This window comes from Atractosteus spatula, chromosome 13 (assembly GCF_055471065.1).
Source record: "Atractosteus spatula isolate fAtrSpa1 chromosome 13, fAtrSpa1.hap1, whole genome shotgun sequence".
Lineage (NCBI taxonomy): Eukaryota > Metazoa > Chordata > Actinopteri > Semionotiformes > Lepisosteidae > Atractosteus > Atractosteus spatula.
In genome coordinates, this window is record NC_142718.1 from 21,834,263 (window position 1) to 21,966,378 (window position 132,116).

The window sequence follows — 132,116 nt, forward strand, 5'->3', positions numbered from 1 at the left end:
TTTGTACATCGTGGTGTCAATGTCAGTTACTCACATGACAATATGTTTGTTTTGCACACTGAGAAAGAATAGACAGTGAGATGGAATCTACTTCCTGTCACATCAGAAACACCTGCCTCCCACTGCAGACATCAGTCACATCCTCTACAGTAAGTGAACCCAGAGCTCTGTCAGAGCCTGTAATATATCAAAAGACAATATTGCCACATAATAAGCTGTAATGATCACTGCTTTAGAGGATATTGATTATTAAACATGAGCTTCTTCACTGTTGTTCATTAATAAGTTGAGTTTTACTAAATGACATTGGTAAAGTGAAAATAGTTTTCATAAAATAACAATACTCCTGTAATGCTATGTACATAATTAAGTCTCATTTTATGACATATGATAGCCCTTGGGGCTGTGTATTAGTTATAGTTATTAATTATGTTATAGTTATAGTAGAAATCATAATAATGTTAATGATCAAAAGAAAAATAAATTGGCGAGTAATTTAGTTTCCTCCCTGCTATTCAGATAGAATTAATTGTTCATATGGAAAATAAATTACTTAGTCTTCATTGTAAGGGACCTACTCAATTTGCAATTACTAATATTTCTAATTACTAATATCTGTGAAATTACGCTTCCATTGTAAATCCAAAGCAGAACAAACTAAGAACACATTTGCTATGTGGGTGAAATTACTGAGTGAGTAGCGTAACTGGGTGCTCGTTTGGTGTCTCAAGAGGAAACAAGGAAAGCTGTTCACAGATAAGCTATAAAAGTGTGCTTTATCATAGTATCAGAGCAGCTGTTCAATGATTTCAAAACCAAAATAACTTATTTAGAAAATCTGATATCTGCGCTTGTCTGCAAAGACAGTGAAGGGCAGAACTCTTAAAAACGGACAGAGATAGGCACCTGCAAGTAAATTAAGGACATTTATATAGGACTGGGCTTCTCTGCTGCTCTTGTTGACTCAAGTGATGTTGATGACGTGCCGTGACTTCAAGGCCGTCCATACTCTGGAGGTATGTAAACTCCGGGATCACAGGAGCGATGATACCAGTAAACAGATCACCTGCAAAACTATGGCAAAAGGATTGAACCAGGCAGTGCTAATGAAGAAGTCTACTCTCTACTGTATATTCCCACCTTCTTCACACAGCACGGTAAGGTCGTTTGCCATGGGAAACATTTTGCAGGTTTTCTGAAAGAAGAGAAGATACAGGTAAAGGCCTGTGAATAGGCAGAGCTGAGAGATCTTATGTATCTTTGGAAATTTTAATTCATGGTTGGCACCTAACATTTAAATGGCTTTAACAGCATTAAGTGACAAGAAAAAAACACAGCTCTTGTTTTTAAAAGAAATGTTGAAAAGGTTACAAGAGTTAATAAATATCATTGAAAACAAATATTATGACAGATATCCAGAGGTTCACAAGTTTAATTCTTATCACTGAAGCAATTCCTAGGGGCAAGAAAGCTTGATAGGTGGCATGGTGGCACAGTGGTTAGCAGTGGTACAGCATCACAGCAGAGGGCCTCCGGGCTCAATTCCCGACCTGTGTGCTGACAGCATAGAGTTTGTATATTTTCCCCATGCTCTTGTGAGTTTATTCCACAATGTAAACTGGTCCAAAGATAAACTGGCAGGTTAATTGGCTTCTGGGGAAAATGGTCCTGATGTGAGTGTGTGTGTGCATTTGTGTGTGTTTGCACTGCAACGGACTGGTGTCCCATCTACCATTGTGTGCTGTGTCCTGCCTTGTGCCCATTGCTGTCTCCACTGGGAAACTGTACTGGATAAAGCAGTTAGAAAATGGATGGGTGGGTGTCGAAGCCTAATATTGAGAACTTACCAACGAAGCATTAGCAGGAAATGTTTTGGAATGGAAAAGACAACTTTGTCATTGGTGTTGAAACCACATGAAGCCAACACATCTGCATTTAACTATACAACATTCATAGTAGTGAATGAAGCAGAATTGGAACTGGATAATTTGCAGAACACGGATATGTGGGTTTCTAAATTCAAAGGCTTGGTGATCAAATTTAAAATTCCAGGTAGGCAGAAATGTATCCTGCCTAATCTGAAATGCTTAGTCTTCAATAAAAGAAAGAGCCACATGTTTGAAGTTTAATTTTTTACCAGATGTGTACAATAACACGAAACAATGTGGATTTGGTACTGTCCATCTTCAAATCAACTTGCCTTTGTAATCATTCTCAATTATGACTTTCATAGAAAAACAATCCAAAACAAGTAAATGATGAAAGTGTACAGTCGTGCTTTGCAATAAAAATGACCTACTGTAATTAAAAACCTACTCTCTGGCTGAATCGAAGACTCTCCAAGGAAACAGCAGGAACTGCACTACAAATACTGTATCTGGAAGCTGCAATCATATGTTAAAGATTCTGAAAAGAATTTAAATTCACACTAACAATGTAGGTGGCACAGTGGTGATTGCAACATTATCTGGGTGGACTTTGTTCTCCTGTTGTTCACATGGGTTTCCTCTGGGTGCTCCGGTTTCCACCCATAGTCCAAAGACATACTGATAGGTTGAGTGACTTCTCAGAAAATTGGCCCTGGTGTGAGTGTGTTTGCGTGTCTGTGCCTGTGTGTGCCCTGTGATGGACTGGCATCCTGTCCAGGGTGTATCCTGACTTGCACCTTTTGTTTGCCAGGGCAGGTTCCCCTTCTCTCATGACCCTATATTGGATGAAGCAGATATAAAATGGGTGGATGGATTAACAGAGTATTTTGTTTGATATTAAAAGTCAAAAGCATAGGAAAGATGAAAATCATTATTAATATATGGTGTACATTTATTTTAGTGAGCAAGTGTCTCTGTAACAAAATAATGCTTATTTGGCACCTGGCTACCTTTGAAGTTTAAAGCATTAAATCATATCATAATGAAGTGCTTTGAAAAACTACTTATTCCGCACATTAAAGCCAGCATTCCAAAAACACTGGATCCTCTACAGTTTGCCTATCGCACAAACCGCTCCACAGAGGATGCAATCTCCATAGCTTTACACACCACACTAACCCACCTGGATAAAAGGAACACCTATACAAGAATGCTGTTCATTGACTTCAGCTCAGCATTTAACACCATCATACCCATAAAACTTTCTACCAAACTCAGGGCTCTAGGTTTAGATACAACCCTCTGCAGCTGGATCCTAGACTTCCTCACCAGCAGACCCCAGACTGTCAGGATTGGCAACCTCATCTCCAACACACTCACCCTTAACACCGGTGCCCCTCAAGGCTGTGTGCTCAGCCCACTGCTTTACTCCCTGTTCACCCACGACTGTACTGCTAAGTTCAGCACAAACACCATCACCAAGTATGCTGACGATACCACAGTCGTGGGCTTGATCACTGACAACGACGAGACTGCCTACAGGGAGGAGATAAAACAACTCGCAGACTGGTGCCGAACCAACAACCTATGTCTCAACATCAGCAAAACCAAAGAGCTGATTGTTGACTTCAGAAGACAAGGAAAAGTTCACTCCCCCATCTACATAGAAGGGTCTGCAGTGGAGATGGTGAATAACTTCAAATTCCTAGGCGTTCACATCTCTAAGGACCTTACATGGACACTGAACACCTCCAGTCTCATCAAGAAGGCACAACAGCGGCTGTACTTCCTGAGAAGGCTGAAGAAAATACACCTACACCCACTGATCCTCACCAATTTCTACAGATGTACGGTGGAGAGCATACTGACCAGCTGCATCACAGTCTGGTATGGCAACTGCACTGCATCCGACCGTAAGGCACTACAGCGGGTAGTCAAAACTGCCCAACACATCATCGGCAGTGCCTTACCATCCATCCAGGAAATATACAACACCAGGAGTCTGAAAAAAGCCACCAAAATTATGTCTGACCCCACTCACCCTGGTCATAACTTGTTTGTTCCCCTACCATCTGGCAGAAGGTTCCGGTCACTCCAGTCACACACAACTAGACTCCAAAATAGCTTCTTCCCCAGAGCTGTCAAGTTGGTGACGCCCCCACTCCCTTCCACCTTATTATGATCTCTCCTAACATCCTCCTGTACCCACAACCACTGTACTCCTACACCACCACACACACATGTAAGCCAAAATTGTACTGTCCCCTCGATAGCCCAGTAAAATTGTAACAGGCATAATAATATTTAATATTTATTAATTAACCATACTACTTTTAACCATACTATCCTTTTTTTTTTTTTTTTTTTTGCACTGTTCCAAGAATTACCTTGCACTGTTTTTGTCCTGTTAAATTTTCTCTGTTTGCGGAATTTTGCACAGTTTTCGATTACATGTTATTTATGTTATGTTATTACATGTTACTGTTATTGCTATTGTGTAACTGTCTATTGTCTCATCTTCTGTCCTATTTATATACTGCACCTGAGTGACTAATGAGAAACACTTTTCATTATACTATGCACCTGTGTAAGTTTAATGACAATAAAGTTGAGTTGAATTAAATATTACATCTGAAACCTTAAAATGCATTAATATTATGGTTGGCACTATTGATAGTAGTACTAGTGTAAGGAGTAGGAATACCAGTAGTATAGTAATAGCATTTTACTTTAACCATTCTGGTAAGACATTCTTTACTTTATGTAGTTTTCATTTCAAGTTCCTTTTACAGTACATGGATGCATCATGATCTAAAAATGAAGCTGGCTATGTTTACCCGTCTATAAAAAACCAAAATGATTACATGGTTGTTTTAAATACAACAAATGCCTGTGTTTTCAACACTTAGGATGTTCCCTTGTTCTTGCATGGATTCTAAATTTACAGAAGACAATGGATGTCAGCTTTTTTAAACTGAAGACTACAAATTATTTTTTGCTTTTTTGAAACAGTTGGTTTTTTTGCCCACTTATACTAGATAAAATTAGATAAGCTCATTTTTATCAAACCCATGCTCTCACTCCACCCTCATCAGCATCCTCTCAGACTAAATGCTTCACGCCTTTCTGAGAAATGGTTATAAGGAGAGTTTACAGCACCAGCTTGAAGAAAAGCACAGCTGTGTGCATGGGAGAACTCAGAGAAGTCATTTTGATGAGTCAAAGGGAAGATGCAACACCTGGCAATTGTCTTCACATCCACAACTCGAGCTGATGATCTTATTGTTGCTGAGCTCTGAATCTTCTTTCACAGGATCATCCAAGCAATCTGGGAGTCAGTTCCACATGACACCAGGTCTGAAAAAAATGAGAAACCATTTACTGTGAAAATAAAAATAAACACCAAGCCAGACAAATAATTTGTAGGAAAATGTAGTTAATGGCTCCCATGAAGCATAGTTCTGGACCCTATGCAGACAGTAGAATCCGTGGAAAAGGACGACAGGGAGGAGACGATGAGGATCAGGAGGGGTTGACAGACAAGGGGGCGTGATGATGGTGATCTGGTGCTCGGGGGGCGTAGCCAGGGCGAACAAGTCCAAGGAGTCCACGGGGGAAATCCGGGGCAAAGTCCAAAAGTCCAAATGGGGTGATCCAGCCGAGAAGTAACAAAACAGAGTTAAAAAACCAGAACGGGATCCGGTACAGGACGGGGAATAAAACAGGATGATGAGGCCAGGCGCTCTGAACCCCGGACTCAGCTGGATCAGTACGCCGATAGGAGGCCTATACCCTCAAGCTGCAGACGTAGGGTAACTTGATGGTAGGCGGGCCTCCGGGCATCCTTCTTCCAATGCAGAGCCCAGAGTAGTAAGAGCTCCCGGCTTAAATAAGGAGGGCAGCACTGGGGACAGGTGCACGTAGTTAGCAAAATAAGAAAGAGCCGGAGGGCCCTTAACGGGAGGCATTACAATCATGACAGTTAAATAAGCAATTTATAAATCTGCTTATGGGTATAAAGTCATTTAATAGGGTGTTGGGCCACCATGTGTGTCCAGTATAGCCTATACTTACAGTGGAATAGAGTTTACCAGTGTCTGGAATGCTGCAAGAGGAATGCACAATGCTTTGTTGATGAAGGCAGAAAACACTGTACTGACCTTGCCCTCTAATGGAACATTCAAACCATGCAATGATAATATGCCTCACAACATTAAAAGAGCCCTTCACTATTGTAACCAAGCACTCAGGGCTGTAGAGTTCTTTAGGTTGGTATAACACATGCATTTGTCTGTTTGCAAGAAGATGGCGAAGGATGATTCATTTGACCACAACACTTTTCTCCACTGCTTATTAGTCAGTTGTCTGTGATCTTTACTCTACTAGACTCATAGATGTGCGTTTCCAGGTATTATGAACTGTTTGAGCACTGAGACCCAATTATGAGCATTTTTATTAATATTACTTAAGCACAATTTCCCTATTTAATTGCTGGCATAGCCCAGTACCTGGTGGAATAAGTGACATTACACATCTAGCAGGTTACTGTATGTGTTCTTAATTATGTTATCTGTTCAAGGATCAACTGTTGAACTCTAGCAAGCAAAGCTGATATAGTCTTTTAATAAACTTGCTAGCAACTGTTCTGCAAACTTATTGTGTGCTTTCTCAAGCAGTATGTACAAGAATATACACTGAAAAGGTATGTGATATGTGGACCGCATAGCTGAAACCACAGCTTATGTTTTATGCCCAGTGAGAGATGCAACTGGTATTTGGCTAATTAGAGAATCAAGCGATCTGCATGTAAGGTGTTACCTGGTGAACCAATGAAAGCTGTCTTTGTGGTGAACAGCACATAACAAAACAAATTATCATGAGCAAAGAGAGTACATCAGTCAACACAAACAGCAGTATTCTTCTTAGCAGCCTGATCTCATAAGACCTCAGGAGTGAGTCAAGGGCAAACCCTGGTAAGTACTGGAATTAAAGATCAAGTTCAGATCCAAGCAAGTGAGCAAGCAGCATTTCACAAGAAACTCAGCCATGTACTGTAGAAACAGTAATATATTGTGTTGTTCAATAACTGAGAAGAAAATAGGAGATATCTGCTTCCACCTTTGTGTAGTTTTGAAAATCTGTACTACTTTTTCTGCTTATTTGTTGAATGAGGAATGGCATAATGCTGGTTCTATCTTGCTTCATGAAATTCTGGAACTCCAAACTAGTGAAATCTGTACCGTTGTGAGAGACTACAGTTTTGGCAATATGCATTTATATGCATTCATCCACTTCAAGTAAGCATCAAAAGCAAGAGAAACACAAGGTCTAAGAGTGGATGTGTAGTCCTGGTTATTTATTGCCAGGCATGGGTGAAGTGGGGCCAAGAAAGACACTTTTGATGCTGTTGTCCAAGGGAATTAGTCTCTCTTCAAGCACATGCCAGCCTCTGTAAACCTCTTTAGAACATCCTCCAAGTTGCCCAGATGTTCCATTTCTATCTTCCCTCTTAAGATGACATTGTCTAAATACAGCAGGACAACTGCATTTTGCCCTGGGAAATTTTGTGTGGTTCACTGGGAAATTGCAACACCAATGAAAAGCCAAAAGTTAATCCAGTGTACTGATTGGGAACAGCTGGGGAGCAATACTGATGTCTATCATGGTATATGACTTGCCTCCTGTTAGATCGTGCCTTGTAAGAAGCTCATTGTTCTTAGGAAAGGGGTATTTGTTAGGCCTCCACTGCAGGAATTTGTGATCTTGTTTGTCAACTGGAAAGGTGAGAGTAACCTGGGGATGAAAGTATATTTTAGTTTGCATGCCTTTACCCAGCTCATCCCATCCCATATTTCTCCAAGATCTTCTAAATTCTGTCAAACTATTGCAACACTCTTGCTCAGTACAATTTTATTTTCCACAATTTATTTTCCAAAGGTGGCCCAAAAGGGTTTGCCTTCCTCCTTTAAGACGAGAATTGGCAACTAGGCTGTTTGCTTCATTGTCACCTTTTTGCTAATTTGTTGTAGCAACAATAAGCTCAGATTTGACAGCAGTCATAGATAGATAGTGATAGAGGAAGCATTCCCTTTATCGCATATCGTCTCAGTTGATCTGTCAATCACATTAGCCAGTTGCAGTCTCTACATTGCTGTACCATACATTTGGTATGTTTTCCACCACCTTGCCAGGTGTCCATTGTTGTCACATGAAGTGCACTCAAACTCCTTGAAACTACAAACATTCACTCTGTGGTTTCCACCACATCTTAAAGTAGGCATATGTCTCATGAATATTGCAATGAAGCTTTTGTTCTTCCTGTCTAGCAGGCAGGGAGCTGTTGTCTGTTGTGTACCAGGGGGTGGGGGCATTCTGTATTCCTATAAGTGCAAACAAAGGCTGCAATCTGAGCTAATATGCAGCGATGCAGCGTCTTCAATGGATTGCTGCAAAGCCAGATAATGTTTTGCAGCAGTATCAGCTGTGTGAGGATAGCAACATTTAAACTTCACTTTTGAAAGTACACGTCAGCCTCTTCCCTTTGCACTTTCTGTAGCCCTTAATTTAATTATGTCCGCCATCCACCTGTGGTCTCCTACCTCACCCCTCTTTAGATTTTTATAAATCGGGGCTTGTATAGCCAGCTCCCAAGATGTGGATTGGCTATCCCAAAAAAATGACCATGTGCAGGAGAGAGTAACAGGGAGTGGGTCCTAGCTCTTACATTATCCCTAGATGGTGTAAGCAGCTACATTTTCTTAAACTTGCAACAATTATTTTCTTTATCCCTATTGGTGCTTTTATTTGGAAATTTTGAAATAAGCAGGCAATACTCTGACTGGATGTACATTTCTTGTACATCGTCGATAAACGAGCTGAACCCTATGCGAAGCAAATACCTGAGATGGCAAACAAGTCCATGAGGCGTAGTCCAAAAGAGCAAAATCCCAGGGTCGAAAGGAAAGGTCAAAATCCATGAAATCATTCAGGTAAAGCACGCGGTGAGAGAAAGCAAGCAAGCAGCGAACTGACTAGCCTGTGACTCAAACTACCAAGCAAGGAAGTGTGGGGACAAGGAGCTTCAATAGTGAAAAAAGGGACGCGATTGGATAATGAGGTAACGAGTACAACTAATGTGGTCAGGTGTGGTGGGTGGTAGTAACATTTCTTTTGCCAGCAATTATCAATAGCTTCGCATAGCCAATAGTCTCTGTAAAGGTACCCTCAAATAAAGTGTGCTTTCTGAAATTAAGTGGCACTGTATACTGTAGTGCTGTTGTTCAAACTGCTCACCAGTCGGTCTCCCAGTGTGTCATTAAGTACAGGTATAGTCCAAAACACTTAATGTATACCCAACTGTTTAAGATTACCCATATAAACTGCTAAAGGCTAGCCTGAAGCACAAACTCTTGTATCAGTGTCGTATAATTACAAATGGATTAAAATGTACCTTCATGAACTACTCTGAAGTTGTACTGTACGTCTCAAAACCAGACACAGTTAACAGGTTCTATCCTTTTCCTCATCAGTAATTTCATTTCCTATTAAACAGTAACCAAAACTCTCTATGTGCAAACCCCAGTCCTCTACATTATGATCATGTAGCTAAATCTTTCCAGGTAGTGTCGTTGTCAAATGCTTTTTCATTTCCTTTCACAATTTCTGGGTTTCAGCTTTTTTTCAGTGTTGATGTTAGCTTATCCGAGCTCCAGGGTAGAGCTCTACACAGGGCCTTTAAAAAATAAGTACAACAGACTATTTACACCATCCAAAACGTCATACGACAATGCATAATGACATTGCTTTTTTGAGAATTAAAAAACATGGTGACTCACCTTTAGAAGCAGACCTTCCTTGCTTTAGCCACGCAAACTCATCAGTTATTTTGGTGAAGAAAATCTTACAACACAGTTCATCTTCTAAAGCTGTTTCAACCAGTCCACGCAGATGATTCTAAAACAACATTAGTAATTTTTCATCAGTTTCCTTTAGTGACTGTACCACTGTCACTGGAACAATCAAAAGTATCTGCAGAACAATGCTAAGACTGGGATAAAGACCCATCAAATTTTCTTAATAGATGTAATTCAATATTCCCAAGGGCAATTCTGACACATCAGTGGGGAAGTCTTTATAGCTTAGCAGACCTCTAGGTTCAGCACCTCAGCGTTGATGTCACCCATTTCTTACAAAACACATTGCCAGACTAACTTGTTGGGGAGTCATGATCTGATGTCCTTGACTATTTCATCTTCTCCAGGCTCATCGTCTTACAGGCCCAACTCACTGGTTTTCCCTTCAGCAATCTCCTCAGGGCAAGGCTAAACATATTCCATAGCTGTATAGCTGTATATTAACTGTGCTTACCCATGCTGATTAGCGTTCTGTTGATTTATAATAAGTTGCTTTCAAAGCCTTTAACTTTCTCCCCTGGAGCTCGTCTTTTTTAGCAACTGCCCTGTCTGTCCTTGCCTAACCCATACTTGGCAAAGTCAAACATCGCTTTTGTCTCTTAATGCCACCTGTCTGATCAAGAAAGCGCAACAGCGCCTGTATTTCCTAAGACAGTTGAAGAAGGCTAAGATATGTCTCCAGATCCTCACTAACTTTTACAGATGCACTACAGAAAGCACACTGACAGGTTGCATCACAATGTGGTATGGCAACTGCAGTATTGCTGACAGCAATATGTGATGAAAACTGCCCAGTCCATCACTGGGGTTGCTCTCCCATCCATCCAGGACATTTATGACAGACGGTGCTTGAGGAAAGCTCTAAGTATCATCAAAGACCCCACACACCCCAGCTACAGACTGTTTGACACTCTACCATCTGGAAAACAGTACAGGAGCATTCGGGCCTGGACTACCACACTACCAGACTCAGAGACAGTTTTTACCCCCGCACTATCAAACTATTAAACTCCCAGCCTCTCTCACCTACGATCTGAACCTCACAGTGTCTTCTCTCTTACCAAAACTTAAACACACATTGAACTCTACCTCTACCTCACATGTCAAGAAGCACACTCCCCATAATTTTCTATCCTTTATTTCATTCTGTTGATGTATGATTTTGCACATCTGTTGCTGTTTTGCACATTGCCTGTTGTCTCTGTCTTTCTTTTCTTATACAATTGTATTGTTGTTGTTGTTTTTGTTCTTCTTACCGGCTGAGAGCTAGCTAAATAGCATTTCGTTATACCATATACCTGTATATGAGTAAAATGACAATAGACTTGAACTTGATAAACTTGAACTTGAACTTGTCATTGTCATCCAATGAAGATCCATCTTTGCGGGTTATGTGCAGGTGAATTCTGGGAGAATTCAACGTTTGTTTTATTAATAAGAACACAGCAGCATGGCTGTAGAGCAGATTGCTACTTTTGTGTCCCCAGTCACCATACAGAGATATTTGTTTAAAATTGTGGTCCAGAGAGAAAAGACCACCTCCTGGTCTAACATCACCTCCTGCAGAAGCAACATAGTTTTCCTTGAAGGTTTTCTGTCCAGGTACTTTGCATGAGAAGATATGCTTGCCTTCTGATATGTGATGAGATCAGGACACAAAATAAGGCTGCTGTGTGCACTGACATGAGAAGGATATTGAGAAAGAGTTCAGCCCCAACATTTTATTTTCTCTTAGCATAAATACAAATAAATATCTTAAATACAGGAGCTTACAAAAATGTGGAATAGAAAATTCACCTATTTGTTTATTTAGGAGAGGGGCATGGTGTATTCTTTTCTCAGTGTAAGCCTTATGTTTCTAAATCATTTTTACCACAAGAGATGTATTACATTATATTATTTTTAAAGGAATAACTGACTCAGGAATTTAATGGAAATAAAGAAATATGAAAGCCATACAATAGGGGAAAGTGTGTTGCCTGAAAAATAAACATGGGGTATTTCCATTAACGTTTGTACCTGCTCACATAGGCAGCCTATCCCATAATTTTAGCAATAATTAAAGTATGTTCCTTAACAATTTATTTATCTTGCAATACAATTTCTAATTTGACAATTTTCCTAAAACCTAAACCAAAGGGCACATTGGGCTTCCATCACACTTAGCCCAAGTTAGACAAATTCCTTGTCAATGGATATTATAAAATATTAATATTATATGCAAACATGTTAGTAAATTGGGATTGTAATTGTTTCCAGACTTTTGAGTGCTGTATGCATACTGTAAGCATCACTATGTTACAGATTTAGGTTGTGTGTGTGCCAACAATTCTTCAAAAAAAGACAAGTGAATGTATGTTAATACCTGACAGCTTTTTTGCTTTCATTTTCCTATGCAGTATATAACTGTCAACGTCCAATTACTGTTCAAAGTTTGTCTGTTTGTATTTTACTTCTCAGGCAAACTGTTATAAGAAGTTCTCGGTCTAGAAGGCTAGTATATTTGGGGAAAAACAAATTAATTTTCTGTGTAAGAAATGTATTGAAACAAATGTCTTTACAGTTTTATACTGAACAGATTGAATAAACAATCATTTCCATGGATACTGAGTCAGAGTGGGTTTTCTGTTTCATTAGATGGATTTTTTGTAATGAATCTTTTATACTTTATATTATTTAATACTTTAGCAATGCCAAATAATTACGAAAGTTATCAAGAAATGTTTGTAATAAATGTGTTAAATGGAAATTATATTTTTTACTTGGCAAGCAAAATAATGCTTGGAATAATAAATAAAATGTGCTATATCTCTATAGGTTTATAACAACAACAACACATTGTGAGTTTCTGAGATTGTTGAAAGAATGGAAATTTTGTTGTTGTGAAATAACTGGATGTGTGCTTCTGTGCTGTATTTCAGTATTGATAGGAACTAAATCTGTAGTAGGCAGAGCAGGAGGAGGAAGACATTGTGGAAATGGTGCTGGGACAGAATGACATTTGGTTAACTATATATTTTAATGTGTTGATGCCATCAAGTGGCTATGAAATAGATACTGTATATTTGGTGCCTTTTTCAAAGAACTCAGGAACAAGTGAAGACACAGTGATGTACAGTGTAGGTACAGTACATTCAGGTACGTGAATAGTAAATATACTGGTATGAATATTGTGATGCATGGTGGACATGGTGGAATTCTATATAAGTGTATATATACATGTGCACGTGGTGCAATAGGAAGGCCGTGGAGATTGCTCTAGGAAAAACCAAGTAGCTCACATAAATAAATCATTTTTTCAGAGAACAAAGAAGTGTAGCACGTTAACAGCCATGAGTCTCTGTATGCTGATGAAGAAGGTTACCATCTGCTGAAATTATATTTTGTCAAAATATTATTGGCCATTGTACCATAGACAATATACCAGGGCAAAATGAAGGCAATACAACAATGTGTTATATGACTGTTATTCTGTTGTATACAATTCAGACCATCTGCTGTATCTTCTGGATCTTCTGCACAATTCCTTCTACATTCAAATGCTAGAATTACATTTTTTGTGGTGTAGTAAAGGGTAAACTTCCATCACACATTGGCAGTTAGTTCAACATGATTTTCCTGTTATTATATTCTCCATTTCTCGACCCTGAAGAAGCCACTCTCAACCAGGTGATGGATGAAATATGTGATCATATGACAAAGATGCTTTCCACAGTGCTTTGTTGATGAAAACTTCATAAGCATTATGGATGATAATATGACCTCATAGGAGATTCTCAAGAAACAGTCCCTGACACGGTCCATAACATTATATATACACACATGGTCACCTTATTTTGCCTATTTAAAATATTTTGTTATTCTTTGTTTAAGTAAATTGAAATTGCATTATTTACTGAATTTGATTAAAAAAAAACAATGCATGTATCCTATGTGTTCATATTGCTACAATTTTGCATTCAATAAAAATGTCTATCCAGGATACTTCTATATTATTTTGCTTTAAAGATAAAAAAGGAAAACTACTTGAAGTTTTCACGCCATTATTTGGTTTTAATGATATGTTTAGTACACCTCACAAACTTTGCATTTTGCACTGGTTACAGATCTTTAGTGCTGGACTGAATAGCTTGGGTTTTTGTGTTAGGTGTTACATGTTATGAGTTTTGCATGCATATGTCAGCACAGTCACTTGTGAAATGTGTCAAAGCAATTGTAGAAAATTGTAAAAGATTCTAGCGTTGGTAGGTCAGAAGAGCCTGCTTACACTTCCTCCTCCTCCCCATTGTGAGGTGGCGGAGTTCATTGCTGTTAACCATGGTGTGAAAAATACAACAAAGGCTCTTTTGCCAAATGTGATCACTTGGTGCAGGGTATAAACTTGTTGCAATATATGAGGGGAAGTTCTGATGCTGGTCTGTGTACAGTACATCAAAACCTGTCAAGTTTCAAGCCAATGAATCCAAGACAGTTCCAATGAAGGTGGTTTGAATTTTGCTAATTAAATGGCAGACAGGCAACTGCTGTGGTTTATGTACAGTAGGAGCACCATTTCAACATACAGTATGCTGTCCTGTCACTAGCATGACACATACTGTACTATGTTTGGAGTTAATTGGCCAAGACATTCTTGAATAGATGCAGTTTGCCTAAAAGACCGAATTTTTCTAAGCAGCTGATGACCCAGTGTGGAAAATATCACAGCAATGAGGAAAATGCAAATCAGACGCAAGGTAAGCCGAATTTGTAAACTGTGTGAAGTTTTGCTTCAATCGGTGTAATAGTCTACCCGGTTTCAAAAGTCAAAAGTATAAAGAATATTAAAAAAAATTTTTTTTTTGGGGGGGGGCTTCTAGTCACTATTATAGTTGACTCAATCCTTTTAATCCTGAAAAAACCCTGACTGTGTGGTGAATGATGGGTGTCTAAGTGTGCTGTTCAAGTTCTGTTGATTGTCACCTTCCCTACAGTTTATGTGAGGAAGGCTTGGAGACCTTGATTAAGGAGGAAAAGGAGGAAAACTGACACAACAACAAAATACACACCATCCCTGACAAAACATTGACCATTATACTGCTTAAAAATTATATGCTTACGTGAACTAAACACAGGCCTCCCCACCCAAGCACTGCTTTACACTTACTTGTGCTCAACAAAGTGTTCTAACAAAATTAATTTCCATATATAATTAACAGTAACAATCAAGGGTGTGCCCAACCATCAAAAACATAAAAATCGGTATTTATAATTCCATGTACAATGTTGTATTTTAGTTGTTTTAAACATATTTCATCTACACAAATTCAGCTTTTAAAATGATATTGCGTTGGGTGTTCATACAGTGCAGTAAAGGAAGTTGCAAAGTATTGCATTACTCAGAATGAAAGACCAAAGTATCTCATCTTTGCTGAAGGTCATGGGGAGGTTATCCTCCCCAACTGTGAAACACCCTTTTATTGCTAAGCAGTTAACTATCTCTATTACTAATTTCTCTCTTTTTTGAAAGTCTTCTGTAATCCTTGAGTAGACTGGACTGTAGGGAGCTCAATGATCTGGAAATACCTGATATACTGGAAAAACAAACCTGACAAAACAGACCTGGAGAAAAATTAAATGACTATAGAATTATGTTTAAACTCTGCACATCACTTACTGCAATTTGATACAAAAGCACTAGTGAAACTTTAGATTGCAGTTTATTGTAGGTTTGTATATTTACTTGATTAATTTCAGTGGTTTGAAAGATTAAGAGGAAAAGTCTGTTGCAAGAATTTGCAAGAACAGAAAGACACCTCACTTTTAACTTTAGTCCTCAGGCTTTGTCTTTACGCTAGTAAGGAACAGTCTTCGTTATTAACAACTAATTAGTCGGCAGAACAGTTGGTTATCATCACATTTATATCACTCTATCAGCACTATATTAATATATTTGATTTGTAAGATGCATTCCTCATGAGGCATTTACCCCCTCAGAATGTACATTTTCACCTAAAATGAAAGAGTTTAATAAGAGCTCAAGTATGATTAACACTGCTTCCTTCAGCTACAATCATGTGGCTTATGACTGCTCAGGCTCCATTTCGTCAACCTCTTCACAAGATGTCATTAAGAGGAAGTGTGGGTTTGATGAGAAACCAACGAACATACAACAGCTTCATGAAGGTGCAGCAGAGACTGGGAGTCTGTGAGTGTTTTAAATATGATTACTTTTCTTTTTTTGCTGTTTATGTTGGGTGAACTGAGATAAAACTTTGCTTACCATGATATGGTAATACATAGCACAGTACACCACCTCTGAGGAGTTCCTAAATCTGCTAACATATAAAGACCAAAACGATAGTACAACTAGAAACCAAGATTTTTATAATCCAGCAGTTTACTACTAAATGCCTTCATTTAACAGGGTTAAGAAAAAACATTTCTTGCAGACTGTAAATTCTAATCATCAAACTCTCATGTAAAGCATTTTGCCTATTATAGCAAGCATGTTTCAGTGTAGATTTCTCAAAAATTCAGCTTGGCGCCAGAAGATACCATAGGGAAGTCAAACATTTATATCAAACAGTCTGAAACTCTGCATTAGTTGTATTACTATAAACAAGTATAGCAATGTATGTACGTTTTAAAAGAAACTCAATATCTTATTAAGAATGTATTACTAATCTCAATTTAAAAAAGCATCCAGTACCTACAGTATAAAAGGTGAAACATGCTGAAAATGTTTGTTTTATTGAGAAAAGATATTTTGGGGATATACAGTACACCAAAGAAGGACAGTGGCAATTACAAATATCATGATCTTGTATTGTACTAGTAGTACTAATAGTGAATTTCCACAACACTCGTACACATCCAGATTTTTAAGAAGCAAGAACACACCAACACAAATTACCTCTAGTATAAAGATGTGACCTCTTATTTTAATTCAAACTGGAATTAGGAACCTCAGCAATTGCTTTCACAAAACATTTTAATCATTTCTCCTATTACAAAATCTGTAGTGGAAACTTTAATCAGGACATTACTACTGAGGATTTGATCAATTAAACAAGTTTAATCTTTCTTATTTTATACTTCTGTGCCATAAAAACACAAACTACAATCTCCATTAAGAAGTTGTTCGGTCACGTCCATGTTGCAAACTATAAAAATAAACTGTCTGTCATGATGACAATGTAAAGTATCACTCCATAATGCACCACGTTAGCGGTATCTGCATACTTCTGTTGGGGATTGTATATCTTTATATCATGGAGGCAGCCACTAGAATAGGGAATATTTTGAAAAACATTTGTATTGGAAAGCTAATATGTGTTGTCTTTTCCTTTCAAAATGATAATTACTATTTATGATATTTGTTGTACACTGCTGGGAGCAATCACAGAGCATTGGTGTTGTCATCAAGTGTTGGATTGATGTTTGAAATGACAGTCAAATGGCAGCTTGGGTGTACTAAAATGATGTGGAATAAATAAAATACACAGAAAGTGAGTGGTCAACAGACAAGATGGTCTTGTGTCATACAGATTCAAATTATTTGATTACTACAGGTAAATATTTATAACCATAGGTTTTAACTGTGTATTACAGTTGTCCTCTCAACCTGACCAAATAGGGAACTATGATAACAAGAAACAATGTAAATATACATCAGACAGCCACTTTTGTTTGCCAACAGTCACCTCACAAATCAGCAGATTCCATGTTCTGACATTACAAAACTCTTTAATTAATTTGTGGAATTCAGCAAGAGTTTCTTCTCTTTTCCACTACACTCCCTTAAAACCAACAGCATTTAAAAGAAGGGTTATCTTTTCCTCATTGAGGAAGTGCCCCTTCCTAATTCAGAAAGCAGAAGTTCTCAACAGTTTTCTAAATTTGCCGTCACTCTCCTTTTGTATGAAGGGAGGAGCACCTAGTTAAATACACTCCTTAAAATGACTAAACAACATTTTCAAGCAAACATCACTTTAAAATGTGACTTTATACCCCACAGTTACATTAAGAAATAAGGGGACTAAAGCATGGGAATATTAACCTGAAATAATTATGAAATAACGACAGTTTAAAAAAACCCATTATGGATAATTGCAAAAATTGTTATGTTCTTGCCTTTGATACACAGTTATTTCCTGTAAAGAAAGTAACATTTTTATAAGAGTAAGATAGTCTGTTTTTTAGGCCTCACTTAAATATATTTCATATATAATTGTATCCATATATAGTACAGTAAAATAAAGGCAGTCATTCAGATGATGTTTGTTGTAAGCATTTGAATTGTGTTGATTTTGTGGAGTTACAGTTTATCGTATATCATTGTCTGACAGTGAAAGTCAAGTGGCAGTTTAGAGAAACAACCAGTCTTGCCTAAAAATGTGGTGAGGCTTGGCAAGCCATACTGAAACCAAAAGCACACATGGACATCCATGAAGCTGACACCAAGACAGCCTTTACCCCAAGTAAACCAGGACTAATTTGGACAATCTGGTTTGCATTTTAAATTTCACAAAATTTCAAAACCAATATTCTGTATCAAACATAAGCAGTTTTCACCCTTTGTATGTTATTGGATTCATTTACACAGACACATACCCTGTGTGAAACATTCCAAACATCCCACTGTGCTAAGAATCGCTGTTATAAAACTGAATACTTTATGTCAACTTTTAGAAAATGACATCAAGTTAGTTATTTGAAAGAGGGACAGAAGACTGTAATCATAATTCCTTTTTGTAATTAAGCATCTTTCAATCCAAAGAACTCTTAAGTACTTTACATCCAGTATATGGGAGGGAACCCACTGGCAGCACCAACCGATTTTGCATCAGCAGGTCCACTAGACAGAAGATAAGATAGAGAAGTGAGAAATTGCTTCACCATTTGAATTAAGGGGGAACTTTAGGAAGGTCATATTGAGCAAGCCCAGAGCACGATTCAGTAAGAGCACTTCAATATTTTTAGAAAATGAATATGTATAAAATGTGCCATGATTTATATAAATAGTACTATGCTCTCAAACGTAGCAGGACGTTAACTGATAATAATAAACATGATAACCAAGAAAAATAGCAAAAGTACATGTCTGTAATTTAGATCCTCATCTTCTGTCTGCAAATACACATGAGACAAGTAAACTATTTTAAAAAGCAAAAAAGAAAAAAATAACCAATTATTAAAAATATAGTGGTATTGCAAAGTTAGATTTTCAATTTCTTTTGGTAAAAGTGAAAAGTTTCAAAAGTCATTTTTTTTTGGTATTAATGAAGTACATTCACTTCTTTCTGTAAACTGCTATTGGCCGTAGCAGGTTTCTGGTTATTGTTTCAATGGAATCTAGTGTAAAGTGTGATTTTCCAATTCCATCAAAAGACCGTACCCATTTTGTTATAATGAAGCTTCAGCATAGATTCAATTATTAACTAAACAGTTATTAAAAGTACAAGATATAGAAATGTATATTTTTGCCAAAATTATTGACTAATTTCATTAGCCTTTTTGAAGCATTTAGTTTTATGATAATGTATATCCATAGCATTGAATAATCTTTATTTTATCACTATATACAGGTATGCATGTATGTTTTTATGAAAATATCTGAATTTTTAATATTGATAAAATTTTTGTGACATCATCATGATTAATTGATGATTCATACCTGTCCATATTAAACTTAAGTGACTCTGTGGAATAAACATTAAATTGTTAGTGAGAGTTGATTTGACATGTTGTAGATTAAGACTGGATTTAACCTTTTAAATGTCAAGACACAGGAAAGAATCAACGTACAGTACCTGTTGATCATCACATGATTATTTAGAACCTATGCCATGTTCAAAAATGACAGTGTAACAGCAAGAAAAATAAGTGATAGGATCGATAGATACTTTATTGATCCCGTGAGGGAAATTGCAGTGCAACAGCAGCTTAACACAGACAACACAGCAACAGTGTAACGAATGATACAATAATAATAATACAATACATACAATACAATCAGTACAGTGAGAAGTGCACTAAGAAGAGTTACTCACAGTCCAGAACACACAAAGAACAAACCAGAACAGAACAGTACACAAAAAAGTCATATTGCACAATATAAATATAAATATAAATGAATTGCACAGGTCCCTGGCATATATTGCACAAAAACGGTCGTAAATGGGAAAAAAAAAGAACAGATGCATCAGTTTACTGTTCAGTCCAGAAACAGGTCACTGTCAATGTTGCCTCTGCCCAGACGCAAGGTGGATGCATTGTACAGTCTTATGGCAGAAGGCAAGAATGACCTCCTGTAGCGCTCCCTGTCGCACCGTGGATGGATCAGTCTATTGCTGAACGTGCTCTTCATTTCTACAAGCATGTCATAGAGAGGATGGGAGACGTTGTCCATGATGGTCTCTAGTTTGGACACCATTCTCCACTCAGCCACTACCTCCAGGGGGTCCAGGCCAGACCCAATGACAGAGCTTGCTCTTCTGATAAGCTTGTTCAGCCTGTTAGAATCCCCTGCTCTAATCCCAGAGCCCTAGCATACCACCGCGTAGAAAATGGCGCTCGCCACAACCGACTGATAGAACATATGTAGCATCTTACTACATACTGTACATTTAAGGACCTGAGACTCCTCAAGAAGTAAAGTCAGCTCTGACCCTTCTTGTAAATGGCCTCGATGTTCTTAGACCATTCCAGTCTATTGTCGATGTGCACTCCCAGGTACTTGTACGAGTCCACCATCTCCACACCACTCCCATGGATGTAGACAGGAGTAGGTTTGACCCTTTTCCTCCTGGAATCTACCACCAGTTCCTTCGTCTTTGTTACATTCAATTGCAGGTGGTTCTCCCCACTCCACTCCACAAAGCTGCTGACCAATCCCCTGTACTCCTCCTCCCGCCCACCCTTGATACATCCCACAATTGCAGAGTCATCTGAGAACTTCTGCAGGTGGCACGACTTTGAGTTGTATTTAAAGTCCGAAGTTTAGAGGGTGAAGAGGAACGGAGAAAGAACTGCCCCCTGAGGAGCCTGTGTTACTTATTACCTGTTCAGACACACAGTTCTGAAGTCTCACAGACTGTGGTCTGCCTGTCAGATAGTCAGTAATCTATGAGATCATGGAGGCACCGACTTGCACCTCCTCCAGCTTCCTCCTTAGAAGTAAGAGCTGGATAGTATTGAAGGCACTGGAGAGGTCGAAAAACATAATCCTTACAGTGTTGCCAGCCTTGTCCAGGTGTGAGTAGGCCCTTTGCAGCATGTAGATGATTGCATCCTCCACACCAACACTGGGCTGGTAGACGAACTGTAGGGTGTCCAGTGATGAACTAACCAGGGGTCTCAGGGGGGATAAGACCAGCCTCTCCAGTGTCTTCATGACGTGAGAAGTCAGCGCAACTGGTCTGTAGTCATTGAGGACTACAGGGAGGGGAGCCCTTTCTTTGGTACTGGGACCAGGCATGATGTCTTCCAGAGCACAGGGACTCTCTCCAAGCGCAGGCTCAAGTTGAAAAGTGGCTGGAGCACTCCGCTCAGCTGATCAGCACACGCCCTCAGAACTCTGGGACAGACGTTATCTGGTCCTGTGGCCTTACCCTGGTGCAGCCTATGACTCATAGCGCTGTCAGTGCTGCAGGTGTTAATGGCAGAGGTGTTGGAGAGTGGTAGCTGTGGGGGGTGTGGGGGTGAGTAGCTGTTGGGGGTTGTAGCTGTAGGCGGCCATGATTGTGGGGGGATGGAGGAGGTGTTGGGCAGTCGCAGCTGTGAAGGCTTAGGGAGTGTGTGGCTGTGGGGGGATGGGTGTTGAACCGCAGAGGGCCCTGAATCAAACCTGTTAAAGAACTGGTTCAACTCGTTGGCCATCTCCAGGTTCCCCTCCATTGCACCCCGAGCCTGTTTGAAGCCAGTGATCTCTCTCATGCTGCTTCATTCATCCCTCACTCTATTCCTTTGCAGCTTGTCCTCTACCTTCCTCCTGTAGGCATCCTTGCTCTCTCTTAACTTCTGCTTTAGCTCCCTCTGTACACGCTTGACCTCTTCCTTATCCCCCCTCCTAAAGGCTCTCTTTTTGTCATTCAGAAGAGCCTTAAGGTCGCTGGTTTCAAATCCAGGGTTTGTTATTAGAAAAGCAGTGTACGTCTTTGGTGGGGATGGTGTTGTCAACGCAGAAGTTAATGTAGTCAGTGTCACAGTCCACCATGCTGTCTGTCGCCTCCATGTGGTTCGCACAGCACATCCCAGTCGGTAGCCTCCTGAGACCATCTCCTCACAGTCCTCATTGTTGCAGGTTGACGCTGGACAATAGGCTTGTATAGCGGTGTAAGCAAGACAAGGTTGTGATCTGATCTGCCAAGGGGGGGAAGGGCTGTGGAATTATATGCATTCTTAGCATTGGCATATAATAAGTCCAGTGTTTTGTTTTCTCTGGTCGGGCACTTAACAAACTGGTGGAAAGTAGGCAAAGTGGCGGAAATAGAGCCGTGGTTCAAGTCCCCTGAAATATAGCTATAAAAGCGCTAGGGTGCGTTGTAGCCTGGCTGTGACTGCGTGTATGACGTCACACGCAGCCTCTGCGTTTGCCGTGGGTGGAATGTAAACTCCCGCGGCAGATAGTATGGACGCTGTCCTATGGCAAATAGTTCAGTGTTGGGGTTACAGAAGCGCTCCTTAACATGAATATGTCCAGGATTACACCATCTGTTACTGACAAGCACAGCGAGCCCCCCTCCTTTCCTCTTACCGCTCTCGGTGGTGTTTCTGTCTGCCCGCACCGTCTGAAAGCCGCCGATGGTAACATTCGACTCCGGAATAAGTTCTGCAGCCACGTCTCAGTTAAACACATGATACTGCATTCTCTATACTCTGACTCCTCACCAATGCTCCCAGTTCGTCCATCTTGTTTACTAAGAACCTCACATTTCCCATAATGATCGAAGGAAGATAGGGTTTAAATCTCCTTTTCTTCGCCTTTCGCGTCGCACCAGCCCTACAGCCTCGGTTTTTCCTCCTCAGCTCCTCCGAAACTGATGGCTTCTCTCCAGTGAGTAGAGCCAGACGGACTAGCGCGATCAGCTGGTCACGCGTGTTCACTTTGATGTTCAGTAATTTAAGTACCATTTTCTAAGTAAAAAGAGACTCAGTCGACAATACTATCTAAATCATTTCAGATACTGTAATGCTCTGAGATTTGTTTCTGCCTATAGCAAATTTCAATCATTGTCAGCTTTGTGAGGTTAAAGGGTAAGATTATAGTGTCTACTTAAATCATGTGTTAGTTCTTCGTATCTGAAAAATAACATACTAATTTGTCAGTTATTGGTACATAATGGATTCTGGCAAAGATGAACAGGATCCATAATGTATTTTATATATTTTCCACCCATGATACATTAAGTGCTAGCATGTCATATATTATATATAAATAACTCTTACAGTACATGCCTTGACACTAATACTGAAAATAATCACTAATTAAAACTAACAGACTAGAACTGTTAGCTCAAATTCTTTAACCTGTATCTCAGCTGCATCAGTAAAACCTAGCACTACACAAACATATAAGGAGGATATTTCTGTGTAGTTCTACTGAAGTAAGGAACACTTCATTACTGTACTTCTACTGTTGTCATGTTGTGTTTATTGGGAATCACACCAATGTAAATGATCCTAGAAAACTGCAACAACAGGGAAATCATTGTCTATTTTTTGTTGATGATGACTTTAGTATGCCATGAGTGCAATCAACAAGAATATGATTAGAAAGGACCCTTAATTATATTATAATGGATAAGACTGTATAAAAGACTGATATTGATCATCTGTTCAGAACAGATGGAATATTAAATCAGCATTAAGATGATCAAATACAGGAATTACTGTGCATCTAGGAAAAAATGTATTGAGCAGAATTTTATGTTACAAGAAACAAACAGAATTCAAGAAAAGTCGGGCAGTTCAAAGTCTATGATTTGTTACATTTAAGCTTTCACAAAATACAGTAAACACTGTATCTACACAGGGGACTTCACTGTACTTTGGGAGTCCTGAAAGGTCTCATTTTGCAAACTGTGAGACCTGTTAGATTTAGAAACATTTGGTGTGTGCTAACATACTGTATATATTGCAAAGGAACAAGTAATAGGTTTATTCCATGCTGAAAAAAAGAAGAAAGAGAACACAACGTTTCGGCCGTGGAGCCTTCTTCAGGTGTGACACCTGAAGAAGGCTCCACGGCCGAAACGTTGTGTTCTCTTTCTTCTTTTTTTCAGCATGGAATAAACCTATTACTTGTTCCTTTGCAGCCTACGCATGCTGACGCAGCTACCCACCTGAACTACTGTATATATTTACAGGTGCACATTGTACAGTATGCTGTATATTGTAATGAATTAATCAGCATGAATCATTGCATTAAAGAGGGTTACATTTATAAATACAAATAAATATAAATCAGATAAAATCAAAATCAATTTCAGATGCCAACACCAACTTAAATATTCAAATTAACACCCCCCAGAGGCATAGAGGCACAGTGTTTATTATTGCTGCCTTGTAGCATTAGGGTTCTAGGTTCAGTTCTGGACCTGTGGTATTAGCTGTGTGGAGTTTGTATGTTCTTCCAGTGTTCATCTGGGTTCCCTCCAGGTTTTTCACTTTCCTGCTACAGTCCAAAGAGATACTGGTAGATTAATTGGCTTCTAGGGCCCTGGTGTGTTTGTTTGTGTCTGGGTGTGCCTTGCAATGGGCTTTTGTACCGCCCAAAGTTTATTTTGCCTTGTGCCTACTGCTTGCCAGGATAGGCACCAGCTCCCACGTTACCCTGTATTGGATGAAGTGGTTAGAAAACAGATGGATGAAATTTCATACTCTCTATAGAAAGGAAATACAGGCCTTGTGCTTCCTTTCTTTATTAGGAATGTACTGTAAGTAGTAACAAAGTAATAACCAGCCTACATGCTTAAAAAGGAACAACATTAAACAAGTACACAAACAAGATAAACAGTTATATTCAAGTATTACAGGCCTGTTAATTTCAGTGCCCTGCCTTCTACAGACATGGAAATACTCTACTGGGCAACTGGGGAATAAATACCCAAGGAAAATAATGTACAAGTAAAAATACAAGGAAAAAAGGGAACCAATGTCTTCTCAAACAAACATTCCCTCACAGGACTACTGTAAATGTCTCTTTTAAATTGTTGTTACAAATTAAGAATTCAAAATAGCACAGGGAAACAAAATGTGAGATTGTTGTTAAGCTGGTGGCTACCTCAAATTGGAAATCAGTATTTTCACATAAAACATATCAATCATAATATGGCAGTCCCTTGTTTAAGACCCAGAGGCCTTTTTTGTGTTCAAATTACCAGGAAGTTCTATAGTCCTGGCCTATGAAGACAGAAACTGTCAGAGCTGATTTGTTCTGCTTTCACTTCTGTTGCTTTACTTCTCTACCTCCATTTGCCTCTACCTAGTTGCCTCTATCTACTTTGCTGCTGTCTCATGCCCAGTGAAAGCTGACATACTGATTTAACATCAATTTGGCTTTGTCCCAGTTAATAATCAGTATAAATGTGCGGCCAAATTTACTGCTTCACGAATGACAGCTAAGTATGCTGTTCATTCCAAGGCTGCTCATTTTTTTACTTTTAAATAGCAAGGTACTCTGATAGGAAATTTACACCTTTAGATACCTCCCCCTAAGATGCAACAAAATATAAAAGAATATTTTTTCCTTAGAAGTTTTTCGTAACCATTCTGAAAAAGCGAGACATTCTAAAGTATTTACAAGATGTCAATAACTTTCAATCTAACATTGGTATTGTGGTATTGTGGCTTGTTGTTGCATTTCATGAAACTACTTTCATTTCATGAAAACTGTTAAGTGGTGTGTGTGCCGTTAATGCTGCAGTTAAAAATGAACAACCATTGGCCAACAAGTACTGTAAGTGCTTTACACTGAAAACCTTCAAAACACACCTCTTCGCCCTCTATTTTGCTTCTGTTTCCTGTTATGGTTTACCTCTCCTCTCTGGGAAGTAAAACAGATGTTGGTTACAGAAAGTAAATCAACACTATTACAGCAGGACATACTGAAGTCCTCCATTTTGTTTTAAGGGCCTAATAATGACAAAAGTTTCAAGTATTTTCAGCTTTGGCTGGCTAACACGGATAGTAAAGACTGATGTTTCACCCAGAAAGACATGTCTCAGGTGCAAAAAAAAATTTAGCTCTTTAAAAAATGAATATGGTATGTTTAAAATCACATATTAGCATATAACGAAAACAAATTTGAAAAATTACAGAGTGTATTTCTTTATATTGCCTAAATATTTCTGCTTTTTGTTTGACAGGAAATGTGTCGATACCTCAGTTTCCTGTTTCTTATTTCAGCAGTGCTGTTTAGGGATGTTGGTGAGTGCAAGAATGATTTGAAAAAATGTTCATACACACTTGTCCATGTATAAATTAAGGAAGCTTCCTGTAGAATACATTAGAAGTAGAATTAATCTTAACTTATAAGAAGTTCAAAATATTTACAGTAGTTAACAGGAATATGTCAAGAAATGTCACTTTTTGTGTCTGTCCCCTAAAAATATGTTCCAGGCCAGAAGGAGAGGACAAGTGGTGTCAGTTAGAGCCAACGCCTAATTTGTTGCAAAGAATGGACACTTTTTCAATTAATTGTGAAATTCATAAAATCCATTTAGCCTTCCTGCAAATAATGACAGTGCAGATGTCGAACTTTTTTGATAAATTCCAGATGTTGACTTGGTCTTTAAAAAAAAAACTTTAAATTCAGACTATAAAAATTATTTTAACTCTACATTACAATATTTTTTTTCCTAATAAGATGTCTCAGGGTAAACTTTCTATTTTAATTAATACTTCAGTGTGTTGGATTTTAAACATAACTGAGACATTTCTTAGTAACCCAAGTTACTTGGATTTAAAATTAATATTCTTCAAATAATATAATTTTCTACTACACAGGTATACTGCACAGCATGTACAAGTTATTAATCTAATGTTTATTTGGGTCCACATAAGAAGAATAAAAAGATGGTTTGAGTATTTTCTGGGGAGTTTTTGACTATAGACTTTTTTTGTTCATAATACTGTTAGAAACAATTATGGTTATAAAATGTTAATTTATTTTTTACGTTTTTTTAGTTTTCTCCGAAGTGTGCACCAAAACTGATGTCAAGGACTGTAATGACTGCATAACCTCGGGAGCCTTTTGTGTGTGGTGTAAGAAACTGGTAAATACAATGTAGATCCCAGTCTCTTTATTACAGGCAGTACTGGGTCAGTACTGAAGCACCCCCACCCCACCCCCCAATGTAAATAAAACAATTCTGAAAACTAAAAAGCACATTTAAAAACCCAGCTGCAATAATTAAAAAATGGACAGTTCTGTTTAAAGAACATCTCTATTTTCTAATCATTTAGGTATGTTTAATTATATTAGCTCATAGTCCATTTGGAAATGTTTGTTTAAATTCCACCAAATGTTTTTGTAACGATTAAAACACACGCCTTCTTGAGCCTGCGGAAAATCTAAATTGACCATATCATATGCTCTGTGTCCATTTCTGTTGTTTCTTGTTATAAGATTTTTTAGGCAGTGTTTTCTAATCCTTTTGTCATGTTTATTGCCAAGCCAAAATGCTGATTTTGAAAGCTGCAGAAGTGCAATGCTTTTCTTCTCCAACAGAATTTCACCAAACCTGGAGAGCCAGACTCAGCACGTTGTGACACCAAAGAAGCGCTAGAGAAGTTAGGCTGTCACAGTACAGACACTGTCAATCCTAATAGTTACCACACTCTGGAAAAGAACATTTCTCTACACAATGGCAAATCTCCTGTTCAACTTGCACCTCAGGAAGTCAAAATGGTGCTACGACCTGGTTAGTGCTTTTTTCCTTGCTTTAGTCTTTTTTAATAAGTAAATATATATTTATCTAATGGATATACTATGGTGTAAAATTTTTAGACATATCTAAGAGTTACAAAAATTTTGCATCAACCATTCAAAGCCTCCAATAGTGTCTCCTACATTGACTGCACAGCTTTGTTAGGATGAAAAGAAATCAAGCTAACTGCCTGATGGGAATACCAATTTTCGCTTCTATGAGTGGGCCTGACCAACGTACAGTACCTCATTTGGATCTGGGCTGCATGTGTATTCTCAAAGTACAGTCTTAGGGGACTTTGTTGATGATCTTCTTGGTAGACTACTTTGCTTGGCTTAGATATTTAATTGTTTTTATCTTATATACTTCTGGGGATAAGAGAGCGTATCAGCCCCCTGTTCTTTGCTGGCCTTGTTCCTTGTTCTCCATCACAGCTACTGTATAGTAGGTCTTGTGAATACAGTTGTTCTATATTTGCCTCAGTGTAGCACGATTCTTCCTCACTGGACCCTCTCTTCTCCCAGCCTGGGCTCTTTCTTATGAGAGATAAATCCCGGTTATACTTATTTTTTATATTTGTTGCCCCCTTATGAATGTACTGTATATACAGTATGAGAAATAATGACCTCCCTATACTATAAAATACTGAGTTATCAGGACAAACTGTTTTCTGGCTAGAAATGTTCTGTAGAGATTGATATCTATCCTATATTGATATGTACTGTATATATAGTTATTGGTATATCCTTTTATCGTGAATTAATATAAAGAAACATTGTTTCAATGAAACACAGTTCATTGGTTCATGTACATTCAGTACAACAATCTGGAAAGTGTTTTGAACATTGAAATGTGAATTTTTGTCATTCCAGGCAGGCCAAGCACTTTCTCTGCCATATTTAAGAGAGCAGAAGGCTACCCAGTGGATCTGTATTACCTCATGGACCTTTCCTACTCCATGAATGATGACTTGCAAAATGTAAAAACACTCGGAAAACAAATCTTAAATGCTCTGAAGAATATTACACTTCATGCAAAGATAGGTAACGTCTTACTACATTATCTTTTTACCTCTTTCTTGTCATCTCTTTTCTAAAGGAATATGGAATGTGTGCATTTTTTTTCTTCCCAGCAAACGAGCGTGTTCTTGCAACATTGAAAGTGGACAGTGTTGCTGGCGTTCTATAAAAAGTGCAACTTTGATTTGGTATGCCTTGTGGTGCTGTACCTTAAAATACATTTGATATCAATTTTAAAAAATCAAATTACACATCTGGAATCATAATCTGCCTATTTTCTTTATATATTCTTTCCACTGTATTGCACCCACACCCCTCAGGTTTTGCAATATTAATCAGACATTTGTTATAGCCATTGTCAGTTCAACTAAGTTTCAGGAAGCATGGAAAATTGCAAAGTCATCTTTGTCTAGTGCAACAGGGTGTTGGTTGCTGCTGCTGGTCCATGAAGAAATATAGAGAATAAAACTAAGTAAAAATTAACAGACCGACAGACTGCCTCTATCAATAGTGCAGTATACTGCAAATGAATAACTGAACATGATTTCTAAAAAAACTGAACCTTATCCCTACTATCTGTACAGTGTTATGAGTTTGTTGAGAACTGTCCACTACTAAAAACTTTTTGAGAGTTGGGAGATACTGTACAGAGCTGTATGTACAGTTTCAAATATTTCTCCTACTTTTGAATTGGTGCAATACTATATAATACAATAAAGATTTGTAATTCTAGACTTTACACAAAAGTAGTCTTACACGCAGATAACAAAACATAAAATGTTTATATAAGATGGAGAACACTGAGACTGAATAATCAAACTTATCACTTAGAACTCTACATTATAAAAAAGATTTTGTGGAATCAGTTCAAAGAACAACAAGCAGCAATAGGGTTTAAAACTGAGTTCAGGAGGTTCACAGAAATAATTGTGGGTTTTGGGTAAAATTTTAAAACTGGACCTTTTTATTGACTATAATTTAACAGAGAGTTGACTACTCTAATCAAAAGAGTAGTGAAAATGTTACAACATGTGATGCACCTGTTACTTCACTGCAGGTCCTGCTCTTTTTGTTTAAATGAGTTGTTCATACAAATACTAAAATGAATGATGTTAATTGGTTTAACTGCTGAAAAGCTCTGGTCAAAAATATTTATTTTGAAAAATAAACTCCCAATATGAATCAATTTTTTTAGGGTTTGGATCTTTTGTGGACAAGACTGTTCTACCATACACAAATACCAATCCAGAGAAACTCAAGAAACCATGCCCCCAAGAGGAACTGTCATGTCAGCCAGCATTTGGCTATAAACATGTGCTGAGCCTGACAAGTGATGAAAATCGTTTTAATCAGGAAGTATCGCGGCAGTTCATCTCAGGAAACCTTGATACACCCGAGGGAGGCCTGGACGCTATCATGCAAGCTGCAGTCTGTGGGGTATGTTTCTTTAATCAATACTAGCTCTCTGAATGGTTCTGGCCAGTTCCTGAAGCAGACAACTTCAGGCAACAAAGAGGTCAATATGGCAAAAAAAAAGATACAGAGGAAAAATTTAACTTAACAGTTACACAAGATCATATTAACACAAGGTCAGGTTTACATTAAACAAACTCAAAAACTTCTGAAATAAGGCATCTTCTAGGCATTTACTGTATAACTACCTAGGATAAGGTAATAAACAATTATTAAACCTCTATATACCGTAGTTGCATTCAATAATTTAATAATGTTTCCTACATCACAATTGGCATTCCCATTTTTGTATCTTCTGTACCTACTGATTATTAACTGAGGGGACTCCCACTCTTAATTTTTTTGCCAGGCACTGTTAGAAGGGTCTTTTATATAAAAAAAACATCTTTTATCTTGGACTTCTCCTTAGCATGTAATCTTAAAAGATTGTATGTAACTATTTTAAAAGATCTGAGAACCTTCTGTTTTTAAACGACAATGATTTTATTTTTCAGCTTGCAGGGCCTCAAAGTTTTAATTTCACCAGCCAGTGAATTTTGGCTGAAGATGAAGAAAAGTTTTTAGCTGAAAGTATGAAGTGCTTTTATGTACTTCAGGCATCTTAGTACACTTCAGTATTTTCAGAGTTTCTTTGGTATATGGATTTACTGCCATAAATGACCTTTAAGGCCACTAAAGAGAAACCTGATTTGTCTGAATTACAGGATAAGATTGGCTGGGGGAATAATACCCGCCTTCTGGTCTACACCTCTGATGCTGGATTCCATATGGCTGGTGATGGGAAACTTGGTGCCATTCTTACCCCGAATGATGGGAAATGTCATTTGGAGAACGATCGCTACACCAAAAGTGATGAACTGGTGCGTTTTTCATTTTCAAAAATCTATATCAGGATTACTATAAAAAACAAAATAAGTAGAGTCTCATAAATTATGTTTATACATTAATATTGAAAACAGAAAATAAGACAGAGGTAAAAACATTCCAAAATTTTTAATAAAAAGAACTCTACTAGAATGCAGCTGCAGTACAGAATTTGTTTTGATGCAGTATGTTAGCTTTTTAAGAATTAGGTCTATTACAGTTAGTAAAGAAACTACAGTAAGTTTCAAAAGCCTTCCTTCTCTCAAGATGGTGCCACTACTGTGCGTTGATTTTTGGGTTTCTATGGTAGCCCTTTTTTACACAGTCTTTAAAACTGTTCAACATATATTGCAGCACCTCTCCTAAAGTTAGTTTTTCTTGCTTCTCTTTACACAACATAGCTCTCACATCATGTCTTTGCTCCCCTCTTTCCAAAGCATTCTGTTCATTTCAAGCTGTCTACTTTTCTGTGTGTCACTTTCCAGCCTGATTTTCAACCTGAGTTCTCCCCAGAAATGCTCCCTTCCCTGTCATTCTTGTTTTTAGCCAAGACTTTCAACCTAATCGTACCCTGCCCCAGCCCCTCCCTCCAGATTCTGCATGCTTTGACATTGCACTGAGCTCCCATATCTTTCTGTGGTGAGACATCCTGTAGTGAAACTTACCTCATTACTACAGATTCTGAGATGCGTCTAATGCCTTCTCTGGTCTGTCATCACCAGTACTCCAACACTGTCTGCATCCTACACATGAGGTTCACATCACAAGGATTTTTGTTTTAGTGCTACATGTTCATTGTTCAAGCACAGTACCATATGTTACAGCTCTACTCCTTGTTTGCTAATGATGTCCATATTCTGCATTTTGCTTGACCAAATAAGTTATGGGTTGCACGGTGGCTTGGTGGTTAGCATTGGTGTCTCGCAATGCTGTGGTCCTAGGTTGAATTCCTAGGGTGCAATCTATGTGGTAATTATACTGTATGTTCTCCCTATATTTGTGTTGGTTTTCTCCCACAAGTCCAAAGACCTGGTAGGTTAATTGGCTTCTGGGAAAATTGACACTGGTGTGAATGTGTTTGCGTCTATTTGTGGCCTGTGACGGACAGGCCTCTGTCCAGGGTGTATCCTGCCTTAAGCCTGTTGGTTACCAGTATAGGCTCTGGTTCCCCCACCACCCTGTTTTGGGCAAAGTGGTTAGAAAATGGATAGATGTACTGTATAACTTCTAGTATACTAGCAACACTCCTAGTATACTTACACTTATACTTTTCAGATAGCTTTTAGTGGAATTGTTTTTCACAGTTACCTCTGTATATTACAAGTAATAATAATAGTAATAATAATAATTGCTTACACTTATATAGAGCTTTTCTGGACACTTCACTCAAAGCACTTTACAGGTAATGGGATCTCCCCTCCACCACCACCAATGTGCAGCATCCACCTGGATGATGCAACAGCAGCCATAGTGTGCCAGAACGCTCACCACACATTAGCTATCAGTGGGGAGGAGAGCAGAGTAATGAAGCCAATTCACAGAGGGGGATTATTAGGAGGCAATGATTGGTAAGGGCCAAAGGGAAATTTGGCCAGGACACCAGGGTTACACCCCTACTCTTTTTGAGGGAAACCCTGGGATTTTTAATGACCACAGAGAGTCAGGATCTCAGTTTTACATCTCATCCAAAGGACAGCACCTGTTTACAGTATAGTGTCCCCGTCACTATACTGGGGCATTAGGACCCACATGGACTGCAGGGTGAGTGCCCCCTGCTGGCCCCATTAACACCTCTTCCAGCAGAAACCTTAGTTTTTCCCAGGAGGTCTCCCATCCAGGTACTGACCAGACTCACACCTGCTTAGCTTCAGTGGGTTACCAGTTGTGAGTTGCAGAGTGATTTGGCTGCTGGTATTCATTATTTATTATATAAGGGCTATGGGAATATGAAACAAGCTACCAAGGCCTATTTTGGAAGCTGACACCCTGGCTTCTTTCACAAAACAGCTGGATGAGACCCTTGGTTCAATAAGATAAAAACTACCCTTGAATAATTGGAAATCGTTTATTTTATTTTGTTTTTTAGGACTACCCTTCCGTTGGGCAGCTGGCGCAGAAATTATCAGAGAATAACATCCAGCCCATTTTTGCAGTGACAGATAATGTAGAACATGTATATAAGGTATGACTTATTTTTACTATTTAAACCCCAGTGAATTTGCTGCATAATATGACCAACAATACTCCCTGTTTTGCTAAAAATGTAAAGTCAAAACCTATGTACTGTAATTTTAACATGTTCAATTAATTCTGTCTAAACAACACCTCTAAATGAAAACTTAATGGCTCTGCTAAAAACATTCACATGTATTTATAATACAAAGAATCTCTATTAGAATGCAGCTTAGCTACAATATTCATCATTGAACATCTTTCTTCAGAATTTGTTTTGATGCAGTACATTAGGTTTTTCAGAATTAGGTTTATTATGGTTTCTCCAATCTCCCAAGTGTGAAGGGAACAGAAATTGTGGTTTAATTATCTATTAATGCATTACTCTTATACTCATAGGACCTAAGCAAAATGATTCCAAAGTCTGCAGTTGGTGTGCTATCAAGTGACTCCAGTAACATCGTATCTCTAATTCAAGGTGCCTATAATGTAAGTTATTTACACATTTCAAGCTTTGAAAACTTTATATACAGTAAAATAAAAAAAATGTAATTGCTTTGTGCAAACTGTAACGGATTCGGGTTCTCTGGGCCTGTGCCCTTGCCACTCCCACCCCAGTTCGTCCCTCCACCATGTGGGTGTGAAACGGGGTCTCCTATGTCGCTCAACAGGGGTCTTGCCAGCTGAGCTAAAGAAGACCTTCGTCAGCCCAGGCGGCCAAGATCCCTGTTATATGCAGGGGCGTATTTCTAACAATACCTTTGTTTATGAGCAACATTCATAACACTTTATTGTAATTGTTTCTAACAACATTAAATGTAAATATATAATATTATTAAAGGTACAGATGTGTTAATAATAAACCAAACCCAAATACTAACCCTTATCTTAAAAAAATATATGTACAGTACTTGCTGTTTGTGTATACAAAATATACTTGTACATAAAATATAGATATTTATCATATACTTATAATATGCACTGCTGTAATGAAAGTTACGCATTAGTGTATTTTGGAGAACAAAATGGCATGTTATGCAAGCCACAACAGACTGCATTCAAATGAAACAACCAATTAATAACATCAAGATATCCCTTTGATATACAGAACTGCTACTATGCACTTCCCACTATTAACAGTTCTGTAATAAAAATTGTTTACTGCCATTTGTTTATGTTAGAAAATATGTTTTTAACTTTTTATCTGAAATTAAACTGTTTTATCTGAAATTAAAATTCTTAGTAAATGTACTGTACTGTGTATTTTCAGTCAGTTCAGGTTAATTAAAACACACTTCTAATCTAAATGCAGTAGATATAAAGACAAATTGCAAACCAAATGTAAACTAAAGGTTTCTTTATCAATAAACACATCTCCCTGTTTTGCAGAGTCTTTCCTCAACTGTAATTCTAGAGCACAACCGACTACCAGAGAATGTTAAAGTCACATACAAATCAAAATGTAGTGATGGTTCAGTAACAAGTGGGGAGAGAGGAATTTGTAACAATGTGAAAATTAATGATGAGGTAAGAAAACATTTCCTCTTAAATGTGAAATGGGGTACTTGTAAAAAATAATAATTGGGTTTAGACTGTTTTCTTATCCAGGTATGTATATTATACAGTAAAGTGAATACAGTGTACAGTATATATAATATGTACAGTGTTACTGTATACATGATATACTAGAACACTGACCAACTGAGCAGGGGCACTCAGTAGTGCTTACCATCTATCCAGATATACATATTATTATGACAACACCACTGCACACAGAGCCTAAGTGCTAAGTGGTCCCAATATATCTGCTGACATCTGTGAACATCTGGTTGAATCAGTGTGTGGCTGCTAGAGATGGTCCAACTTAATCCTAGGGTATTATTAGTGTATTCACACTTTCTTGCATTATCTTAACGTACAGTACCTTTGTTAACTTTAGTTTGTTAAGTGTCTACCAAGACTTGGCTTTTGTCTATTACTTTGCTCGGGAACCCCAAATCCTAATCCTGGAGGGCAAATGCAAGTTGGACTTGTAAACACTTTAGTCAGCTCATTGTTGACTCCAGCTGCTCAGGTTCCAAGGCTTTAAAGAGATACAGAATACCTGCAGATACACCTGCCCCCCAGGACAAGGACTAGAGATAAATGACTTCGCTGTTTCTACAGAGAGCATTACCCATTCTAGCAATTTGCTATCCCCTAAGACACAAAGAACGTTAGAAATCTCTCTTGCATCACACCATGTACATCGGTGCAGCAACTCCACACTACCGAGGAGGGGTCTTGTCACACTCGTCTGATGAGGCTGCCAATTCCATCAGCCAGGCAAACAACTCTGCATGTCTTGTCTCTCTCCCACATTTATTAACCTTTAACCAAAGCGCTGAGGCATTTTTTCCTTCCAACACATCATTTCAGTTTACTGTTCTTCACTGTAATATTTGCGTAAGAAAGAGTTTTTGACCTCGACCTTCTTTTTTTGGCACAGATCACTTTTGATGTGACAGTAACAGCAGAGAAATGCATGGAGCCCCAGTCCTTTGAGATCAGACCTCTGGGGTTCACAGAGACACTGACTGTGAAAATAGAAACACGCTGTAAGTGTGAATGTGATGAAGCCTTGGAAACTAACAGTCCATACTGCAGTGGGAGTGGATATATTAAATGCGGAATATGCGGGTAATTTTTATTTTCTTTAATTTCATAAACCCAAAATGTAAAAGATTATTCAGCTTTACTTATTTACAGTATGTTAAATCTTTTTATATTTATGTTATATGTTTTATATTTTATCTTAATATAGTATTATTATATTATTTTAAATTATATATTTATTATATTATTTTTATGCTTTATGAAAAATCTAATAAAAAACCTAAAGATTAATTATTGAACTCTCAAAGAAAAACACATTATTTTACATGAAAATAATGAGGCCATGTCATAATTCTGTCAGTAATTTTTACTGAAACTTTTTTCCATGTTACTGGTATGTAATCACACAGGTACTGTAACTACAGTAGAACTTATGGAGTTTGTCATTCCAGCCAACATACTGCTATCAATATACAGTACAGTGTTGCAGGTGGGGTGGCCCATCTGAGCTGTCACAGCAGCAGAATTTGACCATTGCACACTCAATTTTACATGATGGTCATCTGCTACCCTCTTCTACATAAGAGACAGGTTTCTATTTATACTGCACACCACTTAATCAGACCCAGTAGCCTTGTGCTTCTCTGTGTTGATGCACATTTAATGCAGCATCATTGACAGGCAATGGCAACTACAGAACATTATTTTCTGTGATGACCTACATTTTTTTTGTGGATGGGGGTCAATGAAGATAAGAGAAAAGAGGTTAAAAATTGATAGCATGAATGTTCCATGAAACGCTTGAATCATTCAGAGATACATTGATTTCATTTAAAAGATATTTATATTTTATTTAAACTTTACCTTAGCTGTGATTTAATGATCATTTTCTTTGTCTCACAATAATGTTTTCCTTTCACATTTCAGTCTGCCTGATTCTGAACTGTCCACTGCATTAAGACATTGCATTAGTAAAGTCAAATGATTGGGCCATCATTTGAAACAGGGGACACTTTAGGGGATCCATGCATCTGTTTTTTTTTCCTCTTCATCCAATTCATTCATGGTTTGGGAGTGACGGAGTCTAGCCCGGCAAGCAACAGGCACAGTCCATTGCAGGGCACCCACAGACATACTGTACACGCTCACACTCACACCAGGGCCAATTTTCCCAGAAGCCCATCAATGTACAATACCAGTACTGTGTGTCTTTGTTCTGTGGGAAGAAACCGGAGCACCGAGATAAAATTCAAACAAACAAGTGGAGAGCATACAAACTCCACACAGATATCTCCCCAGGAAATGAACAGGGCAGCACTGCCAACCTGATTTCCCTAAATGTCCAGTGTGTTGATCATTTGTCATTTGCACATCTCCAGTCATTGTTTACACGTCTGTATTGTTTACATTCAAACTGTCTACATGTTTACTTGTGCATTGTCTACTGTTTGTTTGTATATTGTCTTGATGCACTGTTTGCACTTTGTGTTTTTACACTTGTTTTACAATCGAGAGACTTTCTGTAAGTAAGAATTCCACTGTACCAGTACATGTACCGGTTACATATGGCAATAAAGTTCAAGTTCAAGTTCAAGTTGTGTCAAACCTGTTAGTCTCACTGAGAGGCTGAAAACCTTCACAAAATGTTTTTCCCTACTGTCATGGATATACAGTAAGCAGGAAGACCACAGTTCCTTGAATATTAACTTATATTTCTGCCTATTGACAAGACAATATCACCACCGCTGACTGTGCAGTCCCAGTGATTTTGTAATGGCAGTGGCCGATGCTGTATTTTGCTCCAAAAATGGCGGTCCTTTCTACTGATCCAATCTCTTTTCTTTTTCCTAAAGATGCAATCAAGGTTTTAACGGCCAGAGGTGCGAGTGCAAAATCGGAGACAAGTCCGAGAGAGACCTGACCCAGGCTTGTCAGCGAGACAACGGCACCATCTGCTCGGGGTTTGGAGACTGCGTGTGCGGCATCTGCAACTGCCACGCGAGCGAAGACGGGCGAAAGATCTACGGGAAGTACTGCGAGTGCGACGACAGGAGCTGCGAGCTGCACGACGGCAAGATTTGCGGAGGTCAGGAAAACCATGTGGCTTCGGGGCAGTTCAAAGAGTATGCGATGTATTTGAATAATCATGCCATCCCCTGTCGGCAGGTCACGGAAAATGTGACTGCGGAAAGTGCATCTGCGACCCTAACTATGAAAGCAGCGCGTGCCAGTGCTTGAAATCTACTGAGAACTGCAAGAACTCCCGGGGGAAGGTGTGCAGTGGCAGAGGCCGCTGTGAGTGCAACGTGTGCCAGTGCCAGGCGGGATACAAGACTCCCTATTGCGAAGAGTGCGCGGCCTGCCCGTCACCCTGCCCGAAATATGCGTAAGAACATCATAATATAAAACCTTGTCCAATGGCACAAAGGCGCTGTGGTTAACATTGCTGCCTCACAGCCTTTAGGCCCCTCTAAAGTAATGTTTGCCTGGAGTTTTTATCTTCTCCCCGTGTTCACATGGGTTTCCTCCCACAGTCCAAAGACATACTGTCATGGTAGGTTAATTGGCTTCTGGGAAAATTGGCCCTGTTGTGAGTGTGGCATATCTGTGTTTACCCTGCGATGGACTGGCGTCCTGCCCAGGGCATACCCCACCTTAGGCTTTTTGCTTGCTGAGGTAGCATGCTCTGGCTCCCCCGTGACCATGAAGTCGATAAAGCAGGTAAAAAAATTGATAAAATTCTACAAGCAAAGTTTAGGTTAGTTGCACAAACATGCTAAGTTGTTTCGGGACTGCAAAATGGTTTCTATTCTGACTATGAACCACTACAGAGTTAATTCCCAGAATTCAATGAACCATTTCCTAAACATATCCAATATGTAAATATGATACCATAAGTTAATTTATCAGAAAATGCACACACTTGAGGAGTTCAACTTTCTCAGAAAAAAATATTTACTTACAGTTTCTATTTATTTTAGTATATCTTCAGGGGAACAAGAAGTTATTAGGGATCCAAGAAAAGAAAGAAAACTTAAAGAAATAAATAGTTTCTGGAGTTTGAAGCTGTAGCATGAAATCCATGCTTTAAGCAATCTGGTCTTTTTTTAATGACATTGCTATTGACTGTTGATTGTGCTTGTTTATGATTGTGCTAAGCCATTATAATAAAATCCAGGTCTCAACTTATTTATTTTTTTAGGAGGACATACAATATGGTAAAATGTCCCTTTTAAAAGTCAGAAGTATTCATCATCATTCAGTGCCTATATGCTAAATTGTACGGTATCATAATATCATAATGATTGACAGTATCTTTTTCTGAAAAATAAAAATCATAGTGATCTCTGAATGTTTGCACTATGGCAAGAGACCTTTGGGATATCTTTTATTTCACAATTCCAGTGTCATGACAGTTGCTTGCCAACAGTTGCTTGGTGACAGTTTCTTGCCGACAATTGTGTTATGACAGTTCTTTGCAATAACATCAGCTTGCCAGCTATTTCCTCAACCAGGTGAATTAAATACAATTAAAAGAGTTAAAGTATAGATACACCATCTTTTTAAACTCAACATCTCAGAGAGTTAATCTGACCGAGCTGATGAATAGCCAAATAGTCCACACTTTGAATATCTTTTCTTTTAATGCTTACACTCAAGTTAGGAGTGTCCACATGGAAATTAAAATGGGACCATCACATACAGTAAGCTGTTCCCTTGATATATTTATGACATATATGGTATTCTACAAATTCAAGTAAATACCTGAAACATTCACTTGAATTTCACAATCTCACCTGAAGCTTTCATTTAACCAAGAGCATATTTCCACCTACTGTAGATTTGGAATACACAAAAACATTTCAGTAACATGAAAGAATATAGAATTTTTAGATATTTTCCTCACACCATCCACTACAAGCCTGCCAAACCTCTTTCATCTTTATTACTCTCACCCAAAGGCTTGCAGAAACTCAGTTGCTTATCTTCAACTTTTTACCATGACGATTAAGATTTTCTAAACAAAGGTCAAGAAAGGGCGGACAGTTTTGAAAACTTTTTCCACATGAAACAATTGTCACAGGTAAATCGAGAGCACCACCCACGGGCAGAATGCTTTACCCATCCATTGGGTGGACTGGAGTCTATCCTGGCAAGCAAGCGGCATAAGGCAGGATACACTCTGGCCAAGATGACAATCCATAGCAGGGCACACACAGACACCCTATCAGTATGTCTCTGGACTGTGGGAGGAAACCGAGGCACCAGGAGGAAACACACACAAGTACAAGGAGAACATACAAACATCACGAAGATAACAACCCAGGAATCAAATTCAGGGCTCCAGCCATGCAACACCAAATATGGATATTTCATCTACAAATACTTATTGTCACCAAAGCTTTCCTAGAACTTTTTTGGGGAATATTGGTCGCATGTGACTTTTTAATATAAACTTTGAAGGTGTCAATGTAGAGTATGGAATATTTGCCTTTTACTTTTATGCTTTCAGACCTTGTATTGAATGTCTGGGGTTCAACACTGGCCCATTCAGTAAGAACTGCAGTGAGTCATGTAAGAATATCATCACACATCAGATAAAGGAGGATGTGGGAACTAAGAAGGTTTGCAAAGAAAAAGACACCGAAAACTGCTGGATGATCTTTGTAATGAAGGAACTTGATGGCCAGAATATGTATGAAGCCTTGATCAAAAAGGAAAGAGGTGAGATATTTGATATTGCAAAAACTATATGAGATACAGTATGTGTTTCATTCTGTTCACAGGGAAAAGTTGCCAAAAACTGAAGAAACCAATATTATCATTAGCAAAGAACCCAGCTCTAACTAAATGTGTTCACTGTGTATTCATTTAGTATTGCCAAAACCAAAGGGACATTAATGAAGACAGACAACATTTTTCAAAATAGAAATAATATTTATTTGTTTTTAATATACTTTGTTCTTTAGTATTTCTATTAAGAAATATGATTTGAAAAAATGATCCTAAATTCTTGTGTAGTATATGTGTTGGAACCCTGGATCCAAAACATCTGCACAGGCCAGATATACTGTATGTGAAAGTCTAAAAGGTTACTAGATAAAAAAACTTTCTCCTGACACAAGGCATCCCTCTTGAGGACTCAGTGTAGAGATGTCACCTTAACAGGCTCATTATACACTTTAAAGTGTGTGTTATGTTTGGGAGAGCCAGAGCTTGCAGTCTTTAGTCTCTTAGTCCATAATATCCAGGATATTTAAACCCTGCTCTGCTACTGATCTAGTGCTCTGCCATTGACAGACCTTCTGACAACGGTAGTGCACTTTCCAACACTAGTCTGTGTCTCAAAAGCATACTCTGCCTCAATCCTTCCTGAAAGACTCTCTGTCTGTCCTGGACTTGTTCTGCCAGTCTTCAGCCACCTACTGACACAAGCACCGGACCAGTGGCACAGTTCCCTGACTATAATCCTATGTTGCAGCTCAGCCACCATCCCCATATCTACCCTATTAGTTGCGCTCGCCTCCTTGTCTTATGTGATCCTGATCTCCATCTTGCTTCCAGAATGTCTTCGTCGTGCTTTGCCAGTCTCTATGCGCTGACCTACTTCAGCTATCTCCACCTGCCTTATCTCCTCCTAGAGTACTGCTTTTGGGTTCTCCAATCTGTCAGAAAGACAATGCTTTTGGGTTCTCCGAACTGTCAGAAGAAGTTCCATGGCATGTGCTAAATATAAAAGCTTTGAAGTTAGAAAAGAGTTTTTGTGTGTGGAATGAAAGGTAGCTGAGGCTTAAAATTATAAAATGAAGGTCACTATGTACACTCACAGAAAGTACATTATAGGCAGTCAAAGTGTGAATGTCTGTTATCTCCAGTCACTGGTGAATCAGACGTAGGCAGTAGCAAAGGCAATGAAGCTATAGTATACACAAATTACAAAGGGAAAGATTGGTCAAAAGAACCTCAGAATGTTGCATATATATGGGCCTTTGTCAATCCTCTCATGTTTCAGAATGTCCTGAGCCACCCAACATTGCTGCCATAGTGGGGGGTACGGTAGCTGGAGTAGCCCTCATTGGCTTTGCACTGCTGCTCATCTGGAAATTGATAACATCGTGGATGGACCTGAAGGAATATCAAAAATTTGAAAAAGAAAAGCAGAAGCAGAAATGGAGTAATGTAAGTAATTTTACTTCTTAACTGTTGTGATTTATATATTTATTTTTTCAGAGTTTGTCTTATCCATTCACTGGAGTTGTAATTCAGTACATTGACCTGAAGGGAAAATGCACTTGAAAACAGTAGTTATACCACATTTTTTGGGCATCATTTCAATATTAGTCAAACTACACAGGCTCTTCAGGAGAAACGAATCAAATGATGGCTACCTAAAGCAGTAAATTAAAGTAGTAAAGTAGTAAAGTGCTATATGCAAATATACACAAAAAATACATGACTTTCATATACCAACTGAACTGTATTTTTTCACTTCTTTCATGGACAATGTCTGTAATGTTGAATATATGTTTTACAGCAGAATGTCACAAGATGGTGGCCTTGAGTCTGACCACAAAATCTAACATTTCTTGTCTGAAGCCTTTCTCAAGGCTTCTCAAGGCAGTTCAACCAAAACTCTCTATCGGATACCATTATTCCATTGTGGAGTGCAGTTCTCTACAGAATGCAACTCTGATATTTTGTATCCCGTTTTTGATGGCCTGTCCCCCATCTATATATACTCTAATGTGTTATCAGTAGCTCACAAATGGCTAGCCAACAATTTTCTATTTTAGTATATACAGTGAAAAAAATGTAGGCATACCTGTGCATTTGTTGGTGTCCTGTGTCATAGCTCTTAAGACAGACATCTGGTTTGCCTTCACCACTTGCTTTGAAGTTCATTTTACCTGGCCTGAGCTCAATTTCTGCTTTTCTTACTTTTGTACAATTGTTTTTGTTACTTGGGTACAATTTCCCCACCAGTGGGCCCTGTGAATCATACTCTCCACAGTTTTACGGACATTCATATACTGTAGTTATATCCCTGCTCATCCTGATGTACAAGAGCAACCAGCCATAATGAAATGTTAAAACACTATCAGTTCTGACCTCGATATCATATGAGTAACATGGATATACAATAGCTGTTTCAGATTGTTCTATACCTTTTGTTCTTTTCACAAATTTTTTAAATAACACGTCTTACACTATTATCAAAGAAAGGCAGCCTATTCTGATACATTTAGTAACATTGTATGATTTTTTTAGAATGAATCAGGGTATGTTGTGCTTTAGTTATGTTTGTGACATTTCTTGCAATGTGTCATATTTTGCAGGACATATTTTGATCTTTTATTTTTTAGAGCCCCCATTTAAAGTTTGAACAGAATGCCAGTAAGTAATGATATTTTTCTTTAATCCTGTCTTGTTTTATTCTCTTAACAGGCTGATAATCCACTTTTCAAGGGTGCCACCACAACTGTAATGAACCCCAATTTCTCTGGTGAATGAACGTTTACATAATGTTATTACAAAAAGAAACTACATAATTAATTACAAAAGAATGGCTCTTTTTTATTCTTTAAACTATTCGAAGCTTAAATAATATACAGTACTGTTGTATTTGCAGTGCTACCACTGAATGATAAATTCGTAAGATTTTAATTTGGGCCAATTAAACATTTACATCTAGCACATAGCACCTGTAAGATGGTGCATCAGTTTAACACCATTATAGTCTAATACAATAAAATGTTTAAAAAATAAAGATCAGAATTATACTTATTTATGTATAAATAACATCTTCACAGATTGTTTTTGGTTATTCCAAGTTAAATGTTTGCTTTCTTATTATAGACATACAAAGCATCATTGCACTGTAATTGGGTTTTATGCTTGCATATTATTTTGGAATATAATATTATCTTGTTTAATCTCTGAATTGCGTGGAGTGTTTTAGCATTTTGTCTCATATGAATGCTACCTTATGTTATGCCTGTACAGATTCTGAAAATGCATCATGCGTACATAGCATCAGTCCAGAGTGTACCGTACATGACTTTGAATTCTCCTCTAGTCTATGATTGCCAGCGCATGCGTCCCCAGTCTGATCTCCATTCCTGATAAATTGATAGCAGTATGCAAAAAAAAAAATCAAAGCACATGTCCTATGAATGTAATTCTTAGTTTCACAGCTCTAGTCTCCTGAGGGTTCTGGATTTTACCTAACCAACCTCCTGATTGCTGAGGTATATTGAAACTTTAATTGAACTATTTTCTTTATGTGCTTTGGTAGCTATAAACATGTTAATATGTTTCTAATTCATTACAAATACACATGGGGGGAATTAAATTGTACAAAAATCGCCATGATAATTAAGCATCAACACTTCTGTAGGGATCCAACTCCTATGAATCCTGACATATACAGCATACAGAAAGTGTACATTTTAAAGAACTTAAATTTGGAATTGGGTGGAACAGAAGCTAGAAAAGCAGGACTGAAAAGCTCCTCTATATTTTAGATTAAATGTGGCACAGAACTGGCCCACTGCCTTCTGTTTCCAGCTTTGTTTCACCTAGTAATTGCATGGGTCTTGAAACGGCACAAAAATGAGGGGGCCTCGTTTTATTTAGAATTAAGTTAATTATTAAAGTTTAGGATTAGTACTTAATGAAAAGAACATGAAAATGTTCGTGACTTCCTAGAATCTCTCCCAGCCAATGAAGGATTTCAGAATATGGATTTGTACTAAAGAGGGCAGGGTAGATTGTTCCAGATTCTTGTACCCATTTGCGTTATGAGCATTGGAATTGAAAAACTATGTCAGTATATAGACATTTCCAGAATAACTTGCATTTTCTAAATTGTTTAAGGGCATGAGCTTAATGTTGATTCTTGGTGTTTGTTGAATAATTCTGCAGTGTAAATGTAGGCCACTACTTAGATTTTGAGAGAGCAACGGTATTTCAATTTAAAGTTTTTTTTTGTAAAATGCTATAAAGTTGTGTTCACAGTGAAATAAATTTTGTAAAATGCTATAAAGTTGTGTTCACACTGAAATAAATTTCATAAGAAAATGTATAGTGTCTTTTCTATATTTAACAACATCCATCTATCTTTCCATTTTGTAATTGCTTTATTTAATAAGCAACAGTCACAAGGCAGGAAACATCCACAGACACAGAGACACACATGTACTCATACCGGGGCCAGTTTTTCCAGAAGCTAATTAACCTACCATTATGTCTTTGGAAATCTTCAACCAGTGCTGTCATTTTCTCAGCCAGGCTGGTTAAAACCAAAGTATTAATTAAGTTTTCCCTTTACATTAGGCTGCATGTTTTGTCGTTACTGGGATTTGTCAAAAATTCTGAAAGGCTTTGTGGAGTGACAGGGAGATTGACTCATGGACATTTTATCCCTTCTAAATCATTGAACTCTGTAGCTCTTTCACAGTTCATGGCCTCTGTGACATCTTGTTGTCAGTTTGGAGGGACAGCCCAATCTAGGCCATGTCTTGGTGGTGCAGTATGGCTTCCACGTTTTAAAGATTGACTTCACTGCACACACAGGGACATTCAGTGTCTTTGAAATTTGTATGCCCTTCTCCTGAACTTTGCTCCTTCAAGGTTGAATCTTTGCTTGAAATTCACTGACTGAGGGACCTTTCAGAAACAGGCATGTTTATTCTGAAATCGTGTTTCAATTATTGCATACAGGCAAAGGTTTCAACCAATTGCGTGGCTTATCAAAGCAATTTTGTGCTCCTGAACTAATTCAAGTTTGCCATTGAAAAGCTCATGAATACCTACACACTCAACATATTTTAGCTTTTGAATTTTCTTTGTGGCTCATGTTATTTAACTTCTTTGTTCGATAAAGAACCTGTTTGCTAAGCTAGAGTTAACTTTTCTAAAATCATGTTGACTATCTCCTTATGTCATTATTTCCAAATTTTTTATCCTATAAATTTAGTATTAACTATTGTTTCAATAGCCTCACAAACAATAGAGGATTTACCGGTTTATAATTACCTGGTTCAGTTTAGTCACCCATTTTAAGGATGATCATTATAGTATGTTAGCAATTTTGCCATCTATGAGTACTACCTCTGTTTTGTAAATGTCCTATTCATAACATCTCAAATTTTCTTATATACAATTGATAGAATATGAACAAGCCCTGAATATTTTTGTAAGTGCTTCCTCTGTAGCATTTATGCATCTTCTATGTTAACGCTATTTAATATTGAACTTTATCCTTCCTCAGCCTGAGGCTTGTTGCCAATTTCTTTATTGGTGCCCCATTCCTACCTTGGATTAATAATCTTTCAGTGTTTGTTTATTGTACCCCATGAGATATTGCATTTTTCTTATGGTAGGTTATGAAAATTAGCCTATAATTTCTAAAATAATAGATTTTTGAGCTTTGTATTTGAAAAAAAGATTTCAAAGAATACTGCTTTCATTAGGGCTGCTGTATTTTTTTGTTATCTATAATGGTTTAAGACATCATGCATTTTCATTCATGGGTTTTTAAACCATGGAAGTCATTTAAAGTCGCACATAAAACCTTGGATGAAATTTTGGTTTGAGGTAGGGAAAACAGGTATTACAGAATATACATTGTGACTGCCTGAAGAGAAACATCCAAGCTTCATTAAATGTAAAAGTATCGAAAGTATTGAGTGGACTGGGTCTACAGTGTGTAGGAGTGCATGGATTCTTGGATTGTGCTAGCTTCCACGTTTTCCACAAAAGAAGCTGAATAAACAATATGGTGAGTGAATGCCATTCTTGTTATGTAATAGCAGAGTCTCTGCTTTCTGCGGTTCTGTGGCTCAGAGCGTATAGGAAACAGGCAGCAGAGCGAGTATAATCTGTCTCTAGGCTGCACTGCAAGTCGCTCTAGTTAATGTGTGCAGAGAATGTGTGGAAGCGCTGTGGGGGCTGAAGTTCATTCAGAGAAACAAGGAGAGCTTGGTGTCCAAGTGCCAAGGTTACAGGTAACTCCTTCAAGATCCGGTAAGGTGAAATCCTCCGAATTAAACAGTTATTTCTTGTGAGTTATTTTACCTTTAGTTCTTTTTGTTAGGTCTGCTGTATACAAATAGTGCCTGCTACAGGTTTCATTTCCTCATCAACAAAGACGAACACTGTTGTTCCTATTGTTGTTGCATTTAAGCGTCTTCATTGACAATAGTAGAAATTCAATTTTTTTACAGATTTAGAAATTAGGGAAGGAATTGTCCTCCATTCATCTAAAGTTGTTTATGCTTGCCTCACTTTTGTTGTTTTTTTCCTTTGGGTCCTGCATTTGATTTCGGGGAGACAGAGTTAATTAAAGCCAACCGCAATTTGCTATCAGTTTGTTTGTGCATTGTGTTGCAGGAATGAAAAGAGCAGTGAATCCTACTTGTTTTCAAATGTTAACAGCAGCAAATAATACTTTTTAAGTGTTTTAAAGTACTGTAACGATTCTACAGATTTATGGGACTAGCAACAGTATATCTACAGCAGATTATGTTATAGAAGTGGATACAAAAAGTATTGGGGTCTTTCCTTAAAGAATTGTACTCATCTGAGAAAGCCTGATAGGCGGTGTGCGGTGGCCCAAACTAGCATCACAGTGGAAGTAATTATTCTACGCATGTCTCAAACATTTCATTCAAGTTGATAACTTGAAAAAATGTAAGTTTGTGGCATGAAAGCAGAACAAAACTACAGGCAATAGTCCATGAACAGTAGCATTTGCCATGACCGTTGGCCACCAATCCCCAAAACCCCCCAAAAAACATAGATGTAATTTAATGTGTCATGAACTACATGGTGCTTTTGTTATAAAACTACAGTATGTATGTTAGATATATCTTTTTCAGAATGACCCTCCTAGGCAACACACTGATACATGTAACTAGCACTGAAAAAAATATAGTGACACATATATGATGCCAAAAATACTTTGAGAGCTCAGCTCCTGCAAATAAGTAATAGTGAGAAATGTCATTTGTGTTACTTCACTAAACTATTTTAAACTGCTATACCCATAATTAATTATTTTGTGATCTTTTTAGGATCCCAAGGATCCTAATATAATATAGTGATTATATTGTATATTGATAATAGTGAGGAGAGGAATTGTATGTTTACAGGTAGGGCAAGCTTGTTTTCATTGAATGGCTTTTTTTTCTTATATTTGAAATTGCTTCTGTCCTGAAACCAAAAAGACTTGCAACCTCATACTTTGCACGTGTGTGCGTTCGGTAAACTTAATTCTGTGGCAAAATGTTGGGTTCTTTGTCCTCCAAAAGATGGTCTGATCTGCATGTTTGAAGAAATTTGAATAATCTTATGAACCACAACAGCAAATGAATTGAAAACTGAAAAATGTCATCAATAGCCAAAGTTTTTTTTCAAATTTCTTAAAAGTATAATAATAATAATAATAATAATAATAATAATAATAATAATAATAATAATAATAATCTTTATTTTTACGGTATATCATAAACGGTTTGCAGAAATGTGGCCCATCACACAAATTGCTCTTATTTTAAAATCCAAACATTGTAGAACTAAAAATTATAGTACCAATTGATTAGTATTACACCATTATATTGTTTTAATAGTAGTACATATGGGAAGGACCTATGTAAAAATAGGTTCCTATAAGCCAAGTTCTGACTTTTTGACACCAAGTTCTTTCCATTTTTAGTAAATATGTGGTTAATATCATTAACTCCTAAAATTGCTCCAGTCATGGTAAGTTTCATTGTATGAGCATACCATTAAAATAATAGTCAGGCAATAAGACTGCTAAATTGCCAATCTGAAGCTCCTTTAACAAATCACCCATAATGGCTACAGTACATGGACATACAGTTTTCATTGTATTCAGCATACTGCACTACTTGGACATAATATATTGCATACACCATGGACACATAGCAGCTCTATTCATATTGAGTTTTGTCTGAGTTTATTTTATTCCATTTCTATTGCACTATTATGTATTGTTATGTAACCTTCTTTTGTAACTTTAATTTTGTTACCCCCCGGTGAGCTCGTAGAAAATACATTTCATTGCCAGCAACTACTGCTGCATGCTGTATTGTGTGCATTTGATAAATAAACTTTGATTTGATTTGAATATTTAACCTGATTGTTCCTGCATACACCGAGATGACCACTGATAGCAATTTTGTTCAGACAAATCAATTGCCTCTGCCTAGAGAACTACTGTACCAATTGAATCTGTCACATTTCACAACCAACCAAAACATCTTCTATTTTGCACCTCAGAAGCTGCTGTGATAATTTCCCCTGAGGTGAATTGCTCCTGTTGTAGAACTGTTTGGCCAGTTAATGTGATTGATGGATTTGATTAGTATCATTCTAGTGATAATTCAATAATCATTTGATGGACTTCTGCATAAATCATACCTTACAGTCATTGATTTCACCAAATTCAAACTACTTATGTCATGGGAACTGCTACAGTTAGTTATTTACTATACCACTCTACTAGTTATTTAGATTTTTTGCAAGAATGTACCTGTTTAAGGATTGGATTAATTAAAAAAAACTACAAGTATGTGCAATGAAGCAAAGAGTAGATGAAGAAAACCATGTCCGGCTGACAGACTGAAGAACCCAATGAAGGCTGAGAATCAGACAAGATGGGAAATGTAAAGAAGAGGACAGAAAGGACAGAAGGCGGAGGCTGACAGAGATTGGCGAAACAAGACAGAAAGCGGTAGCAGACAGGACTGGTCAGTGAGAATAGGTAAACAACTATCAAGGTGGATCTAAGCAGGGGGGCTGCACCACTGCGCAGGGCTACAGGCTGGTAGTATCGGTGCTGGGCAGGAAACAACAGGATGCACACAGCCAGAGTGGGTTCAAGGCAGAGGGAGAATCTATTGGGAAGGATTCAGTTCAGAAGGTATCTCAATGACAGAGCATCTGATCAGTGACAGGGCTCCCGATCAAATATCCTGAGCTTGATGTAATTAACAGCCATTAACTGATAGAAGGTCTTTGGGACAATCGACCCAAGTAAGTCTGAGCACCCCCAGGAGGCGTTCAATTCCTCTTGAAAATGTGCCCATATTCCGAGGAGACCGAGGGCTGTGAGCTCTGGCTCACCTGGGTACAACACTATATAGTTTCAAAAGGATCAACCAATAGTTTAGCACGGGACAGGGACTACCATATAAGTATTACCATCAATGTCACAGCTTTTGTGTGTGCTGATGTTTAAGGAAAAATAAATGTGCTCTATGCAACTTCAATTGTTGTAAGTAGCAGGACACTACCTGATACATTGGTGCTATTAATCATTTTAAACGTTAGAACTTTGTTTGCAAATATTTCAGTATATTTGAAATATATCCTCTAACAAGAGTGAGAAAATACTTGTCTAAGTACATCACAAATTTGACAATATGACTTTGGTTACACAATGTCTGAAAAGTAGATAAATATGTGTCAGATTATGCTTGGCAGTAGTTATAATTACAATGCAAGCAACCTGTAGCTCAGAATAAATTGGTTGTGATGACACAAGTGATAACTCACTGCACCTCAGATATATAAGCAAACTAGAAAGGAGGAACCAAAAGATACTGAGAAGCAGTGTAGACAGTAGTTATACAACAGCCTTAGGCCTTATAGCCTGGTCTTATCAGATCTCAGAAACTAAACAGATGGGTGTGAGCAGTACTAGTATGAGAGCTATCAAAGGAAAACCAAGCTGCTTCTCAATGCGCACCAGGAAGTGGCACTCTTTTCTCAGAACCACATTTTCAGATCAAAATCCCAGTATAACAGGGGATAGTGCTGTAGAATTCTGTCCTTTAGATGAGACATTAAATTAAGGTTCTGACTTAGTTATTAAAAATCACATGACATTGATTGTCCAAGTAGTGGTGTTCACCTTTGTTTCCTTGTTTCATTCCACTTTGGCCTTGCACATATTGTTCTACCCGAGTTTAGACCTTAACTCAGCTGGGGAAGTAGCTTCTCACTTACTCCTCTCATTTGCTGTGCAACGTGGGCTGCAATTTTCTTCTTAAAGCAGCTCAAGCTGTTCAAATTGCAATAAACCAGATCACCCCAAAGCTTTTCAAGCTAAAGATCTGTAATTTTAGCATTGTCGAGCATTACAGTGGCATCAGTAGATCCTATGCAAAATCCTTAGTTTCCAGACATAAATGCTAAGCCAATCCATGGTCAGAAACAATGCAGTCAAAGGAGGCAGAGACAGAAGTATCCCTAAAGTGCAAAATCAGTAACCAGGAGTCCACAGCCATAGAGGAGTCAGAGTCAAAAGCCAGAGACCAACAAGAGTACACCACAACAAGGAGACAGAGCAGCTCAGACAGGAGACACCCAATACTGAACAAAGAGTGGCATGCGAAGTAGGCTTAAGTAAGGGAGAGAATGTTGGTGTGTTTGATTGATTAATTGGAGACTGCATGAGAATGTGAGGTGCATTATTGAAGAAGATTAGATCTTCTGGAGCGAGACGCAGGTGACGTAACACTGTAATCATGTGTGATGTTAGCCATTTCATTGACATCATTATCTGCAATCATCATGGATCCAAGAAATGACATAGATTGTTGTGAAAAAAAGAAATCAATTTATGCTTCCTCAACCAATGCCACAGTAAACTTTAGAATATGCCAGTGAAATGTTGCAGAGGTTTAATTTTTACCTGAATCGCAGTAGTGTCTGCATTGAAGCAAAGGTTTTGTGGTTGACAGCTGTAGTACAGTAAGTAAGCAGTTTTACACCATAATACGACCATATTATTTACTTTTAATTTTTGGTTTAAATCTGACATTTCAGACACATGCTACACATTTACAACCTTCAGTTTGATAAGTTATTTCTGCAATTGCATGCAACAGTCATAAAACTACCAAGGTATAATGAAAGAGAATTTCAGGAAGTTTGATACAGTAGTTATTATATAATTTTTTCTAGTAGATATACTGGGATTTTCTTTTACTGTATATATACAATATAACAAGTAAATTCATTAAGCTGATTGACACTTTCTCATCTTCAGGAGTTGTACTGTGAAAGCATGTGAGGTCACCGTTTTAAGCAATACAAGCTGTAGACCTGTGATGTATGCTTCGTACTCGCTTGTAAAGAATGTCTGACATTTTGAAAGAACTCAACTTTATAGTCTTGAACAGAAAAGACTAAGACAACATTAGATTTAGAAGGCAATGATAAAGACAAACCAAAATACTTATTCAAAATGAACAATGAAACACAAACCAGAGGATATAAGTGAAAACTCTGTGGAAATGCCTTTAAAACTGAGAACAGGAGACACCTCTTTACTCAAAGGGTCATGGGAGTATGGAACAAGCTATGTTGCTGAAACTTGGTTTCTTTCGATAAACAGATGGATGAGATCTCAATTAACTGCTAACTACCACATGGGCTAGAGGCTGAATAACTCCCTCTCGTTCATAAACTTTCTTATGCTTTTATATTCTTGAATGTAAAACGAGAAGCCACACTAGCAAGAAAAGGACTTTAATTGATGCCCTGTCCTAGGCAGTCACTGATGCCTGATCCCTCACATCACCACCAAAATTTCCATATTTCACAAAATCAACCACTGCTTAGAGAGCACTGTGCGCTGCTTCCAACCTCCAAAGGACACAAAAAATTATACAGATATTCTGAACTATATATACATACAGTATATAGTGCCTTGACAGGGTACAATAGAAGGTGCTGCCTCTATACTGTTAAATAAATAAACCTGGAATAAGCACCGAAAGGAAAATTCATAACCACTTATTTAAATGTTTCCCAGTTTGAGCTGAAGTAATGTCATGTTCTGTAATGTATTCTAAAAGAAAAATGTTCACTTAGAATGCGCCTTCACTTAAGAGCTTAGGATCTAGGGTGTAAATATTGTTTACTTGAAAAATGGAAACAGATCTCACTGTGGTAATTGACAAATTAAAATGTGAAACATTTGCTGTAAAAAGTATACAGTACACTTAATTATCATAACTCAAAATCGAAACAAGACTCGGGCCTGCTCACTACTGTGATGGGAGTCCTCTAAGGAAGTCTCTTCCCTGTTGTCCTTCTCCACTTACTTCCAGATTCTGGACCGTCTACATAGGGTCCTGAACCACGCTTCCAGGTTACTTTTGTAAGTGGTTTTACAGTAGATTGCTGTCAGCGGTGACATCCTTCAGATGAAGCATTAAAGCAAGGTCCCAACAAGTCTTTACAGAACCAGAGAGTTAACCCTGGTGTACTGTCTAATCTACACTCTCGGCTTGCACAATCTGCAGTCCATAAAGTTCTATTTTTATTCAGTTGTGCAACAGCTTCTGCCACATCCCACCCAGGTGGGTGCTGCTTTTCAGTGGTGGATAAAATGAATACCCTCTTATAATAAAGCACATGGAAATTCTTCAGAATGAAAAGCACTACGTAAATACAACGATTGTTATTTTTTTGTTGCATATACAACCTGCAAGGATTTGCTGCAAAAGCAAAATGATCTATTTATTGTCTCATTTTATGCTCAATATATTTTACAGTCATCAAATATGTCCCTGATGAATTTCCTGTATTCTCAGTGGTTAATGATTAGCACATACAACATATAAAGCTCTTCTGTAGATCAGTACTACCAGCCAAAGCTAGTCAGCCATATTGCTGATACTGAGACTCTGGATTCTTTCAAGAAATGGTTGCACGCGATTCGTGAGTCAATTAGTCATTCACTACCTTGCCGGTCTGGAGAGACCCAGCACAACCTTTTTTATAATCTTACCAAAGAATCACGATAATAAAAAGGATCTAAAGTTTAGAAATGTATACATTTCTGGCATCAAAAAGCCTTCAGGTGCAGAGACAGACTGGCACCCCTCTTTTCACAAAGAGTAACAAGAACCAACAAAAAAATGCCTTTAGGAAAGTTCATTTATGGATATTTATAGATACTTATAGACGTTTTGGCTTATCCCACTTGGCTGTGTTAAGACCAAACACCTGGCTGTAAGATGAAGAATCCGTGACCCCCATGCAGAAAGAGGAGTGAAACCGAGGGTGAAAAGGTGGAGATGGGGTGGAGGAAGTATGCAAAGGAACGAATAGAAGGCAGAGAGGAGCTCATTAAGGTACACGAATTGTTAGTTAGAGCAGTGGAGCTGAAGCAGGCCTTGGTTGGTATCGTTACAGATGAATCTTCATTTAAAACACCATTCATTGGTCCACAAAAACATGTTACCTATTATTTATCAAATTATCTGTTAACACGTCAGAGAAATGGAATCACCCACTTGTGTTCTCGGTTTCAATGTGAATGGAAAACCTGCCTGAGCACATACAGGATTTTGATAAGCAATTATATCAGACATCGCCAACCCAGCTGTTAGAGCACTCCAGTTTAACACGATTTTGTAGGTGACCACAGATAAATACATACATTAAATTACATACATTACATTAAATACATACAGTAAATCATAGATCTCTAAAGGCTTGAAAAAATTGCTTGTGATCAATCGCAGGTGATTTGGTAAATGAAGTAATTTACAAGTCATTGGGGACAAAACCCATCAGCTCTCAAGGACAAGTGTTAATTGAGCAGCACTTGAAGTCCTATTTAGGGTGAAAACATGCTAGATTGAGGATCTCCAGAATCAGGAATTCTGAATTATAGCTTTGTTCAATATTCCACAGATAAATAACCATAACCAGAATCCGGACATTGACATTTTCATTTCTTTGTATTCTGTCCCCATTTTTTAAAAGCGAGGACACCAGAAGGTACAAAGTGCCATTTCTTACACTTGTAGAAGGTATCTACTGTATAAACAATTTAATTAAACAAAATTAATAAGAGTAGAAATTTGCAGCATTATGTCAATACTGGGCTGCTTTTGAGCAATATATATGCATTGATAGGATGATTAGTTTATGAAAAACTAATCATATTAAAGTAGGACATTCAATTCAGTAAAGAAAAATTGCTTTAAGTGTGGATTGGGGAAGGTGTTTGTCAATTCTGCACCTCCAGAATTTCTCAAAATTGATTTCTACTAAATACATTAAGCAAATAAAATGTTTTAGGTAATAAATGTGTCAAAATAACCCAGTTTGGTTATGGAACTTTTACATTAAAAACTATTATAAAAGTACTGTATATGAATGTGAAATACAATCATTATTAGAATGGAGCCTACATTGAAACCAACACGATTTTAGTTAACATACACATTAAGTAACATGTCAAGGCTACTATCTTGAAATAACTATTTGGCTAAAATTAGTTTTCACCAGTAACATGCTGGACCATATGTAAAAAAAGTAATAACATTTTCAACATTGTTGGGTCTCCCCCCAACACTCCGTGGTCAAAGGTTAATCTGCCTGCTCACTTTGGAATGCCAGATTATAACAGGACTTGATGATCAGGCAGAATCAACTTTCACTATTCACAGATTGCAACATTTCCAGCCTCCTCAAACTTTTAGTGCAAAAGGGCTCTGAATCCAAAGACAGGTCTGCAGTCATATTTTCAAAGTATTACTTCAGGGCTGTGTGAAAGGCACAAATCCTATTTGCCATCACATGCTGCTTCCTAATGAACTGAAAGAAATCCTGTCTGTCTTTAGCCAACCAGAAGTGCAGCACTGTCATAGAGGACACACACCTGTATGCAGATGGTTTCTGCACAGCCATATATGGAAAATTAATTGACACCTTTAGCTCAGGTATAAGGCAAAGTCCAGATACTGTAAAGAGCGAAAACAGCAGTTCTGAGCACTTACCTGCTGCCTCTTCTCCAGCACCACCTCCCTGACACAGTTCAGTTAATTAGCTCATCGGGTAAGTGCATTTGAAACATTGTTTTCGTGATCTGTTATTGACTTACAGGTTGTATAACAAATTAAAAGAAACAGTGTGTTTTCGAATCACATATTTGAAATGAGTGTGATCTTTGTACTCTTAATTTCTGCAATGTGTTATTGTGTGTGTTAACTGTATTAGCCTTTTGGTTCATGGTGATTGCTCTTCTCAGAATATAATTATGGATCAACTTACACTGCTGGATATACTGTAGTATTTTGAAAAAACTATTTTTCATTTACTGTTCAACTATGGTTTGATCAAATAAAAAACATGATTTTCTTGTTTTAAATAGTTTTGTTTAAGCATATGTTCATAAAAGATATTTTGTACAAGCGTACTGGGATTATACATGAATGAGGCAGTTCATTCAGAATCAGTAAATTAAATAGGGTGTGGTCATATACTCTAGAATGCCATAGGCAATCATACATCAAGAGTGAGAACATAGTGCAGGTTTTATCAGACTTATACTTGTATTAAAAGAGGTTGTTGTTGCAAAGAAAAACAGAGGAATTGCTAGGAATCTTTTTGAAGGAGTCCATTTTTGACACATTCAAGTGTTTTCCAAGACAACAAAAAATGATGAGGTTACAGTAATTGAATTGATTAATGAAATGTAAGGAAGTCCTTGTCTTTTTCAGATAGATCACCAAATAGGATTTGTTGAATTACTTGTCATTTTGGGGTTTGGCAACAGTCCTGAAGGTTTGTACTTATTCACGTGTACTGTATAGAGAAATAATCAAATGATAATGGAGGTCTAGGATCAGATGTTGATCTCATGGCAAAAAACCAATACAAGGACAAAGGTCTCTTTTCAAGCTCAAAGACAGTGGAAAGTCAGAAAAAGAAGCAGCAAACAGCAAGAGGAAATGATATAGACAACATTTTGAGTAGACTCTTTGTACTTGTGTGTGTATTTCATATACATGTATCTTCATTATCCAAAATACATAAAACACACAATTTACCTTTACCACAATGTAGCATTGTGGGCTGCTGTTTACTTCTGACCTGGCAGTGTAGCTCCGAAATCAATATATACTTAGATATTATAAATAGAAATTGCAAGGTAAAAGTATGTTAAAAAAACTAACATCTACATCTACCAGGAGTGACATGAAAGATCACTTTTGTATGCTGCATTAGATTGTAAAGGAAAACATTCTGTTAATGTACTGTACCAACCTCTAGAGAGAAAAAAATGTTGCTTTAAATAAATTACAGGCATTTTCTTTTTAATTAAACATTTCACCAAAGACAGTTCTCTAATTATACTTTATATAAGGTTCTATGAGGGTGTGGCATGGCATAGTGGGTAAGCCTTTGGACTCATAAGTTACAGGATGTGAATTCAGGTCCCTGCTACAAACTCTGCAGTTCTACTGTGTGCATATATGGTTATTACTTCAAAGCAATAATGAACACCTCCAAGATAAATGTAAACTTTGTTAATGTTAATTCTGTCTTGATACCAACAAATGTTGAATTTGGTCATTATGAACAAAACAGAAAAGCAAAAGACCCATGTGCAAAAAAAAAACAACAATCAAACTGAATAAATGAAATCCCTAGTACTACAGGACTCTAAGTTTCTTAGTAATAGAAACAGCACTTTCACTTTTTAGATTATTTCATCAATCTATACATGCTATACATCTTGTTTCTGTGCCTCCATTCCCTACAGACAGAGCTCAAGCTCTGGAGAAACGTGCCCTTGATGTTCTTGGAGCAGGGATGGTGCCTCATTAGCACAGCTGGAAGATGAGATTATTGAGGATTGTTACTAGTTCAGTGTACCCTGAAATGGTCACAACACCGGCATTTTTTTCTTTCCCTAACTTCTAAGTGTTAAATTGTAGTAGTAGATGGTCTACTACTAGGTACAGGTATATTAGTGAATCACAGTTAGCTGTATACATTTCAAGTCCTCGCTTTCCAGTGAGTGGTTTGGGCAAGCTTACTTCATCGCATTTTGTGTGCACTGTGTGCTACCATTGTTCAAAATCCCCAACCTGGTATAAGCCACTCCCTTCAGAAGGCTTTACGAGGCTAGTTTTGTATCCAGGATGTCAAAATCAGGGCCCTAGTGATCATTGTAAAGGTATTGGCTGTAGGAAATGTGAGAACTTTGACTCAAATTGTTTGACATCCAAGTGTTCTCTTCACAAAATAACTTCAATAGTTCAATCAAGCCCTAATTAATGATCTGAATACTGAGATTTAATGGGGTAATACACCTGGCTGAGGGGGATGACACCCCCACTCCTTTAATGAGGGATGAACCAGAGATCAGCTGCAAGGGTGAAAAATGGGTGGAGAGAGAGGTAGGAAAACGAAATGCACATGCGAAGTAGCAAGAACCATGGTATTTTTAAGCAGGTTGGTGGAATGGGTGAGGTTAGGGTTTAACCTCCTCCCTAACGTTTGTTTTAAACTCCATACTGTTTCACCCTCTGTTGCATAATATTTGAAGATTGATGGAAGTTCAAGAACAGCAATATAAGCTGTAAATCTGATACAGGGAATGGGAAATTAGAAGAATTGCTCAACTTTTCTTATCAGTAAATATATACTGTATACAGGTATAACTCTGTGTCCTTTGAAACACCTCTGAAAAAATACAACATCTACATCTCGACATCTAAAAACGTAACATCTGCAGGTTCTTGATTCGGTTTGGCCGACAGAGTCTTGGATGAAATAAAAGCAGAGCACACACGAAGTAAGAAGCATGATATTTATGACACGGTACATGGAATGAGTGAGGGCAGAGTTTGACCTCCTCCCTAACTTCTTTTTCAAACTCCTTATTGTGTCCCCCTGTGCTGCATAACGTTTGTGGATGAATGGAAGCAGTGTGTCACGTGGTTTTTAAATGGTTGATCCAGCATCATATCACCTCACAAAGAGATGAAAAAATAATTCCCACCTCATCACTTGCTTCTGAGGGAAGTGGCTTTGGTGTCTCTCCCCTGGAGCCAAATCTGGTTTTGTGCTTACACAGACAGAACATTCAAGCCAATTGTGATGTGAACTGTGTCTTGTGTGTTTCATAGTAATGTCACACATTAAAGTAAGGAGGTGGATTATTATCCTGCTGGAGTTAAATGCAGATTTACTGTATATCTTGATTACTACAGCGACAGGTAGGGGGGAACACCCTTTGGAACCCAGTTAATAGTTAATGCCCATGTCAGAGTTAATACCCATGTCTGGATGAGAATCAGCACTCATTTAAGGAACTACTGCTTTCCTATTATATAACCAAATTGCACAACTGATAAGCATGAAATTCTTTTTGATTGTAGCAATGCATTTAATGGACCTGTGGACAGCTGTAAAAAAATAAATACATGGGTCAACTGATAAAATGACTGTGGCTTCCCCTGAATGAATGGCTTTAAAAATTGTGTATCAGGTATCATTATAGCTCAAACAAAAGAGATAATATTTTTTTATAATATTTGATATATGTTGATATATAAAGATATATACTGTAGATATCTATACAGACATAGATACTTTGTAGAAATATATAGATGTATGACTTAGACACTTATAAATGTTTTTAATGATCTTTAAATAACGTTGGTTATGCATATTTAAATAAAAATGCTTCATCTGAGCAGCCAGGTACTGCACTGATCAGACTTTTATTACTTGCTAATAAATACTGATCCATCAGGTAATCCTGTGAGTATCTTTTCTGAATCACCTTCATTTTGATGAGCCATGAATATGTAATTAATAAAATCCAAAAAGGTTACCCTGGAACTTGCTCAAACATTTCTGTAACATCAATAATCCAAACATCACATGATAAAAATCAGTGGTGATAAAGTGGGTGATGAAATAAACTGGGCAGTAGATAATCATCTTATGCAGATCACAAGAGAATGGCAACCGTATTTGGTCATTTAGTTCTTAAAATGGAAAACTGAAAAAGAAACATACTGTACTTATACCATATACCTGTGGTATTTAATTGGTAGCACAAGGTGAAAAGCTAAATACGAAAATAAAATTGATAAATTACAGCATGTGCAGTACCTGTTTAGAATGATATGAATTAACAAACTCAGGATGGTGGAATAATGAACTTTGAGGTCGGTATTAATCCCAGATAGCATTTACTTATAAACTGATTGAATTTTCAACCAATAGCACCAGCAGAATTAGTCAGGGAGGAGGAATTTTATACTGTATATTAATTGCAACAGAAATATTTACCTAGTTCAAGAACAGAATACAGTATAAGCTATAAATCTGCTACAGGGCAAGGGGAATTAAAGGAATTGCACAAGTTTCTTATCATTTAAGTAAATAAATAAGTTTATAAATAAGTTTCTTATTTATATTAGTAAATATACAGTATATATATACAGCTATAACCCTGTGTCCTTTGAAACACATCTGAAAAAAAAATAGTGTCTCAACCTCTGCAAATTTAACGTTTGCCAATTCATTTAGATTCTCAATTTGGTTCGGCAAACAGGGTCTTGGATGAAATAAAAGCTGACTAGGATGAAACCAAACTGAAACCTATTAACTGCAACTTTTAAATTAATTGTGCAACAGATTAGTACTGTGAGACTGTATCTTTGCTCCCTGCCCATTACCCACTAGCCATTATTGCAATGTAATATTGTAATGAACACTCCTTCTTCTGTGTTAGCTATGTGGGGAATGATAGGCTGCAGATGACTTTGTCAGAGATCCTATAGTTTTATTGCCTGTTTCTTTACAGTGGGGCTTGCTAATCACAGAGGCAGAGAAAGAGGTATTAGCCTCAGTTATTTTAACTTATTACTATACGTTTGTGATTACAGTTCTTTCTTTTAGTTATGTTATCTAAATGACCTTAAAGCCAATGAATGCATTAGTACTATAATGATCATATAAAGGAGGGTTAATCATGTCTTTTAACCAGTCATACATGTACTGTATACTGTAGAACATTATGTGACGGTATGGGGTGGACTATGTGAATTTGGCTGTTCACAATGGTTCTCGGCACCGAACCCTTGAATGTTGAGACGCTACTGTACTTGTGAAAATGTAGTATATAAAGTAGCAGGAGGAGAAAATAAAACCTGTTATCGAAGAAAATCGAATGTCTAGTCTCGGAAATAAAATGGAAAATCTAAACTATTTCATTTCATTGTATAAAGAGGGAAAAGGACATGAATAATGAGTACCAATATAGAATGTTCCATCAAAGTCACTTGACTCCTCCTCTCCAGGTGAATACTGGATCCCAGGGCATTAGAACCAACAGCAAGATTGGCAAGCATTAACTACTCTGTTATGTGTTAACTCAGTGTGGGCATCTGTGGTCTATTTCAAGACAGATCAACATGCTTTTGCTTGTAGTAAGCAGTAGTCTTTCATCTGCACACCTAGAATTTAACGAGTATTGTTTGGCTGTGCATGGTTTCTGGGATGAATAAGATTTTATCACAGAAAAACAGCCTTGGTTGCAGCCTGTTGTCAAAATTAGCAAAGACCTCTTTGAAAGAAACAAAATTTGATCAAGACACCACATTGCAAATGCATTAAAAAAATTCCATACCATGAAACAATTCCAGACGTCTTGGTATCCAAAGAGCATTCTAACGTGCATAGGTTATAGTTACAGACATGTACTGTAGATATACCTTATATAATTTATATAGTTCTAAATCTACTTTCCCAAATTCCAATCAGGTTTTTCTAGCTCTCTATAAATCAGCAGCCGCTTAGGATCAGGTGAAAGGAATTCAATTGGAAGGGTTAATTGGCTCAAGGTGGCCATCTTATCATACATTGATTATGCTTTTTGAAAATTTTTGGTCCTCTGTGTTTCTAGTCTGCTGTTAATTTCTCTGCAAAGCTCTCCACAGTTTATTTTCTTCCTATTAGAAAATAAACTACTGTACATATCCTATTCTTTCCCCTTTTACCTGATTGATTTCTTAATACTTAGTAACAGACTGTCTAATGCAGAGATACACTCACAAAAGCATTTACTATTGACATTGATAAATAACTTAATATTGGATTGAATGAGCTCCTCTTATTTTTTTTTCAAACACAGGGAGCTCAGTAAATTGATCTGACTGTACCTGTTTGAAATACAAAACCATTTTTTGCCCGATAAACTGAAATTTTACATTTCAATTTAACTCTGCATGTTTTCTTCATAACGGACATGTAATGTGCTGTGGGGTGTAAAAGAGCAGCTAACAAAAATGAAAAAAATATTCTTTATTCCCAGTAGCTTTTCATTTCCTGACAGCTGTTTCAGTCACCATAACACTACAATGCAGTCTCCTGAAGATAAAATGTAACTAAGCAATAAATTCAACCCCAGAGCAGAGCCCGAATCTCCCGCATTATTAGTATAACAAAACACTTTGTGTAATTAGTAGGTGTATCCTGAGGGAGGGAAGATTTGCAACATGCAGGTTTCATGCTGTTTACTGGCAAAGGGATACCATTTGGAAGCATGCTATTCAAAAAGAGATTCAATTCAGCTCTGTAGAAATATTGAAACAGCTGCAGAGCCTGTATAGTCCCGATGACAGCAGAAAGCAAACGAGAATGCTGTGTACTATACATATTACAAGCCTCTCTTTTTGCACACTGAGTTTCCTGTTTGGCAGGATTAGGTTTTATTCCTCAGGTGTGACGGTACTAATACAACTTTTTCTGCAGAAAAGCTTGTTTGTTTTCACCAAAACAATTTTAGCAGTTAGTGGTAGTGCATGATTCCTCTTCTGGTCCGATATACAGAACAGATATGGAGGTGCAGTTAAATATTACATAATAAATCTGGGTTTTCTTGTTCCTGCTTAAATTGAACTCTTTTAAATCATACCATGTTGTAATATTTAATCATGTAATCATGAATGTTTGCTGAAATCCATAGCCTGTATCTGTGTAACATTTGAGAAGTGTTAAACTTCTCTCACATGAGTTACAAAGCTTTATCTTCACTCTGGCTATCATGAAATAAAGATCAAAGGCAAATGCTGTGGCTTTGTCCTCTAAAGCCAGTCTAAAGTAAACCGAAGAATATTTTTTTCAAGACACCAAAGAACTGTGAAATATATTGCATCTCAAAAGTATTGTAAAGGTAAAAAATAAAAAAATAAGGTCCTTTTTTGTGTTATCAGGGCAACCAAAACGAGTGACATTAACAAACACTTTCAAGGAATAGGGGTGGTGTTTCACTTTTGTTGGTCTTTCTTACAACTTAAATTTAAAGTCCCTGCCACAAAAGAGACATTTCTGAAGTCAATGTTCAAAATCATCAAGACTGTTAATGAGTAACTCTGGTATAATGATAGCAGCCCACCACCTTTTATGTTACAAGAGATAATAACATTTATGTAAGTAGCTGATAACAGCTCTTTCCACTGTACTTCAAATTTGCTCAACACAAAATACAAGTTTCTGATACTATAAACTGTATGAAAGTGAAAGAAACTCATCCTACTTAAAAGAAAAGTGGAAAAAGAAGAGAGAAAAGCATAATGGAAAATGCATAATGCTGCTAATCAGAAATGGTCCATTACAAAGTCTTTAAAAAAATCTCTAGCAAATAATTAACTCAGTCCAATATTAATAACTAAATACAAATTCATTGGATTGAACATTATGAATAGTATTCTATATTTTATTATATATGATATTTATAATGCTCTGTATATGGACCTGTTTTCAAATTTGTGCAAATGTGTTTCTTTTTCCCCACACAAGTTTCACAGTCAGAAGCTGTGAGCCCTTTAATGAATGATACTTTCTGTTGCTATAGGACATTGTATTTCTAGTTCTTTGTCAGTGGTGTGTTATTTATAGTTCTGTGACACTGCACGCCCTGTAAACAAGATGTGCAGTAAGGTCTGAAAATCTGAGGATTGCATATATAAATAAGATTTGTTTTTCACATACACAAACCTCACCCTCTTTAATATGAAGTAGAAATACAAGACAAACCACTTGAAAGGTACAGTGGAGGAAGAAATCTTAAAAGGCAAAGTGAAAATGTAAATTATTGTCATGCCTGTAGCCTCCAATCTTTCTGGACAATTTATTTAGGTTACTGGTCTGCTGTTTGCTTTTGTTCTTCGTAAGGATCTTCCATCAAGAAGGCGCCATGCCGCAAGTCAAATCCCAGGTTTCAAAAGTCCTCAATAAAACAACTCCTGGTTTGCAGATATGGAGAATCGAGGTGAGAATGAACTCTGAAGAGTTTTTTCATTATAACCTAGCAATTTCCTATCCATGTGCTGGCTCCTCTGTCTAAAATCTCTTATTTTAGATATTTGATGTTACAGCTAATTAACATTTAATGGATTAGCTGATGTAATTTGCATTGGCTTTAAACTGTAGTTCTTACCACATGATGAAATATATAAACTTGGCATAAGAATGCTTATAGCTACTGCTGTCTCTGTTTCTCTGGATTGGATGGTGTTGAAACTTCAGAAATAATTATTATATCACTGTTCTTCTTTTTCAGAATATGGAGATGGTCCCTGTTCCTCCCAAATCCTATGGGAACTTTTTTGAAGGAGACAGCTACATCATTTTATATGTATGTCAGTTTTAATCAAACAGGCTTCCTTAAATACAATAATTTCTGAACTGCAGCGTACCATCCAAATCCTAATTGTGGTTATATGCCACAAACATTTTAATGTCAGTAATGTTTTTTGAAACATAGTAAAACAATTTAAATCATTCTTACATGTATAACATTTCAGCTTCTGAAGGTTTACTGCTGGTAACAAGGAGTACAAAGAAGAGATGTATTGTATAATGTATTGATCAATTGAAAGCACTTTTTAATGAAAAATGTGATAAAGTGTGCCCTGAATGACAACAAATTTGGAAGGACATTCACAGACTCCAAAGATTGTGTCTGAATGTGAAACTGCTGATTTAAAAAACGTTTTTTTTTACTGTATTCAATCATGGTAAAAAGAAAGAGAAGGTCGGAGAATAGAGTAGGAATTCTAGCTCCTACACAAACTTAGAAAGGCAAAACAAAGTTTAGAACAAGGTTGTTAAGCAAAGGCTATAAGTTATTTTACAACATCTCTCAGTTAAGCTTCTCACCATTAGCTGATTGTCATTATCCTGTGGTTTTTCCCAGACTCACAAAACAAGCAATAACTACACCTATGACATTCACTACTGGCTGGGAAAGGCTTCCTCTCAGGACGAGCAGGGAGCTGCAGCCATCTACACCACGCAGATGGACGAACACCTGGGAGGCACAGCAGTACAGCACCGGGAAGCCCAGGGCTATGAAAGCGAGACCTTCAAGGGATATTTCAAGCAGGGCATCATGTAAGGACACCTGGGCTTTAGCCCTGCCCCTCATCCACAGTAATATCCTTACATACTGACCTCACAAAACAGCCTCTCACAGGCTAAAATAACGCATATAGTACAAGCAAGGTGACCAAGACCAGCGAGTGGTCATCTGCAAATTATCCTAGCAAAAGTCAAGAGGAAATGGACTAGCACACAACACGAGGAGGAAAACACTGAGGCAGAGAAAAAAAACATTGAAGTATGAAAGGATTGCTTTGAGTAAAATCATTAAAACTGCTTTGGCATTAAAATCTTTTTGACTTTCTTTGAACACCTGAAGAAAATGTCAAAATAAAAAGCGTTAACAGACCGTAATGTGGATTTAATGTGGATTGAAATGTAGATTTAATATCAAAGACTGGCATAACATAACACGAATATCAAAGACTGGTGTAACATAACATGGATATAATGACTTCTGTCCAGCTTGTGGTTTTGAGAAGTACATGACAAGTACCAACATACAATGTAAGATCTGTTTATCACTTACTTTCTTGTTCAGAGCACCCATTCTAAAGTGACTGGAGATTTTCACTGTAATTACAAACGAAGGCTCAGTGTTTTTGACTTTTTAAAATCTCTTTGTCTCATCACATATTGCTTCAGCAATTGTATTTCTATCATCTGCATCTTCTGCAAGTGTTAATTATAGAGCAATAACAGCTATTTAACTCAACATTAGGGCAAGAGTGAGAAAGAAACGAAAGAAAACAATGCAGCATTATACCTTGAGACAGTTTTTGTGTTTCTGTTTAGTTATAAAAAAGGTGGTGTGGCCTCAGGCATGAAGCACGTGGAGACCAACACTTACAACATCAAAAGGCTTCTGCACGTCAAGGGCAAGAAGAATGTGGTGGCTGGAGAGGTGAGCAGGCCCACTTCTAATTTATTGTTATGTTATTGAAATTTTTTTGTTATTGATAATGCGCAGGCATCAGTACTTTATACATTATTTCACTCCTCTAGTGCCAGGATGACCTGAGATAGAATATTTGAAGCCACTGGAATCACTTTTTCATTTGGTTTAGAAAAAAACCATCCTTTTCTACAACCTCCTCAAACTGGGAACTGTCAAAGCAAGCATTCTGGATTGTCTCATGAGTGGCAGAATCCGTAAAGGCACTCTCTGGAATTGAGCCCTATTTGTCCAGATGCATACTTCAGTCAGGGCTGTGTCTAGCAGGTTGTACAACGACAGCTGCTCCTGTGGTGACACCAGTGGAGGCACATTAGTCTTCTGGCCAGAATGTGTTTGCATTCTCCCAGGTGGAATACAGGTGTTGTAGCAATTATCCAGCTTTGTGATTCCAAATAAGAAGGTGACAGACTATTTCCAATTTTCAAAAGAAAGAAATATTTATATACTTCAGGTACTGTATATACTTATAAAGGGAGGTTTTGCACATACTGTAAGTACAATCACCCTAATTGCTCTATTTGCAGGTGGAAATGAGTTGGAAAAGCTTTAATAAAGGTGATGTTTTCTTACTGGACTTGGGGAGCCTGATTATTCAATGGAATGGCCCTGAAAGCAATCGCATGGAAAGACTGAAGGTAACTTCCTACTTGAGCAGCCACTTGTCTTCTCTCAGCATCCTGACAAGCTCTTTCCTGGATGCTTATGAAACCCAAATTGTCGAAGCTCAATGAAAAGTGATTCATAGTTTTTCTAACATTTTTATTTTTTAGTTATTATTAGATTCCTATGATTTGTCTTCTAGAGTGTGGCCAGATGTGAGGGATCTTAGAGAGCAGCTTTAGAAAGGCTTTATTTTTAGAACAGCTCTAGAAGTTTGCATTACTAATAAAAAAGTCATAGCAGAATTTTGGTTTGCTAGTTTTTCTTGTTCTTCTCTGTCTTGTTCTGTGTGTTGTGGAGATGCTTATGTCTGTCTTTTGTCTTTTCTGATTTGCAATCAGAATTTACAAACTGAGTTTGTCCTAAAGCTTTGCAATTCCAAGTATCTGAAAATGTTTCCATAGGCTATTGCTGTAAAACTGAAATAGAAAATGCTGGTTAACCTAAAATTCTGTAATTCAGCTAAGTAAAATACATACTTCGTCATCGTTCGTTCAGATTAAAAAACAAAAACATCTGTTGTGAATATGCCAATTTTCACATCATTTTCTTTACAGAAATATAAAGTTATACTATTTTATACATTTTTAAAGCTGTTAATTGCAGCGGCATACACTAAATTGTATATATTTTCTTTTACCTTAAGCAGCCACTATAAGCATTCTGTTTTCCTGTGTGTATTGATTCCCAACCTGTACAGTAGCACACTTGGTTAATGTTTGCTTGTCTCCCCATATTTTAGCATGGCACCAACATATTTTGCAAGGCTGTGAAAGTGCAGGGAGTGATGGATTCTGTCCTTGCAGGGGATGAACCTGGCAAAGGACATCCGCGACCGGGAGCGAGGAGGGCGGGCGCAGGTGGGCGTGGTGGAAGGAGACAACGAGGGGGCCTCAGCGGAACTGATGAAAGTCTTGAACCACATTCTTGGGGAGAGGAAAGAGCTCAAGGCTGCCATTCCTGACGAAGTGGTTGATCAGACGATAAAATCTTCCATCAAGCTCTTCCAGTAAGTGACTGTTTTGGCATTAATGTCACTTCCATTCTTTCTCAAAGGTGCACAGAAGTGCAAAATGAGGCATGCCGTGCATTCCAAGTGTGCTACTTCTATACTGTTTTTAAAAAATAATATAGAATTACTTTTTCTCCCTAGTATTTCGGAAGCTGAGGGAAGTCTGGTGGTGCAGGAAGTGGCTGTAAAACCTCTGACCCAGGATCTTCTTAAACATGAGGTTAGTCTGTAACGGTGGGGGGTGAGGAGGTGGTGTTTGTAAGGGAGAAGAATCTTGAAATATTACCACATTGCTGTTGAAAAAGTTGTTGCACTCTTAGAATTCAAGCTTCATTAAGCATTATTATTAACTTAAAAACAAGAAATTCCAGCTTGAGTAAAACAGCTGACAGCTCTTTCATGACCAGTATAGGACCTTGATGGTACATTACTACTGTAGGTTTGTTACATTTATTCTGGCAGGGCTGCAGCTCAATGTATCAGAGTATAGTTCATACATTCAGATATATACAAGCAGCTGTGTTTAAACATAAAAATCTAAGTCCCATGTATTGTCTTAAGAATTCATTGCGAGGAATTAATACTATTTCTCTTTGTATAGGACTGCTATTTGCTAGACCAGGGTGGAATTAAGATTTATATTTGGAAAGGAAACAAGGCTTCAAAGAAGGAGAGGACAGAATCCTTGGAAAAAGCTGAGGTGAGGAAAAATATTTTCTTCAGTCCAAACACAAAAAACAAAACAGGAAAATCATAGGTAATGAAACCATTCCAAAAACGTATTAGGTTTGTTTAAAAACTATGTGGACAAAGAAAAGAGGTCAGGTCCAGAGATTAAACTAATTGTATATGTCCTATGAATATTGCTATATAAATGTTAATATTTAAGAATTCTAAACATCTGTCAATTTGTTCACCATCAAAATGCAGATATTATAGACAAATCAACAATGCTTACCAGCATAACAGAAAATGTATAAAATATAAATCCTAAGGAAAAAGTAGTAACATATATACTGTATGCATATTTATGATACACATTGGATTTGAACAAGATGACTAAAGAAAACAAATAAGAGAAAATTGCAATGACACGAGAAGCCAGCTAAAAATTGATCTGCTGATGGTTTCCTCTAAACATTTCTCTCTTCCGACCTACAAACTTAGATTGTACTGTGTGTGTCTATCAAAACCAAAAATACAACCAAACATAGTGCAAAAAAGAAAGACATTTGTATTGGAATCAATCCTAATATTACTTATTCTTTGAAATTATAATAATAATAATAAATAAATATGTAAAAAATACTTTTAAATCCAGGCCTACAAGAAAGCAAAAGGCTACCCTCCTTCTACATATGTGGAAACAGTGAATGATGGAGCAGAATCAGCAGTTTTTAAGCAGCTATTCCAGAAATGGACTGTCAAGGGGCAGACTTCAGGATTGGGAAAAACACATTCTGTGGGGAAAGTCGGTGAGCTTTTAATGTGTATTGTCAATTGTGGTTTGTGTATTAACAAATGAAGGCGTGGAAACTGGTTCAGCAGTCAGTCAGGGATGGTACAGATATAACAAGGTAAAAGGAACAAGTAATAGGTTTATTCCATGCTGAAAAAAAGAAGAAAGAGAGCACAACGTTTCGGCCGTGGAGCCTTCTTCTTCAGTGAAACGTTGTGTTCTCTTTCTTCTTTTTTTCAGCATGGAATAAACCTATTACTTGTTCCTTTGCAGCCTACGCTTGCTGACGCAGCTACCCACCTGAACTACTAACAAGGTAAAATATCACAAGGCCAATGTCCATCATTGGTGACTCTTAAAGACCCTGATAAACAAGAGAGTTCTTGCTTTTAATATTGGATACAACACAGTTGTCACGGATATCGGAAGGGTATGCCGTGGAATGACAAAGAGAGCAGTAGAGACCCTATGCGTAGTGGTAAAAGGGGCAACATGGAGGTCAGCCCAGGCTCAGGGGGTCAGACAATGTCGGTATAGAAACCTATGCCCTCAGGCCACGGACGTGGGGTGACCTGGTAATAGGCAAGTCTCACGACTTCCGTACCCTCAATGCTGAACCAGGAGCAGAGCAGACACAGGAAGTAAATAGGCTACACAACAAGACACACCGGATAGACATGAATAATCACAGGGAACTAGGAACAGGACAGAAGAGCAGCGCCCTCTAGGTGTAGAGGGCATGACAACAGTGGTAACAGCATCACATGCCCCAACAACATTATCCATTATTGTGTTGCAGCTAAAGTGGAGCAAATTAAATTTGATGCAACTTCTATGCATGCAAGACCTGATCTGGCAGCTCAGCAGAAAATGGTTGATGATGGAACAGGAGAAGCAGAGGTAACCTGATTCCATTTTACTCTGGTTTTCTAAAATCTTATTGTCCAATTTTTATGTATTTTAATCTTTATAAAATGTCTTAAGAATTCCTAATTGCTTCATGTTGAAGAATGGCCTGCCTTTTATGATTATATTACAGGTGTGGAGGATAGAAGACCTAGAACCTGTGCCTGTTGAGAAAAAATGGCTCGGCCATTTCTACGGTGGAGATTGCTATCTCATTCTTTACAAGTATGAGGTCAACAACAAACTGAACTACATACTTTACATCTGGCAGGTCAGTACCACAACATCTCCAACCTTGAATCCAAACCACTTGTTTTCCTCATGGTTGCCTAGTACCTAAACTGCTTTGTTTACCCCAGCTAGCAAGTGGAGCAGAACTGGAGAATCATAAATACTTTTATTGCTCACTGGCTTATTTGTGTGACACTGGATAATGGTCTTGAATTAACTGTCATTGGTGTGAACATTAGGGCCGCCACGCAAGCAAAGATGAGATAACAGCCTCAGCTTACCAAGCTGTGATACTTGATCAGAAGTATGATGGAAAACCTGTTCAGGTCAGAGTGCCAATGGGAAAGGAGCCACCTCACCTGATGGCCATCTTCAAGGGAAAAATGGTGGTTTATGAGGTAAGTCCTGTAGTTATTCTTCATCAGGTCTTAAAAACTGTCTTCTATTATGTGAAACAATGGATACGGCAAAACAAAAATTCATCATTCTGCAAATGAACACAGGTATGAGGAAAAAATCAATAACTCTAATCTTTAGTTTCTAATCTAATAGAATCTTTAGTTTTTTTTTCCAGAGCCAATAATGAAAGAAATCCCATTCCAAGCCTGTGACATTACAAAGTACTGTAAACAAAGCTGTTGTTGAACTATGGGAAGAGTCAACGACTTTTTATGTCAGTTCCACCTGTCTTGCTCCTTCCAATTGTTCTTCCTGATAACACATCTAATTTCCCAGGGAGGAACTTCCCGAGCAGTATCCAAAGAACCTGAACGCCCTGTGAGACTCTTTCATGTCCATGGCACCAACGAATTCAACACCCGTGCGATCGAAGTGCCTGCCCGCTCCTCCAGTCTCAACTCCAATGACGTCTTTGTGCTCAAGACAGAAACCTGCTGCTACCTGTGGTATGGGAAGGTGGGTATCAGCTAAGAAAATCACCTAACTTTTGTTGGTTAATATTGACTTATATTGATGATGCTTTGTGGCTTACTTTTGTACAGCTGGGCATTGTGCTGAAGCATTTTGAGTGAAGTATCTTGCACTCTTCCACCCACAACCTTCTATCAACGGTTTAAGGCTAAAACACTAATTACTCCTCCACATTAATACAGCTGCAAGTTTTTTTTTCTTTGAGCCCCCAATGGTGGAGCTGAGATTACATTTACATGAATACCACTAACATTAGTCCTTTAAATAAGCATTTTTGTGTTTATTTTCAATCCCAAGACACCTAGAAACTAGATTTTCAGAATAAATGCCCAGCCCTGCTTTTTAAAGGGTTTAAAACAAAATATGTAGGTTTTATTTGTTTTAGTAGTGTGAACTGAAACCCAGCTGACTAAAAAATGAACTAAGAAGATTGTACTTTATTCTCTTTTGTGCTGTCTGCAGGGCTGCAGTGGAGATGAGCGAGAAATGGCGAAAACAGTTACAGACATTATCTCAAAAAGAGAGAAGCATGTGATTGCTGAAGGCCAGGAGCCTGCTGATTTCTGGGTAACCTTGGGTGGCAAATCCCAGTATTCAAACAGCAAAAGGTATTCCTAGGATTTCAGAGTAACACTTTACAAATTGTATTTTAGAATTCCTTTAAAACGGTTACATTCTGTTTACCAATAAATATTTTTATTCCTCTTTACTTAACATAAAGTAATACTGAAGTTATTTGACCATCATCTGTGTTATCAAATGTCATTTAATCAATCTAAAAGGGCTTTATGTGCAAGTCAAAACAAAAACTGATAATTCAGCAGACATAATCCATACATTTCCACATTCTATCAGATTAGTCAACCAAAATGCTCCCTCATCTAATGAGAAATTATTTAATGCAAATAAAGTGTGAGGAAAAATCAATAGCTCATTTCCTATAATCTTTATCTCTTTTCCAAGTTCATGTACATGTTCCTCATCTATGAGTTTCATTAAGAATACTCAGTGTAATTATAGTAACTCAGAATTACCATACAACAAAAGTCCTCCCCTGATAGGCAAATATGAGCTGTCCAATTTCTATTTTTATATTAATTTTCTATTGACTAATTCTAGAACTATATTCTACTGTTTGTCTACAAACCTAAACAGGAAATATGAAACAGTTAATTCAGTTTGTCTTGCCTATGAAGCCACACTCTGATTTTTCATTTCCTAATCTAAATGTCAAATTCTCTAATGATAAGCATAAGTAATCATACTGTACATGTACCAAAAGTAAATGTACATTATTTTCAATAATTTACAGTATATCAGAATTGGTATAAATGTGTATGAAGTAGTAATGTTACATTTTGATATTACAGTGGCAAAATGCACCTTAAAAACAAATAATTCAAGGCAGTAAAGTAAATTGGATTGTATGAGTTATTTTACCTTATTTAGTAAATCTCCCATGTCTGTCTTTTCTTCCTTATTATGGGCTCCATTTTCTTCTGTACTGTGTCAAAGACTTCAAGAAAAGAACTCAGTCATCACCCCTCGTCTTTATGAGTGCTCCAACCAGACCGGACGATTTATTGCCACAGAGATTACTAACTTCAACCAAGATGACTTAGATGAGGATGATATCATGCTGCTGGACACCTGGGATGAGGTGAGAAGAGATTCCTTCAATCAGTACTGTTGCACCTCAGAAACAGATGGGCCTACAGGCAAGTCTGAACTCCCATCTGCTATTGAAGAATCTTCTTTAAAAACTGATATGTTGAGTCCCAGATTGCCTTCACCATTACAAAGAATAGCACTGCTTTTTCACTTTGAACTAACATAGCCATACCCTGGTAAAAGTAAAAATAAAACTAAAGCTCTGATAAGATTTGAGATGATCTCCTTATGGATGAGTGTTGCTCTCCCTATCCCCACTGGGATTTGATCCTGGCTATTTGCAAACTCCCGGCTCATACAGCTCCAGTCCCTAGACAGCAGATAGCTTCACCACTCAAAAAGGCCACATCCTCCACCACAGGAGAATTCTGCAGCTCTTCCAGGATTCATTTACAGCTGCTAGTGGGGCAAGAGCCACACACAGCACCCCTCTCTGGCCTCCTGGGAATTCTGCTGTTCCACAAGACCCAGCAGTTTTATACTGCCTAGCTTTTAGAGAAGGGCACAGTCAGTTCTGTAACTTCTGTAACTGGCTGAAGGCATGAGCCCTGAGTGGAATGTTTTGCAGATATAGTAGACTCCTGTTTTTTGCAAAATAGTTTTTCCGCAAATTCATATGTACAAGGTCGGCGACAAAAAATAAAGAAGAAAAATCAAATAATGTGGGAAATTTCGCAAATTCAAATCTGGGGCGGCACGCACCTGAGCTTCACTCGGGGAACTAGTTACAGAGCCCATAACACTCTGGTGTTTTCTTTATCGGTACTACCTTTATTGTACAGCATCACCCTCAATATGGCTTGTAAACTGAAAAAAGGGAAAGAAACAAGTATGAAAGGGGAAAGGTAAGTCAAGAAAAGTGCCTGATCAGATAATGAATTTAAGGGGTGGGATGACTGTGACCAGTTTGATGCGTATCTATGGCAAGAATAGATCCTCGAGAAAGAGAGAAGGCTATTCATGAGAACTATGCATCTGGTGTGTTCCCTGCATTTTATTATTCAATTTTATTTGATCTATTTTGTCTACAGTACTGCATTTGCTGTATTTCTGTTTTAATAATACTTTAAACTACATACATACACATACTAATACACTTACGATTGATTTTACTTGTTTAAGGGAGGGGGATAGGAGGGTCTAAGGGGGCTGTTCTGATTATTTATGATTTTGGGTATGCAGTACGTGCTATGTCAGGAACCTAACTACCGTGTAAAACTTGAGTCTACTGTATATACATGTAAAACACTTCCTTTCCCAGATATTTCTGTGGGTGGGGAAAGGGGCCAATGAGACAGAGAAGAAAGAGGTGGTTGTCACAGCACAGGAGTATCTGCAAACTCACCCTGGAGGTCGAGATCCTGACACCCCCATCATCCTGGTCAAGCAGGGCTTTGAGCCTCCTACCTTCACTGGCTGGTTCCTTGCCTGGGACCCACACAAGTGGAGTGTAAGTACACTCATGATGTGCTCAGCTTAGTTAGGGCTTTTAACTGAGGTGCAGCTGCAATTTCCCCGATCTAAAACGTTGAATCAAAATGAAAGCTGTCAAATATTGTCTAGCTGAATATAAGACGTTGGCTTTTATCTTGCTCTTTCTTCCTAAAAGTTGTTGTAGAATGTAAATGTCAATGAAATATAAATTTCCTTTTATGGGCCTTCAGTTTTCCCTACTGAAGAACGTAGGAGGGAAGAGTGACCAGGTACATTCCCAAGCTTAAATGATCATCCTACACTGAAAGACCAATATAATTAATCTTTTTAGCTTTAAACAAAGAAGACTTACAGAGAGATCCACAGTAATTCATGGATTCAAAACCCTCAAAGATATTCAAAGTATCAAACCAACAGACCCCTTGATAGTCAGCAATAAAATGTAAAAAGTAAACGAGAAGGCACTTTCAAGAAGGAAAGGATAAAAAAGAAAGAAACCGCATTTAAAACTGAGAAGAATAGATAACCTTTTACACAAAGCATTATGGGTATCTGGTACAAGCCATATTGTTTAAATGGATAACTTAGATATTTTCAATAAACACCTGGATGAGATGCACCAATTAGATGCTTAAATCTTTTCAGCCAGATATTTGCCTGTGTTAATACTGCCCCATTCTGTTATTTGGCCACATTGCTTTCTTAACCAACATTGGTCTATGTCAGGTAAGTAGCTGCGTCAACATGTGTAGGCTGTTACACACCCGAAGAAGGCTACACAGCCGAAATGTTGTGTTTTCTTTCTTCTCTTTTCAGCATGGAATAAATCTATTACTTGTTCTTTATTGGTCTACGTCTTACTTGATCATCATTGAGAAATGAGATATTGATCTCAATTGACTTACAGTATCTGGTTAAATGTAGGAATATTAGTTAGTATAATCAAACAATCTACATGGGCTGAATGCCCTCCTCTCATTTGTAAGCTTTGTTGCATTCTTCTAATGAAAACATTTGTTTTTTTGTTGCCAGGATGGAAAATCATATGAAGAGCTGAAGGCAGAGCTTGGTAACAATACTGCCATTGTCGAGATCACAGTGGTATGTCAGTATTTAGCGGAGTTTTCATTTGTTTATGTGGTAAAGCTCCCAACATTGCATCTTATAGTTTGTTCTAGTTAATAATAGTCATTACAAGCAAATATAATACTGAATCTAGATTTACAAAGCAACATTGCAATACAATATAATACAAGGAGTGTGAAAAATAATTCAAGCAAGCTTTTTAAATTTGGATCACTGTCGTTACCAGGATATGATGAAACCCAACCATAAAGCCGACAACATTAATATGTCCTCTGCTGTTTTACCAACTTTCCCCGCTGAAAAATTGGTGAACTGCCAAGCAGAAGACTTGCCTGAAGGAGTGGATCCTTCCAGGAGGGAGGTAAGAGAACAACAGCACTAGTGACATAGAAGCACATTTACATTTTTGAATTAATTGAATTAATGACAAATATGTCACACTGGCATTCTGAACCAATCAGTGATCTATATGCAACAGGCTCTAATACCCACATGGCAGCAGTGGAGAATGATGGGATTAGTATGGGTATTGAATAGTTCTCTAACCACAGTTCTTTAAAGCCACATTCAAATGTTATAGCTAGTGCTGTTTTAATTTCTTGGGAATTTTATAACACATTTACAAATACAAATGTTGTTAGTTGACAGCTCTGTCCCCAAGGTTTGTGCTGCACTTATAATAATAATTGCTTACACTTATACTTTTTAAGCGCTTTTCTTGGCACTCCACTCAAAGCGCTTTACACATAATGGGGACTCCCCTCCACCACCACCAATGTGCAGCATCCACCTGGATGATGCGACGGCAGCCATAGTGCGCCAGTACGCTCACCACACATCAGCTAACAGTGGGGAGGAGAAAAGTGTGATGAAACCAATTCATAGATGGAGATTATTAGGAGGCCAGGACTGGTAAAGGACAATGGGAAATTTAGCCAGGATGGCAGGGTTATACCCCTACTCTTTTCACGAAAACACCTTGGGATTTTTAATGACCACAGACAGTCAGGACCTCAGTTTTACATCTCATCTGAAGACGGCTCCTTTTTATAATATAGTGTCCCCGTCACTGTACTGGGGCATTAGGACCCACACAGACCACAGGGTGAGCACCCCCTACTAGACCCACTACCACCACTTCCAGCAGCAACCTTAGTTCTTTTCAGGAGGTCTCACGTCCAGGTATTGGCCAGGCTCACACCTACTTAGCTTCAGTGGGTGGCCCATTGTGGGTTGCAGGGTGACAGCTGGCCCTTACATTATTCTAAACAGCATTTCCTCACAATTAGCCTATCTACTGTTACAAGTCACATTTCTGGGAATGATCTGGGAATTATTCACAATAAGACAAAATATTTTGACAAATACATTGAAATAAAATAATTTCATTGCAAGCAAGGAATGAAACAGAAATTTGCCGATGACATGAGTAAACAGGATATTCAGGGGACATCGTCTCATTTTCTGGTGTTTCAGTTGACTCCCTTCTAAGAAGAAATGACAATTTCATGTGTGTTTCTAGAATAAATGATGCAGAAGAAATGAGAGCACTCACTAAAGATCTAATCTTTCATAAAATTAAAAAAGGTACAACTAATGGAATATAAGAGCTTTTGTGTTTACACATAACTAAAGAGATTGTCTCACTTTCTACAGGAGTATCTTTCAAATAATGACTTCACTGATGTCTTGGGCATGACACGCCCTGAATTTTATGCCATGCCTCTCTGGAAGCAGAAGAACCTCAAGAAAGCAAAAGGCCTGTTTTAGGAAACACGTTACACATTTCTCCTTGCTGTGAAACACTTCTGTATTGTCTCCAGATTGCATTCTTTCTACATCATAAGTGAAATTGCACACACAATCTTATTTAATAACAAAATTAAATCTCAAAGGACTCAAATTTATTATCTTTTATGTTCCTGTAAAGCTTCTATATAAGAGCAGCAAAGTCCAGATACATTACAGTAATAAAATGTATGCAACAATTACAGCTGAGTTTGCATGTACATGAGTCTGGTCAGTTTTGTACAGATGAGTAAATTTCACTGATGCTTACAAAAATTTTCACTTCATTTGAAATATAAAACTTTGAAAGGTGTAGGGCCAGACATATAATATGCCACAGTATTGGACACTACAAAATGTGCTGATGAACTTTTTAAATTGTGTTTTGTGAGTGCTGGATCAAATGTGGATATACTGTGGTCTTTCAGCCTATGATGAAGATTCCTTTTGTGAAATTAAGATATATTTTATTTTCTAACTCATTGCAACTACTACTTTGCTGACTGGTATTTTAGGCTATGAGCAGTATCTTTTAGATGAAATAGACAATCATACTGCCAACTGGGATATGAGTGTGGCAGACATCCAACATTCTACACCAGAATCAAGAGCTTATTTTATTATTGTAATCGAAGTTTAAATCTTTAATCAAAGTTTAATTACATCTTTTTAATAAAAGGTTTCTGATAATTCCATACATTACTAAACTGTGCACTCTATACAAGCTTTTATTCCATTTCATGGTTAATAATAACAGCACATGATCCCTGCATGCAAGGTTCAAAGGTGATTAGTGCTGCTGCCACACAGTTCAAAGATCCTGGTTTCCATTTCCTGCTGGGATTCCTGTGTAGAGTCTGCTCATTCTCTCTGTTTTCACATGGGTTTTTGCTGGTTCCTCCTGCCTTCCAGAGATGTTGAAATTGATGTTTGCAAGGATTGCAAAGTTATTTCCATCATCATATATATTTATTTCAGCACTGCTTAAGCTGAAACTAATAACTGAATATACATTATACGGTAATTAATCTAAACTCATCCACCACAATACACCAGGGCTGCTAGTTTTTTGTCACCTTTGAAATATTTAATATTCATAGAAGTTATGTGTACTTAATGTAAATTTATATTTTCAATGCCACAATTTTCTTTGAAGATTTATCTTTTTACAATTAAAGTCATAATAGTCTAAGATTGCAGTAATGGCAGCTGAAGAAATTTATAGCAAAGCTGTGTGATTATCTGTTTGCAACACACCCATTAAAGGAAATTTCAAGAAAACTATTGTGTGTAGGCACCACAGTCGTTGATTGTTTAGAATGTCATACGACAATAAAGTTCTTTATCAAGGAAGAATTTGGAAAGTAGGGATTTTCCATTAATATTGCTTGATGTAGAATTCATTTTTTAGTGTCTTAGTTATGTTTAAAACTGAATAAGTTTGTAGATTGCTTATATTTAACAGCCTAAGAAATGACCAAGAATCTTACTGCTATAAAAACATGCATGGAAGACCATTAATGCAATCTAAAAAATAAACAGGAGTTTTGTAAAAATAGATGAAGTATAGTTTTTATTTGGTGTGCTTTCCAAGGTTTTTTGAAGTTCTTCTGCACTTGTTATTGCTGCTAAAAAAGTGAAAGCAATATGAATTTTACTGACCTTCAAATGAAACATAACGATCTAACTCTTAGGACTTTTGTCCAAATTAGGATTACAGCAGGAAATAAGATAATGTGTAAATCTTATAAAAAAACTATAAACGTTTTATGAGGCAAGAAGCTAAGAAGACAATCAACAGTTGTAAATACAAATAAAGCAAAGAACAATACAAAAAAATATTACAAAAAAACATATTGTAGTACTAATGTTTGTTTCCTCTCCTTTCACAGTCTGCAGCTGCAACAAGAATAATAAAGTTAAAGAAGTTCAATGTCCTTTATCAGGACAATGATAAGTCTTTTTTCTGTAGTTGTGTTGGACTCTTATAAATACAACAAGGTGATGAAGATTATAGGGATAGTGTATGTAAAGTTTATCTGGCATGACTCAATGACTAAGGACATGGTAACCTGACCATAAGGATGAAGCTAACAGGTCCTCCCCATACTTAATGGGGATTGAGCAAGGGATGGAGGGTGGAGATAGATGTGTAAAAGGTTGCTTAGAAGATAAGAGATTCGTGTCAAGCAAAGCAGGAGTGGGCAAGGTTAAGATTTGACCTCTTCCTGAAATTGTTTAAAAAAAATTAAGTAGTTCAGCCAAACTCTAATATGCAACAACAAAACAAAGTTTATAGAGATGGGGTATGTAATGCAGATTTAGTCAAAATGACCTAGCTGAGGGAACAACCTGACGAAGGTAGACTTTGGAGGGTTTGATGAAAGATCTAGGGTTTAGAAGAAATGGGGATTACAAACTGGGCTGTGGGAAATGCTGTATCCAGAATGAGTAACCTAAAAGGTATTAGCACTGAGGTAGGCTTTGGTTAACCAGTAGCAGTGGTAGTGATTAAGTACTAGACACTGAGAAAAATGGACTAGTGATAAAAATACATTTTACCTGAAATTGAAAAAGACGAATTGTACCTGAAGTATTGTCTGTGAGCACGTTGACATGACAGGTCCATTTGCTATATGAATGAATGAGGATGGATCCCAGGAAGGAACCCCAAAAGAAAGGTCTTTATGAAGAAATAAGAAACTGGCATGCTTGAGAAGGGTCTTCACTGAACACCAACAAAGGGAGGGAACCTGTCGACACCACTGCCTGGTCAACAATTCAGCACCAGGAACATCATATCATTTTTAGTGAAGCATCACGAATCGCGGTCATCCAGATGATGGCTTATTATTGAATGAAAGTGTCTGACTGTAATGTCTTGCCAGGTTAGAAAGTTATGCCTGTGAACAAAGACACTGATCAACACTGCACTGACACTGCATTGATTGCACAAAGGCATTATTCCTTGGTGAATGGATTTAGTGCCTCCTTTTTGGTTTTTCACTTTTGTCGCCAGACATACAGGTTGTTGTGGGAAATTCATGAAAGGAGCAGGACACAGTCTTGAGCAGATTCAGTTTTATTGAGCTCAATAAGGACAGCAACATGTGCAGGGTCTGTCCTGCAGAACAGACACATTGCAAGGGGTTCCCTACACTTATACACAGTATGGGCTCAGAAAGAAATTTGGTTTCACAGTTTTATGGTTTGTTATGGATATTTGTCCTGTCCTTTGATATGCCGCAGACATTGATCTGCTTTATCCTGTTTGTGTTGTGTTTATGGGTGTTGGTCGTGTCTTTTGTTATATAGCATAAGTCACTAGAGCTGCTAAAGGAAGTCAGCTTTATTGCATTTTAGCATAACTTTTGGTGAAGGATAAATTAATGGATCCCAGCAATACCTTTCACAGTGTGGTTAAGCAGTAATGCTGCATTGCTGGATATGTGCAATATTTACATGTCCCACTTCACAGGTTAACTTTACTTGTGTTTTGTGCCCAATAAACTCACACTAATGATGTGATTAGTGCTCATGCAGCTAATTCACTCGCAATGTATCCATCACAAATGATTAATTTATTGAGACGATGCCAAAAACATTTTACATATCTTTTTGCATTATAATGCTATACCTTTTTTTTTGGAGAAAAAGATTCATGTGAAAGTTTCAAAAATTCAAAAACCAAAAATCAAGCAACAATGCCAGAGCATTCAAATGAAAAATAACTCTGTTGCACTTTAAAGATCTGACTGCTCATATGAAGGGTAAGTACTGATGTCATCAATGATTTTACCTTTAATATTTGCCTGTGGTATGTCTAACCAGTAGCATCCGGTGAATACTGTAAGTACTGAAATAGCAAATGTGAATTAAAATGAATGACATTAAGTTTTTGTAACCATACAGCATCTTACCTCCTATTTCTGTGGTTACATTTTCTGCAAAAAGTAAAAAATCTTTTACAAGTGAAAATATGTAAAGAAAACTATACTGATCACTTAAAGCCAGGATATTTCATGTGTTTATTTTCTACTAAAAAAACAGTCACTGGTTTACTTTAAACATATTTATTTAGGTTTTATTTTCTTGATTACAACCTCTGTTAGGGATTTTAGGTATTCTCTTTTTTTTGTCAGTGAAGAGTTTTCTAACACTATCAATGAAAAAAACACAAATCCATATGAAAGATGAAAGCTAAATTTCATAAAACAAAAAATACAAAATTCCCTAAGGAAGTCCTTCTGAGCTGCTTCTAACAAGTGGAATACTTTGTAGTTTTGCAGGAGTTGACTCAAGATTTATAAATCATGATTAACCTTAGGGAATTTCATACATTATATCTTTAATGACTAAACTTGAAAAATACAGCGAATAAAGAGTGCCACCAGTTACTAAGGGGTAATAAATACAAGGATACATTACTGTTGAGTAGTTTTTTAAATATTCCAAATACATCTTATGTCCTTGTGTTCTTTGTTTATTAAAGGTAGTCCTCTTTCATGAAGATCTAATTATGTTTAAAATATACAATACAGACCGAATTAGGAAGCTCAGATACTTTTTCTCAGGACTGTATTTGGAAGCTAACACCACCACAAGCTTTTGGAAATCTCTGAACAGTTCACAACTAGCATTTCTAGATTAGCAATTCTCACATCTTCAGAAGTCAGACTCTGTGAAAGTTTTGTCATACATGTACAACCTGGTTATTGTGGAGGCCAATCTGAAACTGCCCAATAGTAATGGGTGCTTTCTTGTTCAGCCCAAACACTGTGTGTCATATCTGTGGTGACACTTCATGAGATGACATGGTGCAGAGCTACATACCTTACAGCCAACTTTTACCATGTATTACACAACATGGGCTTTGACTGAATGCTCCCCTTCATGTTCAAAAATAAACTGTCACTTTAAAAAAAATTTAAATGACTTTTAAAGGCAAGAGCTGGGGAGAGGGTCACATTCTATCATGAGTATAAATCTCACCCCCTGAGCAGCCCTCCCAACCCCACATCCACCCTCCCTCACTCACTCCTCATGAAAGTGAGAGGAGCTGCTGTCAGTCTGGTTTCTGTTCCCCCATCCATGTGAGTTATTTCTTATTAGTATCTATCCAAACTGCTGAACTAGATATTTCCTATGCACCAGTACCAATCAACAGCTTATTTGCATAAATGCTTTTGAATCATGAAAATAATCATAAAATGTCACTCAAGGCTATGTATAGTTATTTGTCTGGAAACTTGAGGGCACTCTACCCCTGCTTTTTTCCCACATTGCTGATTCAAGCAACAGCTGTTATCCCCAGGCTGGTGACGGCTCGCAATCGAACCGTGACATTCCCTCAAAGGATTGTGGATCTCCCCTGGAGCTGAGGTTGCAGGCTGGTCACCTCTCAGTTCGGCTGACCTCCTATGAGGCAGATACCCAATCAACTCACAGATCAGGTCCCAATTTATTCTCAAATCGCCACTCTGGGAGCGCTCAGTCACTGAGCCCTTTTGAGGATGAGCTCACGGCGCGTTTGTCTGACCACAGATCAGTGAGTATGGCTTTCTGCCTACAAGAGCCTGCATCCCCTCCAGGTCCTGATGATTACCTTGTTTCCATCACCTTGGAGCACTTCTAGACACTGTCACAATCATAAACCCCTCCTCTTAGGGACGCTCCAGCCCTTCCTTGTTCAGTACTCATTCCCTGCACCTGCCTCTGGTTCCTGCCCCCGTCCTATAAAAGCCGGGCGCTCACTCTGTTCCGGCATGCGAGTCTGGGACCTGGAAGCGCCTGGTCCCGTCAAGGTTTTAAAGTTCCTGTTCCTGCCGGTTCCAGTTTTAATTCTGTTTGTCTTGGATGGACCACCCGGTTCTGGATTTTGCCTTCTCTCGGATTCCCCATTGGACTCAGTTTTGGACAGTTTGCCTTGGCCACACCTTCCCTGAACACCAGCGCACTATGGACACACCCCTTGTTTTCATTCCTGATCCTTGCATGCCTTTTCCCCCATGTTTTCCTCACGCTTCTCTTGTGTTGTCTGCATAGGGTCCGAAACGAACACCTTTGTGACAGACACTGAGTGGCTTTCTCACTGCCGGCTTTAGAAGCTGACTCCGGCTTCTTTCTACAGTGGCCACAACGTGCAGCGCACACTGGAATAAGGAGGCGCACACTAGAAAAGGGGAACATACACTAGAAAAAGACCAGTAATTACAGAATTGTGTCATCATTCTTCCCTCCACTTTTAGGCTGCAGTCACATCCATCATCCTCAATCAGTTACTTTTGAGAGAGTGAAAGCTGGCAGTAGGTGTCTTATATTTTTCATGTTTTTTGTAACTGTTTCTACTAGATGTTTTCTCTAATGGGCGATTTTTCCCAGTATGGACAATTAACTCAAGCAGATTGTCCATACTGGGACAATTAGCTCAACCAAACTGGATTAATGATATTGTTGTTTTGCTAAATGGAATTGTTATTATCTGTTCTGTCTGTGTTTTCTTTGCTCAGCCTTTGTGTGTTTGGAACTCTTTTTTTATTGTTGTTATAGGACTTTTTACAGAATTACATTTGTTACATATAAAAATACATGACAATCTGAAATTAATTACACAAAAACCAAACATAAATTCCTAGCTAGCTTTATATAATTAGCAGATTTTTACAGTTCATAAGTACAGATGATAATACCATAATTATAAATTGTTTGATGCTCCTTTTGTCCTCATTGCGTGTTTATGAAGTATATTTATGCAGTGGTCAGCACTTAATTTAATTTAACTTTTTCCCAGAGAAAAGGTTGGGGTATATAATACACAGTTAAGTATAAACAGTGCATTCTTTTGTTTACTTCTAAATAGTGCTTAGTGCTCCTTATATGAATCTACATTGTCTTAACCGTTATAATTCACCTCCTTTACATGACGCTCGAAGAAATAAAAACTATTAAGTTCCATTCCTTATATTTTAAATGCAAGGAAATGTCTCGTTATTTATTTTTAGAAATGAAATTGCACCACACTTCTACGACGTTTATTTGAAAAAGAAACAGGTAAGACAAAACAGGTTCACAGAAAATCTAGGTAGAATGTTATTGTACTACACGTTGCAAAACCTTACAGACTATACAACGGTAATTAAACATTGCTTTGTTGGCAAATATCTCCGATGTTTCAAAAGACTACTTACTAGAGTGTTGCACGGTTGGTTTACGTTCCTGAGTTATTACACCTATCATTTACTGAGACTCGCCTTAGGAGAAAACCTTGATACTGTACGTTTCAACAGGGACTTGCAACACAATAACTTGTTAAACATTTACCCAATAACAGGAAAAAGTTGACCAATTTAACAGGTTTTAATTATAGAAGATAAATATTTATTCATGTTTTTTATTCAAAATGTATATCACATTACCTTTATTATTTTAACGTATGTTAAACATTTTAACTAGTCGCAAAACTTTTTGCATTGGAGTTTTCATTTCCCTGAAACATTACAGGTATTTGCATGCGTTCAGTCAGGATTGGATGTAAAATAGTGTTAGTGAGTGTAACGTTTACCTCTTACCGTGTTTAATAATGTCTGTAAATGACACATGTAAATGCTATAGAAGCAAATAAAAATTCCTATAAAAAGAAATAACAGAACACTTTTTCTTGCACTCTTTTTCTGTTTCTCTTTATCTGCTACTTACTGCTGAAAATGGGCGGTGTACTCACTAGCAGTGTTTCAATTTTGCACATTATTTCACGAAGGTGCAGCCGAAGCACTGTTTGACTCCGACTTCGGAGAACACCGCGGAATGCACGAATAAGGACAAACGATATTAAGGCTTCGTACATCTCGACATTGAAGTGGAAGAACTAGGGGTTTGGAAAACTTCAGTGTCGTAGCTTCTCAGTTGTTGTTCTGTTACACCTGTTTAAGTGACACAAATGTTCCGTTTCCTTTCTATTCTGAAAATGTTCTCCACAGCAAATGGCTGATGTTTATAGCACAACTTTGCACGATGCAAAAACACGTTGCACGATGAGCCTTCTAGTCTGCTTTTTGACTTACTTTAAGAGAATAATTCAAAGGAGAAAAGCACACAAGAATTGCTTAGCATGTTGCTGCCACGTTGCTGTATAGCTAACAGAATGAATGGTCCACAATATCACAAGGAACACAAAGGTCTTAAGAGTGGAACTAATTATATAAGCGTCTTTCCCCGAAAAGAGGCAAAAGGGCGCTCTGGAGATACAGTAGATACTGAACTTTGCCTATAGAATGTTCTATAATCGTTGGGACAATACAAAGGGAATAAAAAAGTAAAGGTATTTTGCTTACACAGCAACAGGGGTAGAAGACCAGAACTGCATATTTTCAAAAACCCACTAATGTTTGCTTTAATTCAGAAATAAATGGTTTAAACACCTCACTCTTCTAACTGATTAAAATTGTCACATCAGATATTCTATTCATTAATGTACAGTAACACAACTGTAGAGGCATCACTTGTAAATTATTGTTACACATTAATGAAATACAAACTGTTACACACTGTTACAAACTGTTCCAAAAAAATAATTGTATAATTACTAAATGCATACAAATGTCCTGATCATTCTTGATCAGGACATTTGTATGCATTTAGTAATTATACAATTATTTTTTTACTTTTATCTAGTTAAAGCACAATCTAAGTAAAAAGTACTGTACTTTGTCCTTTAAAAAAATCATTACAATGCTGTGTATTTAATTAAAATCATCATTACGGATGTCTTTATTGTCTCCAAAAAGTATGTTATCACTGCTAGCATGACAGTTAAACAATACAGAATAACATTTCTGCTAAAATACTGAAAATACAGAGTACAGATTATGTGAAAATCCTTCATTAAGGTTATAAATCTGAAAAGAAATTATTTTAAACATTCCTGGTTTTAAAGCAGTTAAAGACTGGTCTTCTCATGACTGTAATGGTTAATAATCCTCTGAGCTTCTCTTACTCCAGAGAGGTTGGCCCCATGCGTGGTGGTATAGAAGTTGACATGTGTAGCCTCACCAGCAAACAGCACCTGCAGAGGCTTGAATCAGACATTGTAGGGGGTTAATTAAGTCATTAAAATATTCTGGATCAGTTTTTTTCTGCATTTTAAATCAGGACGTCTCTCTCTAAGTTCAGCTTTGTAAAGAAAGACCCACAGGTACAATACTTGCAAAGAGCCTTTTTGGCTGTGGACTTGTGGGTTCAAAACTCTTCTGAATGACATCTTTCCAAGAAATGCATTTGTGTTCTAATTCTTGTGACAGAAGTTCTTGTTTCAAAGCTCATTGGCTGTTTTAGTCTTGTGATGTAAGAGTGGACAGGTGACATGTATTAAAAGATAATATCACTGTTTTCAATCAATTTGTCAACAAAACGACACAAATTTGATATCAGTTCTTGTGCAATGCAGGTAAACAAAAATCAGAATAACTAAAAAAACATACATTACTTCACTCTCACAGGAGGCTCTAATAAATCAAAATAATTACTGAATACCACCTATTTTAACACAGTAACCATTATGTTTTACTCATAATTGTTAGAATCATTGTATGGTTTCTAAACTTTTTTTTCTCTTCACTGTACTCTAGTCAGAACTAATCCTGAGACAACTTCATAAAACAATATAAAATCGTTGGAAAATGTCAGCTTATTTTCACTAATTGTGCTGGATTAACGTGAAGATACAAAAGTAAAATTTAATCACTTGTTGGCTTACTTTGAGTTACTACAAAAACAGTTGCAGAGTGAAATCATAGAAGTACCTTCAGTTGTGGGTTGCAGGCAGCAGATGGGACAGGCTCAGATAAGTCTTCCTGCTCTTTCACAGCATCTACCCCAGAAGGTATATACGTATAGGAACCTCGAACATAGGGATTCTCCCACCAGTTGGATCTCAGCACGCAGACTGGATCGGGAATATTCCAGCCAGTGAAGGATCTCAGCAATCTGTGTCCACAGCAAAAACCAAAATTCTGAGTACAAGAAGAGTATAGCTGAATAAGTGATCGTAGAGCTGAATAAGAAATCACATATGTGAGACGTTTATGGTACTGATCCAAGCTTCAATATGTATTCTTGTAATAAGTGCATCTCCGCCTCCCAATGGGATTTGAACAAAGCTGCTTGACGGCACCTTTCCCTTCAAAGCCACTTCTGCGACCAAAGGGAATTCCTCCATGCCAAAAGGCTGGGACTCCTGTTTGAGCAGAATTCATCTAGGGTCCAAAGGAGTGACCTCACCTTCTCTAACAATGTTAGTATCAAATAAGCCCTCTGCACAAAGTCTGCATTTCTCAGCACCATAATTCTTCGTATTCTTATATTTCCTTGTGTTGTTTATGTACTTTTTGCCCACCTCAATGCTGCAAATGTACTATTACTGCACATATGAACTGTACATGAACTATGAATCAAAATCTTGAGTTAACATCTCAATCAAAGGGATGTGGGAAATATTCAGGCTGTAGCACAGCACTCTCAAGCCATTACTGTAAGTACTGTATTTTCTTTCTTTCTCTGATCACATATTGACACAGGGATGAATAAAACAGAACTCACTGAACATCAATATTATGAAAAGACCTATTTAATTTTTTATTAGATTTACTTTACATCATTAGTATTATTTTATTTGAAAACCATCAAGATATCTTGCTGTGATTAAGAGATGTGTAATTTGTACCATCCCTTAGAAACTTACCCCACACAAACATCTCTGACCGCCTTCTCATCAAGCGTCTCCATATATTGGGCTTCTCTGCCTGTAATCCAGCCACAGAGGACAGTTGGGTGACGAGCCACAATGTCAAAACCACAAATTTTCTTGTACCACGTCTTCTTCCAGCTCTCCCCATCCAACAAAGTGGTATAAACATTCTTATCTTCGGGTCCTTCCTCCCAGACCAGCTGAATTCCAGCACAGTCTGGAGGCCAGAAGCGCTCACTGAATTTCAGGTAGATCTTGTCAACCACACCAAAGCCCAGCCTCTCAATTGCTCTCATCTTCTGCTCAGGCAGCAAAGGCTCAAACATGACAGAGGCCTGTTCCTGTAAGACCCCAAGAGATGCCGTGACAATGACATGATCGGCTTGCAGTTCCAGCCCATCTTCACACACTATCTTCACTGGGTGGGCAGCTTCAACCAGACCCCATCGGATGCGCTTTACTGGTTTGTTACATATGAGGATGCCAGGAGGAAGGCTATTCAGAAGAACATCTAATACAGCTTGGTAGCCTCCAGGTCCCAAGCAGTTGAAGAAGCCTCCTTCTAAAGCCGTATACAGACCAATGTCTTTAGCAGACACATCATACAGAGAGGAGCTAGCCTCATCAGTACACTCGCTCCGTTTACACCACTCAAAAATCTTTGGGCCATCTTTCAAAGACACCAAGGGTGAGTCCTGGAATTCTTCATCTAGGAAGTCACCAAGAGTCTTCAAGGCATATTTGTTGTCCAGTTCTTGATTGAATGCCTTGGAGGTAAGCTTAGTGAAAAAAGAGCACACTTTTTCGACTGTTTCTGAGGGAAGCTGCCTTCTGTGTTCATGAAAAAAGAAGTCCCGGGGAGTTATGGAGTCAGGCAGACACATGACACTGCTGGAAGTTTCTTCAGCCAGTAAGCCATGCTCCTGTGCCAGAAGAAAGACTGGGTTTTGTTCTTGACCATGGATCCAGTTTGCCCCCATCTCTATGATCTCTGTCCCGAAGGGCCTGGTTGTGTGGATTCTCCCTCCTGGTCTGTCCATGGCTTCTAAGATCCAGACATTTTGAAATCCTGCTTTGACCAAGGTAGTTGCTGCAGTCAGGCCAGCCAGGCCAGCACCAACTATCACCACCTTAGGTGTGTTGGGAATGGGATTTGTACTCATTGTGCCTCCTTATTGAACACCTGGAGCCCTGTGGAGGGAACACCAACAGGATTATTTACTTTCACTAGCAAAGAAGCTGCAATTGAATTGCAGCACTTTACCAAACACATTTTTTGCTAGATTCAACATTTTAATAATTGTGTAGTACTCTACTGTCTTGATATTTATTGTTGGAGTACATTAAAATATTACTACTACCATCCTATGCACATTGGGAACACAAAGGAGTCTCATTTGAACTTTTGAAACAATTAAGAAGAAGAAAAGCAAATTTAGCGAATTTTCAAAACTAACATCACACAAAAAAGCTGGTTTAACTAGGACTTTTACAACACGTTTGCTGGTGCTGTTTTGGAATACACATACATTATTCGGTTAATATAAAACAGTGCGTTGAGGTTACAAATTTAGACTGTAGTTTACATTATTCTGTACTTCACAGAAATCATACCTACAGTTTTCATTACGTCTGCTAGCCTTATATCGTTCTACTTTCTTCATTCTTTTTTTAACTGCTTCCATAGTATAGTCGTATCTTAAATTAATGTGTAAATGGTGCGCTAAAACTTTACAATTTTTTACCATTTTTTTTTGTCCTGCCCGTGGAGCCTGATAATAACATAGTGGTCCATGAACGTGAAAATTAACATTGGAGTTAATGGTTTTAATCACTACACGTACTGACAGCAAGTTCAGTATTTTTTTTTTATTTTCCAATTTACTGTAAGTCTTCATCTTCAGCTGCGAGTTGTCTCCATTAAAATAAAATGTAATTTTACATTGACTATGCTAAAGATTCAATCTGTAAAAGGACGAGCATACAGATACACAGCAAGTCTTGGAATGTTTAATGTACATTTTTGTAAAGAATAATTTGACTATTTTATTATCAGGGTCAGCGTAGTAATTAAGCGTAGCAAAATTAAGTAATTTAAAGGTTAATGTATTTGAAGCCTTAGTGTCTAGAACGACATCAAGTGAACACAAACGTGCATTCATGAAAAACAGACAATTCATGCAAAACTAGAGCCACACCTGGATTAAAAATAATGAAGCATATTGATTTGTTATAGCGATTTAGAATTAATTTGTTAGTCAAACTACTTACTCAAATGTGACCGACGGCTTTTCAACTCGAATCATTTACTCTTTGGCCATAACAACTCAAGACATAACTTCTTACATAAATCGTAGGAACCTTTGACTCCCTTTAGTAACTACATTATATTACTTTATTACATAAATTAGAGGTCCACTAGTAACGAAAGAAGAATGGGAGATGCCCCTACAATGAATTTCACTCTAACGTACAGTAGATTTCATAATACTTTACTAACACCACCATTACGTGTTTCAATACAAATAGTTAAAATGTTTAAATTAAAGAAATAAATGTATGTGTAGTCATCTATTCCGTTTACTCTTGTCTTTTCCTGGTTAGGGACACCGAAGACATACAATTATACTGAAAATTATAATAAAGCACTTCCAACCAAGCCACTTCCTGTTTAAATGCTGAAAGGCGCAGAGCTTTTGACTTTTCATGCAATCCAAACGTGTGTAGTGCCATCTACTGACACCGCAGTCTATTTTAAAGTCCAGTGCACGGCTAGTTGCTCTGTTTTTGCTTCGTGTAGATTTGTAAAACAAACGCTTTAGGATGTGATTTAGAATTTCTCCTATAAAAACTGTAAAATTCACGATTCACATGTGCTAAATTAGAAACTGTTATGTGCCATTTCTGTTTTCCGGACCACTCCCCGGGTAAGAACTTATCTGCAGGGACCAGTCCAGGGCTTGTCTCCGTGTAATTATTTTCCTCTCTTAAAATTGCCCTCTAACTTTTATCATCTGGTATCGTTTTGAGGGAACCAGTCCTGCTGGACAAATAATCCGGTATATACTGTGAGTGTCATTGAAACGGTTTTATGTTTAATGGTGCAATTTAATTGAGAAGTCATGTGCAAGGACTGCTCAATGCTTAGACAAATGGGTCCTGGGTTTCGTTCTGGACTGGATCCTTCTGTGGAGAGTTGGCATGTTCCTCCCGTCCACGTGGGTTGTCTCTGGGTGATAATCTGGTTTTCACCAACCTACCAAAGACATGTTGCTAGGTTAATTGGCATCTCAGAATTGTCACTGTACTGTATATACTTGCGTGTAGTTCAGGTGGGTAGCTGCGTCAGCATGCGTAGGCTGCAAAGGAACAAGTAATAGGTTTATTCCATGCTGAAAAAAAGAAGAAAGAGACCACAATGTTTCAGCCGTGGAGCCTTCTTCAGGTGTCCTGTCGTCAGCATCCAAACTAAGATCCAGTGTATGTTTCTTGGGAGAGGCCTGTGAGGGTAACTCCGTTTTTTCTCTTGGGTTCTATGGAACAGTAGCAAAAAAACTGCAATTATCCAAACAACATATTTTAAACACAGAATGTAAAAGGGGCTCCAGGGTATGGGAATATTTTTAAAGACCAACGAAGAAAGTATAATCCAATGACCATTTATCCGGGAATTTTGAACACTTTTTCTAGTCAGGTTTCTTGTCTAGTAGACTAAAACATAAGAGCCATTTATTTTTCAGGTAATGGTGTTAACATCTTCCCAGACCTGCAGTATGTGCTGTTTCTGTTGCTGTACTCTGCCCTTTAAAAACCTCCGGAGCACGAGACTGTGAGATTATGGTACTAATGTTTAATTGTACTAATGTTTAATTTTAATTAATTCCCCAGCTATCACACATGTAGGAATATGTGTCTGTTTCCTGTATACAGTACTGTATACAGGAAAAGGCAACGTTTCAACTTTAGCTAAACATTTGACTGTGCTTTAAAAGCGATGTTGCCACAATCATTAGGAAATCCACTACTAGTGTTATACTGTATTTCATATCCAAAAATGTTCTCTTTTCGAATATAACTATCTGTACTTATCTTAATAATATCTTTAATAATGAGGAAACCATAAACCAGGGAGATTTCACACATTCCACAAGTGTGCAATGAGAAACAGAACTGATATCTACAGGGAACAGATATCATCAAAACACTGTTGCATGCAAACAATATTTGATCTTTATTTAAATAAGGTACTGCAATAGATGTCAGGAAATTTCAACACCCTCTTTTCTAGTTATTGTTGGTGAAATCCTCTATTTACTACATATTGGTGAAGGTGGTTCAAGGTTAAGTTATAATGAAACCAGCAACAGTTCCCGAAAAAAAATCTTTATTTCTTATAAGGCAGGTTAAGACTTTTCAAAATGTTAAGACTTCATTTGAAAGCAGAGCATACATTTAAACAGACTAAAAGATATTTTGCATTTCTGTAACAATTCTCTGAGCTTTAATACAATGCTTTTAACTGATGAGTTATTAAAATAACAATAGGTTTTGCCTATAATTCTCCAGCTATATTTTAATCTAGCCAAGTATGCAAAATGTTTACATCTCATATGTTGATTTAGGGTGCCATGACAGTCGTGTGTCCATTGACACTCCAGGGCTCTGGGCGGAATTCTGGTCAGGCATGTTATGTGCATGGTGTTCATGTGTTTTCTGTGTGTTTGCATGAATTTTCTCAGGGTACTCTGGGTCTACTTTCCACCTTCTAAAGACATGTTAACCAGGTTAATTGTCTTGTCTCTAAATTGTGTTTGTGCCCAGCTATAGACTGGTGTCCTGTGCAGTGTTCTGCACTAAACTGCACCCAGTGCAATTCATGCATTTTCTACCCTGTTCCTGGGAGAGCACTGTCTCTTTCGATTTTTTACTTCAATTTCATAATCATGCCTAATTGCCTAAACTGAATGCTTGCCAGGTTCACTTTTATTTGGGGGTGTTTTTTAAAGTTTGCTTTCAGCTCTTACGATCTTGAATGGAATTTGTTATTGGTATCAACCTGGTGTAATGGAAAGTTACTGACAAAAAGTGTTTTATCCTAAAAATGTTTACAGACAGAGCTGTGCTGCAGAAGCAGCTGGATTCTTAGAACAAAGTGTGATAGCACCCAGCTTGGGCACGGGATGTTTTAATAATGTTTATCTCTGCTGCTTGAAGAAGAGAGTATGAGAAACAATTTGAATAACTGCTCTTCTTTGCTTGAAGCAGAAACCTATAATGAATGGAAAATTACTGCTTCACCTGTCCTTGAAGTGTTGCATCAGCTTAAAAAAAGATCAAAAAGAAAGATGAAAAAGAAACAAGGGGCTCTCTGCTTGCTTTTGAATCAGCCTTTACTTCTCTGCACAGACCAGTGATGGCTTTTTCCCATATTGCAATATGAATAAAGACCTTACTGAGTGAATGAGAACACCTCTCCTGGATCTTCTTTGATAGAATTCCACGACACTGGTATTTCGTGTCCTGCTCAATATTGGAGTTTCGGAACTACCCTTTTTTGGATGTGAATAGAAAAATAGAAGAAACCTCATTGAAGGGGGCATCAATCTTTAATATACTGTCAATCACATATGTGTCTGAACATCGTGCATTCCTCAGCACTTAATGGGTTTCAAGTCAGATGAAAACTTATGCAAACTGAAGAGAAACAATTTTTGAAACGTATTGTTTTAAAGATCAGCTGAAGCACACACCCAGCAGACAGTAGCTCTCTAGGACCAGAGCTATGGTAATGCCTATCCTGTGCTGCCAGAATAGACTCTGGATCGGTGTGACCCTTCCAGGAATACACAGCCTTCTGATAATCAATTAACATCTTGATTTATCAATTCATGTTGTTTCATGCCCATGAAATAATAATGCTCTTTTGTTTGAGGAAAGCTGTTCTAAAATAAACAAATGCTTTTACACAGTGGAATGGGAACATGCATCCCCAAGCAGCTGTTAAAAAAACTTGATTACCATCTAAACTATTACCATCTGGCCAGATTTCTATGCAGGCTTGCCATTTGACATTTATTAATATGCATTTATATAAAAATAAGCTTTTGTTTCTCACGTGGTATTCTTCATTAAAGCAACAATACAAGAGAAATAAACAGAACCCTAACCATGGGACAAACAGTGTATCCAGAGTTCTCCAGCTATATTTTTTCATTCAGATGTGATAACCCCATTGAACTGTAAGCAATTCACTGAGGAGAGCTTCCCTTCCTTTCTATGAAGTGCAAGTTGACCTGTCTGTCTGCCACTAGTACAGTCCGGTGGAAAGCTTTGACTTCTCCCATCCTGGTGTCTGGTCTTATTTCAAAGAGCCTTATTATCTGAAAGACAAGAAGTGAGAAATAGCCATTTTCTTTCCTAGTTTTTTTCATACAAAACCCTTTTAAATTACTGATTAAATACTTAATCATTTATAGCATTCTGTAATAGCCTTTTGGTTAGAAACTCCTTATGGATATCAACACTCACAAATCACAACTTTGTAGCTACCCAAAGTATTTTTATGGTGTTTTAGCTGACTTGAGACTGGTTTTCTTATTACTGTCTTGTTAAGCTTCTCTGAGGAGACTATAACCAGACCTCCTTAACCACCATCTCCCAGAGCACACTCACTCCAGCCTTCAGTAGCACCTTGAGCTTCACAGAGTCCTACTGCGTTGTTGTGTTTAAGCCATAGCTGAAACCGTAACTAAGTACCAGAGCACGAGGACAGTAAGCCTGTAATCCCCACCAGGATTATTTGTTGTTAGTGTTGTCTCCCCCTGGGGAAAACTCTCAGCAACCGGCTGAAGTCAGGGCTTCTGTTCTCCAGACAACCAATCTCTTTGGTGCTCTCACACTACCACCTTTCACACAAACACAAGGCCTTACACACTGCAGAATCTCTTAACCCGTTCCTCATGATGGACTCCAACCTCCAATATCCTCCAGAGTACGGTGGGACTTATGGCTAGGGAGCCTTCTCCCTTCCTCAGCCCTCCTGAGGTCACTCTCCTTGACGACCCAAATCCTGTTTTGGGTTTGTAACCTCAACAAAAACCACAACCACAACTTTTGTTCAACCAAAACCGTAATCAATTTAGTTAATCCATCCTGTCACTGGGACAAACCATATATCCCATCTAACATTTACAATTGGAAAATGTTTACCACAGCTGATGTCAGAATTGGACTAACCAATTCCTGATCTGGAATGAGAGAACTAAGCTTTCTGCCTTGTTTTTAACCCTTTTCCCCAGTATGTTGGTATTAGTAGTCACCTATTGTCGGTCACCTTGTTGATCCCATTGGGCCAAAACTATTTTACTGTAACTGTTACCTTACAAACATCGTGACACTGGAACAACTGGTTCTGCCACTACTTCTCTAAGTTGTTGGTTACAGGAAACTCCTTGCTTGACAGCAATAGGATGGTTTCCACTCGTTTACTCAAGGGGCAAGACCAGAGCTCCAAGCCAATAGTGTTAACCATTGGTGGGAGCTAACCATTGCTCCTCCTCCTCCTCTCGGGCTGCTCTTTACTAAGAGCTTTATAACCTTCCACTAAGTGTTCTAACCTTGCAGATTGGACTCCCTTGACTGACTGTAAAGTTGTGGGCATTCTCTCTAAAATGTTCTCCGATGTTCTTTCTCTCCCATGTGAGCAGTCTCCTCTCTCCTGATCTAACCCTTTCTTAAAAAGATCAGCTAATGGACATCAGCTGCAGCAGAGGGCTGTGCTGTTTGGTTGTGCAGCTGTGTTATTCAGGTGGCATGCTCAATTGTGTGCACTTAACCCACATGCATTCATTTTAATGTCTCTACTAACTTGAAAAGCCAATTACATACAGTAGCTCTCTATACACCCTAACCACGTGAACAAACCTTGCAACCACTGCTGCCCTGTTACACCAGAGAGTTTGTTATCTTCCTCTCTATTCCTCAAGTGCCACAGCAGGTAATGGTCTCTCTTATTTTAGTACAGAAAACGTGTAACTGGTGCAAGGAGCATAATATTTAATCTGACTATTAATAATTTAAGAATGATGAAAGCTAGAAGAATGTTTAGTTGTTAAGTGTCCAAAGATTCTCTTGGTGTCTTTTTTTTGTCCTTGTTAAACATCTGCGCTTAACAGAAAGCCGCCTTTCTTGATCAGATCGGCATTTACATTCTGAATGTAGCAGCTGGCCTCTGATGGCGAATCTTGTCTTACCCGTGCCAGGGCCAGGTACATCTCCAGCTCAGCAATTCTGCGACCTGCACAGCCTCGCACCCCGAAGCCAAAGGGAATGGAGCCAAAGGGATTGGGCCTGGCTCTCCCATCTCTCAACCAGCGCTCTGGTTTGAATTTCCATGGCTCTGGGAAAACACTCTCATCCTGGCCAATCGCATAGTGGCACATCACAAAGGTGGTCTGGGAAGACATTGCAGGAGGTGAAGGAAGCTGTAAGCATGCCATATACTCTGGCCTTTGAAACCTAGCTGCTGTAACTTACCACGGGAGAAAAGAGTAACACAATGTAGTGTCTGGTTTTGATGGGCCTACACAAGTCAAAATGACTCCCAAGGAAAAACAAAACATGTTTTTCTCCCCTACTTACCCTTTGCTACTTCTCAAAACGGTTTTTATGTTTATGTTGACCAGGTTTTCCCTAATTCTTAACAGAATACGCATAATTACTGTATCTTCTGTACAAAATGTTCCAAACAACAGGGCTTTATATTTTATCAGTTACGACATTATGACAAGTGTGCACATCACTTGTCATAATGTGCACATGCAAACTGCCTATAATGTGAAATGAAAAACACTGATGGTTCGTGCGTTTACAAGACTGACATACCTGTACAGTAGTATAATCTTGGAAATCTGCAACACTATTCGAAATGCAAAACAAAAAGGTTACAAAAATCAGTCAACAATACTCCTGGCCATACTCACATTCTTAGGGAAATAATGGCCCCCTATCACCACATCCTGTTCTAACATTACTCGGGCATTAAAGGGTACAACTGGATACATCCTGCAATACAAAGACATGATGTCACAACAGAGAAATATATGTGTTCAAGCATCTGAGATTAATCTGCATTTTTCACAGACCTAACAGTATTCTAAACATCTCTCTAAAATAACCATAAGATACAGGCAATATTAACTGTACACAAACATTGACACATCACATTGCTTCTGGCAGAGTGTGTAAACTTTTATTTTTACATGAAAGCCTTTAGATAAAAATGTTTTTAAAATGTATTTATATTTCAGTACAAATATAGTAATTGCTGTCCAAATATTTGTTTTCATTTGTCCCTAAATATGTTAATAATAGTGTAACGTGCTATATATCTGTAAACACGAAGGATATTTTACATGCAAGATTCTGTAAATGTATAAGGTCCTGTCATTTTAAGCTCAATGAGTCTGTTGAAGTAATAGAAGAGCAATGCATACTCATTGCATCAGAGTAATTAGATTTTCCCAAAAAGCTCTGACGTTGGTAGCGTTGTTTGCTCAAAGAAATCTATGAAGATAACATCTGTGTTTTCTGATAAAGTTCACTATCCAAAAATCATTTTACCACTAAGATTGTCTTTGTAGATGAGTATATTTTCAGCTTCCTAACAACCCCTTTACCAAGTGGATTGCACAGCACTACATGGCCTTGATAGCACTCCATACAGTACCTCAGTGTCTCCTTGATGACAGCCCTGAGATAAGGCATGTGAGTGATATCTTGAGCAGTGGGAATACTGCCCTCAGGTACAATGCCTGCCACCTCCCGATATAGTGTGTCCTGGGCTTCCTGCTCATGAGAGAGCCTGTACAAAGCCCACATCATCGTGTTGGAAGTCTAGAAGACAAGATCAAAGTGACGAGGTTCAGGAGCTTAGATTAAAAGACAAATCAAGGGCTGACTTGATCTAGCAACTCCACATTGCCTGTGACACCAACTCATGTGCTCAGATGTGAATGGAGCGGGATCGATTTCTTATCATCTGTGGCAAAAACAGGCGGGACAGCAGGAATACGAGTCAACAAGCAATTTAACAATTTGGTTGGAATTCGAGGTCAATTAAAAAGATGTTTCTACTGTCAGCAAACGCAACATATTATAATTTAACATCGCCCTCAGCTAGGTAGTTACCGTATCCACTCCTGCTAATAAGAGTTCCGTTATGCTGCCATACACGTCCCTGTTGGTCAATTTAGTGCTAGAGAGCAAGTATGTGAGATACTCCCCCTCCACTATTTCGCCTTGGTTCAGCCGGGACTGAATGTCCTCAATCTTCTTGTCAATCAGCTTTTCAGCTGGAATCCAAAACAAAATAGACATTTATTTTAATATATCTGAGGATCGTGACCAGCATTCAAGTTCTGTCATGATAAGCATACAGCAGTAAACATTAACATTCTAGGTGCTGGGCATTTGTTGCCTTATTCTTCATGTCAGCACATGTTTTGTTATGCAGCAGTGTATCAGGTGATTTTTAGCCAACAACGTAACTGAACAATATACATTAGATGCTTCTTATTTGCTTACCAAAATCAAAGATGCCATCCCAACCAGAAATGTACTTCTTCCAAAAGGGCAGATAATTCTGAGTCCATTTTGGCAGGACAGAAACAATCGAGCTGTAGAAGAACATTTTGGCAATGGAGTCAATGAAGTGTTGGGTCTCAGGTGGTATTTCCCTCTCCAGGCAGCCAATTCTTGTTTCGAATAGAATGGAGGAGATGCCTGTTTTCCACACAGAGGTAGACAACATTAAAATCACTAACTCATAACACCATGTATTTGAAATGAGCTTTTGCTTTCTGTTTGCACCAATTGTCTTATCCTTGTGTCTGAACACTACAGACAAAATCCAATTACAAGGAAAGAACCAAGAACAGCTCCATAATGCCACATTATGCCACATTACCTGTGAATCTTTAAGTACAATATAGCTCTCCTTGTTCAAACAGAAAGGATCATTTCTGTCATACTAGGCTTTACTGAGAGGATTGATTTATGAGATTGGCAATGCAGCATTATGGAGATGATTTAGTGCATGCAGTTATTGGAGAATGACCCCATACATTTGAAACTGCAATTTAGTATGATTTGTGTGAAATTTATGTTTGTACTGAAATTTCTCTTTGACCAGTTCAGGACATCTAGTAAAATATGAAAAACAAACAACACGAGAACTACAATAAGAAAATAGATCTGTCTGGGTTTCATGAACATACTTGAATATTGAAAGCTCTTTATTAAAGGGAAACTGCATGGCGTTATGAATTAGTCCCAATTTCTCAGACTGGTTATTAAATATTGTTATCAATATTAAATATTGGCAACAAACTAAATTCATTGACCTTCTAGAAAAAAATTACAAACTTCGAATTAAGCACAAAATCTCTAACTTTGCGAAAGTCTCCATATTGTCAGAAACTCGCATTTGAGTTTCCACGAATTACAAGGTGATGCATCCCATCCTGCTCACTAGTCACCATAATTACTAATGTAATGCGATATAGGAGCAAATAAGTACAGGTTGTGCAGCAGACATTTCACCACAGAAATGTTAGCTCTGCATGCTGCTTCAATTCATTCTGAATTGCAGAACACGGCCCTGTGCATACCAGGAAATTTCTACTATTTTGTGATATAAATTGGAGGTTTTACACATTACTGTGTACATTTTACTTTTACTGTAGTTGTAAGAATAGCATTGCAGTTTCCCTTTAATGCTCTTCAGAAACAGTCTGCAAAGAAAGAAAGAGTTACAGCTTCTAACATTAAGCTATGGACAGTATGTGAAGTAAATTGTACTATACCTTCCAAAGAGAATCTATAAAGCTCATTTGATAGGTTTTGTACCATGTCCCCTGTGGGACTGGCCTGGCGTACGTGGAATAGTGTTTTGATGAAATCTGAGACAACCTCGTTGATCACTGGCTCATACTTCATAGAATCTTTTGGATACAGCATGCGTTTGTTTAGAATAGCACGCAGGTGGTACCACTTCTCCCCTTCCCTGGTTAAAAAAAAGAGTACAGGACTTCATTTTTTCACAAGTAATACACTGATGTGTGATGCTGTCAGTTGCTTTTAAGAGGAAGGTTTTGTTTTTGAAGAAATTGGTTTAGATCATTTGAATACTTTTTTGTATGTTACTCAAAACTGAAAACGTGGCTCAAGTTTCATGAGATAATTCATATGTAGTGACACTTCTGGATATTTTCAAATATGGAGGTATGATGTTATGTGGGTGAGTCAATACTGTATACTATGGAGAGTTGCATTGCCTTTCCATACAATAGTAATCACAGTTCAATTTCACATTAATTGTTAACAGGCCAGACTTTTTTGCAGCTTGCACTCTGACATTGCTGCACAGTCCATTTTGTTTGTGGGACAATGTAAAGTTGGGCGGAGCGGTGGCACTGTGGCTGAAAGGTGACCGATTTAAATCCCACGGCCGACAGAGGAAGCCTACTCCGTTGGACCCCTGAGTAAGGTCCTTCACCCCAGCTAATTTTCGCTACGGTGGATTTAATTCTCATGACCGCTCTTGTTGCATAAAGCCTCTTGCCTCTCACCTAACAGCTTTCAGTGAGGAGTCTTATTCATTAGATGAACTTTTTTTTTTTTAAAAAAGACAAAAAATCAGAAATGGTGACGGGAGTAAGTTCAGATGACGGGAGTAAGTTCATGCTTTGTAATTAAGAGATTTTTATTTAAAAAGGCTACTCAGTTGCAAGTGTGCGGCAATGAAACTTTTAATGTTTTTCGTACCGAAAATATTAACTAGTGTCAAACAGAAACAGTTTAAAATAATAGCTTTAAAAAACCAGTGCCGCAGTTATGCCTTACTCAGTGAAAGGTCCATAGCCAACACCTCGCATGTCTCGGTAGTCTGTCCACAGACTCATGTCCCCTCGGCAGGGATATTTCTCGTCCTTTCTCAGCAGCTCCTCCAGCAGCTCCGCAGTATTCAGGTTCACAGTGTTATAATTACCCACAGCGGCTCTATACAGGGGACCATAAAGCTTCTTCTCGTAAATCTAGAAAAGCCAATATCGCGTTTCAGCGAAACAAAAGAAATGTTGAATGCGGTGGAGACTACCAATTGAGATTGCTAAATAATTTAATAATTATTTAAATATTTTCCTTGCTGAATGTGTGAACCATGCTTTCAAGTGGCACCACAGGTTTTCTAGATTGAATGTGGAAGCACATATATAAAAAGCGGCTTAGTTGAAGGATATAACAAAGGTCTGAAAGGAGACATGCAGAATAGCTGTAATTGTAATCGTCGCGGTTCCGCGCGGGCTCGTGCCCCCCGCAACCCATTCCGTCCCGCACACCTGGGGCGCGAACCCGGGTCTCCGGGGTAACGCAACAGGGAACCAACCGCGTGAGCTAAAGGAAACCCCTCAGGACAGGCAGGTAAGGTCCCTGCTACGCGCAGTGAGGGCGATGACGTCACCGCACCAGCTCCGCTACATAATCACTGAATATCCTGTAGCAGAAACCATTAGTATGTGACTACATAATAACAATCTTACTTTCACATATAGTAGAAGCTTCATCTTGTTTTTGCACCAAGAAACAGAGCGTGTACCCAATTAACAGCTCAATTCTCACTGTACAAGGCGATGTCTACCAATTCTGTTACACTTGTTACTATAAAAAAACTCTTGCCTTTGACTAAAAAAAACACGTAAAATCTTTTCCTTTTGCTTCTTCATTTTCCCAGCTTTGCTTTATAAAACGTATTGATCCTACTTACAATTGACAGTCACAATATGTGACTATATTAGTCTTCCTTGCCTTTCCTCAATATGGAAGAATATCATTACTCCATTGAATGTTATCCAGACGTGGAAAAGTCTGGTTATACAGAACTGTTTCCATTATTCTAAGCTGAAGAGGAAAGTAGCCTTTTTACCTGCAACTCATGCAATCTATTGCGATATCCTTTAAATAACATGCGGTATAGAGTTTTCCAAGTAGTTGTTCCTGGCAGGTCCTTGCCAGACTTGAGCTCTCCCCGATTAGCTTGGGCTGCCAAAGTAGCAGAACTCCCACCATTTCGTCTTAGTGCTAGACTGGAAGTTATTGCCAGAGGTTCGTGAAGCCGTTGGAATCCTTTCTCCACAGACCTCCGAGTTAAAGCCACAGCCATGACTAAAATGAATGCCAGACTGTAAACACACACATTCTTTATTCAGCTGTCCAAGGGGAGGGGTGATTACCAGAGAAAAAGTTAACCCATCACACTTCCTTTTAAGTAACCACAGACTGCCGTTTCTCGTCCGCTCAATGCTCCCTCACAATTCTAGGTTATAGGGGGAGGATGTATTTTTTTTTTTCCTTCACTATTGGTGTCTTTTGAAACAGGCAATAAGTGTAGAAATAACGCTTGTGAATCACAAAACATGAAGCAGGTGGTATTGGAAATAATTAACGATTTTTATGAGGAAACCCGAAGCCATAGAAACGGTAGGATGGCTACTAATGAATAAATACAAAATGCGGATCTTGTTGAGCTGACAAAAACAGATTTTACCTCCAAGGCATGCCTGAGAATGTAGACATACACCATTAATTAAATGCATATTCCCCTCAGTGACCTTGATAAAATTGTTTCTTTATTAGATTCTAGATTCTAGAATTTTTTTAATATGTAACATTATTTTCCATCACACTGGGCACTGTCCACTGGTCACATCTTATCATTACAGTGGTTATATAATCATGCAGATATGTCCAATAATATCACTGTAACTGTTACAAAGATCATTTCAGGTTTTTTAACGGTAGATGATTTTAACAAAAGATGAGTCATTCCACATTTTGTTTACATTTACTGTTGCCATCACTTTCAGTAGTTCATTTTACATTTTCATGCTGAACATATTTTAATTAAAATAAAATCTGTAAATGGGCTAGAACCCTCTTATTGGAATGATTTGTTCAGTCTCTACTTGAAACGTGACAAAAAGACAGAAATATCTGTATTCTTAAATCTCATCCACATATCTTGGGTAATTGGGTATTGCTCCCCAACATTGACCCTAACCCATGTCATAAAGTCACAATACAGCCTTTAAATCACACTTTGTAAATGTATCTTTTCACTTTGGCTTTTAGCTTTTCATTTTGTTCTTTTTATCCATTTGTTATACAAATCTATTTTAGATTTACAAAAGATTTTAAATCACACTATGCATTTAAATACACTATTCTGTATACGTACTGTAGGTGCAATATCTCCATCTTGTAATGTTATTGAATGACACCATAAATTACATGTACTGTGCGATCATGTACAATAGCATAAAATATTCAGTAACATTTTTTATAAAAGGAAAAATATTTTAAAATACTATTTATAATCTTATTAGAAAGTAACCACATTTAATTCTTGAAATTTTATCTCTCAGAAACACATCCATGAAGGCTCTATTCTTTTCCACAAAGTGAAATGTTTTTTTTCCCCCATGAAGCATTCCTTTACACCTTTGAAGATCATTTCAAACAAGATTGTCATGTGTTAAAGCCAAAGGACCAAAGAGCAGTACATGTCGAGAATGTGAGGAGGCTTTCAGACCATCAGGTTTGTATGTTTCCGAGTGCTTTTTTGATCCAAGGTCTTCATTCAGCCATTTCTTGAAAGAAAGGTAGCAGCCTCGACATTGTTCCAGACTCCCACAACCTTTTGTGTAAAGACATGCTTCCTGTGTTTCCTCAGTTTTCATTGCACTTCCCCATACTTTCTACTTGTAGTTTTTGTTTCATTTCAAGATTTATTTGAAAAAAATTTAGTACAGATTAGAGTACAAGACATTCCTTTGAGCCCTGGGATGTGCCTTGTCACTTTTCTCTGGACTGATTTTAGAGCAGTAACATCTTTTTTTGGCATAATGGTAACCTAAATGCTTACACATTATTCTAATTATTCTCTTAAGTGAGGTCATACCAGCGCCCTGTACAATTTTAATATAATATCCCTTCAGTTACCCCTGGGGTCTTGTGACAGGGTACATGACATTAATGGGGTTTGTTAGTGTTTCCATGTTAACATGTCTACATTAATTAATTCTTGTAGAAATTAATCATCCTTTTTATCAGAAGTTGTAAAATCTAATCGAAAACAATAAATTATCCTTAAATAAATGAAATCTGCACTTTTTACACAAGAAATAAATCAGATAAATCTAAAAAATAATAATTATTATTATAATTGCTTACACTTATATAGCACTTTTCTGGACACTCCACTCAAAGCGCTTTACAGGTAGTGGGGACTCCCCTCCACCACCACCAATGTGCAGCATCCACCTGGATGATGCGACGGCAGCCATAGTGCGCCAGTACGCTCACCACACATCAGCCATCAGTGGGGAGGAGAGCAGAGTAATGAAGCCAATTCATAGATGGGGATTATTAGGAGGCCATGATTGGTAAGGGCCAATGGGAAATTTGGCCAGGACGCCGGGGTTACACCCCTTCTCTTTTCGAGAAACTCCCTGGGATTTTTAATGACCACAGAGAGTCAGGACCTTGGTTTTACGTCTCATCCGAAGGACGGCGCCTGTTTACAGTATTGTGTCCCTGTCACTAGACTGGGGCATTAGGGCCCACATGGACCACAGGGTGAGCGCCCCCTACTGGCCCCACTAACACCTCTTCCAGCAGCAACCTTAGTTTTCCCAGGTCTCCCATCCAGGTACTGACCAGGCTCACACCTGCTTAGCTTCAGTGGATTGCCAGTTGTGAGTTGCAGGGTGATATGGCTGCTGAAAAAATAGAAAAATACAATTCCTGTGACTGCTGCAAATATTTCTGAGCCTGTGGGTACTTGTTAGATCCAGTTTATCAAGATTCACCCAACATAGTGGAGTTCAAATGCTAGCAATCTTCTATTTCTAAAAGCATGATCAACTCCTGTTTTTTGGTGTTGCAATATGATGGACAGGCCCAAAACACACTACATTTACGTACAGTAACTATACACCCTCTTATCTAGTTCACCTTTCTTCCACTTCAGCATATTATAAAAAAAGGTAAAGTAATCTTGGTACACTCCCAAAGATTAACAAAGCCCTATGTGCAATCAGGTCACACGCAATGCCTGGAATGCAGTCTAGCAGAGAAGAAAACAAAGTATGTTTCAGTTTTCGGATGATTCTGTCTAAATATTTAAAATGCAATGCAGCCAATAATAGTGCTAATGTGAAAGTCTCAACAGTACCGACAAAGACAGAATGCAATTCAAAGAGCCAGTGAATTCACCCGTTTTTCATGTGAACAGTATTACAACCCAACCAGGTTATGCAAGAATTTCTTTACTGAGCACTCAACATTGTTCGAAGAGTTTGATACATTGATTTGTTTCTAAAAGTCACTGCACTTAAGTAATAAAACTCTAAATTCTGTTTAGGAGAGCAAACATCCATGGAGAAGAATAAAGAGATAAAGGAATTGATATGATTGCTTTTAAAGCAATTACCTGTATATAAAGTAATGTTTATTATACCACTAAACAAGTTGAATAATTAACTGCAAGTACAACATTTAGAGCCTTAGTTTGATTCTTTTAAACTAAAAATGTTATTCAATAGACTTACTATTACGCGGCAGCACAGAATGAATTGGCCCTTTTTTTTTACAGTGGAAATTTAAAATTACTGTTTGTTTGAGAATGAAATATAATTTATAGAACACTCCTGATTTTCAGTGGTCCATCCATCCATTTTCAAACCACTTTATCCAATACAGGGTTATAAGGGAGCTGCACCCTCTCCCATTAAAAACACCAGGCACAAGTATATCACGGGGTACACACTGACACAGACAGACACAGACTAATACCAGGGCCAGATTTCCTAGAAGGCAAGTAACCTATCAGTATATCTTTGGGCTGTGGGAGGAAACCAGAGTGCTTGGAGCAAACCCACATGCACTTGGCGTTAGCATACAGTACAAACTGCACATAGATAGCAGCCCAGGTCTGGAATTGAACCCAGGGTCCCAGCGCAGCAAAGCAACAATGCTAACCACTAAACCACCATGCTGCTGGCTATTCACTCCTGACATTTCAATATAGATAGATACTTTATTGATCCCGTGAGGGAAATTGCAGTGCAACAGCAGCTTAACACACACAACACAGCCACAGTGTAACGAATTATATAATAATAGTACAATACATACAATACAATACAAGAGTTACTCACAGTCCGGACACACAAGAACAAACTAGAACAGAACAGTACACAGAAAATCGTATCACACATATGAATATAAATATAGATGTAACTATAGATATAAATATAAATGTATTGCACAGGTCCCTGGCATATATTGCACAAAAAGTGGTTGTAAACGGGAAAAAGAAAAAGAAAGAGAACAGATGTAGCAGTAGATGTGTAGATGTGTTTAGTCCAGAAATAGGTCACTGTCGATGTTGCCTCTGCCAAGACTCAAGGTGGATGCGTTGTACAGTCTTATGGCAGACGGCAAGAATGACCTCCTGTAGCGCTCCCTGTCGCACCGTGGATGAATCAGTCTATTGCTGAACGTGCTCTTCATTCCTGCAAGCCTGTCATAGAGGGGATGGGAGAAGTTGTCCATGATGGCCTCTAGTTTGGACATCATTCTCCTCTCAGCCACTACCTCCAAGGAGTCCAGGTCAGACCCAATGACAGAGCTTGCTCTCCTGATGAGCTTGTTCAGCCTTTTGGAATCTACTGCTCTAATCCCAGAGCCCCAGCACACCACTGCGTAGAAAATGGCACTCGCTACCACCGACTGATAGAACATGTGTAGCATCTTACTACACACATTGAAGGACCTGAGCCTCCTCAAGAAGTAAAGTCGGCTCTGACCCTTCTTATAGATGGCCTCGATGTTCTTAGACCATTCCAGTCTATCGTCGATGTGCACTCCCAGGTACTTGTACGAGTCCACCATCTCCACGCCACTCCCATGGATGTAGACAGGAGTAGGTTTGACCTTTTTCCTCCTGAAATCTACCACCAGTTCCTTTGTCTTTGATATATATTGTATACAATATATATCAATATATTGTATACAATATATACATTGTATTTATATAAGGTTTACATTGTGTATCTGTATCATGAGTAAACTGGGAACAGATTAAATAATTGTATTGTGATAAACATTAAAGGGAACTAGGACAACAACCCCCTAAAGCTTTATTGGAACAAATAAGGAACTATTATACTTTTATCAAGTATCTTTGTATTTTTATTAAATAATGTTTAAAGAAAAATGTATAACTGAAACATCCAGTTTTATATTCACAGTTTGCTTTTGGCTGATAATTGAAAGGCGTTTCACAATTCAGACAACAACCATGTTTTCTTTTACCCAAAATGCACACAACCAAATTATGTGGAGCTTGACAGGGCTTATGTGTAAGTAAACAGGTAAAAGATGGGAAGAATGGTAATGGCAAAAATTATACATTTTACTGTGGTAAATGGATAAAAGACGAGTGTCACATTACGTTTCCTTGATATTAAGAAGCTCGGGTTGTGTCTTGTTGTTGGTATACATTGGGTGTCTGAAAGGAAACATAACCAGAGCCAGAGACATTGAATCCTATTCAGGAAACACAGCAGAATTTTAAGAATAATGTCAAAGGCTTTAACTAAGCTCTTTCTTATGTATGCCAGATGTCCCTCAAACTATAGATTCCACAACAGTTTCAGGTTACCAACAGTTCTTTTCATTCCCATTTATTTACTGGTCTGTCACAAAAAATATGTTGGCATCCAGATTAATCACTTTGTTAGAAACGTCCAAAGGGAAATTTGAGTTCATCCATCCAGTCAACACATGGTTCTTTGCCATTAACCCATTTTTGGTTCAATGAATAATGTCCTCCACATTGTCTATTGAGCCAGCAGGATCCAGTTTGTACATCATGAAATGTCCCTGTACCTGGGCAGCACTGAGACTTGCAGAGACAGCCAGTGTGCGCTCGGCAAACCGCTCACTTTCTCCCAAAGGCACATTGGGATAAAATCTCTGGAACATCTGGGTCAACTGCCACTGTGAGCAGTGCCCCACGTACTGCTTCAGGTCCACCCGGCCAGGTCGGATGAGAGCAGGGTCCAATCTGAGACAGGAAGCACCAAAACCAAAAAACTGAGACAAAGTCACAGTGGTCTGCAGTATGTAAACTCAGTACCTACTTGTTCAGGCACGCTGTCTATATTTCTCATGAGATGATGTTACCATACAACAGTATCCCTTTACTTACAACTCTAACCTAGGAGAAACACTGATGAGCAATTATAAAACTACGATCTTAATTTCACAAGTACAGTATTTAACCAGCCTGAAATTATTTTCCTTAACTGTGGGAGCTTACCTGTCAATGTAGTTGGTTGTCATGAAAACGATTCTGGCTTCAGTGGAAGCGACACCATCCAGCGCATTTAGGAGCCCACTGAAGGTCAGTCTTCCCATGCCTTGATAGGCAACGGGGTCTGTAGAGCAGAGAAACATACATGCCTCAAAACATTACCACCAATGCTCTGGCAACTTGCAGACTAGACACATTCTCAGTCTCTTATACAGCAGTCTCTTATTGCTTTTATACAGCAATAGGGTAACCGCTCCTAAGAATATTTCTTTTAAATAACTGCAGAAGGGTAAGTAAGATTAGATGGATAAAAGTGAATGAAAACAATTTTCTTTACTTGAATTCCACATTCAAGCACTGAACAGACTCAGGTTAATTTTGAGAAAAGCATTTTCCAGAACAGCTGCATTTTTCAAATTTGTAGAAATATTTGATTTTGCTTTTAAAATCTGCCAGGTTAAGTCTGTCTGTTCAGTTTTCATTAAGATACACTTTTGTATAGAGGCCAAAGATTGTCTGCCTTTAGCATCAGGATAGAGGAAGACCGACCAATTCTTATCCTGAAGGACTGGTGTCTCTGCAGGTTTTCAAGGTCTTGTTAAAACACAAGTACCAGAAGAAGCAAGCAGTGTGAAATTGAACCTCTGTGTAAGTTAGGGAATGGATTATTACAATATAAAATGGCATTAAACTATATCCTCTAAAAGGCTATTTTGTTCAAGTGCTGCAAGTGAAAATGGCATGAATGCACAGGTAGACACATTTCAATACCAAAGTCCATTTTCTGTATCTTTTCAGCAAAACTTGACTACCTTTCTTATTCTGCTGACTGACTTTACATAATTAAGAATGTTGGGCCCAAGCCAGCGTTTTATTTGAGGTCAGTGTTTAGACACTGGGCATGTTAACCACTATAACATATACCAATTTTGCAAGGTGCCCCATAAGGTACTCTCTAAAGCTCTTTGTACAGCAATTATAAAAGCTATAAGCAAGAGCAGTTCTTTATCAACTTCAGCTCTGACCAGCAATAGGACTGTTTCCATGTTTAATAAGTGATTTGCAATACATGTATATACTGTATACAGCACTAGACCTCCTCCCCCCATCTCTGTGTCATACTCTCTGAAGCCAGGTTGCGTCTGATGACTGTAGCATCCACGTCCTCCAGCAGGATGATGCTCTGCTGTGGGGCCACACTCAGAAGGTAGTTCAACCGGTCATCAGACAGGCTTTGGTCACTCAGGCTCAGCAAACAGATGCTGTGCTCCAGCTCTCCTGCCAGCGCTGTACTGTGATACACACCGGTACATGAAATGAAAACAACGTCCCTGCAGGGAAACAGCCACTGCGACTCCTGCTCCTTTCCCACCATACCTGCATTAAAACCTGATCGTTTTAATTACATAACTACAGTCTGAAATCAACAATTGTATTTTTAAGAGGCAGTGGCGACATCTCCTGTGCCCATCCTGGAGTGAATGAGACACTGAGACATGCTGTTGTGGTAGGAAAGGTAGCACCAACTGGACAAGCAGAACATCTTTCTGGCATTATCAGTCGAAGGAGTACACTTTTTGCTGTGTCCAACCCTACCCCTGACAGTTTTCTGTCGATGAACTGACGTGCTGCTGATGGGGAAACAACTGGTCACGTCAGAAAGTGGCATTACCCCATGCTCAGAGTTGCAACATCTGAGCAATGGAGCCCAGACTGTTCTCTGAGTGGACACCTTTATGGGTAATGCGTGCATCTTTGAAACATGCACCATAACTCATTATGGAGCCTTTCTTGCTTATGTTTTAATTTACTAAAATTGTTGGCCAAGGATGCAAAGTGGCAGTAGAAAATGCAGAAAAAATATAAAAACACAAAACTATATCTAAATAATACAAATACATACTGCAGGCCTTTAACACGTGTGCAAGTTCCACCGTATTTATATGTCTCTGAAGCTGCCAGGGGTCACCAGTTCTTATTTTTCCTCACTGCAGATGATCACAGAGCTGTCAGGTGTATCAAATTGACATTTTTGGTTTTAGTCAGTTTATATTCCACCTGAGACGTTTTTCTAGAGGAATGAATGAAGAGTCTGGAAACTTTGAGAACAATCCAGCATGACCTCATGTGTATATACAGTATAATCTATTAAACTCCTAGGAGTAATTAGCAACAGAATATATTGTATAACATTAGGAAACCTAGCACATCCATATGGCATTCGCTCTTTCCAAATAACCACAATTAATACAGAGTGAAAACTTTGAGACAAAGCAAGTGAATCAGGGCAACTCACATAAAACTGCTCTTGCCACATCCTGGAGGTCCATACAGTAGGTAGCCCCTTCTGTAAGGGATCCCTTAACAAGAAAACAAAATTATTGTGACCCATAATGGATTCACTAGATGAGAAAATTCTGACCCTGTTTAAAATCTGCTGAAATACAGTAGCTAACTATAGTCTATAGTCAGCACTATAATTCGGCACAAACAGGGTTGAGCTGCAAAGCTCATAAATATATTGCTTATTTAAAATTTGCATGTTCTGTCACACCTGCAGCAGAATAATGGAGATAAATCTCAATTAGTCTTTTTCTCATTTGTTCCTGAATTTCTTTGGATCGCAGCATGATGTCTAGCTTTTGAGGATCTTTTGGTCTACTTCACTTTGTCAGGCAGGTCCTATTTAAGTGATTTCTTGATTGAGAACAGGTGTGGCAGTAATCAGGTCTGGGTGTGACTAGAGAAATTGAAATCAGCTTTCCGAAGATGAGATAAACCACAGTTGATTTATGTTTTAATGGGGGGGGCAATCACTTTTTCACACAGGGCCATGTAGGTTTGGATTTTTTTTTCCCTTAATAATAAAAACCTTCATTTAAAAACTGCATTTTGTGTTTACTTGTGTTATCTTTGTCTAATATTTCAATTTGTTTGATGATCTGAAACATTTCAGTGTGACAAACATGCAAAAAAATAAGAAATCAGGAAGGGGGCAAACACTTTTTCACACCACTGTATGTCTACAAAAAAACAACCACTAAAGTCTGAGAAAGAAACACTTACAAAACAATGTAACTGCACTGCCCACAAAAACACACTTCAGACATTCTCCCAATATGCAGTAAGAATGATTACTGTAATGCAATGGGCATTTACTGAAAAAAGCCACAAAGCCAAGATACAGAAAATCAGGCTTAAAGATCTGAAATACTAGCAGTTCTCTAGTCACAAAGACTACTCAGCATTCCTTAAATAGTGCTAACGATACTACTTTCAAAGTAAAGTAACTTCAGTTAACCTAAAACTGGGGCTTACTGTTTCTTTGAAAGAAGTACACAGTTAATTGTACATTTACATTTTTATGTTTGCTCTTAACAATCAGGAAGCCCAATCAGGAAAGGGGGTCTGTACCTCTATCAGTGTACCACTTGGGATTGCCAATAAACTCCTTCACGTCATCCACAATCCTCTCAGCCACACCCCTCTCCAGAACCACAGAGCTCAAAGGTCGCCGACGCCGTGGAAACCCAAACGGACGCCACTCTGATCCCATGGCTGTGTACATCACCGTCCTCCCTTCCTGCTGCTTCAGAGCCAGCTCCCTTGCTGTCGCAGGAACATGGAAACAGATCAAGTTCCCTCTTCAATCTTAAATTTACACTTTAAGGCTTTGTTTAACTGTGACGCTGAACTAGCTCGGCGCCATAATAAGCTATGATTTTCTTCGAAATTTCTTTCACACAGATTTTTTTAGAAATATAGCACTACACTGTTTGCGGCAGCTGGTCAGGTTAAAATCTAGGTTATGAGGTTAAAAAGGCTCATACACAACATGTACAATCTCACAGATGTACTTAAGTAATTGTACGTCATGCTAAAATCCATTATACATTTTTCTTATATTAAAAAGTATCCTGTATTGCTGATAAATATAGGGCAAGATATTAACCGATCCGAAGTCTTACCCACGGATTCTGTAAAATGAATTTTATAAGTTATTGCATGTGTATTATCCAGGTTTAATCTCAGATTCTATCTCAGCTTTTTAAATCTCTTTAATCTCAGCCTATTAAAGGCTTTAAGAACAGCATTGCATTACTATACAGAATTGGAAAAAGGAATAAGGTTGTATAAGAATGGGTGGCACGGTGACACAGTGGTTAACATTGCTGCTTCGCTGTGCTCGAGTCCTGGGTTCAGCTCCTGGGGTGCAGTCTATGTTATGTTTACATGTTATCCCTTATTTTATCAGAGAAATGATTATTGCAGTACTGCATCTTAAAATAGAAAGTTAGCTCATAGGCATGGTACTGATAATACCAAGTTTCCGGGTTCAATCAAAGTCAAGGGGTACTGTGCCATCCTCTTGCTTAGCTACTGACAGTGCAACCACAGAGGACTGCACCACCAGGAGCGACCAGACTTCAGAGAGGCAAAGCACAAAAGGTGGAAGAATCAAAGTAGTACCTTCCTGGAGGATGCTGAAAAAAACCTCTCGGTCTCTCCCCAGGGCAGTGAATGTGACAGACTCCCAGGGTGTGCCAGTATGGAGGTCAATCATCTGCTTCTCTCTGGTCCTCTCCACTCGAATCCACTTCTTCTTATACCTGCAAAATATAAGAGGCATGCATATCACTCATTGATGAAAACAACTGTATCCACTGATTATATACGAGGAGTTGCACAACTTGGCAGTGCAAAATGGGAGAAACTACAGTGTCTAAAATTGAAGAGGTCATTTGGTGCATCTAGCAAATGTTTGTACAATGTATACACCCAGCTCAGAAATGCAAAACCCTACAAATAGGAGGCTCAGCTAAAAGCAAACAGTTGAAAAAAAAATACGACTGCATGGTCACGGCTCTGTGGACTTCAAAATATTTTAAGATCAAACAGGGTTAGTTTTGGAATTTGGAATTGTGTCCCTTCACCTTTCCGACTACTTCTTCTTGAATGCTTAAAATTACTGATCATAAATGGTAATCAATGATTTAATCGAGTTTCTACTAGCTGAGAGTCGAAAGGCAGTCCCACAGAACATCAGAGGGCCTCACCAGATGATGTGGTTGCCTGGGCTGGGGAGGAAGTCAAACTGTGTGCGGACACGGCCACTCTCATGCTGCATATAGGAGGTCTCCACGCTGAGGTGCTGAGTCTGCCGAGCATGCTTGGTGATCCAGCTCAGCAGCCACTGGTAGCTCTTGTCCTTGCTGGGAACCTCCAGGGTAATCATGTAGTGCCTGCGAAAGGCAATCATCCCTAGCTGTGCACCCTTCCTAGCTACAGCCAGAGCTGTGCCCACTCCCACCAACCCAAACCCAGCCCCAAAATAAGGGTTGTCCTTTAGGGCACCCAGGAACTCTGAAAAGGTCATGACCACGACTTTCCCAAGATTCCTGCACAATTAAACACTTAATACAGGACAGCCTGAAAGACACGTGTTTTTTTAAAAACCTATTTAATACTTAAATGATGAAAAAACACAACTCACAGGATTTTTTTTTGTAAATTGTCAGATGGTGTGCCGTCTGCTGTGTAATCTACAGCTCTTTGTTCAGTTACCCTGGTTTTACTTTGCTGTATTTTTCAAAAATCTGCGTAATTATCTTTCTCTATACTCCTCAATCAAGCAAACTCAATAACGAATATTTTGACATCTAAGAGAGTTAAAGAAGTAACAATGTATTTTACTGAACAGTCAGAATACAATTTATTTTTTTCTTCTTAAAAAACCGCTCGATTTACACGCAACCCCAGTCCCACCCAAATATACACTGATCTTCCCTAGAAGTTCCGTACGTTGCATATTGACACTTTCCTACAGCTTTGTCACCATCACCGAGTGAGCTACCGATTTACTTTCTTGAAGGAAAGTCAAAGGCAACAAATACTCTCTATAATATGATCACCAGCGACAAGTCACATGGCGACCTCCATTGTGCTTCCGTTGTTCTCCTTTCAACGTTCCCCGTCAAGGATATGCTTAGCAATAATAGTTCCTAACTCTTCAATAACACTACAGACCAGTTAAAACAACGATAACATGTAGCATATTCATTTTTTAAATGTGGCTTTTAAAAGAGGTTTGGTGAAAACGCATGTGTATTAAAAAAATATATTATCGAAATGATCCGGGACTGTGGAGTGGATCAGGGGTTTTGCGGGTTCCCTCCCCTACCTACTTAATAATATAAACAAAAATGGCGGTGTACAGCGTTGATGTGAGTAAAGACTGTTTCCTGCAGTTTTTAATATTGAAATTATTTATAGGGTAATGTTTTCTGTCGCAATGCTATTGTATAACAACTATATTTTTAACTTAATCAAAACAAGACAAATAAACATCCTTGCAAGATAGCCTTTCGCGGGGCACACAATTCTACTTCAAATAAAATAATCAGTAACTACGCATTTTCATGCTTTGCAAAAACTGTTGGAAAAGTAATTTAAAAACATTCCCGAATCAGTTAACAATGTTATTGTAATTACTTTGCGTAAGTAATAGGTTTTATCACGTAAAATATCGCTACAGCACAGTTATGAAATATGTTGTTTTGCGGAGTAGAATATTCTCAAAGCTCACTTGGGGGGTTGAGATTTTTTAAACTAGAAGGTATGAGCGATTTTCCTTTATAAGCGTGCTATTATAATTTTTGTACTGGAACTCAAATCTTTATTTTAAAATATTATATCCTATATATTTAAATATGCAGTAATAAAGTAATTTAGGGTTAGCGTATTAAGTTAATATTTTAAAATAATCTTTATCTAAGATATTTCCCATTGCATAACGTCATTCATTGGGAATATAATAAATTATCGTTAGTTTTTGTACAAGTAGATGAGAAAATAATGCATTTTTGGCGTGATACATCTAACGGTTTAATTTGAACTTCGTTGAAATACGATAAAGAAATTAGATTTTCATTTAATTTTTTTAAGGAAAGATGCTGTGTATCTAGCATACACGGGCCAAGTAGGCCAAGATTGAAATATGCAATGAGTTGTGAAAAGTAACGATTTAAAGCGCCGTGGGTGTTCTAAAAGTTGTTTAACCGTGCTTTCCTGGGACAAAATTATTATTATTTATGTTATAGGGGACTTAGAACTAAAGAAGTAGAGGCTTCAATATAACGCTGGAGGATGGAGAGTAGCAGAAGTCTGTTCCTGTGTGGCCAAGAAGAGGAGCACAATCCTCTTCAATGCCCACCCAAAGCATGTCTTCTAGAACCAGCAGGAACAGCACTGGGCAACAGCTCTGTACAGAATATCGACTGTGCCATTGACACTGCTCTGCTTCTGGAGAAAAGTGGAAGCACTACCACAACAGGTAAAGCAACCTTAAATTAATGACAAAATAGTGAACGCAGGTCAATCCGCTAAACACATTGTTTCACAGACTGCCCCGAATTCAATATTTTGTCATAATCTCATTTTATAATGTAACCTGTTTCTACAGAATGTGAATACTTTTAGGCAGAAGAGAAAATGGTTGGTGGGAGTTTGTTTTTAAGATTTGTCTGATCATTGCACTAAAATCTGCAATTCCCCCTCAACAGAGATAACAGAAGTGTCAGTGGAAACTGAAGGACTGTACCACTGTGAAAAATGCACCCAGAACTTCCCCGACAGCAACCTTTTCTCTTCTCACCCTTGCCTGGTACCCATCTGCTCTCGCATTGCCGAGCCTCTGACCACAGTGGAATGGGCAGAAACGACCCAATCAGAGACTTTCAAGTGCCCACAGTGTGGTGAGGCTTTCCCCCGGCCCAGTGCCCTGAAAAAACACTACAGAGCACACCGAGATGAGCCTAGTAAACCCGTCTCCTGCTCTGAGCCCGGGTGTGGGTTTGCCGCCCAGGACCGACAGCAGTACCAGAAGCACCTGCGCTCTGTGCACTCGCTGCAGCTCGTCCCCTGTGCCTTCCGTTCTTGCCGCCTGGCGTTCTGCACCCTGGAGGAAATGGAGGCTCATCGACGCGGCCACTTCCCCTTCCACTGCACACGCTGCGACTTTGTCACCACCAACGCCAAGCAGCTGGGGGAGCACTCTCGAGGACACAAGCCCTCCAATCCCGCTGTAGAAGGTGAGGCCATCTCCACCAGGCTTGTCCATTTCCAGTAGTGAGCCATCGTTCTTCTGTCCAAGGGGCTTCTACATCAGGTTGAGCAAACGTGGGCACTTGGCAAGTACAAAATGGACAACATTGTTAGAGAAGGTGAGGTTGCTCCCTTGGAACCTAGATGAATTCTGCTCAGACAGGAGTCCCAGCCTTTTGGCATGGAGGAATTCCCTTTGTTTGCAAAAGTGTCTCTAAAGGGAAAGGTGCCTGCAAGCAGCTTTGTTCAAATCCCATTGGGAAGCGGAGATGCACTTATTACAAGAACAAGTAATAGGTTTATTCCATGCTGAAAAGAGAAGAAGGAAAACACAACGTTTCGGCCGTGGAGCCTTCTTCAGGTGTGAGAAAGACAGGGCAGTAAGCTAAAGTAAGTCTTTCTCACACCTGAAGAAGGCTCCACGGCCGAAACATTGTGTTTTCTTTCTTCTTTTTTTCAGGATGGAATAAACCTATTACTTGTTCCTTTGCAGCCTAAGTAGAAAACATGTTTGCCCAGCAGGCTGCTGAATTTGATTTCTTTCTGGCAGCTTCTTGAGTTTTGCAGCCACCAGTTCATTGTTCGAGTTACTGAGGTCTCAACTGGAGATTCTGCTGCAAATTTAGTAATCGTCCAAAACTGAGCTTCGGACTCTAAAGCTATACACAATAGAGCTTTTAACCAGATTCGATAATAAGTAGACACTTGAAAACTGAACATTGTGAAGTTTCTTTTTGAAACGATCAAGTGCCCTTAAAGGTTAGGGTGGGAACACCACTTGGTTTTTACCACAAACACATTTGTTTTATTTCTTATTTCTGTCATTTAGGTTGGAAATTATAGTGTGTTCCAAGTCATTATCAAGTTCAAAAACAATACCTTTTGGCTGCTAAACACCAGAGGCGTGATTGACACCTGAAAGGCATTCTGCCCCCTTTACAAGTTACAGTATATACTGTATACCAGCACAACACCCCCCTGTCTTTACTCTATTGCCATTGTACTTTACTGCACATTTTGTATAAGCACAACATCATTTGGTTCTTCAAACGTATGTAATACCCTAAATAAAGTAACTTTCTGATTGTTTACATACCACAAATGAAGAGCTGGGAGGAGCTGGTAAATTAGTTCAGTTACACCAATAATGCAGGGACTGCACCAGCCTGCAAGGACTAGAATTTTATCACCATGGTCTAGGTTATCCTGTAATTCTGACCAGAAGTGTATATTTATGTGATGCTTAGAATTTATATGTGGGGAAACTTAGAAAAAAATAGAAAATATATCAAGGTTGTAAACTAATTAGAAAGTCACTATGTAATGTCTTTGTGAGACCTTTATTTAACTCGTATAATTCGAATACCGGGTCGTCCAGTAGTAGTTGACTTTTCACAGTTTCTTTCCTCCTAGCCGAGAGAGAGGATTCCATTTTGTAAAATGTGCGCGTGGTCTTTTTTGCTCAGAGGAGAAGTCTGACCACACGGAGGCCCTTCCAGTACAGGAGATGGAAGCGGATCCCAGTGAAGCAGGACAAGACGTACCAGAGAAAAGCACAAGATCCCTAGACAAGATCACCAGCTCGAATGAGGGAGAGGCGGAAAAGGAGGTTGAAGGAGAAGGCCAGCAGAGCCAGAACAAGGGTGCAGCAGAGAAAGAGAAGGAGCCAGGAGACATGACAGTCCCAACCACAGACTCTAAGGATCGGCATTTTAAAGGTAGCGTCACAGGGAATCTTTGCTGGGTACCTTGGCATCTGAGTCTCATACAGTTGGTCAGGACCTCTTCTCCATTTGGTCATTTTCCAAAAAAAGTAAACAGGAGCACCAGCTACATTTCAGACTCTTTTAATTGGAAAAAAATTGCACATTCTCCAGCCATTGTCCCTAAAAACACATAATAATGTGATAACTTTTTTTACCGCTTGCTTTTCCAGATAATTTATTATATAACTACTCAGTCTGGATTTGGGTTTTGTGTTTTTCAAGTCTTGTTTCACAGCTACAGTCCTTGGTACCTCAGTGAGTAAGTGTAGACAAATTAGTCAAACCCACCGAACTTCTAACCATTTGTTTTTTTAAAACACACAGGCTACACAGCCTCATACAGCAATTTAGCACTAATTGGAGGATAGAACATGCAGTGCTCTATCCTAAATAAAGAAAATATTCAGTCCATCTAGCCTTTCTGATCCAAACATGTCAGGTTCTGGAGGAACAATTTTGAGGAGTGGATAGGACTCTGGATTTATACAGGAAGGTTGCTATTCCAGGTGTTCAGGGCTCTTGTATCCTTGAGCAAGGAACGTCACAGATTATTCAGGTAAAATATTGGGATGTGAGTCACTTTGAATAAAAGCCAAAATATCTCATCCTGCTGTTTTTGAAAGATGCCACGATGTCGGTTTTGGCTACATGACTGTTTAGGACGTTCAGGGCTCCCACAAAAGCTTTCCAAAAACTCTTCTTTCCTCATAAAACTAAACTTTAGTTTATTACTCCATGGATTATATAAGATTATATTAATCTGACCCATTGATAGTTTGTAAATAAAACTACAAGGCATTTACTGCATTCTGTGTCTGTTTATACAAGCAGGGTGGGGACTTCTCAAACAACTGCTTCAATAAATGTTTTATCCTATTTTGTAGTACTATATAAAAACAATTGTCTTAAATTCTTACATGGCGGCATGTGTGTCACAGTGGCTAACATTGCTGCCATGGCTGGGGCCCTGGGTTTAATTCTAGACCTGGAGTACTATCTGCGGGGAGTTTGTATGCTCTCCCCTTGTTTATGTTGGTTATCTCCCACAGTCCAAAGACATACCGGTAGCTTAATTGGCTTCAGGGAAAATTGGCTTTGGTGTGAGTGTGTCTTTCTGTTCCCTGCGATGGACTGGTATCCCACATCCAGGCTGAACCCCTCCTTGCACTTCTGGAGGAAATGGAGGCACACTGACGCAACCACATCCCCTTCCACTGCACACACTGAGATAGTCAAGACAGGCTCCTGCTCCCCTGCAAACCTGAGTTGGATGAAGTGGTTAAAAAATGAATGGATGGAAATTCTCACATATGTTCATTATTAGATCTGAGTTCTATCCTGATGTTTTTTCCATCATAGGGCACATAGCCAAAGGAATGGAACACCTGTATCGCACCCACATTTGCCCAGAATGCCGCCGCTGTTTCAAGAAGCGCACCCACCTGCTGGAGCACCTCCACTTGCACTTCCCTGACCCCAGCTTGCAGTGCCCCAACTGCCAGCACTACTTTACCAGCAAGAGCAAGTTGCGCATCCACATGCAGCGGGAGGCTGGCGAGAAACTCCACCGCTGCCACCTGTGTGTGTACAGCGCAGTCGAGCGCAATTCCCTTCGCCGGCACCTTGCCAGCGTCCACGGTGAGGAGGTAGAGGATAACTTCTACTCAGATGTTTACCCCTGTCCCACCTGTGGAAAGACATTTCGACTGAGCCAAGCCTTGAAGGCCCACATGAAGTCTCACCACACGTCATCTGAAGTGCAGGCCCTGGTCTGCTTCAAGGAGGGCTGCCTTTTCAAGTCTGTGGATAAAAAGGAGTTCCAGAGGCATGCGAAGGACACCCACGGGGTTAAGGCTGTGGAGTGTCGACACCACGCCTGCAGTGCCTTTTTTGGCACAAAGGAAGACATGGAGGCCCACTGTCGTACACACCTGGCTTTCCACTGTCCACAGTGTGACTTCTCCTGCTCCAACAAGAGCAACTTTCAACGCCACAAGCGCCAAGGCCACCCCGGCACTGAAGAGCTTCGCTGCAACTTCTGCCCTTTCACCTCCTTCAACCCCGTGGAGTTTGGCGAGCATGTAAGCCGGCTGCATGCCAACGAGAAGATCCACCACTGCTCCCAGTGCAGCTTTGTCACTGCTCACAAGCGCGTGCTGGGTCGACACATGCTGCTGCACACTGGTGAGCACCTTCTAAAAAATATTTCACTATTTCACTGCTCTGAAGGTTTTCAGTCATGCTGTATCTTGGGCATTTATTGTTTCTCTCCAAGTTATAGGCCCTCACAAAATGTTTCTATGACCTTTCCAACTAATTGTTTGTACCTAGACGTATTTAGGGTTGCCGTAGCAGAGAGGTTCAGAATATTCTAATATTCACTGCAAATCTAACAAGTTTGCATAGTGTTAATTTTTTTCAGCCTTTTCACTTTGGAGTAGATTGTGAAAATTCTAAATATGCGGTCTGGTTTGAAAATATCATGATTGCATGCTCAGATGACAAGAAAATGTGGAAAGCTTACAGCGGGTGCCAGGCACGATAATTCAGCTTGATCAAGATACATATGTAGGAAATAGTATCGTTTTCTGGAATTATGTAGTATTTTACTAATTCTGCCCCTCCCCCACCATAGATTTATTTTAATTTGATTACGTGTTATATAGTTGTGTGCAAAACTGTAAGCACCCTGATCAAATTGTATATTTTGGTGAATCTCTAAGTGAAAAGATGTTCACAAAACATACATGTGCAGTGCAAACTTAAATATGACATCTTTCTGCAAATTTTAATTCACAATTAGTATTTACAGTTCTGTGGATATTCAAAATATCTCCAAAAAGTTTGCACAAGTTTGGGCACCCTGTCAGCCAGTTCTTACTAAACCTTCCATTGGCAAAAATCACAGCTTCCAAACATTTCTTGTAGCCTGCTAAGAGTCTTTCTATTCTTGGTTCTGGGGTTTTGCCTTGCAGAACTCTTCTAGTTTTGAAATAGAAGTGATCCTCTTGCAAGCCCTACACGCTTGAGTCTAGGGACTGTGAGGCCTTTGCAAACCCTAATTCTTTTGTTCCAGTAAATACATCATGGTTGATTTTGAGGTACTGCGTGTTTTGGACCATTGTCTTGCTGAAATATCCAACCTCTTTTGAACTTCAGTTTTTTCTCTGACTTTGGGACATTAGCTTCTATGGTTTGATAAGTTATTTGAATCCATTCTTACTTTCATCTGCGCAGTATTTCCTGTGCCACTGGCTGCCACACTACCCCAAAGATAAATTAAATCCACCATCTAACAGTTGGCAAGGTGTTCTTTTCTTCAAATGCTTCACCTGTTTTCCTCCAAATGTGTCTTCTGTGGTTGCAGCCAAAAAGTTAACTTTTCGTTTCAAACAAGTTCATCATTCCACAGCAGGTGCTGTGTTTCAAGCTTATCAAGGTTTTGTTTTGCATATATAAGATGTTGACTTTTGTGATGAGGTAATAGGAAAGGTTTCCTTCTGGCTCTTTCATACAGATCATTTTTGTCTAAGCAACATTGTACTGTGGACTTGTGAACAATTACTCTAGTGTCAGCTCAACCTTTCTGCAGGTCCTTTGCAGTGATCTATGAGTTCTGGTGTGTAGATTTCACCAGTGTTTGAGCAATGCTGAGATTATTCTGGGGGTTCCAGATCTTGCCTTGACTTGGTTCCCCTTTAACTTCAATTTCTTAGTGATGTTTCTGAAAAATTGCAAACCTGGAAGCATTTAGATACCTTTTTTATAGCCTTTCCCTGGTTTCTAAGAGTGAACTGTCTTTATTTTCAAATCCCCAGACAGCTGCTTCGAGGAACCCATGGTTGTAGAAAATAGGCAGAACAACAATCACAATCTGAGAGGTTACAAATGACAGAGTATTTCAGTCTTCACCTGGCTTAATTTAATGTCCAATGAATCAATCAAGTTTTGGGACATTTGGAAAACACAAAAAGTAGTAATGAATCAAGTGGAAGGGCATCTAAACATTTGAACATTTTGCCACGTTCACTTTTTTGTTTTTTCAGTTGGTTAAAATCAGAAAATAAATCATAATTGTGTAGTATCATTTGCAGAAATATGTTGGGTTTAACTTTGCACCATGTAGAGGTTGTTCTGTTCTCCTAGAGATTCATTTAAACACAATTTAACCAGGGGTACCTGAACATTTGCACACAGCAGTATGTCTGTTGTAAGTATGAGTATCTTTACTTTATCTTGTTTTTTTTTTACTTTTTCATTCAGTGGTAATTTTGATGTTGTGGTTATTTTTTTTGATGATTTAATTTTTGGACCATTTTTAAGGAAACCATTTAATATGTATTTATATTACTAAGTATTTATATTTCCTTCTCTCTCATTTCATACATACTTTTCCAGGTGAGAAGCCCCACAAGTGCAAACTGTGTGATTTCAGGTGCCGGGATGAAACCTATCTCTCGAAGCACATGCTAACACACTCGGATGATAAGAATTATATGTGCTCAGAATGTGGCTATGTCACCAAGTGGAAGCACTACCTAAATGTGCACATGCGGAAGCATGCAGGTGACCTGAGGTATGCTTTTTGCTGTATATTTTTAGATCATGTTTCTGATGACAGGATTGCACTGATTTTATCACTGATGATTGTACCTCTTTTTCTGTCCCCAAGGTATCAATGTAACCAGTGCTCATACCGCTGCCACCGGGCAGATCAACTAAGTAGTCATAAGCTCCGACACCAGGAAAAGTCCCTTATCTGTGAAGTGTGTGCTTTTGCCTGTAAGCGCAAATATGAGCTTCGCAAGCACATGCGAATCAAACACTCCCAAGAAGGCGACTACCAGTTACCTCTCTTCCAGTGCAAGTACTGCAGCTATCACACACACTACCGTCAGGCTCTTTTTAACCATGAGAACTGTAAGCACACGCGGCACCGTGAGTTTCGTTGTGCCCTATGCTCCTACTGCACTTTCAGCAGCACCAGTCTGTTTTTACATAAGAGAAAGGTTCATGGTTATGTGCCAGGAGATAAAGAGTGGCTAGAGAACTATGCTCAGAGAGAGAAGGAAAATAACACAGCAGATGTTCAACAGAATGGCTGTGAAAAGCAAACTATCTCTCCTGATCCTGTCTTAAATGAGCGTAATATTGTGACTCCAGAAGTACCTGCTAGCATTGAGAGAGATTCCAACCATCAGATGGGGAGTTCTGGACTTCCAGCAATGCAGGGTATTTCAGATGATGGTTGTGTCTTTGAAAACACTAGCAAAACTCCTTCAGAGAGTCTAAATCAATGCAGTCAAGCAACTCCAACAATAACCGGTTCAGAACAACTGTGCTTGGAAGGGTATATGCATGCAAGCCAAGAAAAGTCACCTAATGTTACCCAAAATGATTGTCAGGAAGTGTCCATCACAGATATCTGTGAGAACCAAAGAGTTATTGTTGATGAAGAGGAGTGCTGTACATTGGTTTTGACTCATATATCAAGTATTGAAAATGTGACCTCAGAGAAGACCCTTGTTGATCCCAAATTGTCATCTATTGAAGGGATTAGAGCACCACTATGTAACAGACTAAATGAAGCAGAAGAAGATATGGTGTTGGCAGATTGTGAGGATCAAAGTGATACTGAAGAGAGTGATGTGCCACCAAAAGAATTAACAGGGCTGAGAGAAAGTGGTGACAGACTGGAGCAAGGCAGGACAACTGTGGATGGTACAATACAGGAGATTTTGAATGGCCAAATTTCAGAAAGAAAAGAGAAAGGTGGGTTGTTGTCAGAACCCAAAGACAGGGAGAAGTTGGAGGTTTCTCAGTCAGAGTCTGTTTTGAAGGCTTTGAGAAAGCAGGACAAGGATCAGGCAGAAGCATTAGTCTTAGAGGGCAGAGTACAGATGCTGGTTGTTCAGACTAAAGCATCTGTATTCCGGTGTGACAGATGCTCATATGTTACATGCAAACAGACATCCCTGAACCAGCACTGTCGTTCATCCTGTCGATCAAGAAAGGCTGTGCTCAAGTGTAGGGACTGTGGTGTGGTTTTCAAGCAACAGCGTGGCCTCAATACACACAGACTTAGGAAGTGTCCAGTCATCCTTAAAAGGAACAGCCGGTTTCTTCACCCACGTCGCACTGGACAGTTGGTAGCTAAAAAATCAGAAGAGGGCAATTTAGCAAAGGGTCAAGGTGGACAACCAAGACCAGCAGAGAAAGAGCAACTTGAAAGAAGTCCAGACAGTACTCCCAACAATATGAAAGCCAGTCATGATGTTGAGATGCATTCTGAACACACCAGGGCAAAGGAGATACCCAGTTGCCTATCTCAAGACCGTGTGGTTTCTGTTGGTACCCAAGGCAACACAAACATGCTAGATGGACCAGGCATTGAAGACAGCAGCAAAGCACTCCCTTCAGAGGGTGAAAGTATATCTGTGAGTACTGAAAAACAAGATTCTGCACTAACATTTTTAAGCCTACCTCAGGAGATAGAAGTTTCAAAGGGCTATCAACAAGAAGGTGGAAAATACAAGTGTAAAAACTGCTCTTTTACTTGTTGCCGACTTTCAACCATAAAGCGCCACTGTACAGCATGCTTAAACCGCAAGTCTGCAACCAAGGTACTCTGTAGCCCAAGACAACAGAAGAAACTTAGGAATTTAGCTGAGGTTGAAGAAGATAAAGCTGGTAGTAATGCAGATGATTATGAAGGAGAGGAGGAAGAAGAAATTGAAAAGGATTTTAGGAGAACAAAGATTGGCCATCGCTTCTCCTGCTCCTCCTGTCCATTTGTGTGCCATCAGAAGAGAGCACTGGAAAGCCACTGTAAACGTGGCTGCCTGAAGCCAAATGAGATCCAGTGCCAGCTTTGTTCATTTGTGGCCAAATCAAAAGAAGCTCTTGACCGGCACAGATTAATTCATGGTAAAAAAACCCTTTCATCTGCCATAGAGGGCAAGCGGCCACGTCTCCAATGCAAGTTCTGTGCGTTTACCTGTAAGCAGATTCGCTGCCTGAATCAGCATGTGGCCCTGAAGCACGAGGGTGTGAAGCCTTACAGATGCCGTTTCTGTGACTTCAGCACAACACGCCGCTACCGTCTGGAAGCCCATGAATCCCTCCACACGGGAGTGGGCCGCCTTTCCTGCGAGCTATGCAGCCAGACTTTCGGTACCAAGTCAAAGCTACGGCTGCACCGGCAGCGCGTCCACGAGAAGCAGCCCACTCACTTCTGTTCGCTCTGCGACTACAGTGGTTACAGCCTGAACGACGTGAGCCGCCACAACCTGAGCTGCCACACGGGGGAGCTGAGTCACGCCTGCCTGCACTGCACGGCACGTTTCAGCTCAGAGACCGCGCTGAAACAGCACTGTCACAGGCAGCACCAAGACCCCACCAACTTGGCGTGCCCTCAGTGCGACTTCACCTGCCACAGCCAAGCCACCCTCAAGAGCCACCTACTTCGGAAGCATCCCCAGCTTGAGTGCCCCACTTGCCAGGTGATGTTTGAGACCCGAGAGGGTCTCGAGGAGCACCGCAAGACTCACTTCACACAACGATGCCCGCTGTGCCCCTTCGCTGCTCGAGAGCGCCAACTCTTGGTTCAGCATCTGCTAGATGAGCATGAGGAAGGTCCCCCTGAAGAGAAGCCCTTGAAGTGCGCTGCCTGTGGCTTCTCCTGTCGCCACCAACTGGTCTTCGAGCAGCATGTTCGGTCTCATGGTGGCACCCGGATCTACAAGTGCACTGACTGCCAGTACTCCACACGGAACCGTCAGAAAATCACCTGGCATATCCGCATCCACACTGGAGAGAAGCCATACCACTGCGAGCAGTGCAGCTACGCCTGTGCTGACCCGTCTCGCCTAAAGGTATGATCCATGTTGTTGTGCATCAGCTTTCAGTGAAGTACAAAAATAATTCCTATTAATGACAAATCAGTAATTTTCTGAAATTGCCAGATTTAGTAAGTAATAGGCCGAGTCTTTTTGTTCACCGTGATCTCCAGTGTTTTAGCTTTGTGACGGTTTGCTGTGTTTCAGTATCACATGAGAACTCATCAGGAGGAGCGGAAGTATCTTTGTCCAGAGTGTGGATACAAATGCAAGTGGGTGAACCAGCTGAAATACCACATGACAAAGCACACAGGTATGATTTTATACAATAACAGACGAGGGCTATAATATGCAAGAAATTGTGTATGGCCAATAAAGTGATCTTATCTTATCACCACCAAGGTAATGGTGGTGGTGATTTTCTCCCTCTGCTTGAAATTCCAAGGGAAGCATACAAATTTTAAATATTATCTCATATCTGCATAAATCTTTAATCAGAATTAAATGTTACATTTTAGTATTTATACAGATTTAAATTATATTTAATTATAAAGTATTAATAATGCTTATCGTTTGTTTTTAATAATGCTTTGAACCTGTTTTAGATAAGTTTGAAGTAAATCATATGGGTGTCCAGCATTATTGTACTGTATTTGTGCAGGAATATACTTTGAATTCTAAAGTTTTCTTTAGTAATACAACTTCTGACATTATATATTTAAAATCACCTTTGTGTGATATTGCATTTAGTGGATGTGGATTTTTAAAATTGTTTTCTTAGTTACTGAGGTTTATACCATACTATACTGTGTAATATTTGTTGTATGGCTAGTTTTAAAGATTTGAAATGTTGTAGTACCATAAACTATTGAAATACTAGGCACAACCATTATATAAACCTATTTGTCGTGTTTTCACATTTTTTATGTTTATTGTACAACAACATACTGTATTTCCTTTTAAAATGCATTTAGCAGTCATTGTATATTCACTAATTCTATTTAGCAAAACATCCTCATTGCCCTCTGTGGGATGTGTTTTAGTATTATTAATCATATAACCATATAACGTGATTTGTAAGTATTGTACACTACGTAAATCTCTAGTCTGTGGAAAAGAATGTTGTCAGACGATCTTGTTCTACAGCTGGCAAAAATAAATGTACAGACATATGTGTAACAATGATAAATGAAAATTAAACGAGCTGTGGGATTAATGAACAGCATCTCATGTAAATTCTGCTTGATGAATGATAAGATTAATGATCTCTTATGTTAGAACATCTGATGATAAACAAAAACGTTTTTTTTAATTAGATTAATTTGTGAGTTTTTAACTGGGAAACAGAACTGGCAAGCAAAGGGACTTTGTGTGATATAAAAACAGAAGTTCTTTTCTACAACTATCACTGTAGCTCTTGGAAACATTTGCCTGTTGCATAGAAATAAAAGAATGTCCATTTTGTGAAGAAGTTTAAATTGTTCCACATCTCTTTAACAATCACATGATTACAAAACGCTTATTGCTGTGTTCAAACATATCCTTTTGAGATCAGACAAATTGCACTACGCTCAGTTTCACTGAGACCAGTGGTCACTATTGTCGCTCTAAAACATGGGAGAAGGAGTTCAAAGGAATTGTGCTCGGATGTTGTCTATTTTTTTTCTTACCATTTTCGTGCAAAGACACACCCCTGTCAAACTAGATCTGTGTCAGGGTGTGCGGACCAAAATTGCTCAAAAACATTTGTGAACCTTTTGGAATTTGAGCAATTACCGCAGGAATACAGATAATTCCAAAGGGTTCACAAACTTTTTCTCACCACAGTGTGCAGGCTTAGACAAGGTGCACATTAAATCATGGCTGAGCACCACACAAGCCAAACAGATTTTCTGAGTGAGATGCACCTGGCCTGCAGGCCGGATGTTTGAAACCCCTGATCTAGGGTAACCGTGTCAGCTAAATAAATTGATTATGCGATGTGGTAGGGTGTCCCCTAAGAGACGAAGAGGAATGGTATGTGCACAAACTTCACATTCAGATATAAATGTGACTCTTTTTCCTCTTCTTTTCTGTTCTCCGATCCCTACAGGTGCCAAGCCGTACGTCTGCGAGGAGTGCGATTACCGCACAAACCGCGCTGATGCCTTGCGCATACACCGGGAGACTCGCCACCGCGAGGTGCGTTCTTTTATTTGCGAAAAGTGTGGCAAAGGCTTCAAGACCCGCTTCCTGCTGAAGACCCATCAGAAGAAGCACAGCGAGGAGCGGCCTTACGTGTGCCGCGTGTGTCAGCGCGCCTTCCGCTGGCCAGCGGGCCTCCGCCACCACTACCTCACCCACACCAAGCAGCACCCATTCCACTGCCTGCACTGCTCCTACCGAGCCAAGCAGAAATTCCAGGTGGTCAAGCACCTCCAGCGCCACCACCCTGAGCAGCCCCTGGAGCAGAGTATCGGCAAGGACCCCGGGCCCCACACTGTGCCCCTGCAGCAAGCCCGTCTGGGGGTGCTGGAGGAACATTCGGGAGCAGCCAGGCAGGAGTCTGAGGAGGTACAGCAGGAGCCGGGAGAGGGAGAGGGAGAGATGGGCCAGTAGATACTTCTGTCCGACACCGTAAGGTCTCCAGTCTGACATGGCATGCAGCAGAACATGGAATTCTTGCACCACATAAAATGGTTTCCTTAACACGTAATTTATTGACTAACAAGGAAACCTGAGAAAAGTTTCTTAAGAAGGTTTGTGGATTGAAAAGAAAGACAAATGTCTGTGAGAAACATTACCCAGTCAGAAATATCAAGATTATACTGATTAATATCAAATATTGATTACTTATGATCACAAATTTGTTGCTTATTTTCCTTTGGTTAGAATGTTTTTTTTCACTGTATAGCTGCACAGTCTCTTGGTCCTGCACATAAATATATGAGACAGTCCATCTGCAAAAAAACTGGTTTTTCTGCATAAAATTTACAGTGTCCCATTTCTCCAGGATGATTGTGGATAGGTGAGACATAAACAAGCCTGTAATTTGATAGGAAATTTATACCAAAGCAAACATGAGCTTAGTTTGCAAAGCAGCAGAGTTGCAACCAACCGCATTAATGGGTTTTTACTGAATGTGAAAGTAAATTAAATAGACTGACAATTATTAAACAACGTATTTTTTGTACTTTGTGTTGTATTTGAAAAATAAAATGAATGGATTGTTATATTGCCCATACAGACAGTGTGCGATGAACAAAAATCTGGTTTGACTTTCGCATTATTGAATTCACAAGTATGTGCCTACATGGGACATAATACTCATGCTAATCTTGTTGATTTTTCTGTTTTGTTCAGTATAGTGTATTACAATTAAATTAGTGTATTAAAATAAGGTCAACAGAAAAATAAGTTATCTTGTTCTAGCTAAGATTCATTGTTTGGTGTGGTACAAGGAAGGCAAACAGTAGCATTGAATCTTGTCACTTGAAGCAGTGTTGATTGGAATATGGTTGATCAGAGTTCCACAGTACTCTTTAAATCATCATGATGCCTGAACTGAGGATTAAAGTTACAACCCTTTCTTAAAGGGAATATGTACAACATAAAGTACAAAGTACATCAGATACATTATATTCTAAGAGATATTTGTTACATTACTTTCCCAGAACTATATATTCATACAGTAAATTATTAGTGAAAAGTTTAATTCACTTTGTTCCTGAATCTGTTAACAAAACATGAAAATTGCAGCTTTGCCCCTTCGTTATTTGTAATACATTGTTTAGTTAAATTATTTGCAGGTGTACGTGTGACTATAGCAATGTTACTGCTCCTGTGACTGTGAGCAAAAAAAACATTCAACTAATCATGGCTGCACCATAATGCCACATGGAAAGGAAGAGGCCTTTGGTATGCTGAGAGTAGGAAAGACACTTTAGATAAGACTCTGGTCAACAATATCATGTCTGCAGTCTTGATACTTTTCAGATACAGATACTTTCAGATGTGTTCAACTCGCAACCAAGAGTAGCCATGCATCACCATCCCTGCACAATCTGCTCAGTATACACTGAGTGAGGCATCTTCAGTATTGATATTGTCCCGTATCCCAGATTGCCACAGAGACACCCGAACACCACCGTGGCCAGATCAGATCCTGTACAGTAACACAGTAGCTCCAGAACGAAGGCAGCAGAGTCTTGTGTACCAGACTTGAATCCAGTAGAACACCCGTGGGATGCACTTGTTAACTCTGTGCATCATTGGAATTTACCACCATGTGCTCTTGCTGAGTGAAATATAATTTCCTAAAGAGAAGTGTTCTTGTAACGCTGATACCACATTTTAGATATCAAATTGCATAATGGGTTTGAACATTGTTTCATTAGTGCCCCCTCAGTGTATAGCTCAATATAGTAATATTAAACTTTACTGCCTCTCTGTGTAAGTGCTCTAATTACTGTGCATGTTACTGAATAATCCAAAACCTGAATGTTGAGTTAAAAAGTGAAAATTATTAGTTTTCTGAGGGTCAGTCATGGGGTTCTACAAATAAACCTGGAATCTTAAGTTTACATTACCAAAAGAATCCAATATGTACAGTTTTGTTAACCACTTCACAACCCTTTCTATCATGTAATTGTCATAACTATAAATTATTTAATACAAAAATAAATGTTGTCTAATATCTGCTGTACTGTATATAACCACCACTCTGCTATAATGTAAAACAAGAGTGCAATGTTTATTAAAATACAGTGGTTGTTTTGTTTTTTGTGCTACATTCACTGGCCTTCTTAATCATCTTTGTACATAACCCTTTTGTTTTGCAGTATTCTTGTTCTTTCCTTGTAATTTCCAGTTTTGTCCAAAATAATGTCTTGTATTTCTTGGAGTTATGAAATGTAAATGACTGTAGACTGTCACCAGTTCCAAAGTGCTCTAATTTTATTACATTGATGTAGAACATTGATGATGTAGAATATAAAATGAAGAGTCCAATTCATAAGTGCTAGCAGCTGGACTATACCTTCTTTTATACTCTTTGGATCTGAATAGTAATGTATATCGCATTACCTTCTGCTTAGTGAGATCTAATCACTGCTTCAGACAACCTAAGAGTTACATCTTGTCATTCAAACTGCTGCTCATTTCACAGCTCCTTTTCTGTCAGCCGTAATGCAAAAAACTATTTCCCCTGAAATTCTCATTTATTTGCAGGTGGACATGGCATATGTAAGTATACATTTACAGGCAAACAAAATTAAAGTTACCTTTCTAAAACAACTGCTGTAAAAAAAGAAATATAGATCACTTTTTAAAATACAATAAGCAATAATTTATATTCAACAAAGCAAATAAAAGTATAAAAATATATTAATACCAACAGCAGCAAAAACTACATTTTGTTACAAAACAACCTATACAGTAAGAAAACCTTTGTTGTTTTTTTTGCACGAAAAAATACTTTGAATAAAAACAATTGTGTATTAAGGCAGGTTGCAGTTGCCAGTTTTATTTAATTATACTAATCCTGCTAATTCTGACACATTTTGCAAGAAAAGGATTTGGTTTTGATATGATTGTACATGTTTTCTATCTATATGCAGTGTGTATATTAACTGATATATGCAGACTGAATGTTATAAGAGGGATTTATTACTTCACAATTGCAGCCTATGTGTACGTAGTACTATGGAGAAGCTTAACTCAGGGGTTGTTGGTATCTGCAACTTGCATTTCATGGGTTTGGTGAGTTTATGAGGTAATACAATGCAAATGGCAGATTAACTAGAATACTAGGGTTTACAATAGGTTATATAAATGTTAGTTAAATTCAAAGAATGATGGATTATTTTGAATTTAAGCTATTTAATGTGAGCTATTTAATTCAAACTATAATCTGTTTTATTCAGCCTTCTTTTGTTCTAATAGTTATGTATTTTGCACTAATATAATACAGCTTCTGATTTTATTGTTCTGCAGTCACTACTAAAAAGGAAAGCAGTATGCATGTAAAGCTATTAACTTTTAGGTTACCACAAAACG

General features: G+C 38.4%; 6 protein-coding genes across 9 annotated transcripts; 3 read left to right on the forward strand and 3 right to left on the reverse strand.

The window, feature by feature from the left end:
- Nucleotides 1-15,881: 15,881 nt before the first annotated feature.
- itgb2 (integrin, beta 2) lies at nucleotides 15,882-44,897 on the forward strand. 2 transcript variants are annotated; one of them, XM_088930353.1, is made up of 16 exons: nucleotides 15,882-15,965; nucleotides 26,131-26,191; nucleotides 26,951-27,039; nucleotides 27,495-27,687; nucleotides 28,566-28,736; nucleotides 29,908-30,149; nucleotides 30,890-31,045; nucleotides 33,136-33,231; nucleotides 33,621-33,710; nucleotides 34,611-34,748; nucleotides 35,710-35,900; nucleotides 37,670-37,902; nucleotides 37,983-38,202; nucleotides 40,330-40,541; nucleotides 41,830-41,996; nucleotides 43,263-44,897. In XM_088930353.1, exons 2-16 carry the CDS (start codon nucleotides 26,134-26,136, stop codon nucleotides 43,326-43,328), a joined length of 2,322 nt encoding a protein of 773 aa, XP_088786479.1. In that variant the 5' UTR covers nucleotides 15,882-15,965; nucleotides 26,131-26,133; the 3' UTR covers nucleotides 43,329-44,897. The 2 variants fall into 2 exon arrangements, with proteins under 2 accessions (XP_088786479.1, XP_088786480.1); XM_088930354.1 differs by lacking the exon at nucleotides 15,882-15,965 and adding an exon at nucleotides 22,694-22,817.
- A 1,827-nt stretch (nucleotides 44,898-46,724) lies between these two features.
- vil1 (villin 1) lies at nucleotides 46,725-78,751 on the forward strand. 2 transcript variants are annotated; one of them, XM_088930562.1, is made up of 20 exons: nucleotides 46,725-46,844; nucleotides 63,852-63,948; nucleotides 64,240-64,314; nucleotides 64,876-65,072; nucleotides 65,856-65,964; nucleotides 66,543-66,653; nucleotides 67,485-67,687; nucleotides 67,832-67,910; nucleotides 68,292-68,390; nucleotides 69,012-69,165; nucleotides 69,949-70,049; nucleotides 70,189-70,326; nucleotides 70,526-70,684; nucleotides 71,022-71,201; nucleotides 71,679-71,824; nucleotides 72,732-72,876; nucleotides 74,149-74,337; nucleotides 75,354-75,422; nucleotides 75,634-75,768; nucleotides 77,064-78,751. In XM_088930562.1, exons 2-20 carry the CDS (start codon nucleotides 63,874-63,876, stop codon nucleotides 77,175-77,177), a joined length of 2,478 nt encoding a protein of 825 aa, XP_088786688.1. In that variant the 5' UTR covers nucleotides 46,725-46,844; nucleotides 63,852-63,873; the 3' UTR covers nucleotides 77,178-78,751. The 2 variants fall into 2 exon arrangements, with proteins under 2 accessions (XP_088786688.1, XP_088786689.1); XM_088930563.1 differs by lacking the exon at nucleotides 46,725-46,844 and adding an exon at nucleotides 55,656-55,706.
- A 7,336-nt stretch (nucleotides 78,752-86,087) lies between these two features.
- On the reverse strand, nucleotides 86,088-89,187 carry LOC148821878 (spermine oxidase). The gene is made up of 3 exons (XM_088931159.1): nucleotides 87,931-89,187; nucleotides 86,993-87,176; nucleotides 86,088-86,265 (listed from the first exon to the last, which is right to left on the reverse strand). The coding sequence occupies exons 1-3, from the start codon at nucleotides 89,097-89,099 to the stop codon at nucleotides 86,131-86,133; spliced, it is 1,488 nt and encodes a 495-aa protein (XP_088787285.1). The 5' UTR covers nucleotides 89,100-89,187; the 3' UTR covers nucleotides 86,088-86,130.
- A 3,116-nt stretch (nucleotides 89,188-92,303) lies between these two features.
- cyp27a1.1 (cytochrome P450, family 27, subfamily A, polypeptide 1.1) lies at nucleotides 92,304-102,192 on the reverse strand. Its single transcript, XM_088931144.1, has 9 exons — nucleotides 101,918-102,192; nucleotides 100,840-101,030; nucleotides 99,801-100,000; nucleotides 98,521-98,718; nucleotides 98,125-98,288; nucleotides 97,664-97,830; nucleotides 96,918-96,999; nucleotides 96,189-96,389; nucleotides 92,304-94,316 (listed from the first exon to the last, which is right to left on the reverse strand). Exons 1-9 carry the CDS (start codon nucleotides 102,152-102,154, stop codon nucleotides 94,185-94,187), a joined length of 1,572 nt encoding a protein of 523 aa, XP_088787270.1. The 5' UTR covers nucleotides 102,155-102,192; the 3' UTR covers nucleotides 92,304-94,184.
- Nucleotides 102,193-107,224: 5,032 nt separating this feature from the next.
- Nucleotides 107,225-114,456, reverse strand: bcs1l (BCS1 ubiquinol-cytochrome c reductase complex chaperone). The gene is made up of 7 exons (XM_088931145.1): nucleotides 113,431-114,456; nucleotides 112,844-112,983; nucleotides 111,788-111,982; nucleotides 110,670-110,733; nucleotides 109,496-109,665; nucleotides 108,380-108,497; nucleotides 107,225-108,124 (listed from the first exon to the last, which is right to left on the reverse strand). The coding sequence occupies exons 1-7, from the start codon at nucleotides 113,748-113,750 to the stop codon at nucleotides 107,872-107,874; spliced, it is 1,260 nt and encodes a 419-aa protein (XP_088787271.1). The 5' UTR covers nucleotides 113,751-114,456; the 3' UTR covers nucleotides 107,225-107,871.
- Nucleotides 114,356-130,848, forward strand: znf142 (zinc finger protein 142). Of its 2 annotated transcripts, XM_088931142.1 has the most exons (9): nucleotides 114,356-114,597; nucleotides 115,474-115,706; nucleotides 115,936-116,463; nucleotides 117,943-118,194; nucleotides 119,602-120,426; nucleotides 122,641-122,818; nucleotides 122,915-126,116; nucleotides 126,288-126,393; nucleotides 128,173-130,848. In XM_088931142.1, the coding sequence occupies exons 2-9, from the start codon at nucleotides 115,520-115,522 to the stop codon at nucleotides 128,676-128,678; spliced, it is 5,784 nt and encodes a 1,927-aa protein (XP_088787268.1). In that variant the 5' UTR covers nucleotides 114,356-114,597; nucleotides 115,474-115,519; the 3' UTR covers nucleotides 128,679-130,848. The 2 variants fall into 2 exon arrangements, with proteins under 2 accessions (XP_088787268.1, XP_088787269.1); XM_088931143.1 differs by lacking the exons at nucleotides 114,356-114,597; nucleotides 115,474-115,706; nucleotides 115,936-116,463 and adding an exon at nucleotides 116,554-116,595.
- The last annotated feature ends 1,268 nt before the right edge of the window (nucleotides 130,849-132,116 follow it).

Bases quoted from the DNA above. Each gene is read 5' to 3' on its own strand.
- itgb2 (XM_088930353.1), top strand. From the start codon at position 26,134: ATGTGTCGATACCTCAGTTTCCTGTTTCTTATTTCAGCAGTGCTGTTT. The intron at 26,192-26,950 runs GTGAGTGCAAGA...ACGTTTTTTTAG, and splicing joins AGTGCTGTTTAGGGATGTTG to TTTTCTCCGAAGTGTGCACC. The intron at 35,901-37,669 runs GTAATTTTTATT...TTTTTCCTAAAG, and splicing joins ATTAAATGCGGAATATGCGG to ATGCAATCAAGGTTTTAACG.
- vil1 (XM_088930562.1), top strand. From the start codon at position 63,874: ATGCCGCAAGTCAAATCCCAGGTTTCAAAAGTCCTCAATAAAACAACT. The intron at 66,654-67,484 runs GTAACTTCCTAC...CTGTCCTTGCAG, and splicing joins ATCGCATGGAAAGACTGAAG to GGGATGAACCTGGCAAAGGA. The intron at 70,685-71,021 runs GTAAGTCCTGTA...CTAATTTCCCAG, and splicing joins GAAAAATGGTGGTTTATGAG to GGAGGAACTTCCCGAGCAGT.
- LOC148821878 (XM_088931159.1), bottom strand. From the start codon at position 89,099: ATGAGTACAAATCCCATTCCCAACACACCTAAGGTGGTGATAGTTGGT. The intron at 87,177-87,930 runs GTAAGTTTCTAA...CTGTGGACACAG, and splicing joins GTCAGAGATGTTTGTGTGGG to ATTGCTGAGATCCTTCACTG. The intron at 86,266-86,992 runs GTACTTCTATGA...GTCTGATTCAAG, and splicing joins CCTGCAACCCACAACTGAAG to CCTCTGCAGGTGCTGTTTGC.
- cyp27a1.1 (XM_088931144.1), bottom strand. From the start codon at position 102,154: ATGGCTGTGGCTTTAACTCGGAGGTCTGTGGAGAAAGGATTCCAACGG. The intron at 98,289-98,520 runs GTAAGCAAATAA...TTTGGATTCCAG, and splicing joins GGATGGCATCTTTGATTTTG to CTGAAAAGCTGATTGACAAG. The intron at 97,831-98,124 runs GTAACTACCTAG...CTTGTCTTCTAG, and splicing joins TATTAGCAGGAGTGGATACG to ACTTCCAACACGATGATGTG.
- bcs1l (XM_088931145.1), bottom strand. From the start codon at position 113,750: ATGACCTTTTCAGAGTTCCTGGGTGCCCTAAAGGACAACCCTTATTTT. The intron at 109,666-110,669 runs GTGAGTTGCCCT...TGTGTATCACAG, and splicing joins TGTGGCAAGAGCAGTTTTAT to TACAGCGCTGGCAGGAGAGC. The intron at 108,125-108,379 runs GTAAGCTCCCAC...TTCCTGTCTCAG, and splicing joins ACAACCAACTACATTGACAG to ATTGGACCCTGCTCTCATCC.
- znf142 (XM_088931142.1), top strand. From the start codon at position 115,520: ATGGAGAGTAGCAGAAGTCTGTTCCTGTGTGGCCAAGAAGAGGAGCAC. The intron at 120,427-122,640 runs GTGAGCACCTTC...ATACTTTTCCAG, and splicing joins ACACATGCTGCTGCACACTG to GTGAGAAGCCCCACAAGTGC. The intron at 122,819-122,914 runs GTATGCTTTTTG...TCTGTCCCCAAG, and splicing joins AAGCATGCAGGTGACCTGAG to GTATCAATGTAACCAGTGCT.